The sequence below is a fragment of the Xiphophorus maculatus genome, chromosome 22 (genome assembly GCF_002775205.1).
Source record: "Xiphophorus maculatus strain JP 163 A chromosome 22, X_maculatus-5.0-male, whole genome shotgun sequence".
In the NCBI taxonomy this organism is placed as follows: Eukaryota; Metazoa; Chordata; class Actinopteri; order Cyprinodontiformes; family Poeciliidae; genus Xiphophorus; species Xiphophorus maculatus.
In genome coordinates this window covers 24,673,649-24,784,134 of record NC_036464.1, presented here as the reverse complement: position 1 = coordinate 24,784,134, position 110,486 = coordinate 24,673,649, and the positions used below count along the sequence as shown (strand labels likewise).

The following is a 110,486-nucleotide window of genomic DNA, read 5'->3' as shown; positions in this document are numbered from 1 at the left end:
TTTTCATATAAACCAAAAGGGGGCGCAGTAAAGAAAAAATAATAGGGAACCACTGTTCTAAATATGTATATATATATATATATATATATATATATATATATATATATATATATATATATATATATATATATATATATATATATATATATATATATATATATATATATATATATATATATATATATATATTATTTTGACCACAGCATTTTCATCCATATTTTAGGTTTAAAATGTGTGTTTATGAAAACAAATGTGCAATTGTAACCACAAGAAGGAATTATGGTCAAACTGTAAAGAGCTCCAATATAAATTTACTCCTATGTGGTTCAATTAACATGATTTTAGATGGATCATCTTTCAGTTTTCAGCTAAGCTATTTGGAAATGATCTGACTGGTGTTAGAGTGTAGCTGAATTACAAAGACAAGCTATGAGATAAATCAAGATCTTTTCGTAAAAATACAGGAAATTCTGATCACAGGAAGGAAAATACACACAAATACAGGATGATTTAATATTTCTGCGTTGTAAAATGTCTGGGTACGAGACATCGGGTGAGATCCTGCAAAACATAGAGAGTTTACATCATTTCTATACACAACATGAACTGATACGTTTAAAAGCATAACTGGGCCTCGAAGAATTTGTTTTACAATGATTCTGTTTAGTTCTGATATGCAAAGGCTTTGGATATTCCAAATTTCTTAAAACACAGTGAAATAACCCCTTGATTGAGTCAATATTTTAAAGGCTAACTTCAACGGCATCCAACAAAGAAGACACAGGTGACGTGAAAAAAAGAGAAAGATCCGAGAAGGCAGCATGAGCTTAAAATTCAAATTAACATTTCATCAGTTGTTCTTAGTATTACAAAGAGACTGGAAGAGTTATTGTCTTTGTTATGGACCCCGGGCCAGTGCCTACTCCTGGATAGGAGACATTTTGCACTACACTGAATATGGAGACTATTTTGGTCTTTAATTATTTGTGCACTAGAGGCCTGCAAGACACAACCGAAATACTAATAAGAGTGAGTTCTTCCTACGTCTTTGGGTAACAACGACTGAAGAGAGTTTTCTTTTTTTTTTCTCAGCAGTTTTTGACAAAGACAAAGTAACTTGTATGCTTTCTCTTTGCAACACATCATTTCAATTAACTATTATAGGAAACTGAGTTTTAAAAAAAACAAACTTAAGGCAGAAGATTAAAATGGACACCTGAGGCTCACATAAAGAAATGTTATAGAATAGAATAAACTTTATTGTTCCCCAAGAAGAAATTGCTTATTTGTTGACAGATTGCTCCATCCAACGTATTAAGTATTAGGAAATACGAATGTCAACAACAAGCGACACAAAATTGACAAAATATGCATTGTAAGTCATTTAAATATGACCTAAATACAAAATGAATAAAACTTAAAATTATACGAAAGATGTACATGGAAATATGTTCATCTAGAGATGCTGTTAGGCATTATGATGTGTTACTTTCTAAGACCACAAGAGGGCCTTAGAGGCTTAAAAGTTGTATTTGAGTCATTTTTGGTTGCTGAACTGCCCAGTGATCTGATTCCACGGCGCCCACGATATTCTACCAATAAATCCCTCCTGGCAGCCGATGAATCTGGGACTGACAGCATCATTATTTATTGTGTAAATTGGCTTTTTGATTATGTACTGGGAACAATGGCCAATCAGCAATGGCAAATCAAAGCATGATTGCATTGAAATCAAACATGATGTTTTTTTTTTTTTTTTTTTGTCATTCAGTGTGGATGTGGCACGTTTAGGTGGAGGAGTGAGCCCAGACTGAAGCCTGTAGCAAAGTAGCAGATTTCTTTTTCAGGTGAGTGAAGATGAACTAACGCGTGTTTACACGATGCCAAGACTGACTGCACAGCGTTCACCAATTTTGTGCTTTGATTGTTGTTTTTAAATTAAAATTAGATGAAGAAAGTCACTTGGAAATCTGTCAAAAAAAAAAAAAGGATAAGCTTTTCTCAAGCACTATAGGGAGGCTGATTATTTGTTTGTTGCATATTTTTAGTCAAAAATAATTTCCAGCATTTTGATGAAAATCGTATGACTAGAGATGAGACGAATATAGAAGACATTGGTACTAAAGAGACTGAAAGCACCAGAGGGAATTTCCATTTGAACTTTAACGCTACTGCTCAACTCTTTGTGCACTGCTGGTGTTCCCGCATAGTGAATCTGTGAACCATGAGAAGCGCATTTCCATGATTAAAAGGCACGGAAGCTAAAACTGAATGGCAGAATGACAAATTACTCATAATCTATTACTGTAATATTGATTCTGATTATTATGACCTTTCAGTTTGCTGCCACGCAGCAAAGACTGACTAAATAGCAGAAATGTTGTAGATAAAAAAGGCATCTCTTTAAAAATACTTAAAGAACCTCTCACTGTGTCTGGGTACGCCTGTCTGTGCAACATATATATATGTTGCACAGACATATATATATATATATATATATATGCAAAAAAAAAACCAACCAAACGCCCAGTTTTCATGTTTCTTGGCTATAGTTCTAAAGCATGAAGGAAGTTAAAGTAAGAAGTGTGATCAGTCGCTGCTCACTAAAACCGTTGTTCTCCTCTGTTGTGTTTTCAGCAAACTATTGAAAAGGTTGATGGCGGCCTGCTGCAGCAGACCGCCGCTCGTCCAGTCATGAGCGGGGCGCTGTTGGAAGGCGCCCCGCTCCTCCCCGCAGGCTCAGGGTGGAAGCTGAGGAGTGAAGGGAAGGCTTCATGAGTCAGTCTGCTTCCTTAATGAGACCATCATCTGGCACTTTGGAACCGGTCTGGGTCAGGCAGATCGCAGTCTGTCGCGGTCGGACTACATGGAACTGAAATTCAGGGCCTCACACTGTTGGTGGGTTTGAGTTTATTGTGAGAAACCTGAATGATTTAAAGTCAATTTGATCATAGGTTGAAGGTCAAACTGGAATGTGTGTAATTGAACTTGAATCCGTCTGGGTGATTCGATTGGATTGACTTTCTGTTTCATAAGTGCCTTGAGACTTTGATTTTGTCTCGTGGCACAAATAATATCTGTTGTGACGTTTGCCGGTTCTACACCAGCAAACTAAATTACAGCGAATTCTCACAATGCAAATTGAATCTTTCATCTAAATCGAATGAGATTGATTATGATTAAAAAAAAAAGCACTGTGAATTAAAGAGGCTCGTGCGTCTCGGTTTGTTTCAATTAAAAGTCTGTGTTAGAGTTCCAAGTGGAAAAAAAACAAACATTTAGTGTAGGTCTAACTTTATGATGAAAGAATACCATGTTGCTTCATTTCGAGTCATTTGCTACAATACAGAATAAAGCTATAGTTTTTCAAAATAGGTAATGATTCAATTTTTAAGAACCAGCCGGTACAGTAGCATAAAGCCATTAGCAACAAAGAGCGACAGAACCGCTGGGGGAATGTAAAACCTTGATTTGGTTGGTGTCCTTTGTTGCCGAATTTGCTAAAAAGTAAAATAAAATTGATTACAACCTTTTTTAAAAAAAACCCAACAACAACAACAAGGTTTTGAAACAAGCAGCCTTAGAGGCGTAATGGTGTTTGGTGTGAAAAGTGTTTATTCAGCTGTCATTTAAAATTCCCACAAAGCTTATACTGTTAATTAGGAATCCTACAGCAGTTATTAGACAGAGTGGCTTTTAGATCAGGACAAAGTTATTTAGATCATAGGAGTGAGAGCTTTCACCAGGAGACAGAACATCTAAACTTTTGGGATCATGCAGCACTGCAGAGCCTTTAGAAATGTGTGTCAAGAGCTACTTAGACATTGTATATAAAATGTTTTTTTCACATTGGCACAGACACTTTTTTTTTAAATACTGAAAGTTGATTAGTCCCCAAGGTCATTTTTTCTTTTTTTTTTTTTAGAGCCGAAGTGAGATGAAAAGCATGTTTTGATTAGAAGAAACATTATCAGAATGAATCGTTTTCTTGTATTTAGGACATAATATTTGAGGAGGTGTGAACGCTTGTGCTTTTTAGATAAATGTTGTGCTGGTTTAAAGTAAAATAAGTAATTTAGAATCCCATTCAGACTCATTTGCAACGTCTGACTGCCGCTGTCTCTGTTTTTTTTTTTTTCTTTAAGTCTAATGAGTTATCGTCTCTCTGTGTGTGACGGGTGTTTCTCCGTGGTGAGTGAGGTGGGGGCGTGGGAGGGTGAAGTTAAAACAAAGTTCAGCAGCCACTCAGAGAAGTTTCACCGTTATTGAAGAGAAGAGCGATAAAAAGACGAGACTTCTCCTCGTACAGCAGTTACTCATCTGGATCTGCTGCTGCTCTCTTCTAATGTCTGGAAACAAACTGTTGTGTTTCTTTATTCCTTAAGCAGTTTTTGATTTGGAGCATCAGCAGGAAAACGACTGTGGCTAGTTTAATGTCCATTTAAGAGCAGTTCTGTGAAACTGTTCAGCTCCTTCAGTCTGCCAGTCCAGCAGCATCTGGTTTTTGATGGCCCTTTTTTTTTTGTTATGCAGCGTCTGCGTTGCTCTTACATACAGGTTTTTTTTGTTGTTGTTGTTTGGTTTAAGGTTGCAGTAGTTACATTTTATTTAATATAAAACATTACGTGATGAATGTGTGGTAGTTCTTTAGTAAATTTGTGTTGAAGCTCATTGGTTTTGGTTAAGGGTGCATTCAAATGTGGGGGGGAACTTTTGTTTCGTTCCATGGACCATGTGTTTCCCGGGGAAAGAATTGGCTGACGCACTTAGAGCCACAAGGGCCGTTCTAGCTGAAGAAGTTCAAGTTTTATTCCTCTGGAGTCAATGCGGCTAATGAGGTACGGTTTTGTTTTATTAGTATCTTTTGTCAAATGCTGAAATGCTCAGTTTTTGTGAACTAATTTAGGTTTGTGTCGCCCTTTTAGTTCTGACGGCATTTTTGGGGACTTTATAAGACGTGTCCACGATACATGGCTGTTGAAAACAAGAACGGCGTTAAGCCTTGATTAAACTCCAGAGGAGCAACGCGGACAAACCGCAAGACGTCAAGTCTGGGTGCGGAGGCGACCTCCGTTTATTCAACGTGACAACCGGGAGATGTTAGCATTAGCACATGGCACGTGATTCAGTTCTCCAGCCTGATTTGTACGAAATAACAGTGTTAGCAATGTTAGCATCGTCAAATGCTATAAAGGTGTAATAATCATTCAAGTGAAAACATTCAAACGCCTATCATTAATACAGAAGGACAAAAAAATATAACAATGTAAATAAAGAGGATCGCATTGAATTATAAAACCTCCCAGTGGAACAAATAACAAAAAGGGAAGAGGAAGTGAACAACTTTATATTTATAATAGTCCTGGAGGACCCTGAACAAAAGAAGAAGAAAGTGAGGCGGAGCTGGAGGACCAAACCCCTCATAATGGACACAGAGGAACACGAGAAACAGTCAACAGTCAGGTACAGACAGACAAATACATTAAAGGACACATTTCACAACTATTAATACAGACCCAGTTATCCAGTCAGTGGTAGCTTGGCTTAGCTGCTGCTGAAATCTTGCGCTACAGTGTCAAATGAACGTTGCTAAACAAACGCAGCTCAAGGCAGATATGCAACAGTTGTGATAACAGTAGCCAAGTCACACTTGGTGTCAACGCGCCAGCGGTGATGGATACTGCAGCCGTCCGTGTTCCGCCCCTAAACGCTGCCACCGCATCCTAACCCCGGCTGGTTTCTCCATCGCAGCTCTGCCTCCATCCGGAGTGAACACTGATTGAAAACAATCTCACATTTGAAGCCAAATTGCAACACTGGCATCAGATAAGCCAGTACTGTATGTCAGATCTCCCATGTATGTTTGAATAAAATTCAGTTTGAGCCTCGAGAGATACTAAAGAAGTTCAGATCAGGGATTTAGCAGCTCAGCTCGTCTGATTCAGGAGTGCTTTTGGAGCCGTTCCCACCCGTCATGTGTCATGTCATCTGCGTTTAACTCCCGTTTCGTCTCCCAGCGTCTCTCGTTCCTTTTGTGTGAACATTGTTCTCTGAACTTTGCTTCTGTTCTGCACATAATTTAGTCGTGACCTAGAATTTGTGTCGCTGTGGTGTTCCGTCGCCTTTCGTTTTATGTCGAGGTTCAATCTAATCACAGGCTTGATTGTGTTCACAGGAAATTATTATTTTTTGAATGGAGTACATGAGTTGTGCTGGAACCAGTGGGAGGATGTGGGAGTGGATGGACGGCTGTCACACGACACCATAGAGTTGTGTCCAGAATCCCGTCCGGTTCAGTGTTTCAGATCGCTGCCGATGGTTATTTTTCACATTCCTTTTCGTTGCAAACATTAAAATTATACATTTTTTTATTACTACTCAGGAGAAAGGACGGGTTAGTTTTAAAACAGAAACTAAATTGCAATTCCATCTGTCATTGTCTTTTCCCTTTTCTCAGCAATGATAATGAAGAAATTTCCTGTTATTATCCTGCTGTATTGCACCAAAACTCTCTAAGTCTTAAAGATACAGACCAGGCTCTGTTATTTTTAACACTGTAACTGTTTTATTAATGCTGGAGGTTTACTGTTTCCCATTTTTGTCTAATCTTTACACAATCCTTGTGTATGACTCTAAAAAATAACTTCAAATAGCTTTTTCTCTTTCATTTAGCTTAATTATTTAAAAATAATCAAATGAAAACACTGTGCTCTTTCTTTTTTTTTTTTCCATTTTCCATATTTCATTTTTAAGTACTTGTAGCTTTGATTACGTTCCTGAAGGACAAAAATGTTTCTTGTATTTGATTTTAGTTTCTGTTCATTTAACCCCAACCCGAAGAGATTCCCACAAAGACAAAACGGCAATTCTAAAGTTTTATTGGCATGAAATAATAAAGGATTTTTGCAACAAACATGAATGTGCAGTTATATGATGAGGATTAGAGACGTCTTCCCCCCCCCACAACAAGACACTGGTGGTGGAGTGGAGGTTGAAGGAAGGAATGTAGGAAGCCTGATGGAGCTGGGAGGATGAGGGTGGAGAAGGGGCGGAGGCCAGTTGAAGCTCAACGGGGAGCAGATGGAGCCCTGGGTGGAGGGCCTTATAAGAAAAGGCTGGCATGGTGATTGGCTACACCAAGGCGTGGCTCGATGCCGATGGGCTGCAGCTGAGGAGAGTGACGATGCAGGTGAGGCTGGGTAGTCAGAACAATTTTAAAAAAGAAAAATGAACTGTTGCATTAGCGATAGACAAAATTGCCAATGCTTGTTGATGAAGTTTCCCATCCCTAAAATAGAATCCCAACTTTTGTCTCCTTCAGGCCTCGTTGCTGCGGGACCGACTGACACGTTTCCGTCCTCTCTGTAGAATCCAGAGGTGAGATCATCCGAATGAATGTTTGTCATGTCGAGCTGAAGTGTTTGGGTTCGGATCCACACTGACCCGCCCTCGGTCACGTTTGTTATCTTGACAAACGGCTGCGATGATTTTTACAGATCTGGGTGCAGCTGGTGGGAGAGAAGCTGTGAAGGTCTTACAGGTCCGGCTTTGCTCTTCCTCCTTAATGTTTGTTTTTGCATAACTTTACATTTCCACGCAGATTGAGTCACCGTCACCAGAGGTGGTCCGCGCTCTCACACTCGTCAGCTTGTCTATTTTTTTTTATGACGCCGTCTAAAAAGACAGAACAAAAAGTGAACGCCTTTCTGTGCCAAAATGACGGTTTTTAATCGGACTCCAACTCAAGTGGGAATGAAAAATTTCAAAAGTCAGGAAAGTTAAAATTTCAACTTTCCTCATCGGCAGGACTTTTCACTTCATGGCTTTACTGTGTCATGCTGAAACCAATTGAAAATGCACTTTTTTTTTGTAGCTCAATTCAGTTTAAACACACGCCATCTCAGCGTACTTTCAAAAAAAGTAGGTTTTAAGTTCAGTCATATGTATTCTGTAATTTAACAAATAATGCACTCAGTTCAGTTCATTGATTAAATTAGTTTAAAAAGTTTTCTATCCAAGAACACCCATCTGATTGGTACATTTTGCGAGTCAAAAACAGACACACAAATAATCTTGACACAGGATGGTGCTCTTCTAACACACAGGCTCCTTTAGGAACGTTATTCCCTTCATTACGTCCTTTTTAAACCGCGAGAGCTTCGACTCCCAGCAGTAATAATAGTCGATGTTAAACAGCGAAGTGCAGCTTTGGAGTCGAGCTTGCGCTGTTTCCAAACACTCCCCAATATATTAGCTCCACTTGGGGGGTAAAAAAAGAAAGAAATGAAATGATTGTTTTGTCACATGTCGGTTTTAACGGTGCAAAAGTAGAGCATGAAAGAAAAAAAAAACAACAACAACAAAAAAAACGTGTTGACTTTCCAGCGTTCGTGATGATTTTTTTTATTCCCTTTCTCCCGCAGTCTTGTTGCGCGCCGTGGCGGCTAGCGGGGACGAAACTGTAGCAGGGACACAAAGGAGCTGCTCAAATTACACCTGCGACAATTACTGCTGCTGTCGGCGGGACAAAGGAGTGTCATTTAAAACTATTCAGAAAATGTACAGAAAAAAAAAAAAAATCAATTACTACTAAAGCTTTGTTGCAGGTTTTAAGCCGACTGCTATGTCAACAGCGAATTAGTACAAAAGCGCCGAGATGTTTTCTGTCTAAAAATAAGCTAAATTACACATAATGATGTAAATACAAATGACCTAGAAGACGTACCACTGCTTTCACAAAATGACTTTTATTCCATGTTACTGTATGCTGATTGGGTTCTGACTCGCGTCTTTTGTCCAGTCATAATTTGCACATTAAAAAAACATCAAATTATTTCAGAACCTGAGACGGTTCTGCCGCTGTTGCTTCTACAATCTTTTAAAAAATCACCCCAAAAAACAACAGCTTCAAATCAAGCTTTATTACAAGGTTACATTAAGATTTAAGCCCATAATTGCTCATACTCCTGATAGATTAAGGCTTAAAGTATTCATAAAAAATGTAAAAAAAAAATCAAAATATTTATTTTTGACTAGGAGGAAAAGCTCAAAGACTTGGAAGCTCATTACCAAAGATTAACTGTCAAACAAAAAAGCCCTTTATTTTCAAAATGTATATATTCTTATTATCTGTTGAGAGAAACCTGTCACATCTCCTATCAGAAGCAAACTTCTTGGTTGAATTAAAATAATCTTTAATATAAATAACACAGTCTTGTGAATAATTATTGGGCATCAAAATTCCTTTTGATGAAAAACTTTCTAAAGCACATTTGTATTTACTCTTCTAAATAGATTGCCATATTAAGCATGTCTAGAGTGTCAGTTTGTTATGACCTGAATTTCCCCACCGATGGGACACTAAACAATATTTCTATTCTGCTCTTTAAGAAAACTACTGCATATTTTTTCCAAATTTCCAATAGCGGCTGCAGGGGTAGCGTGTTCACTTTTTGTCTGTCTGTACGCAAAAGTTGCAGTGAAATGATTCCCGTGCGCCCTGGGCCGTTTCTGTTCAGCGAAGCCATCCACTGCGCCACACACCGAAACGCTGCCACTCGTCATTAAATCCCTGCTACAGCCAGCTTGTGCTTATTATTTTGGCCATTAGCTGAGAGGATTATCCGAGAACCCTCAGAGCCCAATCACAATGGCGTGGTCACTGGCCTGAGATCAGCAGCCCCAACCAATACAAACAATAATTAATCCCAATTATGGGGTGAGCTGGTAAAAGTGTTCAGAATTTCATGCTGAAGTGCAAACTTCAAGTGCCTGGATGGATCTGTGCTTGTTGGCAAATATTACTTCCGCCGCAGCATTAGTGTCTGTATGCAATATTTTCTTAAGGCGACGGAGATGTTGAGCTAAAGAAAAGCTGGCTAAAAAGAAAATAAAATGCTCACAGTCGTCGTGAAAAAAAAAAAAAGAAAAAGCGCTCCACACATTTTGAGCTCATCTGTCTGCGTACACATACCCCCCCCCCCCCCACCCCGCCCCCCCACCACCGCTCCCATCCACCGCAGAGCAAATCCAGCGCTCTATTTAGTGGGTTCAAGAACAGCTTGCTCTTTCACTGTGGAACATAATCAGCACATTTGTAAACGTAAAGCGGGGCTTTGAATAAAACCATTCATCTTGAGTTACCGTGTTGTTATTCACACACCGAGGCTTTCCAAGGCCTACACTCTTCACAGCAACCCACCTTGTATTAGAAAACCTAAACTGGCTTTGCCAAAAAAACAAAAAAAACAAACAAAGGTGCCTAGGTAGCCCTGGGTTCTATTTAAAAGGCCATTAAAAGCCAACGTGGAGCAAATGGGGGTAAAAACTAACAGAGCACATTTAAAAAAATATTTCTTTCTCAAAGTAACATATGGAGCACATTCTGTTGGCCATCAAAGCATGGGAGTCCACGCTGGATGATTGCACACTAAACGTTCCTTCGTTTTTAATAAAAGAAGTTTGGATGTTCCAAAATGAAAGTGAACCCGTGTGACCGCCCCGCCGAGCGTTTGCTCTCGTTTGCAATCCAAGATCTCGTGCCCCAATCGGTCGGTCCTGAACTAACAATATGTTAGTTAGTGTTGTGAATATATGCAATTCTGCAATAATAACAAACACGGCTGATTGCGGCAGGAATCCGACCTGGTCTCTGTGAGCAGGATTTGTTGCTCATGCGGCATCAGGTAGATATTCATCCATAACTGATGTAGAAGACTATACTCCCATAACCACAGGCTATTTTGTCATTGTGTTGCTTTTTTTTTTTTATTGTTTTGACACCGCTAGTGGCTGAAATTGCCGACTGTGTTTAAGTGACTGCGTGTGGCACAATCAGCAGCAGAGCCTGGATTATAAAGATGTTGGAATCTCAGCGGGTCTTGTGACAAAAGTAACCATTTCCTCTGTATAAATAAGCAGGAATTTTGCGCCATTATTCAGCCGAGCCATGCCTGAGCGAATTAGGGGGAGATTCAAATATTTTGGTGGAACAATAAATATATTCAGAAAATACTGCTTATGCCCAATTTAAAAGTAATGAAAAATGGCAATAGTACGATGTGGAAGCCTGGGTTAGAATTATGCCTGTAATAGTGAAGATAATGTTCCTGAATAAGTGCTGATCTATGGTGATGTCACTTTTGCAGAGCTCTCTGTCTGTCTGGCTTGTTGTCGGTCTAGCAGTGGTGCAATGGAGGCCTCTATGATTTTAGATTTGTAGAAAAACGCATTGAGACATACATTTTTAAAACCTCTTCATTCATATTTTTTTGTTTTAGATTTTTATCTTATTGGAACGTAAGCATACATTTTTTTTAGTTTGTTTTTTAATGTGCTTGAAGAGGAAAAAGCAAAAAGTATCCGAAAGCCAAGGTCGTCAAAAATAACTGGATCCCAATAAGCTTTCGTTCTAAAACCGTTTCCTTTCCTCAGCCAGAGTTAGTTTTTACAAATCCTCATATAGGGGACATGGACATTGCATTCCCTCATAGTAAATGTCGCGTTGCCTTGCAATAAATAAGCAAATGCACCACGGTCTATTTTGTACACAGTCGCAGTGATAACAAATATCAGTTTAAAATTGCGGATCGATTTGAAGAGCCTCGACGAAAACATGTTTATACATTGTCTATAAACTGATATCAAACAGGCCGTTACTGTTCATGTTTGTTTATGTAAAGTTGAGATGGTTCTGTGCATGAAAATGATCCTTTATAAACCATTTGAACACAAAAAAAGGACACGATCAGATACTGGATTATTATCCCGTGAAAATAACTCAAACATAGTCCAAATAGTTTTAGATTTTTTTCTTCTTTTCCTTCTTGCAGAAAGTTTCTGTTTATGAGATGGAAAGAGATGGGACACCCACGTTTGGCCTGTTTTGCTTTTGCATTTGGCACATAAGTTTGTGGTGCATTTCTAAAATAAAGAAAAAGAGATAAAAATTCTGATATCTCGAAAACGAGATATCAACGTACCTTACAAAAACATTATATTGTAGCACAAAGACATTAGACATTCAAGATGCCGCATGAACCGACTCGCACAAAATTATGAGGGAACGCAAAGGTATTGTGTGGGAATTCAATCCTTTTTCTTAAGAGGGAATGGAAACTTATTGCGAGGGAATGTCCCCTAGGGGGCTCCGTAAGTTTGAACACAATGGTGTTCAAACTAAAAGAAAATAGGTGGAATGTTATATTTTTTATTTTTTCTCATAACAAAGAGACATTGTTCATAATGAAGCCCTTGATACAAGTCGCCAGTAGCTATTAACCTTGGAGACAATTCTTTAATTGTTTAGTTTGTGGAGTTCTGTGATTTTTTTTTTGATCAGTCAGACTGCTCCAGGGCAGCTGTGGCTACAAGGTGCGAGTGAGGGCGTGAATGGGTGAAAGACAGAATGTAGTGTAAAGTGCTTGGGGGTCCTCTGGACTTGACAAAGCACTATAGAAGTACAAGCCGTTTAGCATTTCTTTGAGCTCAGTAATAGCACTTCTTTGTGTAAGCTTACTTCATAATAAAATCAAAAGTATTAGCTTGTCAAAATCCACCAGTTTATTCACTGCATCTTCCAGGGATCAGCAAAGTCATACAATAACCTCAGTAAAAAGTCACCCTTAAAGGTACAGCATGTAACTTTTTTAAAACATGTTATTACATGTTAAAAAGGCCGTCATGTTGTGACAGTATGGTATGAGGCAGACAATCTGTGAAAAGATCAAAATCCTCTACCTCTTCTCTGAGCAACTGTTGCCATCTGAAGAAATGCTCCTGACCAAAAACAACCCATCAGAGCCAGGAGGAGGGTCTCGGTGCTGTCAATCATCCTTGTGTAAGTGATGCTCAATGTGCTAATGGATGAGAAACAACTTGTTCCAGGGAAACAGTTTATCTGCTGTCATATGTGACCATGCTAACCAGCTTTAGCATTCCTAGCAGACTCTTAATTAATTAAAGTAATTAATTCATAGGGCAAGACTTTTCATGCAATTATTAATACAGGGAACTGAACAGACTACGACAAGACCTGAACTGAGGTAAAAACACAGTAGAACTTGAAACAAAAAATAATAAATAAATAAATAAATAATTGCGATTTTTAAAAAAAAAAGAAAACATTTAGTGTGAACAGAACATTATTCTCAAGCTTTGTAAATGAAAATTGCATTAAAATAAACATTCGCTTTAACACACAAGAGTCAGATCAATGTAACGCACTTCCATCTCCGGATACCAAAAACATGCCGCTACGCATTCTGGGAAATGGTTCCCACTCCTGTCTTTTTCTACTTTCAGTTTTTTAAGTGCTAACCTAAAAATTCTAATTTATTCAACTATTGGAGGTTTGACAAAATCAATAAAAGGTCAACACAACTCACCACTGTAAGTTTATCTCACACATTTAGGTTCAAAATCTATAACCCGCTACATTTTTTGACTTAAAGTTTAGAAGACACAAGACACAACGAAATGCGGCATTGTACCCTCATAGAGCAGCCAAATACCCGTGGGAAGATGTCTGACACATGGCTCAAAATAATGATCAAAGGAGTTGTCCAACAGTGAAGGATCACTCACATGGACCTTCACAAAGACTCGGAAATAGCAGCATGTTCTTAACAGTAATGTTCAGTAATGTTCTTAACCACAACGGTGTCCCTGCACACTCATTGTTCAAGACTAGCAGTTTGATTAACGGTACAGAAGAGTTGGACAAGCCAGTGAAGTAAGAGGGAAGTATAGTGTGGTCCTCACATCACTCCTACAAACTGAAGTTTTCAAGTGGAGATACCACGGTGTGGACTCTTGCACAACATTGGCACTGGAAGGCATTAAATAATTGAAGGAAAATCAGGCAAGAATCTGAATTTGAAACATGAGTCCCAGACACACAGCCAAAAAAAAAAACTATAAATTGATATTTCAGAAAGAAAGTAGAATTGTTAGAACGACCAAGTCAATGCACTAAACCAACCCCTGACTGAAAATCCTTCAAAATAACTCAAGATCAGAGTGCATGGGATCTCCAGGATCTTAAAGATGTGAAGACAGTTTGACGTGTCAAAATCACGCCTGGTCAATACATGAGTAGTTGCAAGTGAGTGTTGGCAACTACTCACTAGATAATACAAGTGAGTAGTTTCTCCGTATGAAAGACATCTTGAACTTGCCATTACCAAGCAAAACGTTCTACAGTGGATTTAATAATTAAGTTTTTTATGTAACTTTATGGGCCCGATTTACAAAGATTCCAAAATAAGGAGTGCTAAATTCTGTGAGCAGAAAAAAATGTAGCAGTGACTTGAAGCTCTCCTTGAGGGAAAATACTGCAGCTCTTTCTACATCAAATTTCAGATGTTTTCCTCTAAAACAAAAACCAATGTACATAAATATACAACTACCGGCCACTTTATTAGGTACACCTGGCCAGTACCAAGTTGGACCCCATTTTGCCTTCAGAACTGCCTTAATCTTTCATGGCAGAGATCCAATAAGGTGCTGGACACATTCCTCAGAGAGTCTGGTCCATATTGACATGATAGCATCACGCAGTTGCTGCAGATTTGTCGGCCGCACATCCATGATGCGAATCTCCCGTTCCACCACATCCCAAAGGTTTTCTGTTGGATTGAGAACTGGTGACTGTGGAGGCCATTCGAGTTCAGGGAACTCATTGTTGTGGTCAAGAAACCAGTCTGAGATGATTCACGCTTTATTACATGGCATGTTATCCTGCTGGAAGTAGCCACCGGAAGATGGGTACGCTGTGGTCATAAAGGGACAGACACGGTCAACAACAAAACTCAGGTAGGCTGTGGCGTTGACACGATGCTCAGTTGGTACTAAAGGGCCCAAAGTATACCAGGAAAATATCCCCCTCATCACTGCACCACCACCAGCCTGAACTGTTGATACAAGGCAGGATGGATCCATGCTTTCATGTTGTTGACGCCAAATTCTGACCCTATCATCTGAATGTCGCATCAGAAATCGAGACTCGTCAGACCAGACAACGTTTTTCCAACCTTCGATTCTCCATGTTTGGTGAGCCTGTGTGAATTGTAGCCTCAATTTCCTGCTCTTAGCTGACAGGAGTGGCACCAGGTGTGGTCTTCTGCTGCTGTAGCCCATCCGCCTCAAGTTTTGACATGTTGTGTGCTCAGAGATGCTCTTCTGCATACTTCAGTTGTAACAAGTGGTTATTGGAAGTTACTGTTGCCGTTCACTGGACTTTTTCTCTGTAAACCCCAGAGATGGTTGTGCGTGAAAATCCCAGTAGATCAGCAGTTTCTGAAATACTCAGACCAGTCTGTCTGGTACCAACAACCACACCAAGTTCAAAGTCCCTTAAATCACCTTAAATTCCTCATTCTGATGCTCAGTTTGAACTGCAGCAGATCCTCTTGGCCATGTCTACATGCTTAAATGCATTGAGGTGCTGCCATGTGATTTGCTGATTTGACACTGGCGTCAATGAGCAGTTGAACAGGTGTACCTAATAAAGTGGCTGATGAGTGTATATGAATGCTGACCTATTATACGCAGATCAATTCCATATATTAAGATATTTTTGAAAAGTTTATTTATTTTAACAACTCAATTCACTAAATGAAGCACATTACATAAGATAAATACACACACAGACTGACATTTTTTTAAACCCTTACCCTAAATATGACAAATTTTCTGCCTATGGCTAATGAAAACACAACAATAAAGATTAGACTGTTATATCAGCTGACCGCTCCTGAGTGTACCCTGTCTCTAACCCAATGACAATGGCAGATAGGCACTAGCACCCTTGTAAAGTAAAGAGGTTATACATTAGTGTGATAAAAAAAATACAATTTTAATACTGAAATACAACGACAAGTAGGATTAATAACTGCATAAGGGTTGTATTTTTCAAAAGTTCTCCTCATCAGAATGTATTCCAATTTATCGAATATAAATGGATACTAAGAGTATTCTTCATGCAGTCAGAGTGTAAGACTTTTTGGGATGTCGAGTCTTGGTTTTCTTCTCAACTGTTGTAAAACACTTACAGGGAAAGATGGTGCGTCTTCATTGTTTTTCCCAGACTGGAGCTCGCTTCTCCCTCAGTCGCTCCCTATTTAGCTTTCTTTTTACCTTTCCGTAACAAAGAACCCTGCTCCACTCCGTGCACCAGACCCCCAAAACAGAGCGTGAATAAAGATAGGCCAGCAGGCCTTAAACCCACCTTGAGACTGCTGCCGGGCAGCCACACTACAGATTTGTTTGTTAATAGTCCAATTAGATAATTGCCATCTTTCACTCTTTTTCCTCTCCGTTTCCCATAAAGCAATGAATGGCACTCAAGGAGGGGTGCAGCTTGAAGAGGGCTTTTTGCCAGCTAAGGTGACAAGAAGGGCAAGAGACTGTTCCTTGCACTAGTCCACCACTTTGAATTGAATCATTGTGGCCTAATCAATGGTCTTATTGGATTACTGGCCACTGCTGTGTTCAGAGTTATTGTTGCACTGACAATGAAAATAGCTAAGAGTTGGTGGTTGGGTGAGTAGTTTGTGGGCTGGAGGGTGAGTGGAAGAGAGAGGCAGGGGCCATTCCAGGGGTATACGTGTGAGCTCGGGAGTGGAGACAGCCTAGGCACTAATGACAAGTTTTGTTCCTCTATTCTTCGCTTTAAAATATGCAGGTTAAGATTATAAGAGCCGAGTGCGGCTTCAGGGGTGCAGTCTTATAGGAACACTGCAGGGCGAGGCATTGACAGGATGCTGCTGGTTTTCTCTCACTGAACACATGGCAGGGAAAGAAAAAGAGGAAGTTTGACACAGTTTCAGGGGAATCCGGCGTTGCGGTGGCGGAGGAACAGGTTGGGTTGCCATCGCCTTTATACATTTTGCTCAATGAGGATTTGTTAGTCATCCTTTTTACTTATCTCCTCTCTCTCTCTCTCTCTCTCTGTCTCTACCTCTCTCCCCACCCCACCTCCTTCATCTCTTTCTCGCTTTCTACTCTTCTGGCTCTCTACCAGTTCCTCCAATGGCATAGTGGTGAGATCTACACATTTCACGGTTCCGCTGATTGCCAAAAAGAAAAAAACGGGATCAAAGTTTGCCGACATGCTGTGACAATCAGGTGTGCTGGAAGGGAGTCGGCGGGGAAAATGTCTGCCTGCACTCTGCAGATGGAGGGTTGAAGTGCCTGGGAACTTTTATCGGCTCTGGAAGACTTCTACCTCGGTGATTGTGTGTGTCCAAGGTTGTGCGGTTTGCAAGACAAGGCCAGTCATTTGTCTTGACTCCATGGGCTGAGAACGGGCAAGCCGAGGGGACGGGACGAGCAAAACCCTCTATCAAGACCTGATCTATTTTCACCAACAGTTTAGTGTATTCATGAGGTTACACTAATGTGGAGGCAGCAAAATTACTGTAATCAGTTGAAACAGCGAGTGTGCATCCATCGCTACGATCATTTGGAGATAATCTATCAGCCCGACGTCTATGTAACGAGGAAAGGGGGGCACTAAATTACTGTCGAGTTTCACTGAGAAGTCCATGATTATTGGATAAGGGAGTTTGGTCAGTGACAATTCACATCCTCTGAAATCCTTTTTCTTTTTTTTTGTACCTGACAAAAGGAGGCGAGCCTCCGGTCCAGGAGGATAATCCGAGCATGGAGGTTAGGTACAACCAAGAGACAGAAGCGATGGTACTGAAGAACAGACTAAAGGAGGGAAAGGACAGTAAAGATTCCCAAGGCAACCTATCCAAAGGCTTCCTTAAGGAACAGCAGGATTCCTTTTCACCGTCTGGGAACATGGACAACTGTGAGAAGAACAGGGGGAACGCGGGGGATCCCGACTACTGTCGGAGAATCCTTGTCCGAGGTAACACTTAGTGTTTTCTCTCTTTAGATTGTCGACGGTCCTGTTTGTCAGCTCAGTTTAGATTTAAGAAATTATGTGATTTTCACACTCTGAAAACAGTCAAAAATATGCCAAAATTTAAAGCATCACCAAAATAAACCCAAGGTGTTAATAAAGTCTGATGTGACTTGCAAACTGAGTAAAATAGAAATCAGTCAAAGAAAGAAGAAAAATAACAAATGTTTTGGAAATTTTAGTGATTAATGTAATTTCATTAAAAAAGCAATATGTATATAGATGAATTCTTAAGTAAACTAATTTCAGATTTATGGGCTAAGTTTTCTTTAAATGATAAAACAATTGATCATTTAATGATAATTTATCTCGATGTCTTATCGAGATCATTAGTCGACATAATTTTACTTGAATTATCCCACATAATTTATCCTGATTATTACAATTTCCTTAGCATTATTTGCACATTTATTAATGTAGTGTGTTTCAATTCCAGCAGGATAAATCTCAATAAACTGTAGCCAATATTTGAACAATAATAAAATGCATTAAAGTATTCTGTAATACTTTATATTTATATATTTTCAGTGTCAAGAAATTGTTATTCATTTAATTTGAATAACGTCAGTGGGTCAGAAAGGAATTTTATTCAGGCTAACATTTATTTGAATTTACCAACAAGGCTTTACTTTTAGGGCAAAAATATCAATAAAGTATTTTGTTCCTTGTATTTTGTTTGCAGACGTCCACCTTCTGATACCGGTGTATTTATTAATCATAAAAAAAAAGTGATAAATAAATTTGGAGCAAATATGAAGTGAACCAATGTGAACATTTTTAAGTATCACTGAAAATCTAATAATAGATTCTTATAATATTTTACAGCATTAATTATTAATTAGAGTATCAACGAATATATTTACGAAGAATGTAAATATATTCACACAGGAATTATTTTTCTCACAGCTTTTATTTTGTAACATTTCTGAAACGCAGTGGGTCTTTGTATTTTTATTGTTTCTATGTGCTTTGTGCTTCTCCTTAAAGCCAGAGTTGCAATTCAGAAACTGTTTAGAAAGACTTTATTGACCGTTAATGGCTCAAGTTACTTCATATTAAACTTTTTATTCAGTTATATTCAGGATAGGTTTAGTAGTAGTTGTAATAATAATAATAACAATAGAAATTGAAATCAATTATTATCTGGGTTCTTTTTGTTGAATCAAAGTTCTCCATGTTGCAGATGCTAAAGGCTCTATCCGAGAAATCATCCTGCCAAAAGGTTTGGATCTGGACCGGCCAAAGCGAACGCGCACCTCCTTCACTGCAGAGCAGCTTTATCGCTTAGAGATGGAGTTTCAGAGGTGTCAGTATGTGGTTGGGAGGGAGCGGACCGAACTGGCCCGTCAGCTCAATCTCTCTGAAACTCAGGTTTGTTTGCCTTTCGTTTTTTATTTTTTATTTTTATTTTTTTCTTATCACTTGCATTTCTTTGTCTTGAAATGTTAAACTAGAGAGAGAGAGAGAAAATCAAAACACCTAACAAAAGCTATTTACTTTGTGTTTTTTTCTCCTTTTTTTGCACCAAACAGCACACAGATTCTCTATTTCTGAAAGGAAACTATTTGTCTTTAAAGGAGCTTTCTTCCTCTAATGTGCAATTATTTTGTAATATAAAGACAGGTTATTCAAATTTCAGTTTGGTAATAATGAGATAAGATTCCCTGGGTCCCTGTGTTAAAAAAACCCAACAAACTCTTTCTGGTGGCTCATCTGAGTACATATGTTAGGTTACATGTGCAGACATACATACAGCTTTGCACCTTCTTACAGTATTTTTGACAAGTGTGTCTATTTTGGGTTGGAGCATTTTGTTCATGCGGTTATGCAGTTTGTTGCTAATGTTTCTGGCTAAAAAAAAGCAAGAAAAAAAAGCAAGGTTTTAAAAGAGATCACAGTCATGTGAAACTTTGCACTCATGTAGAGTCTACAGCAGCATCTAACCCGGTATTAATTGTAGGTGAAGAGCACTGACTTCATCATCGCTATTATCTGTTCATTCTCTGCGACGTGGGCTACTTTGTCAAGGTTTTTTTTTTTTTAAAGTGATAAAACATTTGTAATTATTTGATCTTTTTTTTTATTATTTGTTATTTTTGTATTTCGTTAAACTCTTTTGTCGCGATAAACGCTGAAAGCTGCTAACAGCGCCGTAATCAGCGGCTTGGCCTTTGGGGTTAATGTGTTTCAGCAGGACTGAAGAAGCCTGACCTTGAGAGAAGGTCTGCGTAAGGTCAGCCTATTCTACCAAAACAACAGACGACAGCAAACAATCCACCCTCATTAACGGTCTGGGTGTTTTTCACCAGTCGGGGTGAACTTACAACTGTTTCCTCAAACTTTTTTTTTTTTTTAGAGCTTTAACATTTCCTATTTTTTCATTTAGCGGCTGCTTTTAGCAGACGTGTTCTAAATAAGTGTGGAGCGTAAAGACGGTTATTTCTGCTCACAAAAGGCAAAAGGGGAAAAAAAAATCCAAACACCTTTGCTCCCAATTTAGACGGGACAAAGCCGGGATGTTCTCTCAGCATCTGCTTCTTGTCCCGACGAGATGCCTTTTAATAACAAGGTGGCAAAATTAGCGTTTTGTCATTTTGGCGCTAAGAGGCCATTATATGGAGGAATGACCGCCATTTCCTGTACACACTTAATTATCTTTGCGTGAACCTACCGGCTACGCCGTGTTTTTTTCCTTTTGCCCCGGAGCGTCTTCTGAGTGGTTTCCACGTCTCCCCTCTGGTTCCCCCACAGCCTGTGTAGAGTTAAGTCACATCTGAAGAGAAGTGGAAAATATTCCAGTGTGATTGGCTAAGTGGCCAATGTGGTTGCCAGGTGGTTGCTGTTAGTTGCCTGTTTTTTGTTTTGTTTTGGGGGGGTTTTTTGCACCAGAACAAAAATATCGATGAATTAAAATGCAGTATTTGTTTCACTCTGATACTCTTCACACTAAACTGTGCACATTTCAGACAGACCTAAATCTGACCGATCAGTTACTAATTCAATTTTATACAAGCAAAAGTTTCAACGCGTTTCAGAAATACATAAATACAGATATGACATATCACATTTTCCTAATTAAATATAACAGCATAAAAAAAACAAAAAACAAATTCTAAATACCAGGTTTCTAAATGTGCGGCATAGAATTGAATGCACTCAAAATTTAAAAATATGTAAAACAACTGAAATGACCTCTTTAACATGTCCAGTTTAAGAGGTAGCGTTTACTCATTTAGCTGAAAATGCTGATTTGACTTTCACCACATTATACATTTCAGCTTTCTCGTGACACTAAAACGTGTAGCGACCCTGTCAGAGCTTCTAACTGCAGACATTTGGATGAACTGCTTAAGCTGTAAATGTGCTTCCTCCCCCCAGAAAAGAAGGGTGTGTGTGTGTGTGTGCGTGTGTGTGTGTGTGTGTGTGGGGGGGTGTGTGTGTGTGTGTTATCACAAGCTGACGGGGAGTTTGGATCTCAAGCCACGCGTAAACCTTTGTTGTATTTTTGGCTGATCAAATTAAGAGGTGGTTAGCATGTGAAAGGACATCTCTAGGCAAGTTTTGATTGAATTAATTTCCTACAATAGGTTTTGTACCTCTGGGAGGGAATTAGGTCAATTCCTACTGGTTTGTTTTTACTGCTTACAATCCTCCTATGTATGGAAGGGCCTGCATTTGTGCGTAACTACTATTACATACATCAGTGAGTACTTGAAGGCTCTATGTAGAATGTAATGGTGGAGAAATAAAAATAAAGTATAAAGTGTTGAAGTGAACTCTGAGGGTACACTGGTCAGGAAAACATCTACATCCTGGAAGACGATCAGATTGTGAAATCGCAGGACAGCCGTACTGAGTGAGAACACTTCCGGGTCAGCTTGCTGTAAAGTTACCAACATGTTTGCTGCGTGTAGCTCGAGTATCTGCAGTGCCATGTTTCTGACCGCTCTCCCTTCGTGTTCTCTTCCAGGTAAAAGTGTGGTTTCAGAACCGCCGCACAAAGCAGAAGAAGGACCAGGGGAAGGACTCGGAGTTGCGCTCGGTGGTTTCGGAGACGGCCGCCACGTGCAGCGTGCTCAGACTGCTGGAGCAGGGGCGGCTGCTGACTCCGCCGGGCCTGCCGGGCCTCCTGCCCCACTGCGGCTCTGCCCTGCGCCCCCCCTCCATCGCCATGGCCAGCAACAGCAGCAGTAGCAGCAGCAGCAGCGGAGGCAGCACTGGGACGGCTGGCGGCAGCCCTCCGCTGCCTGCCGTCACCTCGTCAGGGACGGTGGCGGGGCTGCAGAGCCCGCCGTCCGCTCACGGCTTTTTCAGCTTCCCAATGCCGTCCATTCTCAGTGGCGTGGCCACCCGCATTTCGTCCAATCCCCTCTCCATGGCCGGCTCGCTGGCTGGCAACCTGCAGGAGCTTTCTGCACGCTACCTGAGCTCCTCTGCCTTTGAGCCTTACTCGCGGACCAATGGCAAAGAATCCATGGACAAGAAGACTCTGGAATGATGGTTTGTGGTTTTGCTCTCGTACGGATTCCTGTTTGCTTCTGGAAGCGTTTCATTAGTTTTATTAGCTGTTCCCATCTTTGTTTGGTTTTTACCAAGTGTCTGTCATTTGTCAGTGTCACCTTCTCTAACAAGCTTATGTATTCCTGCACATCTGGCACCTTGTACAAGGAGCGAAGGAGGAACCAAGAAAACAAACGACATTCGCTCGCCAAACAAAAAACGGATGTCAGTGAAAGGACTTTGCACAAATCTTCACACAAATATTTATACGGAAACAGAAAGGCAGGGTGAGTTGGATGCAAAAAATCTTTACTTTTTTTTTTTTGGTTAAAGAAATGATCTCTCTGCCACACATTCTGAATTAACACAGCCAGTCTGAAGCATAAAAAGGTCCAGGCCAGTTAAAGCAAGCGCTTTACGCTGCTGCACAGCAGCAAAGTCTTAGACAGGCAGTAGAATATTTAAGGTAATTGGCACTCTATCTAAACTGCGTTTCACCCGTCGGAATTGTTGGTTCGATGCAGCACGTCGCGGCGAGAAGACGCAGGGCAGAAATAGCCGAGCAGCGAAGCAGCTTGTGTGATCTAGTGAGCCCATCGGAGCGTTTAAAACCTATTTGCGGAGGCGCGAATGAATAAAACGGGAGTTTCTGAGGGAGGAGGAAAGCGCCTGTGAGTGAAAGCTGCTGCACAGCCAGTCTCAAACTCATAATCCAGCGCTTTTGACGCACAGACGCAGCTTGGGTTTTCTAATGCTTCAGGATGAACCAGCTTGTAGAGACAATGTGATCATGTGGAATGTTCACTGTTATTTTTCTGTTTTGTGACGATTTCAACAGCATTACTCTTCTCTGCTGAATTTTTGCCACCAGAAATGCAGTATGCCTATTATTATTATTATTTCCCCCCACCCTTTTGTTTTTGTAAATGCTATTTTACCCCCCACTGTGTTCCTGAGATTAATGCAGGTGTGTGTCCTGTGCCAGATGACAGGAGCAGACACACACACCTGAGAGGAGACAATGTAAGCGGCGTCGTTTTGGAGGAAAGGTTTCCGACAATACAGTTCCATCTCCTGTCTTGAAAAGAAAAAAAAAAAAACAAGCAAAAAATAAAGTTGAAGTTCAGACAAGAGAGTGAATGCTACTGCTGTTGTGTAAAAACACCGATTGAGAATTGTACCATAAAGTTGTTATTTTATTGTAAAATATCGACATCTGTAATTAATTGATGATTTGTATAGCTGGGGAAAGTAATGTATGGATGAATGTTTTAGCGTGGTTGATAAACCAATCTAAAGGTTATTGGTGCTGTTGTTGTGAAATATCTTAAACATTTGTGAAACGTGTTTTAAACAAATGTGCCTATATGATATGTAAGTGGCTGCAAAGTGTCTTTCTTTTTTCATGACGTGTCGCTGCAGATGATGTTATGATGCATTTCATGACTGTTTTACCTCGTATAAAGCAGCCTGGTGAGGAAGCTCTTAGCGTGGTTGGCTGCTGTGATCGCTGCTTTCACCGACAGGAAACGGTGAGTGAGTGAGTGAGTGAGTGAGTGAGTGAGTGAGTGAGTGAGTGAGTGAGTGAGTGAGTGAGTGAGTGAGTGAGTGAGTGAGTGAGTGAGTGAGTGAAGACACGGGGCTGAGAGTCAAAGCTCGTCAGACTAGGAAGATCACGATTCGACGAGTCAAAGGCAAAACGCGAAGAACCAGGAACCGGAACCAAGACGTGGCAGTCATTAGGAAATTTAAATAGGGTTTTAGAAGAGAAAAGTTTCCCTTTTTTTATTTTTATTCTCTAGATATTGGTGGAAGAAGCGTCACAACACAAACAGACAACGAGGTGCCGACATACTTCTGAGCAGCCACGCGCTCAACAGATTAAAAGATTCCCACGAGGGAAAAGCTGCAGCGTCTCCCATTAGAGACTTGAATTAGGAAATAGTTGGAATTTCTACAAATGATGTGTGAGGAGGATTGCTTTGCAGCCCCCAACCCCCACCACACACACACACACACGCACACACACACACACCTTCCCACCTCCACCCCCACAGTCACCACCACACACACGCACACACACACACACCTTCCCACCTCCACCCCCACAGTCACCACCACACACAAACACCAACACGGCCTCCAAAGATGGGGCAGGTGCAGCCGCGCCGCTGCCTTTGTCTCCTCACTCGTAGACCTGCGCAAATTGGCTAATTGTCAAAACAGTGAGGGTTTTAATTTTAGATTTCCCACAATGCAAAAGCCAAGGTGACAATTTGAGTGGAATTTTTTACGTTTCTCTTTTTAAAATCCACTCCCCCCCCTTCCCACTCGCCGTAGTTTTTTTCCCCCCTGATTTCCTGACAAGGTTATAAAGTGTCGCGCCTACTTTGTCTCCATAAGAGAACTGTCCACGATGTTTATTCTCTTATTCTTCATCATTGCAATAAATCCCTGAAAAGGATCTTGGCAGCAGCAGCACCTCATTGCCACCAACCAATACTCTGGGAACAATCAAGAAAAGAAAAAAACATTTATAATTAGGTTCCGGTTGTGTGTTTTGAAAGCGACCGAGCCGCCTCTCAAGCTCACCTTCAGGAGTTTCCGTTTTCTTTAAGACAACACAGAGAGAAAATTATTATTAGTTTAGGTGACGCATCGTTAAATTATCAAAGTTGTAAGAAGCTTCTCAGTGCCTTTGTTGAAATTTGCTATTAATTACCAAATATTCGCGATTACAGCGGTGTTACGAAATGGCACCGGCTGCTGATGTCACCTCATTGTAGCAGAGGCCACGTTTTAATCAATCAATCAATCAAATTTTATTTGTATAGCACATTTCAGCAGCGAGGCATTTCAAAGTGCTTTACATCATTACAAACACAGAAACACAACGCAACATAGAATCAATCATTAAGTCAAGTTCCATCAATAAATTTGTAATTGATTACATTTCAAATACAATTCTAAACAGGTGGGTTTTTAGTTGAGATTTAAAAGACGTCAGTGTTTCAGCTGTTTTACAGTTTTCTGGAAGTTTGTTCCAAATTTGTGGTGCATAGATGCTGAAAGCTGCTTAACCGGTCAGCTGTTTTCTCCAGGTGATCTGGCCCCTCTGACGGAGGCTGACCATGCAGAGATGTTCGTCTCCTTTATCTCTGCAGTGGGAACTGCTGGACTCTTCACTCTGTAACGCTATAAAGGAATTCACTGACGCCTGCAGCACAAAATAGCATGAAACCGGGACACAAATTGGATTGAAGAGATATTATACAATAAAAGTTTGAATCTTAAACACAGGAGCTGGTCAAGTAACAGAGGATATGGAGGCTTTTTTATATCTTTGGAACATTTGAGGGGTTTAAAAAAAAAAAAGATGTCACAATCACACCCTCTTCCCCCACCTATTTTCTTTCTTTTTTTTTTTTTTTTTTTTTTTTTTTTTTTTTTACCCCTGGTCCAATTAGCAGGATGTTGGGGGGAAGGGGGTTAGGATCCTGAATGTGTGTATCCATGTGTGTATGCATGAAGGCTGCCAGTGCTGCAGACCACCAACACATTTTCTCCCATCACATGGTCCCTTCGGGCCCGGGTCTTGTGAGGGGACTGTGAACGTGTACATCCAGTCTTGCCATTATTATCTTTTTGGGGAAGGTTTGGGTTCTACAGAGAATCGGAGGAATAACATGGCAACAAGCGCTGGTAATGAAAGATCCTCTTCTTCCCCGCCAATCCAGCACCTTAAAGCCCCACAACGCAACAAAAAACGCTGGGAGTTTTCAGATGTAGCATTTTGGACCTGAAAGAAAGAAAAAAATAAAAAGCTACAGAGCCTCTTCACTCTGTTTCCCCCTCAAAAATTGTTTATCTTATTAACTAATTAAACCAGAAAGTGGGAAAAGACCCTGAAAAGCATTTGTTCCAATAGGATTTTCTGCTGGATCCTTTGCTAAAAATTTTTTTTTTTTTAAATCTCTGAAATGTGAGTGACACTAAAGGATTCATTAAGGCTGAAGCATCATTTATGACAGAACAGAACTGACCGTCTACAGCCTGCATGAGAATATTTTACAACTTGTTATAATATTTTCTGTTTAGACTGTGCTGACATTAACCACAGAAACATTCAACACAAAAGAAGTCGTTTCAATTGAGTAAAAATCTCAAGAGAAAATGAGGAAGAATCTGGTGTTTCCAGAACGGACGTTTCTCTCTTGTTAAAAGAAGAAGAAAAAAAAAAACACATTTGAAGACACATATTGAATAAAATGGAGCAATGCCTGAAATCCCACCGTCGCGTCAGGCCTCCATTGGAAACCAATAAAGAGCTGTCTCTGGTGTCCTTCGTCTATAAAAAGAAACATAATAACCAAAACCGTGGGCAGAATTCAAACTAAGAATCTATCCAACCCTTTTCTGTGGAAAGCGTAGTTTACAACAGTCTTAAAAGAGTTTGGAGGCGCAGCACAGGCTTCAACCATCTCCATCAAAATCACTCTAGGACAGTGAAAATACATTACTGTAATATTTATGTACATGATTAAAAAAAAAGACATATTTTTCCCCCTCACTGTCTAATATTAAGTGAGAGTAACTTAGATCATTTATGAGTACCAAAATGTATATTTGTGAAATTCCAGAATAATGATTTAGCTGTTTTCTTACAGAATATTTCTTTCCCCCCCTTTTCAATTCGGAACAACACCGAGACTTTACTAGTTTGAAAACGTCCAGATCAGCATTTCTTTTCCTCGGCAAGCTTCTGATCGGTTGAGCCACCACACCGGACTTGATCGGAGTCGCAGCCTCCTTGCCAAACATCATAGGCAAATAAAACAAATTCAGCCGAGATGTCAGGAAGAGAATTTCTGGTGATTTGCCGAGTTCATCCTTGCATAGCATTTCCAGAGGCCCTGATGGCGCCGTGCTCACCTGTTCAAAAGATTTGTGTGAGCGTGAACAGCACGGGACGTACAACCACCGTACTGTCCAGGAGGAAGATGGGTTCAGTGTGACAAAGATGTCGGTGTTCTAGTGTGTTTCAACCCAAGAATAAAATGGAATATACATTGTGAAGATACTGGCTCAAGCTGCTAAGAGTTAACATTTGCATGAAGTCTGGTACCGGCAGGAGCTGGAAGCCTACTCAGCAAGGAAGAAGCCATCACTCTAAAAGCAGAATACAAAGCCACATTATATTTCGCACATGCTTTCTAGGTGATTCCCTGGAGCGTCTGTCCATGAGGAGGAATCGGTTTTTGATATGCTTAGCAGTGAAGGCACAGCGGTAGAGTTCAGCACATCCAGCTCCCTCTGACTCTCAGGTTTTGGTTGACTCATTTGGCTGCTTCGACCCCATAAGACAAATCTCAAATTGTTTAAAGTAAAGTAAGAGACTGATTTATTTACACCACCTGTGTAACCAGTACTCTTGTATTTTTGTTTTTTTTAAAAGATTTTCTGTCTAATCAAGGATGACTTGAGGACTGAAATCTATGCAAATAGACGACCAATCTGTAAGTTTCCTTCGATTTGTCCATATTTTGATTATAAACAAAACATTTGCTATTTCTACGTTGCTTGAAAATAAGAAAAAAATCACTATATCTATTAACTATAGGCTATAAAGTGACATCAAACTTATGTAGCGTTTTTCAAACCCATCAAAGACTCCCCGCAATAAAACCAGCTGTTCCCGGTCAGACCTATTGACACTCGTTCTCACTGTTATGTTGACAAGCTGCAGGATGCGACAAAAGCTCCAGTCTGACTGAAACTGGGCGGCAGGGGTTTTATTGGGCCCTCAACCCCCTCCCACCAGAAAGAAAGCAATATGATTCCCAGAAATGTGAGGCATGTTTTCACATCGGTCGATTTTTAGTTCAAGAACGTCAGCCAGGAGCATTATTTCATTTACTTGTTTCGCAGTATTTAAAAAAAAAAAAAGATTCTCATTTTTCTTGTCCAAGTAATTTTATTCGTTTGTCACACTTCAATGTTTGAAATGCAGATATTTTGTTAACTGTACATTTGGAGTTTCCCAATTTTGTACTGATTTTGTTTACCACATAACCAGAAATTCATTTTTCGAACCACACATTTTCCCCTCACGTTCAAGCTAAACTTATTCTGGTTCAAAAATTCAAATATCATTTTATTTTTAAATAAACATTATTTTCTTATAATGCTAACATTATTTTGTTTTCACAGATTCTGTATTAAATGCTTCAATGTTTTTCATTTAGTCTTTTTTTTATGTCAACGATGAGTTATATACTCCTGATTGGAGTCTCTTATAAGTGCTCACTCTGTCAGTTCTGTCCAGTCTGAAAAATGTCATCGTCGTCGTCATGGTGGAATCCGTAAAGTTCATGTCAGTCTTCATCTTTAGTCTTTTAGTCATGGGTATATTTCATAGGTCTGTGCTTGTCACTCATCTCCGCATAAAACGCAGTTTCTGCGTGAGGGAGATCCTACTGCAGGGACAAATTAGTTTGTTAGTGTTCGCCTTCCTTGATTACCTGTTGGAAAAAGTACTTTTCATTATTCAGTTGTTATTTCACATCCATCTTCAATCCACTCTTTGTTACAAGAGTGAGTGCAATTTCAGATAGACAAACATTTTTCTTATTTTTCTTTCCCTTTTACACAATTTCATCTCAGTAATTGTTATTCAGAAGAGGCCGACTGGGAAGGTTTCTCATCCTGACTGTGAGGAAACCTATGAGTTGAACTGATTGTAGATGTCACATGATTGTATGAAATATGCAGTGATATCTTCCACTGACCCTGGTTTAACAACTGAGAAGTGAGGGACATAGCATGGTCCCTCCATGCTGTTTACTGGGGGCTATTGAGCAAAAATGCTTTCTTCGGAGTAGATCTTAGATCTGTAAACACAGAATCTGCCCTGGGATGAAGTTGTATAGTTCTTGCCGAATGAATGAGAGATGCGACCTTCCCCCTCCTGTAGTTACTTACCTATTCAAATCAATCTGAAAAACTATCAGGGCTGAACTCAACAAGAGGGGGAGGAAGCGTTGAAGCTTTACTTGTGACTAGCAAGATAAATCCAACAGTATAACGTTCAACAAAGATCATCTCTTAATTATTCATCATATATTCTCATACTGTGTCGCTGTTGGCTGTAATTTTTAAAAAAAAAGAAGAAGAAGACCGCAATGGAAAAAGCTGTTAGAGCACAACTTACAAATGTTGTGCCCTCAAGATTTCTCTCCAGAAGACTTTGAGTCATTTGTACGAGCAAAATCGATGAAGGCTCTAACAGGTGGTCGTTACCCTCACAAGCTAAAACCAAACGTCGTGACGACAGTTTTTATCTACAAACGCCTAAACCCCACCACCAGCTAGTGAGCAAAAGACTCAGGCAGCGCTGGAAGATCTTTTAAATGATAATGAAGCTATTGCCACTGCCACCGGTTATGAATATGAAACCACAGATCTGACACTGGACGAAAGACCACATAAATAGTAACAATAATTGAATATGTATAAAATGTTTTATATCACCTGCTTCTTTAGTGGACTGACTGAGGATTCTTCAGAAGACCTGCCAAAGGAGGAAAACACTTGGTCAGATTATCTGCAGGCAGAAAGACGATGTCTGGTAACCAATTTAAGGATGAAAAAACAACAAAACAACAAAAGGAGGGAGATAGATAGCAAGCAAAAGGCATCAGACTATCAAATTAAGCTTCTATCTATAAAAAAATAAACCATTGTTATAGAATAAATATAAAGTAATTTGTTCAACACCTGTTAAACTCTTTCCGAGGAAATAAAGTCATGTAATGCTGCCCCCAAGACTCAATCTTTTTTATTCTAATTATACTGGCCACTCAGAAGGTTTTAATGTTAAAGCCACATTCACTCAGCCATGACTTTTGTTTTGTTTTTGCTTTTACCATAATAAATAGAAAATACATAATACATGATGACTCAAGAATCTCCACCTTGTTCTCAGGAATTTGTAAACTTGGTTGCTGTGACCATTTAGTTAACAGTCACTGGTGGCACATTGCATGTTTTTCACCTGCAACGTTCTTGGATTTTTTAATCACATCCCCCATCTTTGCCCATGCATTCTTCTGTATTTTACATTACATAGAGACAGGTTTCTGCGTGTCATGTAATGACCTACCAGTTCAAGGACTTTCTAATGGAAATTGAATATTTCACTTTTAAGCAACCAGCGTTGTTAAATGTTTAATAGGCAGGTCTTCATTCTAGTCACATTTTTCAAACACTGGTGTGTTTTGTGTCACATCCATATACAGTAACACCAATTATTCCTTTTGCCCTCATCAGTTCTCATTGAGTTTGAAAAGAAACTCTAAATCAAAAAAATGGACCGTGTTGCAATTTATTCAAATAAATTACAACTGGCTGAAAACATAAGGATTCCTCGTGTCAAATGAACATTTTACATGAAATGCAGCTTTTTGCACATCAACAGTTTTTGTGCAGAAAACTTTGCATGTTTGTCTTTTCAGGGAGGATCTTTTGAGACTTAAGCTGTGTCCAGCTGTGGGAGACACTCATTTAGATTCCATTTATTATTTGTTTTTGCCTTTGTGATTTGACTCTTTCCTGCCTGGATGAAGCTGACAGTGCGAGAGCTCGCCTCTGAGCCGGCATCACTCTGGTTGTCTCATCAACTGCAGTCATTTTAAATAAATTCGGATTCAGATTAAATTTATTTTTGTGAATTAACAACATTGCAGAAAACAAACAAAATACTATTTTACAAACCAACAATTCATTAATAAAGAAATTGGCTGAAGCTGCCCTATTCAGAGATTCAGCAGTTTACAGTAATGAAAGATATCTGCTGTCTATTCACTTACATAAATAATATCTATATATGTATATATTTATGTAAATACATAAATACGTACACATATTTACATTTAAATATGCACAAATATGTGTACAGATACATTACAAGTACATAGTTACACAATTACATCTAGAATATGATTTTATAACTTCACATTTTAATGCTCTTTTAAAGCTTACAAAAAGGCACATAGCTTGAGATCGATCATCATTCAATTCATTCTGCAGTTTCACTCTGGTAACTGAAACACATCTACATTTTCCTTCACTTTTTTCTCTTTAGCACGCTCAAATATCAACAAAAGTCGTAAATCATATCCACTCTCTCTTAACTTAAATCATTTCTGCATTCCAGAAGGAAGACATTTGTTATATACAGTTTATTTTTATATATACTGTATACAGTGTCTTTAAATTTTAAAGTATGACTTCGAATAAACGCATTCTTGTTTGATTCACAAGACCCTAAATTTGAATATTAATGAGAATCAGATGTATTTCAGTAACTCAGCTCACAAATTGAACATATAAAGATGAATTCCCCACAGACAGATGTTTTAAAACCTTTTTTTGGTAATGGTGATTTCTTGCTTACAGCTTAACAAGACATGTAAGATCAGAATGTCGCGTCAGACCATTGAAAAAATATTCTCAATGCAGTAATGTGAGTATAATGACAAACACATGAACAGGGTGTACATGTCCCAGAAAAACAGTGGGTTTGATCCACACAAGGCCCAACACGCACAGAGCGAAACAATCACTGGTGCATTATTTAACTCATATCTGACAAAGTATTTTTGGTCCAGTTACTATAGTATATCTTGTTACCCTTGAAATTAGACAAACTCACTTAAAAGCAACTTTTCAGCCAGATATAGAGGTTTAATTTAAGTAAATAATTCCTTGATACTGATGGAAAAGTACTTGTTTTGTTGGCAGATAAATTAGCTTATAACACGGGGAAAAATGTCTTGTTATAAGTTGAGTAACCTGCCAATAGAACAAGTTAAATGCTGCAGCTTTAATGGGAGACTTTTGACTCTCTACAAAGAAGCAGCTCTTATAGCCGATGCTTTTGAGCATGTTTTAAGTCAATAATTCTTTGATATTGATGAAAATGTACTTGTTTCCTTGGCAGATAATTTCACTTACAAGCCTTGTTTTTTCCCCATAAGTGAAATAATCTGCCAAAGGAACAAGTACTTTTTCACCAGTATTAGTTATTGACTTAAAACAGTTGAAAAGTTGCTCATAAGTTAATGTTTATCTTTTGAAGATATTTGCACTAGAAACCAGACCAAAAATGCTTGGTAAGATTTTGGGTAGATAATACTGTCAAAAGCTGGGGGGAATCTCCAGATACTTCCTTATTAGAAATGCCGAAGGAGGCATGCAAAAAGACAGAAAAATCCTATTTGACTTCATATGTAAAACATAAACACCATTACTTAAAAAGAGATATTCATTGAAATTAAGCATTTGGTGGATCAGATGTCCTAGGTTTTGAAATCCTTAATAATTATTAATAGATTAAATGTTGTTGTTTAACCAGTTGCGATGGTGCTGCTTATACAAATACATTTTTAGGCCCACCAGCTAAGAACGGCCTCACTCTATGATGTCCAGTCCTTTGAAAAAAGTACGTTTTGAAAACGGATTTTGAATCATTCTTGAGACCAAAACCATTTCTGAGATAAATGAGTACAAGACACTGCTGAACACGTTGCTCCACATTTCTACTGCTTATGTGCTATTTACAAATCTATTTTGTTCACAGCGTTGTGCAGAAGCAAAGTACAAACTTTAAGCGTTCATTAGTAAAGCTCATTTTGACCGACATGACTTAAGCAAATTATAACATTATAAAACAACGTGAACCAAATGAGGCATGTCCAAAAGGATTTGTAGTATGTAGAAAGAAATGCAAAACTGTAACTACAAACCGCACACAAATGACTAAATGTTGCGTAGGTTGACGATTTTAAGCCTAGCAGATAAACGCACCAAAGTGATTTAGAACAAACTGCAATGAGCTCCTCCTAATGAATGTTCCTCAAAGAAACAGAACTTTCAATAGTTATATGGCTTTTCACAAAGCTTTTGGGCCAAGAGCGCCTGCATGGCTAACGCTGGTCCAGCTGAGGGAAGATAAAAATGAACACAGAAGTCACTGAACAGGAACTCCGAGCATCTAAAGCCAAAGTTAAAAGCCTGACAAATAATCTAAGGTGAATAAATACAAAAATACAAGAAACAGAAGGAAGAATAAACTAATAATTTAAGTAAAAACAACAAATATATAAGGCAAGACCTGTAAAGCAATACTAATAAAACTGAATATTCCAAGGTCTGATAAGCGGTAATAGGGAAGACAAACATAAGTAGTAAGGAAGTGGTCTAAGCACAAATGAAACCCAGACCTCCAGGTAATAATCATAACCGTCCCAGACTTTAGCCTTTCCACAACCTTCCAGAAAACTGCTAAACTGCTGAAACAGAGTTCCTTTAAATCTAGACTAAAACCCCTGCTGTTTAAAGTTGCCTTTGAAGCATAATCGATTAATAATTTAACGATGGCACTTGATTAAATGTAACGTTTTGATTGTTGATTCTATGTCACATGACTTTGTGTTTTTTGTGCTTTTGTGATGTAAAGCACTTTGAAATGCCTTGTTGCTGAAAAGTACTACACAGATAAAATTTGATTGATTGATTTCACAAACTTTCTCCTCTTCACAAACAGAATAGAATGCTCACAAAACTCAAAACGGGACTGGAAAAAACCCTGTAATCAGTGAGCAATTTAGGTCTGACTTTTGTTTCGGTGTTTTACATCTTGAATAACATCTGACGAGAGAAAATGAATAAATGTATTCAAAAATCTAGATTGGAAATTATTAACCTAAGAGAAAATTGGAGGAGGAGAAAGTGAAGCAAAAGCGAATCATTCTGGTTCTGAGAAGGGAAGCTGTAGCCACATTCAAGTCTTTGAATAAGCGGCTTTTCAGCAGTCGGCATTATAAACTGACTTTGACGGTGTGGCGTCAAAAGAAATGTACATCTGAATTTGAATCAGTCTTTATGATCGGATTCTATGTTGGATTCTAATTTAATTATGGAAAACTGCTGTTTGTTGGAGTTGCTCCATCATAGTCATTATAGTCAAAGTGTTTTTCTTTTTATTTCTGTTTGTAGATGCTTTGCAAATGGAAGAATTTTTGCAGTTACCTTTTTTTTTTTACTTTTGCACAACTGAGAGATAATACACTTGATTCTTTCTGTTTTACTCTCTCTCTAAAAGACAAAATACCCAGCCAGAGTACCGGCCACTGAAACATGCATGTCTGCAATATCACACACCCAAACTCGACGAATGTTGTTTTTTTTTTGTTGTTTTTTTTGTGCTTGCTTGGTGCACAAGCTCCTTGTATAAAGACAGTCTGTGATAAAAAGTTGCATTGAAAGGGACGTAATTATATGAAGACGTCACAGGAAGGTAAAATTGCCTGAAGCCACAAGGAGATGAAATGCGATGTCATGAATGTGTGTGTGAGTATCTAAGCTTCCTTGTGGGCAACACATCCCCACCACAACTAAGGTTGCATTACAGAGAAGGGTAATGTAGCCAAAACTTGTATTCCACTAAAAATACCATTATTTATTAATATTTTTACAAGTACATTTATTAAGTCCATCCAACAAGATGTGTTTAAGAGTGTTTAAAATTACAAATTGAAGTCAGTCCTACTCAAATCATTTAGTTTACTTCAAATACAGAAGAAAACTAATAAATGATCTCTTTTTTTTTTACCAGGGATTTTGGCAAGGAAACCTTTTTGAACACTTTTTGAGAGAAGTGCACTCTAAAAATACACTTTTTAGAGATTACTGTAAAAACTGTATTCCTTTTAGAGTATTCTCTAAAAAGAATCCTAAACTAACATGTTAAAACATATTAAATATTTTGAGGGATATTTGACTTGTAGGGTGTCTTAATGTTAGCATTATATACTTGAGCTGAATTAAATAATTTGTTTCGCTAAGTCGGACCACTCTCAGCCTGGATATCAGTTTCTCCACGACACAGACTCATTAGTCTTGAATCACATTGACTGAAAAAGAGCTTCTAACCTCAGAATGCTGAAGTAAGTCAAACCTCTCAACAAGAAACATTTAGAAATAGAAAGCTGAGAAAAAAAAATCTTCTTACTGATGTTTTCTTCAGTAAAAACTTCTTTGGACTTTGTTTGATACTGCGTATGTTCTATTTATTTTATGAAGTGTACTTTATGTCAACGTTGCTTCTTCTTGCGGTTTTGCACATAGAACAGCAAAGGTAGGTTTTATTTGCTTCATAAATAACAGCAATCTCATTTATGAAGCATTTTCTTTATTTGAATCCCAGAAAATGCCTGTTGTTTTGTTTTTTTATTCAATCATTATTATTTGAACAAGATATCAAAGGTTTGCATTTCAGGTGCCTTCGGTTGCAAAGCTGCATGAGAATTAATCAAAAAATATTTCTGGAAATTTCATTTGGACAAAAGGGAACAAAGTTGTAAATGAGTGGCCACAACACACAGCACCATATTCTGTGAAGCATATCGAAGAAAGTCCTGCTGTCAGCTGAAGAAGGGCTGATGATTTGGGTTTGGTTTGCAGTCATCAGCTGGGGGTACCTTGGAGATCTGAAATTTTGTCTTTTAATTGCTAGACAACTTGTGAATGCAGAAGCAGACATGCTTACCAACTGCATGAATAACATGCCATCCTGTCTTCAAATATGGATCCACACGAGGAGTTTGGGAGCCGCTGAACTCACTGGAAAAGACGCAGTTGAAAAAATATGTATTTGTTAAATGAGGGCAACGCTCCTGTCGGCAAGAGCCCTTCACTTGCATTAATATGCAATTTTTTCCCCCTGCAGCCTAAAACATTTGAATGAGCTCTCTAGGGCCCACAGTCAGACTCACCACGGCAGTGCTTACTACTTCAGTCTGTAGTGGGTTTTTTTATTATTATTTTATTTTCAGGGATCTCAGCACAATATGCAGCGTGCTGGGTGTAAAGAATTGGTCCAAAATTGTTTTCAAACTGTAACTTAAAAGCTATTGTTCAAGACATGCTGTGACAAATGAGACTGGATCAAGGCTTAAAAAAAACAAGAAAATGACAACTCAAGAGCTTCTAGGGAGAAAATGTGTGCAGCCAAGGCATTTTACCTATCACTCCACAGCATCCTCAGTGGGACAAAGATGTGTTGAATATAATAGTGTGTTTTGAGGGGAGTGGTCGCAGTCTCTCACAGCCTCTCCGTACCTGAACTCTCATCTGCCTGGCTGATGAGGGCAGATGAGGGTAAAGAAACAATCAGAAATATTCATCTATGTCATGTATATTATTGGAACACTTATGCCATTTCTTTTTGGCTCTGTTTTGCTTTTCTATAATAAGTACATGTCTGCACTGATTTCCTATAAAAAATGAATATTATTACTTCAAAATTAAGACAGCTGTGGGACATAAAGCTCAATCCTGACATGTTTATACGAACTACCTTTAAGTTTGTGAGGAATGACAATAAGAACAATCAAACTTTAGACTGAAATGAGGTCATGACCTGCAGAGGTCGTTGCAACCAACCAACCCGAGTGTAATCAATCTATGTAGTGTGATAAAGTTCCTGGAATAAATTAGCTTTTCAGTAATATTCTAATTTATTGAATGGATCTACATACAGGTCGCATTATAAGGCAACTGGAAAGAGAAGTAAGCTACATTTGAAACATTGAAAGAAAAAACATAATTTTAAAAATACTTTTTAAAAATTAACTTTGCAATAATTCAAAGCTTGTTTCACGAGATAAGATGAGGGAAATCACGCTCCGGGTCAAGTTGATGTTTTTACTGTTTGCACATGCGCGCTTTCACCGTAGGACTTCCGGTTCGTGACTGTCATATGACCTGCCCTCTACTGTCATTTCTGGTACTCGGTATCAGCACATTAAGCACCGAAAGACTTCTTCAGCTATCCTAATGGCAACACTGGTGGCAAATCGAGCAATGGATGTGAACAGCCTTGGAGCAGCTGCCAGGACACACACACAGGCTGTGACGAGGAACTACATCTCCCATCCGAGGCTAAGTACGATGCTACACTGTTAGCTGCTAACTGCTACAGATAGCTGCAGCTGTTGCTTGTTGCCTGCTGTTCGTGGTACAGCTACGACGGAGAAATATAAAATATGTTATTTTAATACGTGAACGACGCGAGCTTTTTATGGGGAGCCCTTCCTGCCAATGTGCAGTTCATGAGTGTTTAGACCACAGATTTAAAACCCATTCCGGTTACATGAATCGTGTAACGGTGCTAGCTAAAGGAGCTGTGACTTTGTTGGTCGACATTTAGTTCTGCTGTAACCTGGCACAGTGGGCTGCGGAAATCTGTTTAATATCGACTTATGTTCTGTTATTGATTGGGAAAATTGTTTGTTTTTTTTGTTTTTTGTTTTAGTTTCAGCATTGTCACCGTACCAAGAGCTAAGAAGTTATGAAGCTAATTTTTTTATTTCGAATATGATAGAAGTATAAATACTTCTACACTAATTGCTAAGTATTTACATGAGGAATGAGTTGATCTTTTCCTGATGGTACTGCTCAAGGAGCGTTTGTTACATTTTGCATTAAACCTCGTAGTGATTGCCGTCATTGATGACAAGTAGCGACTGTACCGAGTAAGCTCATTGGTCAGTGATTCCTCTTAAAATAAGAACTGAGTGACGTTAAATTAACCTTATTGGGGTTTTCACAGATATGCACCTTGAACTGGAGTCAGGGACGCATGTAAAAGTGTTAGTTGTTGATCTCAGCACGACGTGCCCAGTCCAACTGTTAGCTGCCAGGACAGAGGATTAGCTAGCTGTGTTAGTCAGCTGACTTCACGAATGAGGCACCGAACAGACTTTTGTTGAACGAAAACCTACATCGGCAACATCTGGTCCACCAGATGTTGCCGATCTGTCCCATCATCAACAACATCTGTCCCTGTGTGCACACAGCGACTAGCTGGGTCCACTTCTGGGCTGAAATTTCAGGACGCTAGCATGATTAATAAATCAGGTGACAGGCGGATGGTCCGTCATGTGACTCGATCACGTGCTTGTTGTGGGAAAAAAAATCCAGGCGCTTTCTAAGAACTAGGTTCCGTTGACAGACAACTAAGAACATTCAAAACTAAAAATGCATTATTGTTATTATTATTATTACTATTATTATTGCTGGCCTAGTCCTACCAACATAAAGGCATGAATAGTCGGCATAAAACACTCCCTTGTATTTTGATAACGTGACGTTCTACTTCCTTCCGCATTAGATGTTCGACGTTGTCAGCCTGCAAATGATTCTCTTCTTTGATATTTGCTTGATTGCTCTGACATAAACGTAAGCTGCAGTCAGACGGAAGAGTCTGAATATGTATTCTCTCTTCATAGAGCCAAACCATCAAAAGCTGCCATGTTATATTAGAGCCAGCGGTTCTGCATTTAGTCCAGCTCTGCAGAAAAGTTCAAACCCTGTCAAAAGAGATGATTATGCAAAGGATTCTTCATAGAATTGCGAAAATTATGGAGAACCCTCTTCACGAGACTTTCTTGGGAAGGCAGCGCATCTTCAGTCAGAGGTTTCTTCAGATTCAGTGCAGTACAGACTGCTGCACCAAACAGCCACCACCATTTTGAATAACTCTTTGAAGAATCCAAATTAATGAGTTACAAAAACATTTAATTTCCCTTTGGGATTAATAAAGTATTTTTGAATTTGAACATATTACCCTTCCATCTCAGAGCTAGCACACACATACACTTAAAAAACACTGAAAAACCCTCCATTTCAATTTTACATATTAATGTTTATTGTGGAGCACTGTTGCCTTGGAGCAAGAAGGTCCTGGGTTTGATTTCCAGCCCAGAGTCTTTCTGCGGGGAGTTTGCATATTCTCCCTGTGCATGCGTGGGTTCTCTCTGGGTACTCCGGCTTCCTCCCACAGTCCAAAAAACATGACTGGCAGGTTGATTGATCTCTATAAATTCTCCTCGTGTGTGTGTGTGTGTGTGTGTGAGTGTGAGTGTGCATGGTTGTTAGTCCTGTCTGTGTCTGTGTTGCCCTGCGATGGACTGGCGACCTGTCCAGGGCGACCCCACCTCTCGCCTGTTGACTGCTGGAGATAGGCACCAGCACCATATTATAAGATAATATATGGATGGATGTTTATTTTGCATGGGAATTCAGTGAAAATAATAATAAAAAAAATCCCTAGTTGTTTTACATCACATTACTTTCCTTTGATCTGCATGTTGCATATTTTCAGCACTGACATGACCATGTCTCTGCTTGGTTTTAATAACCCCAAACCTTCTTTCCCATTTTGTGCAACTCTTCACTGTTACTTGTTGGGTGCAGAATGGAGGTATGACAGCTGTGCGTTTTACTCTAGCAAAGCACCGGCCTATAAGATCACAGTGTTAAGGTGCTTTTTCACTATTGTATTAATTTGTGAACAGTCTAATGCATGAAGCCAGTGAAAAGCCTTGTCGAGACGGAGCTGGAAAATAAACAAATAAGGAGACTTCTCATCAGACCTTGTCTTTTCTTTTAAGAGGCCTTTGTCTCTCTCATGTCAAATGGGACAAAAGCTATTAGCAGGCGAAATGGCTCGTCTTTGTTTTAGTGTTGCATTCTGTCATTTAGCGCTATGAAAAGGAAACGAGCAAGGCACTATACTTCTTTGTGAAGATTTAATTATTGGTAATAATGTAGTCATGGTAAACAAATGTTTCATCTGTCATTATGAAAGTAATTTCTATAAAATCAGTGTTGAAACACCTCTGCAATTCACATTCTAATAAGGCTTAAGCAGCTAGCTTGTCAGTGGAAAAAAAAAGAGTCCAGTGGGCGGATGCCTTTATTCTTTTTCTGAAAGGACATTAAAATGTGAGCTTGGGCTTTGACACTATTTCTGTCTATAGCATGAAGAGACACCAGACCTCGTGAATGGTGCGACTGCTCATGATTCACTTCCCCATATTCCTCATCTTAAAAAAAAAATTGGCCGGTGTGTTTGGGGAAGTACGGCTATATTTTGAAATTCACAAATCCCCAATCAGATCTGCTACGTCAGCCCCCAACCATGGGACTTATCTGATGCGATTCCTTCAATGATAACAATGCGGTGATCTTTGTTCGGCCTGTCGCAATAAGCAATAAATCAATCGCACGATAAATTAAAACAAGCTCAATTATTTCCACTTGCATGATTTATTGTTTCTCTCTTTTTTCCCCCTTTCTCTTCCTACCAAAAATGAGATGATAAAGTGTTCAGTCTGGCGCTTTAGTTTCAATTAGCCCTTTTTTGGTTACAGAGACTTTGTAATTAATTTTATTTGCTGTTTCTGTTATTTTGCTAATTTATTTCGGATATTTAAAATGTCTTTTGGTTCCAGCGTTCAATGTCAAATAGATCTCCGCTGTAGGAGAGATCGATTTTCAGAGGCAGCTTTTGTAGCTAAAATTGCAACTTAACTTAAACGACTCTTTGAAGAATCGGTCCCACTATAACTTAAACTGAAAATTAAAGAACCAACATGACCATGTAAAAAGAGAGAAATGAGTGATCCTGAGTTTGAGGCTGTCTGGGGCATTTTGTTTGTTGTTGTCTCAGCTTTAAGAGGAAATTCTGGCTTGAAATGAAAAGTAACATGTGGATCCCAGTTATTGCTCGTTTGTCCCCCGTGCTTCTCGCTGTCTGCATGTGTTCATTTGCAGCAGTGATGAGGCCCCGCAGCTTTTAGGCAGCAAGCATTCCCATGTCCAGTTCAACTGTGGGAATCCCTTGAAGTAGAGGCTAAGATGTGATTGTGAAGCTGCACATCACAGCAGCCACTGCTTTGTGCTGTGCATTGATTGCCAGAATGATGATGCGCTCCCATCTTCATCCCAGCACCTCTTCCCCCTTTTCCCTTCTCCCTTTGAGTCTCTCTTGCTTTCAATGGGGAAATTGAATTGTGTTGGAATGCTCTGTGCCTCTTTTCTTTGCCACTTGAATGGGCTCTTTAGTATTTCGCACCAAGATGTCCTTCGGGGTGCGAGGTCAGGCTACCAAAACAGCTTCTAGTGGCGGATTAGAACCAATTAACATCTTTGTACACAAAGGGCTCTGGCAGCTGAACAGGCTGCAGGGTGACCCACACTGCTGTTGCATGCCAAACCAGAGAACCGCTGCACTTGAGCAGAAATAGCAAAAGAGGGGTGGAGAAAGTTTTCCAAACCTAATGAGCAATGTTGCTCCTTCACACCCCATGAACATATAGTCCATTGAGCACTCGTTACCTTGTAAAATTAAAGAGCAAACCATGTACTTAATCGCTACAATACATATAAGTGGGTACCTTGAACTATTGCTTTTTTTTTTCTCAAATGAAAGTAGAAACTGTATAAGGACAGCACTAGACTGGGGAGGTCGGCTGTTTCACAAAATCGTGAGGATTAGGCAGAGATTTTCTTCTTATCCTACCTTAATCTATCTGGATAGAGTTTCCAAAAGCACTGACTCATTCTGTGAAGAACGAGTGAAGAGTGCTCTAGTGAAGACCAGCAGCCATACTTACTCCAGGAAGTATTTTTTTATCGCTTGTATAGGAGCCTCCTTGATTACAGGTAACTTGGGGTGTCTGTGGCTCTTTAGAAAGTATTAAATGGTGAAAAGTCAAAATTGGCATATTTAGGGCCATTATACCCTTGTAAACATGAGCCCATTGTTCACAGGTTATTGTCTCGTGGTTATTGCTAAATGATTGTTTCCTGGAGGTGTGCACTCTGAGGTTTTAAATTGTATCCAATTGCTAACGTTTGCTTGTGATGTACACTGTATTGCCAAAAGTATTTGCTCATCCATCCAAATGATCAGAATCAGGTGTTCCAGTCACTTCCATGGCCACAGGTGTATAAAATAAGCACCTCGGCATGCAGACTGGTTTCTACAAACATTTGTGAAAGAGTGGCTCGCTCTCTGGAGCTCAGTGAATTCCAGCGTGTAACGGTGATAGGACGCCACCTGAGAAACAAATCCAGTCGTGAAATTTCCTCGCTCCTAAATATTCCACAGTCAACTGTGTTATAAGAAAATGGAAGTGTTCGGAAACGACAGCAACTCATCCGGGAAGTGTTAGGCCACGTAAACTGACAGAGCGAGGTCAGTGGATACTGAAGCGCATAGAGGTCGCCAAATTTCTGCAGAGTCGATCACTGCAGACCTCCAAACTTCATGTGGCCTTCAGATGAGCTCAAGAACAGAGTACAGAGAGCTTGGAATGGGTTTCCATGGTGACCAGCTGCATCCAAGCCATACATCACCAAGTGCAATGTGTCGGATGCGGTGGTGTACAGCACACCGCCACTGGACTCTCTTCTCTGGAACGATGAATCGCGCTTCTCTATCCGGCAATCTGATATACCAGTCTGGGTTTGGCGGTTGCCCGGAGACACAATGCAGCCAGTACTTGTCTGACTACATTGTGCCAAGTGTAAAGTTTGGTGGAGGGAGGATTATGGTGTGGGCTTGTTATTCAAGAGTTGGGCTTGACCCCTTCGTTCCAGTGAAAGGATCTCTGAGTCCTTCATCATACCAAGACATTTTGGACAATTCCATGCTCCCAACTTTGTGGGAACAGTTTGTAGCTGGTCCCTCCTCTTCCAACATGGCTGTCCACAAAGCAAGGTCCATAAAGACATGGATGGTAGAGTCTGGTGTGGATGAACTTCACTGACCAGTACAGAGTCCTGACCTCAACCTGATAGAACACATAAAAGTGTTAAATTTGGTTTTAAAGGTACCATATTACTTGGGCTATGAGTCACATCAGTCAAAGATCGTGTCATGAAGAGGATAAACATGGATAAGCCGTGACTATAAGTGACACTTTGTTTTCTTTTTATTATTTATGGAATGGATACAACACAAGTATGCTAAGGACAATTTACAGAATGTCTATCTATGCAAAAATCAGGAGTCATTTACAACAAACAGAGGCTAAATTTAGGCACAAATTATGTTTTAGATGCCTTTAGTTGTTTGGATCTACATTGTTATTAAAAATTTAAAACCACAAAACCTGGGAGTCAGTGACTTGGTGTGGTTTTCCATTGTCATTACAAATTCAGTAAAAAGGATTCTAGCAAGCAGTCAGAAATCCAACCTGGAAATGAACATTTGAAATGGCTAGAATTATTTGTGTTCATTGGCATTCCTTCCCCGTTTTCAAACCTTTAATGCACAATCGTTTTTTATATTTATTTCGCAGAGAGAGAGAGAGGAAAAATAAAAGGAGACCGAAACAAAAGAAGGGCATTTCCATCTCTTCCAGATGTCTTTGAATTTAGATTGCCGAAGTCTGATTGAGAAAGTGATTCGTTCCATCACAAATGTATCACAGATTGTTTTAAACTATTCATCTATACTTAGGTTAGAAGTGCACCTTAACCAAAGTCCAATCGCAAACGGCAAATAACAGCGTTTGTAAAACACACAGTAAGTGTGTTTTTGTTTTGCAAATGGAAAATGAGAGCTCTTCATAAAATCAATGCAGTACGAAAATGTACTTCAGCGAAGATCTTTGGGACAAAGTTAGGAAATATTAATTAACATTGGTCCTGATCATCATGAAAGTATGCACATGGGTTTACTGTTTGAAGATTTCTTTGAGACATTTTTTGTGCGTTGAGTTCTATTTTTACAAGGGAGATTTTCTTTTATTAATTGTGAAAAATATGAGGTTCTATGTTCATTCGACGTTCTGTTGAACCAACATTTGCTCTATTTGTGAAACCTGGAAAACATTTAATGTGGTTCTCTGGCTCTTGATTCGTTGAGTTGTTTTCATTCGTTTCATTTATGTGTGCTAAATAAATGCATTAATGTCTTGTGTTTCAGCCTATTCCACTGTGTCTGGGGTAAACGGACCTCTTGTGATCCTGGACAATGTGAAGGTGAGGCTACTGGAAATGATCACTTTCTGTAACTTGGAGGTCATGTCCTGACTTTAGGCTGGGATTTTTAGTTGAAAAGTTGTAGCATCTTTAGTTGAAAAGTGTAACCCCCCTCTGTGTGTTAGTTCCCCAGGTACGCTGAGATTGTTCATCTGACCCTCCCAGATGGCACCAAGAGGAGTGGCCAGGTCTTGGAGGTTATCGGCAGCAAGGCAGTTGTTCAGGTGAGAAACGGAGGACGATCTCTGCAGGACCAGAATAATCGACCAATAGAAACTCAGGACTGTTTCGCTCTCGGTCTTCTTAAGCTCTTGTGCCACAAATGAAAGATGGTGGAAAGAAACTATCATTGAGTCAACGTCTTTTTTAGGTTAGGAATTCCTTGAATAATTATTTATGGCAGGTTTTACGGAAGAACAAGGCTGGGTGATTTGAACTGTCAGGTTATTTTACTTGCAGGTTAATTTTGTTAAAAGTTGCACCTCTTATTATTGTAAATAGGGTGTTGTCTACTTTGTCCTTCCTGAACAGAGAAAAAATGTGCCTTTTTTTTCCTTCTACTTCATCAAAGTACCTGAACCTGGATTATGGGACCAGATGTTTCCAGAAACTCCACAACCTCAGCTTTCAGCTTTCACTTTGGTTGAAGTCGGGTAAATTGAGGCATGATCTCCTTTATAACACAGTTCAAGCATTCTTCTCAAACACTTTGAGAAGGAAGCAACTTTTCTATTGGAATCCTCTGTGCGTTTCCTGACCACACCAGATAATCTATTATTGATTGAATACCATGGAAATGTTTGAAAACTTAAAAAAGGAAAAAAAAGAAAGAAAAAAAGCCAGATGATGCATGTTTGCAGGAAGCAACAAAAAGCTATTTGCCTTGAACATTCAATGATATTACAATGGTGTTTATTCACTGTGCTTTTCCACTTGTGTGTCTGGTAATTACTTTCTTTGTTTGTTTGCATCATCCGATTTCTTTTTCCACATGCAGGAGAGACGGCTTTGGCTAATGTGGGTTAAATGTTTGCAGAGTTGCAGCAGCCACAAAACGAGACCTCAGATATACCTAAAATTATGAGCCGTGTGAATTTTAGACTAATTTCCGTGACCATCACTCATAAGGTCATGCAGCCAGTCTGTTGGTGAACAGCGGTGGTATTTCTAGTGCAGTACGGAGAGTGTTTTCAGCTGCGGCACGTTCTGTCTGTGTTTGTGTCGCTGCAGGTGTTTGAGGGGACGTCAGGCATCGATGCCAAGAAGACAGCCTGCGAGTTCACTGGTGACATCCTGCGCACCCCGGTGTCAGAAGACATGTTGGGTACAAATCCCACACTTCCTTCAGATTTAGTTATTAGACCTCAGACAACATTTCGACTCCCGATTTAACTGTTTTTTTTTTTTAATTATTATTATTTATAGACACCTATGCTATTATATGCCTTTTTTTCATGTTTTTTTTTCATTTTCACCTCCTCTGTGCTAATTTACTTGAATCATCTGACTCCTTGGTAAACTGAACAAAATACACCCTGAATCAAAGGCTTCATTTGATGTTCCTGAATGTCTCAATCAATGTGATTATCTCAGTGCTGTGCTAGGTTAAATACATTTGAGTGCAAACAGAAAGTAAACCTGCTTTTGTTTCTCAAGTGTAATCATGTCCCTGAATATATAATTAATTATTTGTACTTGCTACTTGTGGGTTTGACGAGAGCCAATAGACCCGTACTTATAGTCATCTTAAGAGTTTGCAGAAAACAGAATAGATCAGACATCCGAGGGAGTAATCTAATAAATTTCTTTTTATTGCTGTCTTAGTAATGAATTCGTCTACCATATAAATCAGGCAGACATTTATCCAGCTGAAGACATGATTAATTGTTGACTGGAAAAAAATAAAATAAAATCTTGTTTTCAGGGCGCGTGTTCAACGGCTCAGGCAAACCCATTGACCGCGGTCCCAGCGTTCTGGCCGAAGACTACTTGGACATCATGGGTACGGCCTCGTTTTTGGTTTCTGAGCATTTAAAATAAAGAAGTGTTGCAACGTTGGCATGTCACTGCGTACCGTTATGAGCAGGAACACATCGAGGGAAAATACGGGGCCTCTGGCACAGAGACAGCTTTGGGGCAGCACAGCTGATTTCTCTTTTTAAAGAATAAAACAAGACATCTTCTAAAATCTGAGCGCGTTTGTGTTCGATCGCAGGTCAGCCCATTAATCCTCAGTGCCGTATCTACCCCGAGGAGATGATTCAGACCGGTATCTCTGCCATTGATGGCATGAACAGCATTGCCAGAGGGCAGAAGATTCCCATCTTCTCTGCTGCTGGGCTGCCTCATAACGAGGTGAGACCTTCCCACCACAGGCTCATTCATAGTTTTCCTTCCATCCAGTTTTCTACAGAATTTGGGACGAACAGACGAGCTAAGTGAATCGGCTTGTTAAGCTCCATGTTATTGTTTCTTTTGCATTGGATCTGCTTTTTAATTTTTTTTCCCCATTGCACTTACATCTTCTTAGGACTGTTTGTCTGTTGCCTATTCATAATAATAATAATAATGCTTCATGTGAATCACTTGGAGCCAGTCTTGATGCGTTGCATAAACCAACCAGAAAACTGTCTGGCATAAAAACCACAAGAGTAGCTTTACGTGTGCTGTTCTCCTTTCAGATCGCTGCTCAGATCTGTCGCCAGGCTGGCCTCGTGCAGAAGCCCAAGGACGTGATGGATTACAGCGCCGAGAACTTTGCCATTGTCTTTGCAGCCATGGGGGTAAGCAAACAAATGACATCCTGAATCCTGCAGGTTTGTAACCAGCCACAGGCCCCCACTCTCCTATCGCCCCCCGTTTCTAAAGTCAGCCTGAATTTGCACTGCTAATCTCTGAGGTGACGCCTTGCCCGCTTTCTCCAGTGTTCCCTTTTATTCATCAGGTGGATTTAACCTTTAAGTTCATCTTTTTACTTCTGCACTTGTGAGCATATTCTCCAGCCACGAAGGGAAGTTCCTTATTCAACAGTCTTTTCACACCTTCAGGCATGGCAGTATCAGGTTCTCTGCCTCTCAGCTGCTCCTTCTGGCTGCAGTAATGCCTCCTTTGTGACAACTTGACCCTCTCCCCGACACATACATGCACACAAGGGTTTGTGTCTCTCTAGCTAAATGCTGATCTGTCCTTCTGCCTTTCATTGGGATTAGTCTGGCAGTAGCATGTGAAGAGGCACATGGATGTGCATTTTCAAAAGAAAACGATGCATATTGTAGCAGCACTGCATATGTTTATTGCAGGGTGGGTGGGAGGGGACCAAACAGAAAGCATTAATAGTTTTTTTTTTTCACTCTTGCACAGCTCAGGTTCTCTGGCTTTTTTCTGTCTCTAATTCAGCTTTGATAATTCAACATCTGTCGTCATAACATTCTCTTCCTTCAGTGCCTAGTCAACCAAATAATCTGACTGTTTTTACTCATTAAATTTACACAAATTTATGATGAATTTTGTATCGGAAAGTCTTATAATGCACTGAGGGAAACCCTGCTTACTGTTTAACTGGGGGGACATGGCTGCATCAGTGTTTAATTCTGGTTCCTTTCAGTCAAGTAAACAGATGAAAGAATGACCTCATCACATCCGATGGTTTACTGTACATGACTACAAATGAGAAAATGTAGGTTTGACATTTAGAAGAGGCGTTTTTGCTGAAGCGTTGGTCTTTCGGGCTTCCAGCTAGAGAATTCATTTTTGTGTATCAGATAAACTGCTTCACAGTAAAACAAGAGGATAAATCAGCAAAATCAAAGAATTTATCAAGTTGGGAACATGTACTTGCAGCCATGGGGGGCAGCCACTGCCTTTTTTAAACTTCATACACAAGGTTTAAAAATTCAAATAAGATTCTGTGTTCGGTATGTTAGAAATATTTACATCGAATCTTTTCTTTTTTTTTTTTTTTTTAGACATTACATCACATCGTTTACTGCAGTCTGAACCGCCGTTGACAGGGCTTGTTTATCAGGAAAACTGGTCATTACTCATCATTACATCACTTTCTTAATAAACTAAAACAATCACTGAGCGAAGAGAAGATGCTGCACCAATGACTCCCAGTTCTGTCTCTGTCTGATAGAAAGTAACCGTGATACTTATTGTACCAGTTAACCCACTAATTTTGAAACCATTTCCCTTTAGCTTTAATTTTATTTCATTATTCTTTTTTTATTATTATTCTTGAAGCACAGAATAATAATATACCATTGATGTTTAATGCTTGGAGATCAAAATTTCACCTGATCTTCCCAACAGTGTTTCTGATAAAATGTGTGAATATTGGTTGTGGTCAGAATGACTGAACAAAAGATTCTTAATGACCTTGTGTTGTCTCAGGTCAACATGGAAACCGCTCGCTTCTTTAAGTCGGACTTTGAGGAAAACGGCTCCATGGACAACGTCTGCCTTTTCCTCAACCTGGCTAACGATCCCACGTAAGATACACGTAGAAACCGTTTACTGCTTTCTGCTGCTTCCACATGGGTGGCTTTACGCCGGCACGCCATTTTATTTTCTTTCTTTAGTTTAGCAAAATTAAGTGTTTTTATATGTTTTCTGTTCCCTACCAGAATTGAGCGCATAATCACACCCCGCCTGGCGTTGACCACGGCAGAGTACCTGGCTTACCAATGTGAGAAACACGTTCTGGTCATCCTCACTGACATGAGCTCCTACGCTGAAGCCCTGAGAGAGGTACTAGAATCATTTCTACAACGTCTGACATGTGTGTGGTGATCATTGTGTAGCAAGTAAAAGCATTGGAAATGGAACTGGCCCAAGCACTGAACCCTGTGGTGCTTTATAAGGAGAGGGAAGAGGACTCACTAGTGACATGAACAAACTGGAGTCTGTCCAACAGGATCCACACAAGCCGGTGCTGTTCTCCAGATCCCTACCGCATGTTCGAGCCTTTCTAAGTGAACAGTGTTGCCAACTGGATTAAATTATTAGTGACTTTCACTGTTGCTTTTTTCAATCACCATGATGAGCTCTAAGACCTTACTCAAAATTCTCAAACAGCTCTCGGAGAAAGTAAGTAAAAGGGTAGCACTTTATTTGACGGGGTGTGCATAAGACTGACATGACAGTGTCATAAACATGACATAACATCTGTTATGAACATGGAGGAATCTTTATGAATGTCTGAGTGTTATCATGAAGTGTCGTTCTGTAAATAAGGACACTTTTAATGCAAAGTTGCTCAAAAAGATGCAGTGAAAGACCATTTAAAAGTGCCAACTTTGCATTAAAAGTGTCATTATTTACTGTATGACACTTCATGATAACACTCAGAGATTCATAAAGACGCCTTCATGTGCATAACAGATGTTATGTCATGTTTATGACACTGTTATGTCAGTCTTATGCACACCCGTCAAATAAAGTGGTACCAGTAAAAGTAGCTATTTAATTTATTGAGGCAATTAAAGAAAGTTGTAAACATAGAACTTCACTTTTTTGCTTTTAAAATTTTTAATAGGCTCTATTTTATTTATGAAGAATTCCACTGCCCAGAGCTGAATGGATGGCTCAACAGAGCTGGGACTCTGTAAGTGAAACTACTGAAGTAAGAAGAAACCTTGGATTTCTCCTCTGTTTGTACGCTCTTCTACTTTGGCGAACGGTTTTATTTTGTACAGAGTGTGGACTTTCTTTGGTGTGTACTTCCACTCTTCTTTAGTGTTCTGGGAAAAATAAAGAAACAACTGTGCAGTAAAACACTTTGTCTCTTTTCACACAAAACAAGCAAGCAAACTAAAATGTTTAATTTGTGGAATTTCCAAGGGGGGAAAAAAAGCCAAACGTGGTCCGAAACTGAAAAACTTAAACACAAAAGACGTGACTGAGAGCACACAGAGGGAAAACGAATGAATCCTCAGGAACCCGAGCAGAATTCAAGCCTCTTGTCTCGGCCCATTGTGCCGCTGGAATCCTCCTTCCCGTGTCGTACGGTTTGCTGTCTCAATGCGTCTCCTGCACAATGGAGGTCTTTAAATGATGCACGTGCATGTTCCCTTTTTGTGGTGGCTGGCCATAACCTTGGTCCGTGTACAGCTGCAGCAATTGTCAGCTAATACCCAGACAGCTTCGTGGGTAATTCAGTCCATACAAAAAGCCAGGACATCATCACTTACTTCCATTCTCATTCATATGAGAAGGTTGAGTTTTTGTCGCATTGAGTCGACTGTTCACGAGTGCACCATTAACCTTTGAATCCAAGGATAAATGGGACACATTTTCTTACCTTCTTGCTCCGATTTCACTTGACTTGATGTCAGCTTTGCTCTCGGTCATTTCCGTGGAGCTTCTGAAAGCAGAATTTGCAACATGGATAAGCGGATGTTTATCCATGTTGCCCCCCCCCCAAAAAAAACCCCAAAACAACTTATTTATCTGGAATAGTTGCTGGCTCAAACGACAAAGTAAGAAACTTTGAATGAATGTTATCAATTTCGTACTTTTATGACATGACAGGATATTGTGCAGTCACGACTTTGTGATATTTCTAACAAATATTTGTTTTTGCATAACAAATATGCAAAAAAGCTTCTATTTAAAAAAGTTACCTACATCAGCTTTAATAAATGACACTATTTGAAATGGACTTTTCCTTTTTTATTTTGGATTACCTTTGTCTGACAGAAGTTTATTTTTTAATTTTTTATCTGAAACTCTGAATCAGTGCCAGCACAGAGCCCAATGGGAGGACAGAAAGTCACTGAAGAGAACATTTAACTGAGTAGTAATGACTTCTTGTGTTCTTTGACAAAATAACATTATTATTATTTTTTTTGTCAGGTCTCTGCTGCTCGAGAGGAAGTGCCTGGCCGCCGAGGTTTCCCCGGTTACATGTACACCGACCTGGCCACCATCTATGAGCGTGCCGGCCGAGTAGAGGGAAGGAACGGCTCCATCACCCAGATCCCCATCCTCACCATGCCCAACGACGGTGAGCAGCAACAACACACCCCGTAGCTCTTTTAGTTTATTTAGACTGCGGTTTTATCAGCCTTCTCCGGCACTACGAGGAATCACGATTGTTTAATTATGTCAAATATTTCTTCTACTACATTTGTTGAATACGGCTTGTTGGGGTTTGTCTGTATTTTCATTTTGAATTGTGGGAACTTTTGTTTTTGTGTCCCAGACATTACCCATCCAATTCCTGATCTCACTGGATACATCACAGAGGGCCAGGTCTACGTTGACAGACAGCTGCACAACAGACAGGTGGGAGAATTTCACAAGTTCTTCATATAAACATGCCTTGCTCTTCGTCGCCTAAAACAAAGCAAAATTCTGAATCCCTGTTGTGCTCTGAGTTGTAGTATATAGTGTAGTAGTAGTCTTCTTATTTATGTATTTATCTGGGATTAGGCTTGTCAAGATGACAAATTTTGCTGGTGATAAATTGTCACATAAATTATTGTGATAAACTATAATATTGTTGTTTTGAGACTGCGGTATTTTAAAGTAATGGAATGGAAATGGCATAATAATGCAAGATCCCTTTGTCAAAGATTAATAAGATTTACTGTAAATCCTAAAGAACATTTAACACTGCAACAGGAAGTCATTTTAAATATCCAAAATAAACAACAAATGCAATTAATTCTGAACTGAAGACTTTTATCATTCAGTTTCTGATAGAAAGAGAAAGAAAAGAGAAAAATGATAAATTATGCAAATGGGAATCATTGAGTTTTAATTCATCCTTAATGGATTAGTTGATTTATTGCGGCTGGGCTAGGTGGAATTTCGTAACAGGAAATCAGTCCCACCAGTTCCACATCTGTTTGAAACATTCCAGTTGGTGAACACGAATGCTGACGTTTTCTTAGTTATCCAGAACAGACTTGAATCATAGATTTTTACATCAGCGAAGCCGCGCTGCTCTCATCGCCCCCGTTGGTCAGTAAACCATTCATCTCTAAATGAGCTTCTGCATTCTGGGATATGAACTGCTTATATTCTGAGAGAGAATAAAATCGTTACTACATGTTCCTGCTCAGCTCTGTTCAGGGCCCCCAAAGGGATCCTGCTGCCTGCCTGCTCATTACACACTGTACACTTGTGTGTTTTAGATCTACCCACCCATTAATGTGCTGCCCTCGCTGTCTCGTCTGATGAAGTCAGCTATCGGTGAAGGGATGACCAGGAAAGACCACGCCGATGTGTCCAACCAGCTGGTAACAAATCCCATCCAAGGCAATGGTTTAAGGCAGCGGTGCCCAAAGTCGGTCTTGGAGGGCCGACATCCTGCATGTTTCAGTTTCTCCCCTGGTGGTAGTAACGACCTTCTCAGCAGGTCGATGTTCTTCTTAGACCTTCTAATGAGCCGTTCATTTGATCCAGGTGCGTTAAACCAGGGAGAGAAGTAAAACACGCAGGATGCCGGCCCTCCAGGCACTGCTGGTTTAAGGTGTGGCCAGTGAGCAGCCATCATCAAGACCATGATGAGTCCCTGTGTTTGCTTCCAGTATGCCTGTTACGCCATCGGTAAAGACGTCCAGGCCATGAAGGCTGTGGTGGGAGAGGAGGCCCTTACCTCTGATGATCTCCTCTACCTGGAGTTCCTGCAGAAGTTTGAGAAGAATTTTATTGCTCAGGGTAAGAAACAAAGAACAATAACTTGTGATTAAGTTGTTTCAGATACAATATATATATAATTTTTCCCCCAGATGTTTTTATTACTTTAATATAACAATAGGTAAAAAGACATTTTTCTGGCAGCTCCACCTAAAATGTAGGGTTCTTTGAAAGCTTGTACTGGACAGCAGCTGGAAAGAAAAACTTACCCTTAACTACATATTCAGTAGCCTGGTAAAAACCAGACCCATGTACTACACTCTGCTTTGTCCAGAGGGTCTGGACTCTTGGCTGTTGAGAAATGATTGCTTCCTGGGGGCGTGGACAGATTGAGGTTTTCAATTTTACCCAATCACTAACGCTGAAGCTTACCTGAAATTGCCTGCGTTGTAAACAACAGTCTTCCACTGCGACGAGAGAAGTGCTGAGCTGAACGAGGCGGCTGTTATTGTTAATTCAATATTTAAAAGTGACCAACAAGGACTGAACGGCTTCATTCACTTCCTCCGCTGCCATTGCTAAAACTACAAGCAATTCTGAAACGGCGCAGAAAATCGATGTCATCGTTCGTGACTTCTCCTTCTGTTCACTGATTGGCCCAGTCAGAAATCGACTGGAAAGAATCCGAGTGAAAGGGAGAAAGCCCAGTTTGTGCTGCAAGTGAGAATGTTTTCTGAGCGGAATTGGACAGGAAGGCCAGTCTACATATTCAGTTCAACCATCAGAACCCATTTCTGTAACGAGTCTAGTCAAGGCCTCCTACTAGAATCAGTCCAGTAGGATGGGTTTTGGATACAACATGCCTAAAGGTTGTTTATCAATTTAGTTGTTTATTAGAGTCAGTATGTGCAATTGTGACCTGTCTTGTTGAGCCGTTTCTTATTCTTAGACACATCATTGGTTCAAACACATAACCAAGAGGCTAAAAATAAATCTTACATTTATGCCCACGATGAGGAAATAAAAACTTTTAAATTTCAAAAGAGCATTTGAAATACTTGTCCAGTGTCATGGCAGAACAAACAGAGACTACTGGTGTTTAGCAAAATCAGGGTTTCCCCAAGTGTATTATAAGCCTGGCGGGTCACCATGCTTTACTTGTGCCCCCACCAGGCTAAACATTGCTTTATTTAAAGTCTTTTAAAAAATGTTTGCATTTTAAGACTTTACAGTTGGTGTTCAGACATTAATCTTGCCAATCTTTCAATAGCATATAATTCATCCATCCATCCATTTTCTTACATCCTTGTCCCTAGTGGGGTCAGGAGGGCTGCTGGTGTCTATCTCCAGCTACGTTCCGGGCGAGAGGCGGGGTCACCCTGGACAGGTCGCCAGTCTGGCGCAGGGCAACACAGAGACAGACTGAACACACAACCATGCACACACACACTCACACCTAGGGGGAATTTTAGAAAAACCAATTTACCTAACAGTCATGTTTTTGGACTGTGGGAGGAAGCCGGAGTACCCGGAGAGAACCCACGCATGCAGAGGGAGAACATGCAAACTCCATGCAGAAAGACCCTGGGCCGGGAATCGAACCCTTTTTGCTGCAAGGCAACAGTGCTACCAACTGCTCCACTGTGCAGCCCATTAACACATAATTATCAAGTGATATTTTCAAACTTCTTGTCAACTTTTAACATTTTTTAACTCAAAAACACAACAGGCCGCTGGATGAATGCCTGCTCTGGCGCCCAACCACCGGGCTTAGCAAGTTTTCTGGGGGAAACCTTGAAAATGTTCATGTAAATTTCTGCCCTTAAACTTTATCCAAGTCCATGGATCTCTAGATCTTTCAAAGTGTTCAAATCAGCCCTTGATCTGGGTTTAAAACTAAACTGATAAATAATTGTATGACTGTTTCATGCTCACCCACCATCTTGCCTCCTTCTGAACTGTTTGAGTGGATGTGGTGTATGGGGTTCTGTGTGTGTAATGTCTGTGGCCCTGGTCTCCCTCAGGCCCGTACGACAACAGGACTGTTTACGAGACTCTGGACATCGGCTGGCAGCTGCTGCGAATTTTCCCCAAGGAGATGCTGAAGAGGATTCCTCAGAGCACCTTGGCTGAGTTCTACCCCAGAGAATCTGCCGCTCGCCACTAAGGCTCGTTCAGGTCCGCCTCTCTCCTCTCCTCCTTTTTGTTTTTTCTTTCCTTCCCTTTTTCCTCGCCTACAATCTTTCACCCTCGTGGTCTCGACAGCTTGTGTCGCCAAGCCGCGGCTCATCTCGTCTCAAGCTTCACTTTTCGCCTCCAGGTCAACTCTGTCCGTAAATCACCTCCGCCTTCAGCACCTCCACCCTCCCCTTACCCTCATTCAGGAAGAGGACAGACCTTTCCGACATGTGGTTGTACTGTAGTTTATCTGTATTCTCCAGTCAAGAGTGGAAAGTGTTGGTGGTTCTGGTATCTGTTTTTAAGTGCAAACTGGTGAACATATCATAGTAGTTTGAGATCAGTCCTTATTTATTATAACCTTCTGTCGATCAACACACGTTGACTCCAGAAACAAACCAGGTAAAGAAAGTTGCATCTATATTTCGAAATTAAGGGACAAATTTAAACGTCATTGATTCAACTTCCTAGTACCATATTGCTATTAACTGAAAATGCTTTTATCGTCATGTTTTTTTTGTCGTTGCTTGCAGAAAGCTGCTGTTAATTTGTTGGGTTTTTTCCAGTCGCATCAAATTCAAACCTCTTAAGAAAATCCACCCAGAGACGTGGATATTAAACGGATCAGAAGTTTGTTGTATGTTTTCGCATATTTCCTCTTTTATGGGCTCACCGGCCCCCCATCACATAAAGGTGTAAGTTTACATTATTTGTGTTTTTGTCGATAAGATTATATAAACATATAATGAACATTCCCAACTGTGTGCAAAAAAATGATTTGTTGTGCAGATATAGCCGTTTGTGAGCATGTGTATGTGAATAAATTAATATGTAAACCCTTTGCTGTTCCTCTTTCTTGAACTGCGTCAGGTTCTTCGTTTTTTTGTTTGACATTTAGGTTAGGAGCCGTACGGTGATGACGTTCTGATCTGCTGATAACTGATTGTTCACGATAGCAATGCTTTTAACAGATCATACTGTTAATATTTCAAATCAAGAAGTCTTTCCATGATATCAAAGAAAAGCTCTTGGAATAAATTCATATTTGCTTGTTCTGGGATCTGACAAAAAGCTCGTTTACCATCAACGTTTCAATACAGCTGTGAAAATCTCTAAGTTAATCATTATTGAAATTCTATTTACTAATGAGGGCTAATGAATAAAATCCTGATTTAACAGTTCAACATTACATTGAAATCACTCAGCTTTATTTTTCTGAACATATAAGAACCAATCGGTGCATATTTGTTTCCAGTCACTTCAGTGGCTGATCTGCCAGCTTCTTGGTACCAAAATTTAGGCATCGAAGTTTATATTTATGATAATTTTACAGTGAAACACAGAATCGGGGGGGAAAAAAAAAAAAAAAAAAGCCTTCAAAATCAAGTTCTGGTGAAGGATGCACTTGAGATGCACATGAATTAGTTGTTCAAAAACCAAAAGAATAAAAGATGCCTTTGTACAAATAATGAGCTAATAAAGTTAAACTTGGCTATTTAAAATGAGAACTTCTAAATTCAGCTGCCAACAGTGTTTTTCTTCCATTTTTGAAGTCTAACTTCATGTTCATTTTATCTGAATGAGGAGCGTTTAAACTGGCAGCAACCTGAGACGTTAGCATTTCGTACGGACTGTTGAGAAAAATAAACATGTTTATAGGTATGTTTCATGTTATGTGTGGAAACTCACCAGCCAGCTGTTTGAGTGAAGAGAACAACACGGTTGTAGAATCTACTGGGAAAGTCTTTTTGGCTACTTCAGCGGCAGATACACGGGTTTCCTGTAACGGTAAGTTGTTTCTCCACTATTAGCACAGCTGCAGGAAAGCGGCAGCTCACTCAGTGGTAAGACCCTCCTCCTGGCTCTGATTGGCTGTTTCTGACTGGGTGGAATGTTTTCTGCAGATGGCAGTACGACCACATGGAAGAGTTAGAGGGGCTTGATTTTTTTTTTTTTTTTTTTTTTTTTTTACATATACGTCTCACTGTCACATCACAGTGCCATTTTTAATAAGCATATTTGGCAACATTTGACAGGGTGTTCATAAGGCTGACATGACAGTGTGATAAACATGACATAACATCTGTTATGAACATGAAGGAATCTTTCTGAATGTCTCATTCAGTAAATAATGACACTTAATGCAAAGGTGCTTTAAAAGCCCATTAAAAGTGCCAACTTTGTATTATTTTGTAAATAATTACACTTAGTGCAAAGTGTCATTTACACTTTGCACTTTTAAAGTGTAAATAATTTTTACACTTTAAAAATTAAAGTGTAAAAACTTGCTCTAAAGTACTTCATAAAGACTCCTTCATGTTCGTGACAGATGTTATGTCATGTTTATGACACTGTCATGTCAGTCTTATGCACACCCTGTCAGTGTTACTGCTAATCTCTATAAAGATTGGTTGTTTTGTGAGGTCCAGGGTGTGCCCTGCCCCTCACCCTCTAGCCACTTGAGATTGCACTTGATGTCTCTCGCCTCTGAAGGAGAGCTATCCCCAGTTATTTATGAGCTAAGGCACATGTGTCAAACTCCAGTCCTCGAGGGCCACTGTCCTGCAACTTTTAGATGTGCCTCTGCTGCACCACACCTGAACAGAATAATTAGGTCATTAGCAAGGCTGTGGAGAACTGATCTACACAAGGAGGAGGTAATTAAGCCATTTCTTTCCAGCATTTCGTACCTGTGGCACATCTAAAAACTGCAGGACAGCGGCCCTCGAGGACTGGAGTTTGACACCCCTGAGCTAAGGAAAGACAGGAGGCTGAAATGAAAGGCACGTACTGGTTGACCAGTTTGACTGAAACGATGCTTCTTCCTCCAGACACTTTCAATAGAAACTCAGAACAGACTGCTCTCAGGGAGGTCAGCAGTTCAAAGTACACATATGGGATATGACAGCCTCCCATCTTCAGCTCAGCTTAGATGGCTTAATTATTAATCTCATTTCATAATACATAACGTCTTATGTTTGCCATAAGACATTAAGGAACGGCTAAACAAATCATTTGCATTGTACAAAGTGTGACAGAAATAATCTTGTGTTGAAATACTGTTATAAGATCAGTATTCAACCTTTGCACTTATCCATTAGGTCAGATCTGGTCATACTGGACTGTACTATATTGTGAAGACTTTAAAAAATGTGTACAGGTAACATGTAGTCAGTAAATAAATAAATCTTTATGGGATTCTGGGAACTTTTTCTGCTTTGACCTGATTCACCAGCTGACGGCAGGTCTTCTGAAGTTGTCCTCTTTAAAACAGTCCATTCTCAAACCAGCACCACAGGAAGCCATTTTAGATTTCAACCCAAACACAACATTTCTATGTCTGTTCCCTGCAGAGTTGTCTGTAGTATTAAGATTGTTTTAATCCAGAGAAACTCCATGTGTAGCTTATGTTCCAGCTTTTGATTATAATGTAGCACTCAAAATGGAACGCTTTGTCAAGTCATGCTTTGCAAAAAGTAAACACTTGGTATAATATACCAGGCATCATCATGATCCTAATAATAATATCATTATCACTTTATTTGAAGGAGTGTGCATAAGAGTGACATAACTCGTGAACATGAAGGAGTCTTTGTGAATGTTTATGACTGTTGTCATGAAGTGTCATTCAGTAAATAACTGCAGTTTAATGCAAAGCTGCTTTAAAAGTTGCATTAAAAGTCTATTAAAAGTGTGAAATTTGCATTATTCAGTCATTACCGACCCTTTTAATGCCAAGTTCTATAAAAAATTGCATAGAACGAGAATTAAAAGTGTCAGGCTTGCATTAAAAGTGTCATAATTTACAGAATGACACTTACTGACAACAGATGTTATGTCGTGTTTATGACACTGTCATGTCAGTCTTATGCACACCCCGGCAAATAAAGTGTTGCCCAATTTTTGTATAATTGGTTTCATATTAACTTTGATCTTCTACCTTGTTCCCTTCTGTACCACCCCATGAAACATTCCAGACCCTACCGATCCTATCATTGTGCTTGATCAGCAATCCCTGGCTACTGTTTTGTTTTTTCTTCTTAAACCTTGTTGGAGCAGCAGGTGGAGCAGTGGATTTTTCACACACACCTTCTAAATTCAGACCCTGTTTGACAACCAGGTTAGACACCAAATCACTGGTTTTCACTAAACTTCTAGAACTGAAAGGGGATATACTTCCTTGCACTAGTGCATCAAATTACTTACGGAGGTTAAGAGATTCGGAGGTACAATGTGCATTTTATTGCACTTGGACTGTAGTCTACCGTAATCCCATCCCACTCTCCTTATCTGCCTTCTGTTTGCTGGTGTGTCGCAAGTGAGGAACTCGCTTCCAGTTAGTTCAAGACTTTCTCACCATGGCTGCAGAGGGACTGACCGTGAATATCATAGACTTGCCAAACAAAGGTAAGTCTTTCAGAACAGCATGCTTTCTGTTTCGTTTTTGCCATAGTTTGGTTAACCGCTGTTGTTCTCTCTTGTGTGGAGATAAAATAAAGCAGCAAATGTACAGAATGGGAAAAGAAAATCTGGTTCCCTACTTTTTCTGTCTCGCTGAAGGTTACTTGACATTCGTTGGTGTCAGAGAAAGACATAAGACATAAGGTTTTTATTTGTCATTATGTTTCAAGAACAAATTTGGATTGAAAATTGGAGTGGTACCCTCAGTGATAAATAGATGAATAAATAAAGTCTTAATCAGTTCTTAGGGTGCAGCATAAGGGTGACGGTGTGTCTGCAGGAGAGCAGAGAGATTTCACAGTTCTTTAGTTGCGTGGTTGTGCTCTTTACGTATCTGTACTGTTCGGACAGAGGAGAGACAGCGATTATGTCGCCATAAGAATGGAGGAGCTTCAGAGGAAGACGAGAGAAAGACCAAAAATGAGATTTATGGATGACGTCAAAAAAGACAGGAAGTGAGTTGGCCTGAGCGTAGGGGACGCAGAGGACAGAACTAAACAGAGGCAGGTGATTCGTCGTTGAGAGAGAACTAGCAGAGGTGAACGAAGAAAGTCCCAATGTTTATTGTGGGATGTACAAGACATTTCCTGGTCATGGAATAGCACCAAGGCTCTTTACAGTATTACCAGACAATTTATTGCCTTCCGCGGTGACTGACTAAAAAGCTTGCTTTTCACAGTGGATGTTATCGAGTAGAGTGCTGAGATGTAACAGGACAAGTATAGACATGAGTCCATCATCTGAGGCAATGAGGATAACATTATTGAGACCAATATGGGAGAGGGCAGGAATAAGGCTGCTGCCCCCTGCTGAGCTGTTTTGTGCTCCAAAGGACGTTAACGATGGAAAAGATTCTTTAACAGTTGTCACAGCATTGTCTAGTAAAGATTTACTATGTATAGTATTAGGGGCAGGGCAATCGATTAGGTTAAACTGGGAGGTTTGAAATATGACAATACAGGACAGAGTTGGGAAATATACATTTCAGTCATTAGTTGGATGAGTCCAGGATGGAAAACCTAGATTTAAGTACAGAGAGACGATGCTCTGACCCTGTAGTAAAAATCACATCATTAGTTTTCTTATTCACACTCGATGCCACTTGTCAGCACAAGACCCAAACAATGAGGGCAAGAATGTGTGGGTCTAACAATGTTTTGAGCAAAGCCAATTTAATCTAAGATAGTATTACAAATAATAATAATAATAATAGTAATAGTAATGGGTACATTTAATGGGCGCTAAAGATGCAGATATCTATCAAATTTAATTCTTTCATGAAATCACAGATGGTTTCTCTGCTTCTGGTGTGTGTTTGGTCAGCTCCTGAATCCAGAGTGGGGTCCAGAAACACAGTTACTCCAAATAATGTCGTTTTCTTCCACGGATGAAAGGAGAAGAGAAAGATTTATGAAGAAACTATAATCATCTGTGTTGGGACCACATACTTTTACTAAATTCAGATGTCCTTGTAAGATGGACCTCTGAAAAATGACATATCTCCCACATTTATTTTAAAAAAACATTGGTGACCTAAAAAAAGAACATATTTGTAAACTAGAGTTGTTACTCCCCTGGATCTTGACGTACCTGAAGCAGCCACTTCCGATGAAATGTTCTGTTTTCCTCTTCTAAGGTTATCGTTTCTTGTAATGCTCATATCTTTCTGTTTGTTCATGACTTATTTGATTTTTTGGGGGGGTTTCATGTTAGTCTTTACGAGTTCAATTTCCATCCCCTGCATCATCATGTGCACTGAATGATGCGCTAACTCTAAAAATAAGTCAGAGACCAAAATCTCAGAGTCAGACTCTTCCCTTATACATTTGGTACATCTGTCCACTGTAGTATAAGAATAATAAGTATTCTTACTATCTAACACTAATAAACCTCAATGAACAAAAACATATTCATGCATAATTCTCAACCTTATCCTCCAACTCCAACAGTCAAGTTAGCCCTATACACGTGAGGTGATCTTGAACAAGCACCATATTGGTTCAATATATTTTTTAATCAATACATTCAAAATATAATAGAGTATGTACTCCTTGGACCATTATGAACTCAGCAATGTTCATGCCCAAAAAGTATATTCTTGTAGTGAAGTGTGTATTGGATTCAGTCAGATTCATTCATAGTGTTGCCAGTGAACCTCTGTGGTGACAAATCTCACCCATTGGTTCTTTTAGAGTAGGGGGGTCAAACGTGTTGTCATTTCGGACAGCATTGACATCATGAATGCCCTCAATGGGCTGCTTGTGGCAGAATGTATTGATAAGACTACCTATTAACCCAGTGGTTCTCAAACTTTTTTCAGTGATGTACCCCCTTAAGAATATATTTTTAGTCAAGTACCCCCTGACCCCGGGCAAAACATTTTTGGAATTAAAAAGAGGTACAGTGCTGTAAAATCACTGTCTGATTTATTAAAGCCAAACAACCTATATCAGTGAACCTGACAAATACATCCATATTACAAACATTGCATGGTAAAACAAAAAAGAAAAACAGAAGACGGTGACCAACAGGAAGGTATAAAACCAGTCAAACCATTTTATTTTAAAGGATATTGAAACTAAGTACTGAATATAAATTTCAGTGCATGAACACACATTTATATTTTATCGAACTTTTTACAAAATAATTTTTCCCAAGACTTATTATGAGGAGCCTACTGATTTTTTTAAAGATATTTTGAAAAGCTTCACGTACCCCCTGCAGTACCTCCACGTACCCCCAGGGGTACGCGTACCCCCATTTGAGAACCACTGTATTAACCTGATAAAATATTACAGTTTTTCCTGCATTCGATTAGTACTTCTTAAGATGTACCAATTTTTAACATTCTTTCATTGTGGTTTAATTTGGTCCTGTACAAATGAAACCTGAATTGATTTGACTGATAAAATGATATTTAAGGACACAACTGTTATCTTAAAGTTCAATGAATTGTGACCCTCTAGTTATGGCGGGTCAGATTTGGCCTGTGGGCCTTGAGTTTGACACGTTTGTTATAGAGGATATGCATCTTTACTTTGGTGACTTTGAATATCACATTTGCTGCCGATAGCTAAGAAACATAGTACTTACCATTCTTGGAGTTGCTTCTGCATTTCTTTTCAGTCCTGTGCGATGAGCTCTTTCAAGAATCCAATACGTCTTCTATCCAACTGTCCAAAAATCCACAGACATCTTAGATTCACCAATCTAATGATGAAATCTCATTTCCATCGCTGTCATGATGCCATCAAATCGTCCAGAAAACTTTATGCTCTTCATTGCTGCCATTATCTCCCTGTTTTGTCGCCGGGTGGCTTATTCATTTCACCCTGGCTAGCTGTTAGCTCCTTGCCAGCTTCATTGCTAAAGCTTGACTCCTTGCTAACTTCTTTGCTAGTCTCGTTTGTGCTAAGCTCCACGTTTTGTGGTCCAAAGTTTGTCAACTTAGATTGCGTGGTTATTCTTGACGTTATCTTTGCTCTGGTCTTCCAGGGGCTGGAGTTGTTGCTCTCTAATCACGGTCTGTTATTACTGTTGGAGCATTCAGTCATTTTTTAAAAAGAATTCTTGGATTCATTGTAAGGAGCAGCGTCAAACGCGACCTTCTATCTCGCGGCCATGCCCCTTGTCCTATGATTATTTTGAGACATGAGTCACAAGTACGGCTTGCTGAGAAGTTATCACATGATGCATGAGTGTCCCTTTAAATCTATTTAAACAAGATGTTAGCACTGGGTTTCCTACAGACGTTTTTATCATTGTGATGAAGATGGCTTACTGGCATCCTTTACTTCCCACAGCGCTGCATGAAGATGAGGCCCAGCAGAACGAGGAGGAGGAGGAGAGGGAGACTGCAGATAGAACCGTAAGTGTTCAGATATTAACAGTTTGGTATGTGGCTCTGCTAACAATGGCAAGTAGCTTGCTTTGCAGTAGTGGTGCACCGATTGCAGTTTTCTGACCGATTACCGATCTATTAAAAATCCTGACCTGCCGATTCCAATTTTCTCCGATACCGATTTGACTAGTATTTGTCAAATTTGACTAAAATGTTGCTAGATGTAGCAAGAAAGTTGATGAGTTGCTAACGGTGAGATGACTATTGTTAACTGCAAACATATAGACCTGATCTGGTGAGCCGGTCTGCTCGTCAAACCTCTTTCACAGCAGTGCAGAAGAAGACAACAGTTGATTTCAACACCTTTACCAAGGTAGATAAAATCGGTGGTTAAGATCAGCTTCACGTGTAAAAATCGGCCAATCACCAATTTCCCAAATTTAGGGAAATCGGCACCGATAAATCGGTGCATCCCTACTTTGCAGTGAACAATTAAATCTGTAGCAAAACTATAGTAAAAATCAGAACATGTTTCTGCGATAACATTTCTGTTCAGAAGTAGAACGCATGAAAATGAATCTGTAATATTTTTGATACTTGCAAAAAACAACCTTAGTTTGTCTTTTTTTTTTTTTTTACATAAAAGCAATATTAAAACAGACTAAAGTCATGTTAATGAAGCCGTTCTAAAATGTATAAGTTCTAAAAACTATTTAGCATTAGACCTGCTGAGTGCATTGCACCTATTGACTGAGAGGCAGTGAAACCAGGAAGTAATATTCCTATAAAAATTATAATTTGGTACAAACAAGAAATCATTTGGTAAATAATTTACTTTGTAACAATCTACGGTTATGGTGAGGATTCCCTCAATAATATCCAATGTTTGTGTGGGGATCAAATACTTATTTAACACTGAAATGCAAATAAGCACTTACCTTTTATCTAGGGTTATTTCTTAGATGATTGTTTCTCAATTTGAAAACAGCTATTTATAATTATTTAATACAAATTGTTAAATTGTTTAAAGCTACACTCACAAAAATGCCCCTATGAAGTGCCATGCTGTTAAACTAATTAAACATTACAGTTGAGCAAGGAGAAAATTGAGCATTAGTGCCAATGATGTGGGAAAAAACCAACCATCTACGGTTATAATACAAAAATCATCTTGTCTTAACAAAATTTTGAAATGATTGAAATCGAACCGCAAGTGTAAAACCTTTGCACATCACTGATTCCATGAAATGTTGTTTGTAAAACCAAGCACAAATGGAAAACTCAGCTGAAAAGTAAAGCCCCTAAAATAAACCTTTTGTGGGTGAAGAAAGTTAAGGTCCTGTGATAAAACTTATGCACGTATTTAAAGACCTAAAATGTGTTTACGGTACATGTTTGCAGGGAATTTTCATTTCATCCAAGAAGATCACCACGATAACTCATACAGAGGAAAACGACACAATTAGCTCGTTTGATTGTCTTTTTTTTAATGCCCTGCAGGTCATTTAAACTTAACATTTTGTCCATAACGCACAATATTATTTATTTTTTTCAGTCAGTGGGATTTAGATTGTACAATTTCACATTAAACAATTTCCTGAGAGGCTTAAAAAAAAAATTATTTCGGAAAAACAGCAGTAAAAACACTCCTCTTACTTTTACTGCAGAGAAAATGTTCTCCTGACTATTATTATTGGCTTACTTATAAATTGTCAATTGATTTAAAATTAACGGCGTTTTTGAAACGTACTCTGTCTCTCTCTCTTTCTTCTAAAAGTGGCAAAAGCTGGAGAGGGAGAGAAACGAGGCTGTGGAGAAACTCACCGAGTTCCAGATGGGTGAGTCTTTTCTGCTGCCACCAGTAGAGGTCTTGGATGTTTTCTATTTCAGGCTCTTTTGACATTTAGATAGCCCGCATTTTGGGGTTGACATAATTCATTTTGAGGGATTTACTAATTGCAATCAGAAGTAGACGGCACTAAAAAGTAACGTAATTTCAATTTTGGAAAAAAAAAAAAAAAAGAGAGAACAGAAATTAGAAATCTTTGCAGAGTCAAAGTGATGCTCTGAGATATGCAGTGCAATACGTCTTCTTGGTATTTTTTGTACATTGTTTGACCTGAGCACTGGAAGACTTATGCTGAAAAGTGTTTGTTTTTTAATCTGCATAATCTCATTCCTCTTTTTCCGTCTTGTAACAAATAAATTGCCTCTTTAGAGTCCTAAGCAGTTGCCAGAATGTCTGACATTGTGCAGGTAGCGCAGTGGCAATAACAATTCATGTGTATTAATGGTTATGAAGAAAAACATCCAACAGGTGCTACAGTGGTCTCTACAGAACATGCACAAGTTTCAATATGCGCATGAGTATTGACACAAATTTTTCCATTTCATATTTTGTTTTATAGTTTAACAAAATATATATTTTGTGTTCCGTATTAATAATTAAAATCTTGAATTTTATTCAGTGGACATTGATGTTATCAAACCCAAACTTTTACCTCTCACCATGAAACACAGGCTTAGCATAACTCCTAATACAAAATATTATTGTTGGCATTGTTATCAACAGATGCTGAGAATATGTACAAAGTTCTTTTTTTTTCACACTGCCTGATGTCAAAGTCATGTTTTTCTTGTGGAGGCTCCACTCTACCCTTCTTAACGTCTCGACTTTTAAACTGCACCAGGTGACACAGAGCAGATGTTGCTCAGTATTTAAACTCGGTTTGTCGCAGCAAATCAACTTTGCCTTTTGGAAACCGTAGTCTAGCTCCCGAAGGAACTCCTGAACAAAAGGAACCGTTTTGTGAATTTTGAACACATTCTATTTGAGTTCTTTGCAACTTAGCAAAGAGTCAGTTTAGCTTCGCCCTAAAGGACATTCATCAGATGTAGCTCCCTCGAGACACATCTGATTTCACTCAAACTTTCATAAAAGACCTAAACGCCGATAGTTGTGTGTTTCTAGGCCTTCTAGCTGGACCCTGTGTGTTCACTTTGTCTGGGTACGGTCACTCGGTCCCTGAACATCTTGTTTGTTTAAACCTTGCAGCTATCTCGAGCTTGCTAGTAAACATCAAAAAAAAGGTTCAGAAAATGCTTGCGATGAAACGTTGTGTTGAGATGAGACCAAGACGAATGAGACCTACTCTGTTTGAACAAAGAGGGAAGGATTTCGTACGTGCCTGAAGAAAAGCAGACTGGAGGTGGAAGCTTTATGTGGTCAGAGTGTCTGAAGATACAAAACAACCTCTCTGCATGAAAGGGCAGTGGGCAGGGCCACGCGCCGTACAGTGCTGGAAAGTCGGACGTGAACATTGAAGATGGGTCGTAAGTGTGCCTTCCAGCATGGTGTTTACCCAAACACGTCGCCATGGAAACAAAAGAGTGGCTAAGGAAGACATACAGCCTACCTGGAGTCCAGCCCTCCACCTTACGGAAACACCAGAGGAGGGAACCGACGCTGACCGTTCCCAAGCAGCAGCTAAGAAAACTGAGGCATTTAGAGAGTTTCTCTTAAGAGGAGAGAGCCAAGTATTTGCTTCACTCACCAACATGCAAATAAACACTTACCTTTTATCCAGCGATATTTCTTAGGTCGACGTTCCGTTTCTTGATGTTGAAATATCAATGCAAAAATAGTTATTTATTATGAATTGGCGTAATGTTTAAAGCTGTGCTCGCACATAGAGAGCCCGGCCATTCAACTAATTAAACACTACGGTCGAGCAAGGAAGAAATTAAGCATTAGTGCCACTGATGTGGGCAATTCCTTTGCCGTGGTGACACCTAATTAAGAAATTGATGAACACCACTAGTGCAGGGTGATATCGACGTCACGGCGGCGCCGTCCACACCAGGCCGCGCGACAGCACTTAGCATCCAGTTTTCACTGCTCAACCTTTTCAGCTGTCCTGTCTGTCTTGTTTCAACAACACAGTGGCCAGACCGAGCCACCGATGAAAATACACTTACGGCTGAATGATATGTTAATTATAATTACTGGTAGCCATGGTAAATAAACAGTACTTTAAGCGTCGCGAGCGCATGAGCGCGAGTCTACAGGGGGCCTCTGACACCTCCGAACTGGAAGTCTTAATTGTAAGTTTGGCTTCCCCATCATCATCATCATCATCATCATCATCACTCCATCTTTTTTCTCTCCCCTATTTTTTTTTTTGTGCTTGTCTTATTTTTTTTTTTTTTTTTTTTAAATTTTGCTCTCAAGAAAGACAGTGATTACCCCCCGTGCCAACGCGCTGCATAATGGTATCAGCGCCGCCAACAGAGCAGTGAATTAAATTGTATCTGCAGCCTCTGTGAAGCCTTGATGAGCAGGGCAGATGCCTTTGTGGTGTTATCATTATAACACAATGGTCATGTTGTCATCAACCTTGCCATCTCCGGTTGAAAAGGCATGATTGTGTGTTGCAGGCTTTTTTCCTCCTGTCCTTCTACCTCCCCCTCTTACCCCCAGCCCCCCCTAGCCTCGCTGCCCCACCCCAGCCGATTCGCTGTGAATAGGAGCAATTTTCTAAGAGCTATGAAATCACGTAATAGGCCCTAATATGCAGCTGCTTGGCACAGTGAGGCAGCCACTATTAATGTGTAAGTCAAACACAATATGTGTTTGGGCTGGGGAATCATTGCACACACAGGCACATGCCAGATTTATTCAAATGAAAATCCACACAACTGTCAGCGTCACAAAGGCAAACTATTTGCTCCATCTTTTGACATGTGGGGCCCTGTTTCAAATTCTGCCTTCACAAAAGTGGTCACAGCAAAGCATTCAGCCTGTAAGGGGAGTCGGCTCGGAAAATTAAACGGCGGGGGCAAAACATTTGAGGTGCGTACGCGAAGCTTTGGAAACAAATTCACGTTGATAGCAGAGATCACACCAGTGCTGCTACCTCTGTAGGGGACCAAACCCCCCACCCCCCAAAAAACACACTTCTCGCTGTGCAAATACATTTCAGTTTATAGCAAATTTACCGTCAAGTAATTTTAATTTGTAACATTTTTTAGCATGTGAAAAGTAAGCCTAATACTGGTTTGAAAAATAAAAATACACCCAAATGTCTGCATATAAAGTCCTAAGTTATAAAAATATAATATTGTATAATACTCTCTCTATATTTATGTTAATTTATTTACGCATATTTTTTGTTATATAGGTTCTATTTTTTGTAGGGTTGATCATTGCAACTCACTGCACTGATATGATATGATATGATATGATATGATATGATATGATATGATCGTGAATTTTACTACCTATTGATTAAGCAGCATTTTAGACCAATTGAGACCCATAATGAGATGATTGTTTGGTAACAATGCAGAGGGAATTGTACTTATCTAAGCTGTAAAGAATTTTCTTAAGCTTTGAAAATTTTATAACTGATAAAAATTTGTCTTGACAAAGGATTTTGACGGCTTCCCTAATTTAAAAGAATGATCTAAAATGCTGCCAGATTTTTGACAGAAGAGGGACAATGGCAGCATGTAGACGATGGAGGTCATTTAGGTCAACTAAGACGGTGAGATTTTTCAAATATTTCGTTTTCATTCTGGCCCAGGCAGTTTTGTATCAATTAAGCAGAGGCAGCAGTGGGGAAAATTGTCCAATTTCAAAGGGAAATGAATGTAAAATATGTTTTTTATATACAGTATATATATATATATATATACATATATATATATATATATATACATCGTGTAGAAGTTAAACACTCTTAATCTAAGAATGTACAATGAAATAGAGGATAAATGTGATTGGCAAAACATGTTTTAAGCTACTATGGTGGATTCAGCAGAGAAACACCCACAACCATGAAAGTTTTCACCTGTAGCTCCTGGTTGCTTACGTCCATCAGTACTTTAAGCGTCGTTCTAAATTAATATTTCCTCACTTGATGAGTTTGCTTATTGGTGTTTGGCTGGCTGCTTTATTGTTGTGTAGAGTGCTCAGCATTGAGCTGAGCATTGAGCTGAGCTCATCTGGTTGGGATGAACCAATTTCTGGTTTGGAGTGTTGTTGGCTTCGAAAGCAGCAGAATATTATGGTTGAAATGATATTGTTGTTCTTCTTTTCTTCTCCGATATGTTTAGATGAGGTTTGAATCTTTTAGATGGAAGCAGGCTTTTTGTAAAGCCCACATATCTGTATTTAAATTTTATTGGTCTAATGTGCTTTTTTTTTAGTCTTCAAAGGAAATTAAATTTCTTGTTTTCATTAGATGTAAGTGGAAAATCCTAATGATTAAAATAAAGGCTTGGAAACAAGTTCACTTAGTGAACTGGGATTTTGCACTAATTACTGCGTCCTTTTGACTAAACCCCAGAGAGTCTTTATGGGGTTCAGGGAAGGCTAGTTTGCTGGACAGTCAAGCTTAGTGATGCCCTGGCAGCTGAGTTACCCTGGAAACAGCTTTTGGTCTGTTTGGCAGTGTGGGTTGACACCAAGAGCTGCTGGAAAATGACAAAGCTTGTGAGCAGAAGGAAACGTGGAGTTGAATATAGCATTGAATATAGATGTCAGAAAACCCAGTGGACCAACACCACATGACATGCCAACCCCCAAAACCATCACCGACATGAAACGTCCAGCTGGTCATCCGTCAGCGTGGATTCTATGCCGCTCCACTTTTTCCCACAGATTCTGGCACAAAGAAGGAAGGAAGGAAGGAAAGTATGAAAGAAGAAAGGAAGGAGAGAAGGAAGGAAATGTAAACTGTTTTCTAATCAGTTTCACTAAGAATAAAAAATAAATAGATTTTTGACAATTTTGTTTTACTCTATAGCATTTTATTGGACAGACGGGCAACCAAAAAAACATTGCGGCCCTTGCCATATTAAAACGTACCAGTCGGGCTGCTCTGTGCCGCTTATTTCAGGTAGAGCGTTAAACAAAAACGACCTTTTACTGTATTTCCCAACCGTTATGGTTACGACGCTTCCTTATTTCAATATTAGATTTAATATCACTGCTTTAATGTGACTGAAACTTTTTACAGTGTGTGAGTGGGGAAAAAAACCTCAGGATAGGGTGTCAAAAACATCCACTGATAACATTCCCACATTTTAAAGATGAATGCATGTTCTTGGTGGAGTCATCTGATGACATAGTTCTTGATATTTTGAGCGCTAAAGTATTTTTACCCCTGCACTGGATTTTCCATGGTATTGATTTTGATGGAAACTGACTCATTTATATCATTTGCATTTACTTACAGTTGATATTTATGTGCTGAATACTGAAATAAAAACAAACATACTCTAATATTAGATGGACAGGCTATCGTACTAAATAAACTTATATTTGATTTTGTAAAGCACAGAATGATTGCAGCAGGAAAAACCGTTCAACGTTTCATGATGTCTCATGTTAATGAAACAATCTGTGATTTTTCAGTGTCTCAGAGAGTCATCGAGGAAGTCAGCGCCATTCAGGAGGACCTGGAGATCGAGAGGATGTGTAGAGAAAGTGCTGAAGCCCTGGCCTCAAAGGTGCACAGTATCCCTACACAGATGTGTTGCTTCAGTTTTGTGTCACACTAATATAAATCTAATGAACAGAAATTAGGGGTGCACCGATTGCAGTTTTCTGGCCGAACGCCGATTACCGATCTTTTAATAAGCTTAACCTGCTGATTCAGATTTTGGCCGATACCATTTTTTTTTTTTTGTCTGAATAATTGCTCAATATAGCAAGACAGCTGTTGAGTTGGCAACAGTGGGGTCGCTATTGTTAATTATAAACGTGCAGACAGAACTTAGTGAGCTGGTCTGTCAGTCAAACCTTCTTCACCAGAGAGCAAAAGAGGACAGTGGTTGATTCTTAGACCTTCGCCCAGCTAGATAAAATTGGTGGATAAGATCGGCTTCTTAATAAAAATCGGCCGATCACCGATCTCCCAAAATTAAGGAACTCTGCACCGATAAATTGGCACTGACAAATCGGCCGGCCGATAAATTCCTGCACCCCTAACAGAAATGTGTTTTAAGACAATATGACCAAAAAAAAAAAAAGAAAATAATGTAATCAACTAACTCATGTCTTTGTTTAACTCAAGCCTGGGTTAAATGAATCCTCCACAACACATTAAAGAAGCCTCCCAGGATGGCACTATGGTCAGTGTGTTGACATGCAGATTACTCCACTGAATCAAACATGCTGCAATCAGAAGCGCGGCCGTCAACAGCACATCTCATGGGTGAAAATTGCCCCGGTTCCCTTCTTCAGAGCAACCTTGTTGGACGCTTCCCATTGTGGGCTGTGATTGAGTGTGAGGGAGCCAGCACACAGTGATTTTGTAGCCCACCGGTGCAGAGATTATAACTGTAATCATTTCTTATTCAATTTCTGTACAAAAGCCACTACAGTCCATCTAGCCGGGCCAAATTTGGGGTAGTGGGAGACTGATGGTGAATTATGGTGAAGGTCAAGTTTTAGGCTTTTTTTTTTTTCAGCCTCTTCTTTTCTTCTTCTTCTGGCTGTACGTTAACTTTCAGTGTTTTTTCATTCTGCTTGTTTGTGTCTTTTTAATTTATGGAAAGTAGCACTTTTATCAGCCCATTTATAAAGTAGGTTGTTTTCTGTATTGCAAAAGCAGTTTTTTTTTTTTGCATATCAATATTTTTAGTGCGGAAATGTCTTTAAAAATAAAACCAAACATACACACTGCAGGATAATAAAAAAGTAACTACAAAACATTTACAATTTGACAAACCTATTAATTTGGATTGTCAAAAAATAAAAATCTAACTCCATTTTAAGAAATATACTGTAAAAGTTAAGTGACTAAATTCTAAGAGCTGAAGCAGAAGGCAACTAGTCTTTGTTTTGTGAAGATGTTTGGCCTCTAATCCAAAATATTCTGCAGTTTTTCAGTAAACGACTAAATGAATAGTCATTCGAAAACAATCTCAGAACAGAACATTAGATTATCTGTAACAAATCTTAGTCAATGTTTTTTGCCATTCAAATCTTTATTAAAATATTTTGCATCCAATTTTGAAATTAAACTTCATTCAGGCGCACGACTGACAAGCCTTTGCCCAATTATTTTTTGTCTCTTTTTAGTTTCTGTTTTGCTGATCTTATCACTACATACAGTATATTTTGAAAAACCAGGACTGGAGGAATCCAAGTCAATGGGAGGAAGCCCAGACGGAGCTGTAAGAGAGATTGGAGTCGAGCGGAGTTGTGTAGGACGGCAGCGACCAGGCTTCTCCAGTACAAAACTACTTTCCTTTCACTGCATGCTACTAAAAATAGCTTTGACATTGAAACAGGGTACCAACTAAAGGTGTTGTTAGGGAACACATTCATCTACATTAAAGCAAAAAGAGGAATATTCCTAAACTAAAATGCCCAGATATCTGGGAAAAAAAATGTAATAATTAATCTGGGTTGAGGTCAGTAAAAAACAAAACTGAATGAATATTTATGAATAAACATTGTTACTTATTTATTGTTCAAACCGCCTAACCTGTATAATCTTCAAACATTGTCAGAGTATGCAAGACAAAAAAAAAAAATCTGAAAGATTTTGAAAAAGTCCCAAAAAATTTTAATGCTTGGATATTTAGCTTAGGACTCACTCACCTAGGTAAAACTCAGTTTACTAAAAATGAATACAAATCTCTGCTCTTATGTAGAATTTCTGAGGTAATGACACATTTCCAGACACGGAGGCGATGCTCTGAGAACGTTGATCACAGCACATTCTTTGCAAATCATCTGAAAACGATTAAAGCAAAAAACATTTTTAAGCAAATACTGACCGCAGTGGTAAACCATTTAAGTCTCTCGAGAATTAAATATTTTCTGACAATTCTACAAAAATCTGTTCTCAAATAGCACTGATTCCTCTGGTGCTGTCAGATCATTTAAAAAATCCTCAAATAAATGAGTCCAATACTTTTGGACAAGCCTAGAAATGTCAAAAAGAATTTTTAAATCACATCTTAAGCCTGATGGTGAAAGCGCTCATTCTTGTCATACATGGAAAATGCTGTAGGTTTAAAGCGCTGAAAGGTGCGGAGGTTTCATTACCAACCATAAATAACTTTTTTCTTTGCTTGTTTCATTGCTTCATTTTTTGCTACAAATAGGCAAAACCGCATGCTGCTTTGTTTTGTGAGAACATGAAGGAATAGTGGCAATATTCCCAACTACTGGTGTAGTACTGGTCTACTCTTCATCTGCAAAAATGCTATTTCTTCTCACTGAATAACCACAATGTCTTATATTAATAGCCGACGTCTCGCCAGAAAGATCTTTGCGATATCCTGGCTGCAGTTCTTCTGATTACTGTAGTCAGCTGTATGTTGCTATACTTCCTCTTCCAACCACACTGTTATCCTTCAGTAAGTTTGAATTTAGAGCATCATATTTAGAATATTTAAAGGCATTAACGCTGGAATATACATTTTTGTATAAGCATAAAAGTGCCTCCTTGAGACTGCCGAGCAGGGGTGTATCCAGGAAGTATCTGACCTGGGCTTAAACGGGGGCCGGTGATGATGTTGGGGTGTCACACCAAAATAAAAACCCAGACAGGAAACAGGGCTGGGATACCAGGAGAGCGGTACCTGATCTAAGAGACACATATCAGACTCATAACATGAAGACATTAAAAACATAAAGCTATTTATTTTCTTTCTAAAGTGATTAATTCAATGCAAAAATATGATTCTCGTCAGAAAGGCTTGGTGGGGACGGGAGGGGGATCTAATCTGAGTGGATTTGCTATATTTTTCTGAACCGAAACCACAAATAAAAAACTTTTATTAGCACACAGTGCCTACATTAGATTACACAAAGTTGAGAAGATACTTTTATATTTGAAATAATTCTTAAGTCTGTAGATAATAAGATTCAGATATTGAGCTCAGATTCAAACCCACTGATCACCAAAAATAAGTGGACTGTAAAAAAATGTTTACTACAAACTTAAGATTTCCGTATTGCGTTGTCACCATTAAACAAAACACACGTTAGTCTATCCATAAGGTCTGAGTAGCCATAGAAAATGACAAACAAATTAGACTCGCAGTAAATCTCTTCACACTCGATGACGGTAGGTTAGCGGAAATATTTCTTAGGACCCTGGAAAGATGCGGAGACTGAGTGAAATTTCTCGACACTCCTACGTTCGAATCAAAGAAGTAGCTGCGAGGGAACAGCAATTGAAAACCGGAAAGATGAAGATGTGGTTTTGACGCTTAATGTTTTTGCGGCGTTGTGTAATCAAGGTAAGATGAAGGGGCCGTCGCTTCATAATAGTGACCTTCGGAGAGAGCAAGCCAATGCGATGTCAGTCCGGATTCATCTGAGTATGTAATTTATATGGGCATCTGTGCTGAGCTGTTCAATTTTGTTGAAAGAATGCAATTCCACGTTATGCATTGTTGATTGCGTTTCAGGGAAGAAGAAAAAAAATAGATGCTGTCTGAAGGGTGTCATCAAAAGCAAGACTTGCTGCAATCTGCTCTCTACGGGATGCCATTGATAATGCTTTTTATTTTATTTATTTTTTTTTTTTTTACTTTTTCGTGTCCTTTTCTTTTTCCCCACCTCTTTCTTCAGATGACATCTAGATGCATAATTTACGCCGCCCTCCCTCATGATGAGCCTCATGACGGTTGTGCTGAGGGTCTTTGCTTTGTTGATGCATTTGATCGACGGGTGGACGACCTTTCCAAAGTGCAATCATCACTCTCACAGTCAAACGTCATGTCAAACAGACAAAACACAAAGCAAAACACGGCTAAAAATGTCCAACAAAAGCTTTGAACAAACACATTTAATTCAGTCACACCAATTATTAGGACTGTAGAGATAAATGTGCATTACTGTACCGATGCCTCTTCTGCCATCAAGAATGACTGACATACATATATCTATATGAATGCATGTATTTGAATATGCTGAATGGACCTTGAATATCATGAGTGAAAAAAATAATATATATGTCGAATAAGTGCCGAATATACTAAGTGAAAGTCTAAATATTTAGATGAAAGTTTGAATATATTGAATGAACCTTGAGTATATAGAAATGATTTCTCTTGGAAATGTAGAGTTTTGTTTGCAGGTTTTTGAATTCTTCTGATATGAGTGAGGATCTATATATATATATATATATATATATACATATATATATATATATATATATGTGTGTGTGTGTGTGTTTTCTTTTTCAACCGACTGGAATGTGTTGATGGTCCAAAGGACTTTCCTGATGTGAAAACAAAAATACAATGAGATTGGATTTTTGCATTGAGAAGAAAGTATGCAAACGACCATTGCTCTTGTGTTCTCTCTGCAACGGAAGTTAAGGCGTCAAAACCGCTCTCTGAAGAGGAAGAGCATGATGATGATATCGTACCTCAGCCCGGAAACCATCAAAGACATCAGCCTGGATGAAGAAGAGCAAGCCGACGATGAGGAGAAGGTTGGGGAGGAAGAGGAGGAACAAGAATCCGCTGCCACAGTTTGCCTCTCCGCCGACTGCACTACCTTTATCTCAGGTAGATCATTTCTTTGGCTTTGAATCAATCTGCATTGACTTCATGTTTAATAAAACCAACAAAGACAGAAATCTGAGGGTTTTTTGGGGTTTTTTACCGTTTATCTGCTAGAAATGATTCAAAGTACTGGTCATGATCAAAATTTATAGGAAAAAATAACATTTTACAGAAAGTCCACAGTACAAGGTGTGTTTATTCACTGAAAATCCTTGATCATTTAAGGGGAATGCTGAAAAAGAAAACTACTGTGGGTGTTGAAAAGCAATAGCTTTCGGAAAAGCATTATTGCAGCCACAGTATGTCTCATTGGAATAGTTAAGAAAATTACCAACATTGTGAAGCAGAGCTTGTTAAGTGGCCAGTTAGCACTAAGCAACTAGAAGCAGATGAGTTTGTTCATGACAAAATAAAGGTGCTCATGGATCCAGAGTGAAAAATAAAATTCCACCAATAAGGTTCTGGAACAAGCAGATATCTTCAGACAAACAAAGTCCAGTCGTCCTTCCACTACATGCGTGTTGAAGCAGAAGATTAACTTCACAATCAAAGCTGGTAATTAACCAATTTTTAAAAGCATCGAGATCGACTGATTTCTGGGCAGCGATAAAAAGGCAGTGGTAGGGGAATTACCTGATGTTATGCTAGTCAGATAAGTAAAAGAAAATTAATATTATTTTCATCCAAATTATTATGTTCAGGGTTTCCCCCAGTGTATTATAAGCCTGGCAGGCCACCAGGCTTTACTTGTGTCCCCACCAGCCTAAGCATTGCTTATTTATTTAGGGTTGTTTTTTTTTAAATGTTTGCATTTTTAAGACTTTATAGTTGGTGTTGAGATATTAATCTTTCAATAGCACATAATTATCAAGTGGTATTTTTGTATTTCCTGTCAACTTTTAAAAAAAATGTAACTCAAAAACACGACAGGTCGCTGGATGAGCCCAACCACTGGACTTAGCAAGTTTTCTGGGGGAAACCTTGACGTTCATGTTTGTTTCAAATCACCATCAATCCAAAAAACGATGTTTAATTCGTTATTGTTTCAGAGCTACAAAATAAGTTGGAACTGACACTTCAGGAGAAAGATCAAGTCATCTCTAATCTTGAATCCACGAGGCAACAACTACAGACCGCCTGTGATGAAGTAAGTTTAGGATTTCTAATTGCTTTATACTTTGGTTAATTTGACTGACTGCAGCATCCTGTGAGGAAAATATTTGTCATAATCGGAACGGACTGACTGGCACGCCAGCTTGGCTCGCTTTGCAAAAACAGCTTTTAAAATGGGCCAGCGTCGTCTCTTCATGGAGAAGAGGACGTTCGACACTGAGACAGTGGATCACACTCTGTCACCTGTGTCCACCCGTCTAAAGACTGCCGTGTTATTAATACACATGAAGAAGAATTTGTTTATAACAAAGAATTTGTTTATAACAAATTCTTCTTGAAGTGTGGCTGAGTTGTTTCTTCCGTTTTTCTTATGTGCCGAAATTTTATACATCCTGTTAAATTTTCACGTTTTAGTGCCATAAAAAAATGTGTTCAAAATATTTTCCCTTGAAACAGTTGTCGTGCAGTTCAACTGAAAAACAGCTTACTGTGTTCAAGGGGAGGTGCAAAAATACTTTAAACGAGCTGCAGTAACTAGATTTGGTGTGCACACCCTTAACCAAAAGTTAAATCATATTTTTTTTGTTTTGCTTTTTTCTTTCTTTTTACCTTTAAGTCTTCTTTGATTACAGTCTGCCAATATTCTTGCAAAAGTTTTCAAAAACTGTCTGCGGTTTTCTTCAGGTGAATCCACTGATCTGATTTTTTTTTTTCCCCTGGCAAACTGAGTCCTGTGTCACAGTTTCTGTCCTGTCCTTTCAATAACTAGAGAAAAGGTAGATTTTGTTATGTCTGTATTGTCCAACTGCTTATTCTGCTGTGTAAAGGAGGCCTAACAAAAGTAAAACTCACATGTGGCGTTTTTTTTGTTGTCGTTTTTTGCCACTGTCATCAAACTCTGAGCTCCTAAAATCCCTTGTGAAAGTATCGTTGGTAATATGTTTTGATTCCAAGCTGATTTTCCCACAAAAGCAAGATTTTACGTTGCTGGGAGACCCATGTTGTTTATTCTACTCATTCAAAGAGGAAAATAAGTCGGACGGATTATTCAGACAAACTTTAGTGAAGAAAAAGGATGAATGAATCATACATGATATGATATATAACAGTGTCACAGAAAACACAGCTCTTTCAGGAAAACTCCTCCATATTTTTTTTTTCCATCTTCTAACTTCTAGTTCTAAAGCATCATGGGATATATAGTCCATTCCATTACAGGTCCACAGACAGTCAGTTTTGAACCAGATGCTAACTATGAAATGCTAACTAGATCTATGAAATAACAATTACAACTCAAATAGTTACTTAAATATTAAACTATCATCCCAAATAATAAGCCATAAACTACCAAACAAATTCTCAACAATCCATGTAAACTTTAGCTCCAGGAAGTATAGAGAGAAAAGTTTTTCATTTAAATTTGCAAAATTACATTTGATCTTTTTGAATCCTGAATGCGTTGTATATGAACTTTCCTTCTGTTATCTTTACCATCACAGTGTTTGACAAAAGTCTTTTTAGTTTGTCACACATATAGATTAATGTGTGACTTTTAATGCTAGTTTCACTTTAAGAGACCATATTGTAAAATAGCGGCACATATACAAAAGAGACAAATCCGTTTCATTATCTTTCATAATGTTTTAATTTGTTTTTCTTTTATGCAGCTGATGAAAGCGAAACGCAACAACACGGATTTAATTGCCGAGCGTCTGCAGCAAAAGAAGCTCCTGGAGCATTACAGCAGAGGTTAGAGAGCCGTCCACGCTGCAGGGATGCTGCAGTATTATTAGTCATGTGAAAAGATGTGCACCCTTTTAGGGTAAGGAATAAACATTATTTGCCTCTTCGATTTGCAAAAATTAACTATTTTGTTATGAACACATATCGTGGGTCACATATAGTTCAACATTTTCTCCTCTCTTTATTCACATTCACCCACAGCAACAGTAAAAGGACACAGTATGGAGAGAAAATGTCCTATTCACACTAAATGAACCGCTATGGGAACTTTGGCCTGATTCACAGGAGTCATTCTTTATTTAATACGTGTAGTTGTGAATGTGACATGTGACATTCCGTTTCTTCGAAATGCATTGTTCCAGAGCTGAGGTGTTGAATCAACATTATCGCCACTGTCAACATCTAAATAATTATCTTGGCCTTCACCTGGTGCCTCCGCTCCACTTTGCAGTCATCACTGTCTCTCTCATAAAGGAGAGAGACAGTGATCGGTGGCTCTGGATGGGTGATAAATGATACAGAAGTTTCAGAGCAAACATTTTTAGGTAACTTATAAGTCAGTCTGAACTTCCGCACATAAAAATGAGCTTCAGCCCCGAACAGAAAGCAGAAGAAGAACTGCAAAGACTCAATTTAAAAAAAAAAAAAAATTAATAAATAAAAACCTAAAGCAGAAATGTCCAACAGGTTATTCAAAGCTCTGGGTGAGAGTCGGTTTAAAATATTACTGTCTGTAGAAAGGGCTTTTCACTCTCTGACTACCACAGCAGCACTCGTAGCACTGAGGTATTGATTAGTGGACAAATCTGTGATTGAAGCTTTGAAATCAGTAACACAAAAGTATTCACTCCTCTTGTAATTTTTAGTTTTGTTTTATTTTACAAGCTGTAATGAAATGATTTTAAATTTAAATAAAAGCATTTAAATACAGCTTGTATTTAAATGTGTCCAGTCCCTTTGTCTTCCAGTTGCAATGCAGATCCCCTCTGTTATATAGCAATGGCCCGCCACTTTTTTATTTTTATTTCATGACGCATCTGCACAAAATATTGTACATTTGCTCAGTAGAAATAACCACATATATATGCAACTGTGGAAAAAATTAAGAGGCAACTTAAAATGAAACAAACAAATTTTATGTTTGAATAAAATGAATTGTTCTTTTATTCTATGAACTACTGACAACATGTCTCTGAAATTCCAAGCAAAAATTTTTTATTTATTTGTATTTGTACATTTCCATGTCTTTATGGACCTTGCTTTGTGGACAGTCCTGTTGGAAGAGGAGGGACCAGCTCCAAACTGTTCCCACTAAGTTGGGAGCATGGAATTGTCCAAAATGTCTTGGTATGATGAAGGACTCAGATCCTTTCACTGGAACGAAGGGGTCAAGCCCAACTCCTGAAAAATAATCCCACACCACAGGTCGCTCTTGAGAGTGACCCATTTGTTCACAAATGTTTGGAGAAACAGTCTGCATGCCGAGGTGCTAAACTTTATACACCTGTGGCCATGGAAGTGATTGGAACACCTGATTCTGATAATTTGGATGGATGAGCAAATATTTTTGGCAATATAGTGTATTTATGTGTGTAGATAGATATTCCAAAGGGGGATGAATACTTTTCCAAAGCACTTTATGGCATAAAACCATGAAAGGTCTTTTTATTTGTCTGTTTCAAAGCCATACACATTTCCTTGAACTCTTGCAAAGAGTAAAACTGTTCATAGTGTTTACATATCATGCTGGACTTTGCTGCTTGTACAAAGTGACTGAGGTGTCTTTTGTTGGGACTTAGTAATATGTAGCTTAACAGAACATTAAATGTGTAAATGTCTTAATATCAGTTTCTCAGTTTGCTGTGGAGGAATACGAAGCTTTGCAGCATACTCTGGACCTGGAGCAGAACCTGAGGACAGAAGCAGAAAACTTTGCCAGAGACGTGAGCCCATGCTCTTTTCTCATCTGCAACGTTGTGTTCATAAGTCTCATCTATATTATGCTGATTTACTTATTGGTGTGTTCAGATGCTGGTCGAACAGACAAAACTGAAGAGGCAGAGTCAGATCCTCCTGCAGAGCTGCATGCCCAGCCCAGCTCTGCAGGATGTGGTCAGTCAGGTGGCCGCTCTGACTGAACAGATGGAGACCCAGAGGCTGCAGCATCAGAACCAGGTCCGATCCGAACCGCGAAACACCTTCCACACAAACTAATCTGCTTGGAAAATGGAAGCTGTGTTGATCTTTGTCTTCTTAAAATTTGTTTATAAGTTGTTCTTTTTTTTTTTGTATTTTTTTACATGTCTAGCTGTTGGATGAAATTATACATATAAACTATTAGGATAATAAACCTGTCAGCAGAGATTAAGGGCTGGTAGCTTGTCATCTAAAGCTAGTTTCACATCAGTTAACATCTGTGGATAATGTAAAGCTGTTACAATTCTTTGGAAAGGAAAGTCATATTGTGTATAGTTTCCTAAGAATCAATCAGAAAAACTGCCTACTCTAACTGTAGTGAAAACTAACACAAATAATGAAAAATGAAATACAAGCATATTTACAGTATCTTGTTATTTGTTTGATTTAATGATATGGTTTGAGTTAAAATCCATGAGCAATAACGCCAAATTATAGATAAGAACTTTAGCTTCATAGCTAAGTTCTTATAAATATTCATATAAATAAGAACTTAGCTTCTTACAGATAAGAGGCTAAATTCTTGTCCAAAAGGACAAGAAAGAAGCTAAGTTCGTTCTTAGTTCTTCAAGCTAGTCTAGCTTAAAGAACTTCTTTAAGTTAGCTTGCTAAGTTAAAGCTAACTTAGCTTTTGCAGCCCAAAGGGTACTAGCTTAGTAAGGTTGCTCGCTAAGCAGCCTTTTCAGGAGATACAGTTTTAGAAATCAAACTGGGCCATGGGATATTTTACTGCAGATGAACTGGCTTCTCTCTTTTGGTATTTAGTATGGAATATGAGAAAAGGAGTTACAGCACATGAAAATAAAACAAATACTGACATTTATCATTTTAATGTAACCAAAACTTTGAGGTTTATCTCTCTTTTGTTACATATTTTCTGGTTACCTTCCTTCGCCCATTAGTCAGGGGCAATAAATCAGTTAATTAGACAGTAGTCCTATTATGCAGTGAAAAATATGACAACGCGAAGTTCATTTAACAGTTGTTTTATATTTTGTGACTATTCTTTAGCCTGACTATAAATATGGTTCATGTTTGGTCACCAGATCAAGCAGATGGAAGAAAAACTACAGACCTGTGAAACACAAAAGGAGCTAACAGCATTAAAGCTGAAGCTGGATCTCCTGGAAGAGGAAAGGGAGGCGTGCCGTATCCGCTGCTTTAACGCTGAACAACAAGTCAAAGATCTACAGTTTACAGGTAAGAAGCTTAGGAAATGTGAACTCTGAGAGTCACTGGAGTCCAGCACACAAGCTACACCGCAAAGCACTGACAACAGGACAACTTTAGCCTTTGAGCAGACTGCAGCAGTATTAGGAAATGGTTGGAGGCCTGCTTGTGTTGCACATAAGCACAACATATTCTGCTGTGGTATTCATGTAGTATTACACTCTAAAAAGTGTATCTGGGCTGTAGTTCATTTTATTAACATTATTCTCACTTAATTTTTTGATTTAGTGATGACAACTTACTTTTTTGCGTTCAATTAACTCAGTGGTTCCCAAAGATTTTCTGGGCCCCCCTATGGATTACAATAAACCCCCCCCCCCCCCCCCTCCCCCCCCCAAAAAAAAAAAATCAACTGGGCACACTCATCGTTCAACCAGACATAAACCTTTACACATATTTTGTTTTCAAACTCCACTGAAGGTTATTTCACACTTCAGGTTGCAACAAAAGAAACTACTAACCATCTTTACAGAGAAACACTTTAGTGTAACTGTTTTTTTTCCCATTCATCCATATTGCTTCCCGTGCCCCCCCTGCAATGGCACGGCGCCATTAAACTTAATAAACTTAATTGAATTACTTGTAACCAATTGAAGCAATTCAATTAAGTTGGGTGAACCAGTTTCTTTTTACAGTGGAGTCAGGTATATATTTTGCAGCATCAACGAAGAGCAAATTAACTCCTCCCATCTGTGTTCCTTAAGTTTTCCAAAGATCCAGTTTTACTTAAAATGGGACTATCTTCATTCCCTTGGTCCTACACTTGAAGCTGTTCCTAAATATTTTGTGTAATTCTATGTGTTTGACTGGCCAGTTGAGCAACTTCAAAAGAAGCTGAACGCTGCCACCAACCCTCCCCCAGCACCTCCACCTCCACCTCCGCCCTTGCCTCCTGCAGCCCCAGAGTCGACCTCTAACCCTCTCAGGTTCAATTTTTTCATTATTTTATTTCTGAACATCTGTATTTGAGGAGTTGTTGGGGAATCCACTTATATAATGTAATAAATGCAATGAAATGTTTTAATAGAAATATATTTGCAGATAAAAACTTTTAGATTAGGTCATTTTACATGATTCTAGATCGTTTCTAGATGTTTCAGTGCCGATGAAACAAACATGTCTTTCCAGGGCATTTTGAATGAAAAAAACAATCTGCACTAATACAAATGTTGCAGTTTTATTCTAAGAGTTTTGCGGGGGGGTTTTTTTTTTCCTCTACAGCTCATTGCTGACACTGATTCGAAAGAGAAGGAACGTCAGCCATGACATCCCGTTGGTGGACCAGGACTCAGCCAAGCCTGCAGGTACACAGCGAACATCTACACACCGCCTGCTTCATTTTATGTCACAAGGTCAACACAATATGATTGTTTTAAACCAGACATGTGCTCTGACTCATAGTAAAACCTACCTAACTGCATTCTTATCTTGAAAATTATGTCTACAGTGTTGCTACAAAGTATACACCCCATTTCATGATCAACAGAGTGGATGAAAAATAAGGAAAAAATGAGGAAAAAAGGTGAAAAAGGAAATCTGGTCTCTACATAACAATGGCAATTAAATTAAGAAATTCACAAAAATTAACGGATTGCCGTAATGTTAAACCCCCCTTTAAAAAAACTGGCAGAGACGGCGCCAACTAGCGGAGATAGTCACACAATGAGGGGAATGGAGATGAGTTGAGAGCAGCAAATGTGTCTCAAATTATTGCAGCCTACGTTTTGCTGCTTCTGGAAGGTCCATTCCCTGGTTAAATAGCATCCCTGGCTAACCGCTACAGCAGGAAGACTACAGTACACTCCAACCAATCCAAGAAAAGGTTGTGGAAAGGTATAAGTCAGGGGATGGACACAACAAAATCTGAGCACTTAGTATCTCATGTAGTTTAGTGAAATCCATCAAGATATTGAAGGAATATGTCTCAAGGGCAAGTGGAAGAAAGTTGGTCTGTTGGGACCAAAATGGAAGTTTTGGCCATCAGACAAGACGTCTATGTCAAACGCTACACATCACCAAAAACACACCATCTGTGAACCATGGTGGCAGTAGCCTCATGCTGTGGGGGATCCTTCAAAGTAGCGGGCCCTGGAAGAGTTGAGAAGGTAGAAGGAAAAACAAAAGCAGAAACAGCCAGAGAACTGCGGCTTCAGAGGACATTTGTTTCCCAAGAAGACACCAGGCTTTCACTAAAGTCAGACAGAAAGGATTTAAATACAAGGCGGATGTTCTGGAGTGGCCCGGTCCGATAGAGAAGTGGTGGCCTGCGATCCCCCAGGCAGCCTGGACGGAAAGCTGAGCATGAAGAATGGAGGGAAAGGGCAGCGTTAGTGAGTCCACTCTGACCCCCTGCTGGGATGGCAGCCAGAGGAGCAGACACTAAATACCAATTTAAATGGGGGAAAAAAATTCTACAAAATATTTGTCATTATTTTGTAGAAATCAGTTTTGCTTTAACAATAAAGTGTTACTTTTTAGACCTTTTTTTGTCAAAAAGTCAACGTTTGTTATTCACGACTGATTTGTCAAAGCAAAAAAAATAGGGAAACATCCTATAGTAATAGTGAGGTCCAGGGGGGTGAATACTTTTTGTATGTGCTTGATTAAAAAAGAAATGCTTATTTTACTAATTGCATGGGAACATATCCTTGTTCACATCTCTATTATGTCACACATTTAGGGGTGATACTTAAACTCTGATTATTCATAAGAGAGTCCACACGCTATAACATGGACCTCTCCGGACCTGGAGGCAAAATGGTCAAATAGTTTTATACTGCGATGCAGATTTTCAAAAGCTGGTGGAAAATGCAGACGCGTGACTTTCTGAATTCGATTAACAGGTTAACAACATTTTGGCATTGAAAATATTCGCACTTCTCTTTGTCCCCTTTGTCTTATTTTTTCTTTTTTTTAGATCTCTGCCTTTCCGAACAAAATGAACTGCCTGTTCCTCTGTGCCATTCAGTCCGTAGTGGGGTGCATAAAACAACATTTTATGATGCATTTTAATTTTTTGCCTTCTTTCAAAACCACTAATACTCTTTCAGCTGCTCTATAATTAACCAGAAGCCCACTTTGCGTTCAAAGGTTTATTACTCAAATTAAGTTCTCAGTTTTTCCCTGGATTGCATTCTGTGTGGCATAACTGGTTTAAATACTTTAAGGTCTTTTTCATTTTACACCCGATCTTTGAAAATGAAAGTTTCTTATTAGGACAAAATGTGTCGCTTAAAAGAGGTTTACGATGACATCCTTCTCAATATCTGCATGTTTGACCTCCTCAGTTAACATTTTAAATTCTTCAATTTGTGAATTTCAATTGAAGCCTTGGCTTGTCGAAGCAGGCGAGTCGCCCATGTTGACTAAACAGATTGAGCTGAGTCCTCATTTTGTCCAATAGTGATCAAAAATGTGAGGTCTCAACTGAGCACCATGCACACAGTATTTTAAAATTACATACGAGATTGAATAGGCACCAACCAAGGATCTTCTGCTCTGACTTCTGAATAATGGTCTCATTTTAAGCACTGAAGGAGAAATATTTTTGCTATTACTTTAACACAAAATTGTTTTTGTGTAACATTTGTGAAAGAAATCTCTGGAACAAATGTTCGATTGTGAGCGCCGCTGAATGTTCCATTTTAGAAAATTAAATATTAACATACTTTTTTTTGTGAATGGGCAGAGTTTTTTGGCTGAAATAAACGATTTGTTCTCATCTCTTTCAGCCTCTCCTTGAAAAACTTTTGTATGGAAAATTGCATATTCGCGTGTGCTTTTTATATGGAGAGCCATTCTTGTCTAAGTTTGCTAACCTCAGACATTCCCATTTAACAGACTCTGAACTGTGATTACTGCTAAATCAGTTGTCGTGGCAACAGTTATGAAATTCCCCCATGATTACAGCCGAGCTCAACGTCGAAATAGTTATGTTACACATGGCCAAAAAGATGCAGGATTAGATTGTTCACCAACCTTTCGTCCTAGACCTCGTTGAAAACATAATGAAAAGTTCTAACACTGCTAATTTCTTTTAGAAAAGAAAAAAAAAACGTTTAATCTGTGGTCCTTCAGTCATGTTCAATAAATTTCAACATTTATGACAAGCTCAATTATTTCAGTACAGCATCTTCATTTCCTAAGTGACACACAGTATATAGATTAATCACACGGAGGCTGATGTTTTCAATTCTTTTTTTGATTGTAATGATTTTCATCTTACAGCTAATGAGAAGACAACATTGTAAAAAAATATTTTTCTTAATCCAGCCAAGTTGGATTAAGAACAATTAAATGATCTCAATTAAAAGTATGTTTAACACCTGCTTAAAGGTTGTTGTTTTTTTTCATAAGAGATACTTTTAACTTGACAAACGAGCCTCATCATAATGTTTATTTTAATATATTTTGTAGACTGTACAGATAGGGGCATGGTCAATATTAAACAAACAGCCCCCAACAAGACTTCTACACATGTTTTACAAAGCCACATCAGGATCAGATCAAGGTCACATCAGAGCAGATGTGGCCTTGGTGTGACCTTGACCAGGGTTACATCAAGGCCACCTCAATTCCTCCACCGACTCTGTAATCAGTTCTTCATGTTGCCGCCAGATGCTCCCATCAGTGAGCATCAGTTTTAAGTTCAGTCCGGCTCAGGTCCTGGTGAGAGGCACTCAGAATTTCACAGGATCCCATTTGCTGTTTAGTGACGAAGGATTAGTAAAGTGCAGTTCTGCGGCTGCGTTTCAGATGTCCGGGCCGAGCTGCAAAGATGTGCGAGAGCAAGTTGGCCAAAAAAAACAAACAAACTCATTCAGTTCCACCAGTTGTATCTGGAGCAGTGGGCTGAAATCTTAACAGACTTTTATGAAAAGCTTTTGAAAATATACTAAAAGCATTTCACCCAAGTCATCCAACTGACTTGGGTGATTCTAACAAACGCTGAAGAAAATGTATGTGAACTTCAAACAATGCAATGCAGTTTTTTTTTCTTTAAATCCTGATAACTCTATAATAATTTTCGTGTCCATATATTCAGTAAAAGCTACACATTTGCAATGTTAGCTGCTGGTAGTGAAATGTGACTCCTGTGTTCATCTCTCACTGCACAGGAGATGTCCGGCATCAGGCTGTGGAGGAAATGATGCAGAGAATTAAAAAAGGAGTTCAACTTCGACCAGTGAAACAGTCACCAAACAGAAGTGAACCAAAGGTAACAACAGCCTATGATCCATTGTCTTTATATTTACATTTTAAAATCGATTTGGATCTGTTTTCAGTTGCAACTGTTGTGATTCCATGATGAAGCACCTAAATGCAGAAACTGATACAGGGATGAGGAAGTGAAAATATATAGCAATTATTTCCCAAGCCAGTAACAAGAGTCAAAAGTAGAAGCTTTCCATCAAATTTAGATTAGGTATCAACCATTTAGTGTAGGGTGCACCTAAATGTGCATTCAGTTAAGGTCAGAGATGACATTGGACCAAACAGCATTATCCCGTCCCAGATTGGCACATAATGTGCTTGTTTGTTAAAACGGACCAGGTAAACTGTCTTCAGCAAGAATTCATAGACACCGATGAGCCGGAAAAGGGCAGAGTGTCTTCTCCGGGTCAGGGAGGAGTTTAAGTATCTCGGGATCTTGTTCACGAATGAGGGAAAAATGGAGCTGGAGATCGACAGAGAGAATGGCGCAGTGTCTGCAGTGAGGTGGGCACTGTGCCGGTCTGTCGTGGTGAAGAGAGAGTTGAGTCAAAAAGCAAAGCTCTCAGTTTGCTTTTTCCCTCAATTTGCTCTATCCCTTAGAGATACAGTGAGAAGCTCAGTTGTCCAGGAGAGACTCAGTGTAGAGCCGCTGCTCCTTCACATCCAGAGGAGCAATTGAGTTGGCTTGGGTATCTGGTCAGGATGCCTCCTGGAAAAAAACTGTGACACGGGGAGAAGAAGGTCTATGCCATGTAGCGCTGGTGAATTTATTTTTACACTTTCTCTGTAGAAATGCTACGAGTGTTATAAGATATGCTCCAGGGTATACTTGACTGAAGAGTTCTATACTGAAAATAATCTATTAGTAGATGAGAGGAGGGCCAGTACACTGCAGGTTTTAGAAGTGTCTCTGCTTCAGCACATCTGAGTCAAATAATCAGGCCACCAGTAGGACTTGACTGCATACCGAGGAGGTGGTCCGGTCCTTTGAGGTGTGTCGAACCACCTAAAAGTTGCAGGACACCGCAGCCTCGAGGTCTGGATTTCAAGAGGCCTGACCTGAGGTGATAGTTGCGTGAAGTGTTATGAAAGAAAAACCGTGCCCGTGTTTTCAAAATTGTGACTAATAGAGTTGTAAACATTATTTTGGATGGTTGCATGGAAAAACCAAAAATAACACGAAACCACTCTCATTGCACTCACTGTCCTTTTGTGATCAAGTTGATGATTAAAACACTTGAGGTGTTACGTTTTCATCAGCAGGCCTTTGTGAATAAAAATGGGCCAGATTTTTATTTTTATTTTCCCTCTGATTCGTTTATCCTTTAGTTTGTGTTAAACCCAACTGGTGGCGTGTCCTCAAACCGAGTGAATTAACATGGTCAGAATGGATTTCTTTGTGGGATTTAGTTAGGCTGAGGACATAGAGAAAATAGAAAGGTGGTTTCTACAGGATCATGGTGAAATTCATGGGCAGTCTTCTGGGCTCTGAAATAATTGGTACGCTGGAAATTTATGTCAATGGGATTTTCAGTGTTTTATCTTTCAGTCAGCTTGTACCTTGGTAGATTGGACCAATTCTGTGCTGTGCATTCCACGCAACCTGCATTCATAACGCAGACTCACTGTAGCTTGAGATCCACCTCTGAAATGTATGATATCTGATGGAGACATGGGCAGAGTTTTACAACTGAAAAACATTTAAAAATCAGATGCATGACACTTACTACAACGCCGTTCAAAATGGGACTTTCAAACAAGACTTTCATTCAGATGACGAAGCATAAATTTATGTCGGAGCAACAAGACGTGTCTGCTATTCTGTCTTTACGCTCAAAATATATATATATTTTTTCTTTCACGCTAAAACTGACATCATATTGGTCGGGAGTTTGAAGAACAACAGCACCAAATGCAGAATACATTAAACACTAAACGCGGACAAGGAAAATGGAGCATTGTGATTGGAACAGAAAATGTGTCTTTGCTGCTAAAATCACTGAAGTATACCAGCTGCAGATACTAAGTGTTCCAAAGCCTGTTTTTTTTTTTGTTTTTTTGCGCGTGTGTGCGTGTGTGTGTGTGTGTGTGTGTGACTCCATGTGTGTTGAGCATACAGTATATTGTTCAGTGCTCTCAAATCCATCAGTGTTCGGGATTATCTAAGAGCTTCTTGTTTTGTTAAAACATGACGTACGGTCAGGACTTCTTTCAGTCTCCTTGTTCCTCCTTAACAACTCTGTCAAATTAGATAGCATTAGGGGCTGCTCTGCAAGGTCATTATAAATAATGAGGATGGAAAAATTGTCATGACTCAAAATGCTTATGTGTTAACACATTTGCTTCTTGTAGAAAGCATACATCTTCATGCTTGAGTACAATGTTGTATCTTTGTGGTGAGAGAAGCAATTTATTCTTTAAGTGCTGAATGAGGTAAAATAAGCATAATGTGTCAGGCCGCTGTTTATTTACCAAACCCATTTTCTACTTCTATTTTCCTTTTATCAGATGGAGAGGCTGCCCTCTAATTCTGCCATTCAAGAACTTAAAGGAATCATGGTAATGGGACTTTGAAGCCGTGTTTTACTAGTTAAACTTTCCCTTTTTTTCCCCTTCTGTGTTATGGAAATCTTTACTTTAGCATCTGTATCTAGAAAGGCAGTCAAAAGCAGTCTAAGTAGAAAGTACAAATCATTTATTTGATTGAGGTAATTAGCTGGTTGGATATACAGACATAACGAAATATCGTATTAAATGTTCTTTTGGTCGAGAAGTCACAGTAAAACAAATTCAAGAATCACATTTATTTGTATATAATATTCGTAGTTATTTCCCTTATGTGTCCCACATGATTTCTTGACCTGTCCAGGAGAATTTCAACACAACTCGCCCTCAGCCCAAAACTGTGTCACCATCACCAGGCCAGGACGAAGAGCTGCAGAGGATTCTCCTGAGAAGGCGGGACATCCTGAAGTCCTAACACAACGCCACAAGTCATTCTCCTCATCATGTACATTATGAAATGTTTCTACCGTTATAAGTTACTGGATTCATCCCGAAGTGTAATGTTTAGGTTTAGGTGAAGAAAGCTTTCACGCAGCCTCAGTGGATAACAGTCATGTAGTCATCTAGTCCCTTTGGTTACGTTCACACTGCAGCCTTAAGTGACCCAATCCCGATTTTTTTGTCACACTTTTTTTTCCACGCTTCCAAATATACGCGACTTGTACGTGTTGTCCAGTGTGAGCGGTCAACGACCTGAAAGTGTCCTGCATGCGCAGTAGAGGGCGCAGTGACGTCACACATAGAGCGCATGCTCAGTATTTTGCCAACCGCCGTAAAGAAGAAGAAGAAGTAAACATGGATGCTAACGGTGGAGCATAGCTTACACATTTGAAGTTGTTGTCCGACCGGAGCCAGAATATTAACAACTTAATGTTACCATAACTTAACATGTTATGATTCACTATCATGTCAACCATGACATGATAGTCTGTCATGGTTGTTGTTTTTCTTCCCGCTTGCGCGTATCAGGACGCAGAATAGTGACGTTTGTCGAGTGTCAGTGACGTTCAGGTCGGATGAACGCGACCTGGACTTTTGGTCACGTTTGAATCAGATACGTATCGGATATCTGGATCGCATTCGAAAAGAATCCGACCTGTGTTGCTCAGGCTGTGATGAAAAGATCAGATACAGGTCGCATTACGTAAAATAAAAATCGGAATTGGGTCACTTCAGGCTGCAGCCTTTGACTCAACAAACTTATCGTCTATTGATTTGTTCTGAGAGTCTTAGTCCGGTCAAATGAAAGTTATAAATGCAACATCACTTTTTCGAGGCTTATTAAACTCTTTTTTTCGATCAGTCCACTTTTGTTTGCTACGTGTTGAATAAGGTTGTGAGTTTGTAGCCTTGAGCTTATTTCAATGTAAATTGTTTCGGTTTAGCTGGGGTTGGGCCTGGCAGCCTTTCAGTGGGATGCTACGGGTCATAGAGGATGTCATTCCCGCTTTTACAATTGTGTTTTTGGGACGGCAAACACTCAGCCGTGTTTTATACTTGGTGACTTTTAAATGTTTAAGTGTGCCAAAAACCATGCATCACCCTGAATCAGTAGCCAAACCAACACAAGTTTACAGCTATCTCCAACAGAAAGGCCAGTTGGAAAGGCTTGTTAAGCAGCAACTTTGACTGATATTATTGACATAAAAATAATATCTTGTTTTATTAAAGTCAGTAGCATACAATTCCCTTGCAATTTTTTACTGTGCTGCAGCTGAGATTTTCTTTGCTGAATTTCTTTGAATAAAACCAAAATATAAATTATATACAGTATGTTGCAGAAAATGTTGCAGAATATATACCGTATGTTTCTGCAACATACGGTATATATTTTAGATTTTACAAACATTGTCTCTGTGTCACAGCAAGTTGGCTTTTAAAAAGCTTTTCATAAATGGAAAATTTAAATTATGATTAGGTCTTTGTGATTTATTCATACTGTGATGTTGATGTGCAAAATCACATTCATGTTAACATGATCAACTTCTGATTTTTCTACTTGTTTTCGGGGGTTTCTGTACTCTTTTCCTAAAGTCCACTAGTAGAACAATGCAGCGTTTCTGAGCTTGCAGCAAAAATAAAAGTACTCGCCTGCAGCCAACACACAGAACGCTCACAGAAACTAATCGATATATTTGCACAGCAAGAATTACAGGCAAATGGTACAGTTAAAGCTGTGATAGGTACATTTAACAAAAATGTGATTTTTATATATTTGTTCAAACATTCACTATGTCCTCACAGCACAGTTCAGTAGTGAACAAATCCACTTCCTCTGGCTCCTCGCTATGGTCCCACTGCCGTGCAGAAACGCATCGCTCCTGGTCAGAAACAACCAATCTCTTGCATTAACCATGGTGGGCAACATCTCTCTGCATGGCTTCCTAACCAGATGGCCACACAGATTTAAAGAGAAGCTACAAAAGCAAATGAGGTGGATTAGCAGCACTAATTCTGTTGCTAATGCTAACATCACCATATCCAGTCATGAGACTGTTACAGAGCAACAGGGCCTCAAGGGCCTCTTCATATTCATTGCCATTTTCTGACAGTTTGTAGATACTATCGACTCCTGTTGTTGTCTGTGTTACAGCGGTTCAGGAGCAGCTTCTGACTGAAGACATTGTTGGTGGATTACAGTCTCATGAAGAGGACACCTTTTATCTTTGGTTTTTCATTTTATGCAAAAACCTTCGTTGTGCAACAATCTCCAGAGGTTCCAGAGTCATCCCCAAAACAGAAGCAGCCATTTTTTTTTTTATCAGGTTGCTGAGCTTTTTCACCGGCCCTGATCCTGCTAGATGACGGCAAAATACGACACACTGAAGATATTCACTGCAGGAACCTCTTCAGAAGACAGGATATCTATCTATCTATCTATCTATCTATCTATCTATCTATCTATCTATCTATCTATCTATCTATCTATCTATCTATCTATCTATCTGTCTGTCTGTCTGTCTGTCTGTCTGTCTGTCTGTCTGTCTGTCTGTCTGTCTGTCTGTCTGTCTGTCTGTCTGTCTGTCTGTCTGTCTGTCTGTCTGTCTGTCTGTCTGTCTGTCTGTCTGTCTGTCTGTCTGTCGAGATATATATATATATATATATATATACACATATGTTTGTGTGTGTAATTATTACTACCTTTTCAACCACTGAGAATTTTCATAATTACGGAGATCAGACTAAAATATCTGCTGACTGTTTTGTTACAGTGTCTTTGGCTGGATTTCCCCTTAAAGCTCCAGCTAGTGACGGCTTTTAGTCGGGTTTAGACCAGAGGATCAGCCTGCATCCTTTGAATGCAACAATGGCCAGACTGCTGATTAAACCACGCTGTTAGGCTTTCCTGGTTCAGTTTTGTTTTCCCTGACACCTGCCCAGACTTCCCAGATTCCTGCTCTGGTGAGGAAGTGAAACACGAGAGCTGTGAACTATGACAGATGTCCGTCACCCATTGTGTTGGGCTGTTAATTAAGGCTTTAAGCTTCGTTTAGCACTGAGATACAATTTCCTCCCCAACCGATCCACCTAACACAGTTTGTGGACGAACGTAACTGAAGTCTCTCTGACCAGATTCAGCGGCAGCACGTTTTGAAGTGCACAATTATTGGTTTCCTTTTTCTTCCAAGCTACAGAAACAATGTTACACACACACACCTTTTGTCTGTGAGGGCAAAAGCAGAACATTAGCAGCGTGCCTGTAAAAACAGGGTAAAGGTGTGTGAACAAACAACATACAGAGTGTGTTATTGCAGAATAACGTTTAGATTATCCTGGATACCATATTGAAGGACGGCGTTAAACAGTCAACCTTACTATGACATGAAATGAAACTAGGGTTGTTTGTGTTGGTTTATGTTGCTGCCTCATTAAATCCTCCACGACTAAAGATGTTTTTGCGGCTAAGGCCGTCCTTTAGGCTCTACAGTAAGGCCATATTTAATAACAGCTTTGAGGAGTGACTCTCTGCTGTTTCCCTCTTCCTTTTCTGAGCTGACAACTTGCTTCGTTCTTTCCCTCTGCAATCTACTAAAGCCCGCCAGGCTTGGTGACTTTAATTATCAGACATACACACGTTTTGATCTAGGCAAAACATACAATTACACGAGCCGTGCCGTGTTCCCCCCCCCCACCCCTCCTGGTTGCCACTGCCACACCTCTGATCGTCGTTAATCAACACAGCAATGGAATAAATTGTTTTGTTGTTTTCCGTTTGCTTTCTTCCCTAATTGCTATAAGGCAACAGCAATTAGGGACAAACCAGATGTGTGTGTGTGTGTGTTGTGGGAATACTTAACTTGACCTGTTTAGTCAGTAATTTTATTAACTTTTCCACAACACCCAGTGCCTGCCCGCTGTGGGCCCCTCACTCACACACATGGCTGTGTGTCCAGCCTTTGCTGGTCGCTGCATATCTTGTTGATTAAAGGTTTGTTCTCTGACCTTTACAGCAAAACTGTATAAAAACACTCAAGAAGTTAAACTGAGTGCAGCCAAAGACGTGTAATTTCATTTTATTTAAAAGCCAACCTAACATTTACTGAGAAAGAAGCAAAAAAAATATATATTTGTTTTACTCAAAGTGCCCAATGAAACAGTTATCCTACTATTATTGAAACATTTGTTTCCTAATGCAATTTCAATTATAGTCTGTTTGTGGATCTTGCATAACAAAAAGTTGGACTTTATATAGTTGTTTTTTTTTTCAGCTGCTTCTCCTCAATTTGGATACTTTTCAGTCTATTTTAATATATTTATATTCACAAAACTAATCCAAAGACAAACTGGGCAACTTTCTTTCCAATTGTGCAACATCCAATTTAATCTAGATTAACTCATTTCTTCTAATGCAGTCTAATATTAGAAGAAATACTTCTCATCAAATTTGATTTATTCTTCAAGTTAAACAAGGCGGTGATGAAATTCAATTAATCATTCAATTCTATTTTTTTTTAAAAGATTAGAGTGTGCTTGCCAAGCAGAAACATAACAGTGTGGCTTTAGCAGAGTTCAGTCCGCCATGTTTGGAGTTTGTAAGATATAGTTCCAAACTGGACGGCAAAACCGATCGTCTCAGGGAAGTTGGTCTCTTTCGTGGGAAACGAGGCGCAAAGCCTTCTGGTGGAGCAAGGTGGTGCTGCTGACCCGACACAGATGGAACTATTTTAGAACCTGATAATACAAGCAGAAGAATAAATGCATCCCGACAAGACCGAGATTCACAAAGGTTGAAAGCATATTGCTTACTTGGAAGCAAAACAGGGGATCCGCAGAACCGTGGTGGAGGGAAATCAGTGAGAGCACACTCAACCCGGAAACCACTAAAACTCAACCAGAACATGAGCGACGGAGGTTCGTCTGGTGCTTCAGGAGACAGTGGGACATCACAAAGGTGGGAAGTAAGCTGAAAGACTTCTTTTTTTTTTTTGCTTAAGGTCTTTCAGCTGAAACTATGCAGCAGAAACTCGAGTTCAGCTGGATGAAACTCAGAAAAAAAAAAGAAAGAAAAAAAATCAAAGAATGCCAAAAATCACTGGAAGCTTTTAAAACTTTATTTTCAAATAAATGTTTTCATCTACATCACTCATAACATGTTTGATGTGCTGCAAAATAAATTCATAAATGATGTTTCCAAAGAGAACCGAACTGTTATTTTCTATCTTCACTGCACTGTTCGCTTACAGTTTATTGGCTGTTGATATGCTTGAACATTTTGTGTGGTCTTTTATTGAACACATGAATAAAGCAGATGTTTTATACTCTTGCTTTATCAGAAGTGGTTTGAACTGGGTTTCATATGTAGGCTAAAAAAACAAAAAGCCTAAAAGAACATTCAGATTAATAGTGTGGTTAATTAGTGCTAACAAGGAAGAACAGGAAAACTGGAACTGATTAGTGTGGCAGATTTTCAAGGCTTGTTTAAACAAGCAGGCCGGACTGTTGGCTGAGTCATTTGGTTTCCTCTGCTGAAGCCAGCTCTTCCTTTGGCTCTTTGCTGAAGAGCGGCGGTTCCGGTTCCTTGCAGACTGGGGACAAAGACCAAAATAACAGAAATAGCTAAAAAGAATTGCAAATTTTTAGTAAACATACACATATGTTCTTTTTCTGTTTCTCAGTCAACTCTGAAGTCAGCAAAAAGTGTCAGGATAAACGGTAAACACTGAAAAGACAGTCCTGACTACAGCTGTCTTATGGCCTCTGATTACACTCTCATACTCAATGCTCATTAAACCTCTGGTGTCCCCGCCTGCTTTTCCAGAAATGATGAATGGGAACGTATTTGTCCTCGTGTGTAATTAAGTGGCCAATTAACAGATTCAAGGTAGAGGGGGTTCTCATTCTTCCACTCTCCCCCACATCAATACATGTTTGCATGATTCCTCACACACAGCGTCCTTTCACATCCAGCACAGAGACAGAAATGTGTTCTGAGGCTCAGACCTCACGTTTCCTTGCTTTGTGAGCGCCTCCCTCTCTGTCCAGCTAAAGAAGTCAGAGAAGAAGAGAAAAACACCTACCCAGCAGTCCTTGTTGGGCCAGTTCTTCTTCTATGGCTGTTAGGCGATTGTATTTAGCCATCGTCTCAACGCCACTCAGACCTCCCAGTTTGACATAGTCCAGCCCCAGTCCCACAGCCTGAGGGAGAAGAGAAAGTTTCAATGAGGTGCACAGGTTTTCCATCCATCCATCCGTTTTCTAACACTCTTGACCCTAGTGGGGTCGCCAGGGGTGCTGGTGCCTATCTCCAGCGGTCAGCGGGCAAGAGGTGGGGTACACCCTGAACAGGAGACCAGTGTGTTCTTGTTAATGTAACCACATAGAAATCATTACTGACAAAAAAAAAATCAGTTCCACTTAAGGGGCCCCTAGTGGCCAAGGGGGCCCCAAACAGCCGCTTAGTTTGCTTATGTCTTGGCCCCCTTAAGAAGACATTTTATTGGATCAGCCCAATGTCCTTTAAAATAATTAACCAATGAGTCATCACAGTTGATAAATGAATCATTTATTTTGTAACATTGTGACCACCTTGGGCTGACCGTCTGCCTGAACGGCTGCAGGCCATAAAGTGGCCAAAACATTTGTAACATTGTCTTAAAAATCTCTTTGTATTATTTTGTTGTCAAATTTGACCTTTCCAAGAAGCCCATCTTTTTTTTTTCTGTTATAAGCTGTAAGACATATTCACCAATATGTGCAAACATCAGAATTAATTCCTGAGCTCCACACAATTGCAAAAATGAATTGCCTAATGAGTGATATTCTGAGTTTTATTTACTTGAGTTATTAAACAAACGGTGAAAGGAGACTTTATGAACCTGAGCACATTAAATCAAGCTGCTGTTCAGCAGAAAGGTTACAATGACATAACATAAAGGAACATGTGACACTGAACACTGAATGACAGAGAACAGAACAGAACTTACTAAGTCTGCAAAGGATCCACTACTGCACGATTCACTGAACATCGTATCCATCACCACTGCACCTGCAGATTAGAATTTAAAAATTCACACAAAAAGGAAAGAATTATTTTTTACAATCCATTGAAAACCTGTAAAGATGACAAAAGCAGACAGAAAAAAAATTATATATATTCTATCTGGATAATATCCTCACAATAACTCTTTTTGCTGGACGATGAATTGTCCCAGAAACGTATTGCAATAAACTATGATGTTGATTTGAGACCATTTTCAAGTAATACAATAGCAAGAATGACACATTCTGAAGGACCAATAAACTTTAAACTCTAATGAACATTTCCACACTGGAGCTGGGAGACATTTGGCTTATCCAAAATAAATAAAGAAAACAACAGAAACGACAACAAAAAAGATGAACTATGAAGTCTGTGCAAACAAAATTATCTTTCAAAAAAAGGGATAGTTGAGACCAAAACACCAGACTGAAGACTTGTATCATTCAGTTTTTGGTAAACAGAGAGAGATAAAAGATAAAAACAATAAATCAAGCAAATGAAAATTTGCGGGATTTATCGCAAATTAGTTTGCGATATTAACCCGCAATTCAAAAAAAGCAAAGCGACCTGAAACAAAACATTTTCCAATTGCAAAAATCATAGTGATGTGGGAGGCTACGATTTCATTTTTAAGCCTCTGAATCTTCTAAGTGAGCACCCATAATCCATAAATCAAAAGACCATATTTTTATCATTGATCAGCCACACTAAGTCAAATACATTTCAGTTTGATCCTAGCTATCATGCAATGCTCATACCGAACATGCATAATTGCAGCGGCAGAAAACTTTATACTTCTAACTGTAGTTTATGTTTGATTGTTATGAAATCAGACACTACTGATGTTTTTTTTTATAAAAATGCTTTACATGCTTTGAAAGTGGCAGCAGGCACACATGCGTTCTTAATGAAGAGCTTTGCAAACTCATTTAATTTCTAATAGAAAATTAAATGACATTTTTAAGACCAGATGTTTTAGATATAAAACTATTGAACTGTGTTCTAGTGAACAAAGAACACAGATGGGAACAAATGTAAAGCTAACAGAACAGTTGACAGATAAACAGCATGTTTTCGGTCATAATTTGTCTGCACACACACCCACAACATGTTATTCTATCTTCATAGGGTCTTTGCATTGACTTCCATTCATTTTCTACAGCTTAACCCTAACCCTATACCCAACCATCACAGACCTTACCTCTAACCCTGCAACAGCATTTCCCCTCGTGGGGATCAAGAAAACGTCCCCAAAAGAGCAATGGTTCCCACAACCCCACATTGTAGACAGAAATAGGTTCCCATTAGGATATAAAAACCTGGTATACACACACACACACACAACACCTCCCACCTAGTACCTTGGTAGGAGACTGTAGCATGGATTATGTCGCTGACCGTTGTCTCATTGGCATGTCTGAAGACATAACCATTGACGCCTGGCAGGACTGGATCCTGTGGTTTGTGTGTGATGTCAGACAGCAGTGAACATGAAATCCCAATCCTACTGCTGAGTTTCTCCCATTGCTCTGCCTCCTAACAGAAGACATATTGAAGCAGTCTTAGGCAAGAATCAGGTCGCATGTTTGAAGAACTGTTCAGAACTAAACGGTAATTAATAATCATAAAAGCCAGATCTGCACAGCAAAAAAAAAAAACGCACGCCAGCAAAAACGATCACTATGAATGAAAGACAGATTTGTGTCAAACAAAAGACCTTCTGAATGTTATTGTGAGTTATTGATGTTGTGCGTGCATTTTCTGTTTCATATACCCTCTACCAAAAGTTTGGGATATTGGGCAGAAGTATAAAAACAATAGCAAACAAATTAGGAAATAACTTCAGATGCTTTGAGCTCACTTCTCTCCTGAAGGGATCGATTATGGCCACCACTGCCGGGTATTTGCTGGTGAGGTTGAGATACACCTCAATCAATTCATCCGGAGACTTCAGGCCTCCTGTCGCTACTTCATACTTCCCCTTAGACTGAAGCAAAGCAGATACAATAAACAGGTCATTTATTTAATTGACCTGTGTCCACATAACAAATAACTGAAAAAAAAATAAGTACCCCCAACACAATGGTAGTATTACTATTGCAGTTGGAAAATCTTTGGCTGACTTACATAGTCCATAAGTTTCGGGGCAGCACAGTTCAGAGCCAAAAAGACATCGACTCCCAGAGGCACTTTAAGGTTCCTGCAGGCGTCAGTGATGAGATCTAGGGGCTGTTCCAGCCGATCGCAACTCGCTCTGAGCACGCCGTGGTCCGACACCGAGGACAGGGTGATCTTGGAGCATTCACATAATCAGACAGCTTTGATGTAAAACGTTTTGACATATCCAGCAGTGGATGACACTAACATGCCTATTTAAAAATTGGTTTTGTGCAAAAACAGCTTAGCTTAAGCTATCATGTGAATGGCAAGTGCAGTGTGCATACATAATAAATTAAATCAAACAATTCTAAGGTTTGGCGAAACTAAGACAACATCACTCAGCTAGGTGATGTGCAGGAAGCGTTGAACATCTTTTCAGGCCTTTGTGCTTTCTCTGTCATCCTGCATTATATTAATCTGAAAATCCCCCATGAAGTGCTCTTTCATGTACGAACCTTTTACAGAAACTTCAAGTAAAAAACATACAATTTATGCAGCAGTGTCTCTCACCCCGCCTTTTCCTGACGTGCTCATCAGTTTTATCATCTCCTTCTGCAACTCAAAGGCCAAGGTGACACTCTGTTGAGGACATTTACAGCTTTGTGACTTTTGAAAAATGGTGTCGGGGAAATGTGACAAACGTAGTAAAATATAGAACATCCACAGCAGTCCCTATGCAAAAATTCTGACAAATAAAATGAAGCAATGGGGCAATCACGAAAAAATGACCTTAGAAACAGCAAACCAGTCCATGACAACTGTCAACTCATTGCTGTCGGTAATGGACAAAAAAGGCTAAATATTGGTAGAGAAGATCAATACCTGTTTGACTGGATGCCCCACTTTGGAGATGAGAATAATTTCTTCCAGTAAGCAGAGTTTTCCAGGGGATTTCTTCCCACAGCTAAGCAAAGTTATCCAGGGTACAGGAACATGAAAATGTGCCGGTTCCTTAGGCAAAATGAGTTCAACCTTTTGAATGCTTTCAATGTTCTGTAAAAATATCTGTAAAATATTTGTATTTCTGCTTTAGTCAAACCTTTTGATTCTTCAGAGCTGATATATATTTGTAAAGAGGCATTCCCTTTATTTCTGCCCCACATTTAGCTACAGCCAGGGACACTGAGCCAACAGCCATGCCTTCCAGCAGAACTGGCTCTGGCAGCTCTGGTGGAGGAAATAGCTTCTCGTCAACAATGGTCTTTTTGCCTGTCATGTAAAGAAAAAGATGAAAAGTTAGATTTTTTTCCCCCTGAAACTAAACATGTCAAGAGTTAGATACGCATCTTGGAGTCCTAGATATAAGCTTTAATATTTTTAGTCATTCTTGAGGGGTGCTTCCCCCAAAGGGGTTCAAGTACTTTTAAGACGGGTCAACCATTGGCAAAACATCCAAGGAGAACATCCAAGGAGATTTCAGAAATTCCTAAAATTGGGTTGAGAATTGTCCAACCAAGGCATTATTAAAACCCGGAAGAATAGCAGGGAACCAGCATTTCTGAGACAGGGTTACGACGAGTAACATTTACCTTTACTCTTCTTTTCTTTTGCTGGCGTTACTGGCACGAGAGTCACGGCTTCGTGCTCCTTGGCTTCAGCCTTCAGCTTGTCACGCCTTGCTTTCTCCTCCTCACGGTAGGACGTGAAGAAATCGCTGCCAGGAATAACACAAATTAAAATGTTGGCGTCAATCAAAACACAACATTTCTAAAACATCTCAGAAGCTCTGCGTAGGATTTAGCAACATTAAAGCAGAGATGTTGTGGACTGCAATAGACAGAATCCAAATTAGTTTTTTAAAACTCCCATTCGCTGTTATCAGGACCACACTAAAGCCCTCGATCGACCCCCCTCTTTTGCATCTGGTTATAGACCCCTAAAAATGCCTCCTGCATTTGTTACATTAGTTGTCATTTGTCATTACCCCAGCATTTGATCAATTTCAGATTGATCACATGGATTCTGGTCCAGTAGCAGTCTCCTGAACGGTTCATGTATCCACTGAAGAGCAATCTCCACATAATCAGAGCTCCTCTGACTCTCTTCAGCTCCCACTGGTGCAAAGGTACTGAGGACAGCTGCTGATGACATGCGCTGTAGAAGAGAATGAACTAGTTTAGTAAACAGAATTAGGTATCTGTTTGATAGTTTTTGGTATTTTAAATAGTACAAATAATAATGGAACAGTCGTGCTGCCCTTAACATCTAGTTATACATAAATACAATTCATTTCACAGCTGTTCCGGAGATTACCTATGGATGCATAGCTTAGTGAAGAAAGTGGAAAAAAGAAAAATAGCAATAAAATGTTATTAGTGCTCAAAACTTTGAATCGCCAGTAGTCCCAGCTCTGCTCGGCATTCATCAAGAATGCAAAAACACAACGCAGAGAACAATTTATGTCCTAATCTGATCTTCGTGACACAACCCCTTTACTTTAACCATTCTTTTGAACAGTATGGGCTATGATACTGTTCAAAACATAAGCTGTTGTGGCATTTTGTCGGAATGGAAACCTTTGTAGCGGTCTCTCTGTGTGCAGCAGCTGGAGAAGGGCTCGGCTCGGCCAGGGCACCATGTGTGGCGCTGCGATTCCTCTTCTCCCAGGACAGCTGAAGCCAGCCTCAGACTCATTTTCAGTTGGGATATTAGTCGCCAGATGCCCAAAACGGTAGAGTGGTAGATGTAGCTTGGATCCAAAGCTTTTTTCAAAGATGAAGTCTTTTACTTGGCGAGTAGGGAAGAGGATTTTAATGTGTGTCTCCCCAATGAAGTAATGACGCACCAAATAGGGAGAAAATATTTTTTTTTTTTTATCTCAGTCATCTTACACCTTGATTTTGCTTTGACACTCTTTCTTCCTTAGTTTAAGATTTTTGAAAATAAAAAGGAAAAAAAGAAAGAGAGGTTAATAGAGTGTATTCTGGAATTCAATTCCACCACTCTTTTCTGTCCTTTATGGCCGGGCTCAACAATATCCTGCTGTGATTAAAACATAACCAGATTTTAGCCTAAATAAATTTACTGAATGTAGGGAAAAAAAGGGAAATTAAGACTGCAATTTGGGATTAATGGGATCAATGGAACAAAGAATAGTGAGATATTATAATTTTGTGACATATTAAAATAATCTAACCTTGTGATCATTTGACAACCAACTTGTTCTTCATCTGTGTGGATGACGTCTGAATTGCTTTTACCTTTTCTTTGTTACAGTCGATGCAGAAAACCTCTGCCTCAACAATAAGCTGTCCATTTCCTAAAAAAACGGCTCTTCCTCTCAGATCACTGATCTTCGGTGGTGTAGACAGTTTCAAAAGGCAATCAGCCTGAAGGAAAAATATCTGTTTTAACAAAAGTCACCCAAGAACAATGCACAAAAATGTCATACTCAAAAACAGTTGCTTATTTCTAAAGATTAAAAACACAGAGAAAACAAATCGTTCTCAATTCTAATACTCTCAGATATTGTGTAATATTCACAACGTTGGGACAACACAACAAAATATGGCTTGATTTTTTTATTTTTTTTTTAAAGTTACTAATTCTGATAATCCGACGAGAGGGTGTTGCAAAAAATGTTTAAATTGCATCTACTGTTTTTTGGGTTGTTTTTTTTTCCAAATTACAAAACTTAAAACAATATTTATATAAAGCATTTAAGATTCCAGTTTCATGTTGTAAAAATCTTTAGTGTTAGTCTGACTATGGCCACATAGTTTTAAAGTCTCTCTTCCTACTGTAGTTTTTGTTTCCATGCTAGCATAACAACTGTATTCAGTTTTGGAGAAAGTCTAGGACATTTCTAAAGACAAGAAGGAAAAATCCAGAAACCTTTTGTTTCTGCGTCGACAGAGACAACCTCAGAACATGACGCTCTGAGGTTTTTCCATGACTTGGAAAGGGAGTTGCTCTCTCTGTTCTGACAAAGTTCTCAGCAATAAAACAAACAAACAAAAACTCAATAATCAGCAAGTTCATTAGTACCCACCCACCCCCCCATTATTCTTCCAGGAGGTAAGTTAAAGTGCTTCACAGACAAAAACAGAACAGAGCTGAAGAGCGAGTACATACTTCTACTTAAAAATACTTATCCCACACCATTTTTGCATGTTTTCAATAGAAAAGAAATGTTTGGGGGGGGGGGTTTGGAAACATGTCATAAGGTCATTTGCTGCTGAGTATTTCTGAAACAGAGAACAGCAGATATTGTAATGTGTAATATTACATGTTGTACTGTAATTTTTATGGTAAAAATTCTGGTAACAACAGCTACTGGTAATCTACCGTAAAGTTTTTATTTTGTTTTGGGGTTGTTGGTTTTTTTTAACAATAAAACGTCAATATATCATGCCGTCCTGCCGTGTTTTTCACTTACGTAGAGTAAATCTTTACGGTATATGTGTTGGTTTTTTTATAGTAAGTTGCATAGAAAAGTTTACAGAAATTTCGGAAACATTTTACGGGAGCAGGCATTCGGTTTTCATACCGATACAGCAATTTTTGTAGGCGTGAGGGCGACTTCAAAAATATGTCGGGGGTCAAAAATTCACTTCGTTTCTTGGTGTCAGTTACATCAGTTACACTGGCAGCCATTCCCCATGTAATGCTATGGCAGGCCCCGATAATAGAAATACTTGGTAATTAAACATATTTAGAATAACTCATATAGTGGTGTGCGTTTTTCTCCGATTAATTGGCTTTATAATCGGATGGTTTAACCGTAACGGGTGAGTTGTGACTGTTTACCCCTTCAGTGGGGAGAAACAAAATAACCTACCATATAGCCATAAACGTCTGCGGGCTGCCGGAAGAAGAGCTCATTCACAATCCTCTCTAATGTCCCCGAAATTCCTTTCCTGTCTAAAAACTCGGCAGCCGCGATTCTCCTTCTGTGTAAGTCCATCTTCTCCGGGCAAGGGCTACTTAACGTCGATATATATATATATATATATATATATATATATATATATATATATATATATATATATATATATATATATATATATATATATATATATATATATATATATATATATATATATATATATATATATATAGTCCAACGGCTCCCTCCCAACGTGCACAAACACACAAATTCGACCGTTACAATGGTTTTAATGTTGTGCGTTACCATGGAAACATAATGCACAGGTGACGACGGGCGCGTGGAGTGCTGCGATCGTTTTTCTTTCTTTTTTTTTTTTGAGTCAACGGGGTCAATCATCATTCACAGCAAACTGCAGGTTGTGAATAAGTCACACTCATTATTCTGCTGTCTCATACTCTGTCCAGCGTCACACATCCAGTAAATATTAAGACAACAAGAAATTGTTTCTTTAAAAACTAAAGAATTACTCATAATCTATATTGTTGTTTAATTTGGACTTATTTTCTTTATAACTTTCCATATTGAAATTACACTTCCTTGTGTGTTGTACTGTAATTTTTATGGTAAAATTTTGGTAACAACAGCTACTGGTAATTAACCATTGTCAGGATCTGTGTTTTCTGTGTTCATTTAGAGTTTTTTGTGTCCTTGCGTCTCTTCGTTGTCCTGTCCTCCCCTTGATTGTTCCCAGGTGTGTCTCGTCTCTGTGATTACCCTCCCGTGTATTTAACTCCACCTGTGTCCCTTGTTCCTCGTCGGGTCCTCGTCTATTCGTTGTCAGTGTGTCCTTGTGCCTGCTTCTTGTTACTGGACTTATTTTCATTAAAGAAACATCATATTCATCATACCTGGGTCTACAGCGTCTGCCTCACCAACCCGCACCACACCTTATGACAGAAGGACCCGACCAGGAAGTACGGTGAGGCACGCGTTTTTCTTTTCACCATGGACCCGGTGGAGTTAAAGGAGCTGACGGACACGATCGGGGAATATAAGGAGGCGATGGCCAAACCGTACGCTGCCTGCAGACGGCTCGGTTTCGCCATCCGCTTGGGGCTCCTACTGGACTACTGGGTTCCTCGTTTTCCGCACCAGGGGTTGGTGGAGTTGCAGAGGGAGGCAGAGTGGGAGCGTATGGCGGCTCTAGCCGTCATGGCTGGCGAACCTCTGCCTCCCAAGCCGCACAGTTTCTCCGCCAGCCCGGATCCAGCTCCAGCTCCGGGACCAGCACCCCCAACCGGTGCGGCCGGCGCACCCGGGGCCGTTTCAGCCGGCGTTCCAGCCGGCGCACCCGAGGCCGTTTCAGCCGGCGTTCCAGCCGGCGCACCCGAGGCCGAATCAGCCGGCGTTCCAGCCGGCGCACCGCAGGCCGAATCAGCCGGCGTTCCAGCCGGCGCACCCCAGGCCGAATCAGCCGGCGTTCCAGCAGGCGCACCCCAGGCCGCCCGGAGACAGCGACGTGAGCCGCCGGTGGACCCGGCCCCTCGTCGCCTTCCGGAGCTGTCACCTCCGCAGCCGGTTCCAAGGCTTCGCTGCGGCTCGCCTCCGCGGCCGGTTCCAAGGCTTCGCTGCGGCTCGCCTCCGCGGCCGGTTCCAAGGCTTCGCTGCGGCTCGCCTCCGCGGCCGTTTCCAAGGCTTCGCTGCGGCTCGCCTACGCGGCCGGTTCCAAGGCTTCGCTCCGGCGCACCCGAGGCCGAGTCAGCCGGCGTTCCAGCCGGCGCACCCGAGGCCGAGTCAGCCGGCGTTCCAGCCGGCGCACCCGAGGCCGAGTCAGCCGGCGTTCCAGCCGGCGCACCCGAGGCCGAGACTCCCTGTGTTCCTACCGAGACTCCCTGTGTTCCTCCAGAGACCCTGACCTCCAGCGTTCCTCCAGAGACCCTGACCTCCAGCGTTCCTCCAGAGACCCTGACCTCCAGCGTTCCTCCAGAGACCCTGACCTCCAGCGTTCCTCCAGAGACCCTGACCTCCAGCGTTCCTCCAGAGACCCTGACCTCCAGCGTTCCTCCAGAGACCCTGACCTCCAGCGTTCCTCCAGAGACCCTGACCTCCAGCGTTCCTCCAGAGACCCTGACCTCCAGCGTTCCTCCAGAGACCCTGACCTCCAGCGTTCCTCCAGAGACCCTGACCTCCAGCGTTCCTCCAGAGACCCTGACCTCCAGCGTTCCTCCAGAGACCGAGACCCCCAGCGTTCCTCCCGAGACCGAGACCCCCAGCGTTCCTCCCGAGACCGAGACCCCCAGCGTTCCTCCCGAGACCGAGACCCCAGCGTTCCTCCCGAGACCGAGACCCCCAGCGTTCCTCCCGAGACCGAGACCCCCAGCGTTCCTCCCGAGACCGAGACCCCCAGCGTTCCTCCCGAGACCGAGACCCCTTGTGCTCCGACCGAGACCCCTTGTGCTCCGACCGAGACCCCCTGTGCTCCACCAGAGACCCTGCCTCGGGGGGCTCGTCGTCGCCGTCTGTGGGCGGCCCCCGGGACTCATCGCCACCTCCAGCGCCGCGGACGGCCGCCGGACCGCCTCCGTGGTTCCCGCCTCCAGCGCCGCGGACGGCCGCCGGACCGCCTCCGTGGTTCCCGCCTCCGGGGTTCCCGCCTCCGTGGTTCCCGCCTCCAGCGCCGCGGACGGCCGCCGGACCGCCTCCGTGGTTCCCGCCTCCAGCGCCGCGGACGGCCGCCGGACCGCCTCCGTGGTTCCCGCCTCCAGCGCCGCGGACGGCCGCCGGACCGCCTCCGTGGTTCCCGCCTCCAGCGCCGCGGACGGCCGCCGGACCGCCTCCGTGGTTCCCGCCTCCGTGATTCCCGCCTCCAGCGCCGCGGACGGCCGCCGGACCGCCTCTGTGGTTCCCGCCGCCGCGGACGACCACCGGACCACCTCCGTGGTTCCCGCCGCCGCGGACGACCACCGGACCACCTCCGTGGTTCCCGCCTCCTTTGCCTCCGCCCACCCTGTGGGTAGTTTTTTGTTTGTTTATGGACTCTTGGCCCTTCTTGTGTTTCCGCCCACGATGGTGGGTAGTTTTTTGTTTTTCTGGACTCTGGCCCCCCGTCCAGCGCCCCTCCGCCCACCCTTGTTGTGTTTTTGTTTTTTCTGGACTCTGGCGCCCCTCCGCCCACCCTTGTTGTGGTTTTTTTTTTTTTGGGCGTCTGGTAGCCGCCCTTGAGGGGGGGGTACTGTCAGGATCTGTGTTTTCTGTGTTCATTTAGAGTTTTTTGTGTCCTTGCGTCTCTTCGTTGTCCTGTCCTCCCCTTGATTGTTCCCAGGTGTGTCTCGTCTCTGTGATTACCCTCCCGTGTATTTAACTCCACCTGTGTCCCTTGTTCCTCGTCGGGTCCTCGTCTATTCGTTGTCAGTGTGTCCTTGTGCCTGCTTCTTGTTACTGGACTTATTTTCATTAAAGAAACATCATATTCATCATACCTGGGTCTACAGCGTCTGCCTCACCAACCCGCACCACACCTCATGACAACCATAAAGTTTTTTATTTTATTTTGTTTTGTTTTTTACAATAAAATGTCAATATATCATGCCGTCCTGCCGTGTTTTTCACTTACGTAGAGTAAATCTTTACGGTATATGTGTTGGTTTTTTATAGTAAGTTGCATAGAAAAGTTTACAGAAATTTCGGAAACATTTTACGGGAGCAGGCATTCGGTTTTCATACCGATACAGCAATTTTTGTAGGCGTGAGGGCGATTTCAAAAATATGTCGGGGGTCAAAAATTCACTTCGTTTCTTGGTGTCAGTTACATCAGTTACACTGGCAGCCATTCCCCATGTAATGCTATGGCAGGCCCCGATAATAGAAATACTTGGTAATTAAACATATTTAGAATAACTCATATAGTGGTGTGCGTTTTTCTCCGATTAATTGGCTTTATAATCGGATGGTTTAACCGTAACGGGTGAGTTGTGACTGTTTACCCCTTCAGTGGGGAGAAACAAAATAACCTACCAGGTAGCCATGAATGTCCGGGGGCTGATGGACGAAGTACTCATTCAGAAGCCTCTGTAATGTCGCCGGAACTCCGTTCCTCCGGAAATACTCGGCAGCCGCCATTCTCATTTTGTTATAGTCCATCTTCTCCGGACGAGGGCTGCTTAACGTCGATGTCGATGTTTTAATGTTGTGCGTTACCATGGAAACATAATGCACAGGTGACGACTGGCGCGTGGGAAGTCGAAGTCGAGTGCTGCGATCGTTTTTCTTTCTTTTTTTTTTTTTTTTTGAGTCAACGGGGTCAATCATCATTCACAGCAAACTGTAGGTTTGTTTATGAGCCGTGACAAACATAAACAAGGACGTTACAAGTTACACTCATTATTCTGCTGTCTCATACTCTGTCCAGAGTCACACATCCAGTAAATATTAAGACAATAGAATATCAGAAAGCTTTGACATGTCACAAGTTGTATTCAGCTTCTTTATTCATAGTTTCACTGACATCTGCTCAATCTGCTGGCTGAATTTAGTTTTGTTCATCCATTTAAAATAGTAATCCAATACCTTTGTGTGACAGTGCGGTGCATACGAATCACAACAAACAAAAAAAGAGAATGAATTTAGGGAATATTTCTGGAATAAGGACGCCCTGCGCGTGGCTTGGAAGGCCTTAACCTCGATTGCTTTTCATTACGGCCGGTGTCAACCCATTACAGTCGGCTGTGATTGCTCTGATGCACATCCAACTTCATCACTGATCCCTGCAAGGCCGCGAGGGTCGGCCAGAATTCCTCCCATTGTTAGTGATTGTCAACATTCTGCAGGGCCAATAAAAGAACGTGTTTACAAAGGCGGAAGAAGAATGTTCCGGAAATGTCTTGTTTTCTTCCCTTTCTTGCTGCCAAATCAAGGCTTTAAAAGCAAATGAAATAGAAACATGTTAATATTTTTACTATTATTATTATTATTATTATTATTATTATTATTATTATTATTATTATTACACTTTATTTGATGGACTGTCATAAACATGACAACAACAGTCATGAACATGAAGGCACGTTTCCCTTTTAGTGCATAGTTGTATTAAAGGTTGTATTAAAAGTCCATTAAATGTGTGAACTTTGCATTAAAAGTGTCATCATTTACCGAATGACACTTGACAACAGTCATAAACATTCATAAAGACTCTTTCATCATGACGGATGATGTCATGTTTATGTCAGGTCATGTGCACACCTCTTCAAAATAAAGGGTTATCATTATTATTACTACTATTATTGTTGTTGTTATCATTATTGTTGTTATTTTTTTTATTATTAATTAAACGCCTATTCTTGATTTCTTATTCCGTTGAATAGAAGGGCCTGGGCAGTTTTCTCGCACCCTAAAGCTGTCCAGCGGAAGCGGAAGTCGTTGCTTTAAATTTGACATTTTCTGTCGGGAATAATTTGGCCACGTCATCACGGGACGTCCCTTCTACTATTTGATCGCAAAAAAATAAAATAAAATAAAAAACATCTCTTGTATTTTTATTTATTTATTTATTTTAATCAGACCTACCTAAAGGCTCTCATTTTAGAACACATATATTTTTGTGGAATTCTGAGAATTGTTTTTTTTTTTTTTTTATATTTTTATTTTATTTTATTTTTTACTTTGATCATGTTATTTCCAAAGAGCTGTTGACTGATCAACGCTGGACTGATTGCGGCAAAACGCTCCGCTGACCGGTCCAACCACCACCCCCACATCTCCTTCCTCCGCAGTCCGAGCCGCTGCCTGCTGTGCTCGGCTCTGTGTGCGGTGAGCCACGGTGATCTGACATGGAGAAAAACTTGCTGTTGTTATTATTATTATTATTATTATTATTATTATTATTATTATTATTATTATTACTTAGTAGTTTAGGAGTTTATTTAAAAGATTTCCCATCAAGAAACCCCGGGTCGTACCATGCTGTAGGACTAGTTTGAAGCTCTAACTGTTCCCTCTGACGCCAGGATGACTT

The 110,486-nt window shown here is 39.9% G+C and overlaps 4 protein-coding genes across 5 annotated transcripts; 3 read left to right on the top strand and 1 right to left on the bottom strand.

The window, feature by feature from the left end:
* Positions 1 to 4,748: 4,748 nt before the first annotated feature.
* vax1 (ventral anterior homeobox 1) lies at positions 4,749 to 23,805 on the top strand. Its single transcript, XM_023327076.1, has 6 exons — positions 4,749 to 4,838; positions 4,926 to 7,189; positions 7,322 to 7,377; positions 17,024 to 17,878; positions 19,116 to 19,303; positions 21,903 to 23,805. Exons 4-6 carry the CDS (start codon positions 17,665 to 17,667, stop codon positions 22,428 to 22,430), a joined length of 930 nt encoding a protein of 309 aa, XP_023182844.1. The 5' UTR covers positions 4,749 to 4,838; positions 4,926 to 7,189; positions 7,322 to 7,377; positions 17,024 to 17,664; the 3' UTR covers positions 22,431 to 23,805.
* A 13,420-nt stretch (positions 23,806 to 37,225) lies between these two features.
* LOC102233783 (V-type proton ATPase subunit B, brain isoform) lies at positions 37,226 to 55,937 on the top strand. 2 transcript variants are annotated; one of them, XM_023327733.1, is made up of 15 exons: positions 37,226 to 37,439; positions 44,277 to 44,332; positions 44,458 to 44,556; positions 45,563 to 45,656; positions 46,257 to 46,334; positions 46,548 to 46,687; positions 47,014 to 47,115; positions 48,725 to 48,822; positions 48,958 to 49,081; positions 51,188 to 51,338; positions 51,537 to 51,619; positions 52,474 to 52,578; positions 52,870 to 52,999; positions 54,943 to 55,096; positions 55,239 to 55,937. In XM_023327733.1, the coding sequence occupies exons 1-14, from the start codon at positions 37,331 to 37,333 to the stop codon at positions 55,083 to 55,085; spliced, it is 1,512 nt and encodes a 503-aa protein (XP_023183501.1). In that variant the 5' UTR covers positions 37,226 to 37,330; the 3' UTR covers positions 55,086 to 55,096; positions 55,239 to 55,937. The 2 variants fall into 2 exon arrangements, with proteins under 2 accessions (XP_023183501.1, XP_005808875.1); XM_005808818.2 differs by having other exon boundaries at positions 54,943 to 55,937.
* Positions 55,938 to 59,411: 3,474 nt separating this feature from the next.
* Positions 59,412 to 91,687, top strand: shtn1 (shootin 1). Its single transcript, XM_023327992.1, has 15 exons — positions 59,412 to 59,503; positions 63,361 to 63,425; positions 65,176 to 65,236; positions 70,819 to 70,913; positions 75,749 to 75,944; positions 76,991 to 77,088; positions 78,722 to 78,803; positions 80,646 to 80,740; positions 80,826 to 80,972; positions 82,040 to 82,193; positions 83,038 to 83,149; positions 83,445 to 83,527; positions 87,341 to 87,441; positions 89,946 to 89,996; positions 90,307 to 91,687. Exons 1-15 carry the CDS (start codon positions 59,455 to 59,457, stop codon positions 90,415 to 90,417), a joined length of 1,500 nt encoding a protein of 499 aa, XP_023183760.1. The 5' UTR covers positions 59,412 to 59,454; the 3' UTR covers positions 90,418 to 91,687.
* A 3,022-nt stretch (positions 91,688 to 94,709) lies between these two features.
* On the bottom strand, positions 94,710 to 108,659 carry eno4 (enolase family member 4). Its single transcript, XM_023327122.1, has 13 exons — positions 108,488 to 108,659; positions 102,843 to 102,971; positions 101,567 to 101,736; positions 101,172 to 101,296; positions 100,682 to 100,851; positions 100,465 to 100,593; positions 100,153 to 100,221; positions 99,610 to 99,774; positions 99,344 to 99,469; positions 98,844 to 99,018; positions 97,427 to 97,488; positions 96,521 to 96,638; positions 94,710 to 96,028 (listed from the first exon to the last, which is right to left on the bottom strand). The coding sequence occupies exons 1-13, from the start codon at positions 108,611 to 108,613 to the stop codon at positions 95,952 to 95,954; spliced, it is 1,641 nt and encodes a 546-aa protein (XP_023182890.1). The 5' UTR covers positions 108,614 to 108,659; the 3' UTR covers positions 94,710 to 95,951.
* Between the last annotated feature and the right edge of the window lie 1,827 nt (positions 108,660 to 110,486).

Bases quoted from the DNA above. Each gene is read 5' to 3' on its own strand.
- vax1 (XM_023327076.1), top strand. From the start codon at position 17,665: ATGGAGGTTAGGTACAACCAAGAGACAGAAGCGATGGTACTGAAGAAC. The intron at 17,879-19,115 runs GTAACACTTAGT...TCCATGTTGCAG, and splicing joins TCGGAGAATCCTTGTCCGAG to ATGCTAAAGGCTCTATCCGA. The intron at 19,304-21,902 runs GTTTGTTTGCCT...GTTCTCTTCCAG, and splicing joins TCAATCTCTCTGAAACTCAG to GTAAAAGTGTGGTTTCAGAA.
- LOC102233783 (XM_023327733.1), top strand. From the start codon at position 37,331: ATGGCAACACTGGTGGCAAATCGAGCAATGGATGTGAACAGCCTTGGA. The intron at 46,688-47,013 runs GTGAGACCTTCC...TTCTCCTTTCAG, and splicing joins CTGGGCTGCCTCATAACGAG to ATCGCTGCTCAGATCTGTCG. The intron at 48,823-48,957 runs GTAAGATACACG...GTTCCCTACCAG, and splicing joins AACCTGGCTAACGATCCCAC to AATTGAGCGCATAATCACAC.
- shtn1 (XM_023327992.1), top strand. From the start codon at position 59,455: ATGGCTGCAGAGGGACTGACCGTGAATATCATAGACTTGCCAAACAAA. The intron at 82,194-83,037 runs GTAAGAAGCTTA...TTGACTGGCCAG, and splicing joins CAAAGATCTACAGTTTACAG to TTGAGCAACTTCAAAAGAAG. The intron at 83,528-87,340 runs GTACACAGCGAA...CTCACTGCACAG, and splicing joins GGACTCAGCCAAGCCTGCAG to GAGATGTCCGGCATCAGGCT.
- eno4 (XM_023327122.1), bottom strand. From the start codon at position 108,613: ATGGACTATAACAAAATGAGAATGGCGGCTGCCGAGTATTTCCGGAGG. The intron at 102,972-108,487 runs GTAGGTTATTTT...TTTTTCCTTCAG, and splicing joins CGGACATTCATGGCTACCTG to GCTGATTGCCTTTTGAAACT. The intron at 99,470-99,609 runs GTAAGTCAGCCA...GCTTTGCTTCAG, and splicing joins CCCCGAAACTTATGGACTAT to TCTAAGGGGAAGTATGAAGT.